A 144,179-nucleotide genomic window follows, 5' to 3' on the forward strand; every position below is an offset into this window, starting at 1 on the left:
CAGAGATGTAATATAACACTAGAGTGGTCATAAACCTACACTACAGAGATGTAATATAACACTAGAGTGGTCATATACCTACAATACAGAGATGTAATATAACACTAGAGTGGTCATAAACCTACAGAGATGTAATATAACACTAGAGTGGTCATAAACCTACACTACAGATATGTAATATAACACTAGAGTGATCATAAACCTACACTACAGATATGTAATATAACACTAGAGTGGTCATAAACCTACACTACAGAGATGTAATATAACACTAGAGTGGTCATAAACCTACAGAGATGTAATATAACACTAGAGTGGTCATAAGCCTACACTACAGAGATGTAATATAACACTAGAGTAGTCATAAATCTACACTACAGAGATGTAATATAACACTAGAGTGGTCATAAACCTACACTACAGAGATGTAATATAACACTAGAGTGGTCATAAACCTACACTACAGAGATGTAATATAACACTAGAGTGGTCATAAACCTACACTACAGAGATGTAATATAACACTAGAGTGGTCATAAACCTACAGATATGTAATATAACACTAGAGTGGTCATAAACCTACAGATATGTTATATAACACTAGAGTGGTCATAAACCTACACTACAGAGATGTAATATAACACTAGAGTGGTCATAAACCTACAGATATGTTATATAACACTAGAGTGGTCATAAACCTACACTACAGTTATGTAATATAACACTAGAGTGGCATAAACCTACAGAGATGTAATATAACAGTAGAGTGGTCATAAACCTACACTACAGATATGTAATATAACACTAGAGTGGTCATAAACCTACAGAGATGTAATATAACAGTAGAGTGGTCATAAACCTACACTACAGATATGTAATATAACACTAGAGTGGTCATAAACCTACACTACAGATATGTTATATAACACTAGAGTGGTCATAAACCTACAGATATGTAATATAACACTAGAGTGGTAATAAAACTACACTACAGATATGTAATATAACACTAGAGTGGTCATAAACCTACAGAGATGTAATATAACACTAGAGTGGTCATAAACCTACACTACAGATATGTAATGTAACACTAGAGTGGTCATAAACCTACAGAGATGTAATATAACACTAGAGTGGTCATAAACCTACACTACAGATATGTAATATAACACTAGAGTGGTCATAAACCTACACTACAGAGATGTAATATAACACTAGAGTGGTCATAAACCTACACTACAGAGATGTAATATAACACTAGAGTGGTCATAAACCTACACTACAGATATGTAATATAACACTAGAGTGGTCATAAACCTACACTACAGAGATGTAATATAACACTAGAGTGGTCATAAACCTACACTACAGAGATGTAATATAACACTAGAGTGGTCATAAACCTACAATACAGAGATGTAATATAACACTAGAGTGGTCATAAACCTACAGAGATGTAATATAACACTAGAGTGGTCATAAACCTACACTACAGATATGTAATGTAACACTAGAGTGGTCATAAACCTACACTACAGAGATGTAATATAACACTAGAGTGGTCGTAAACCTACACTACAGAGATGTAATATAACACTAGAGTGGTCATATACCTACAATACAGAGATGTAATATAACACTAGAGTGGTCATAAACCTACAGAGATGTAATATAACACTAGAGTGGTCATAAACCTACACTACAGATATGTAATATAACACTAGAGTGGTCATAAACCTACACTACAGAGATGTAAAATAACACTAGAGTGGTCATAAACCTACACTACAGAGATGTAATATAACACTAGAGTGGTCATAAACCTACAGATATGTTATATAACACTAGAGTGGTCATAAACCTTGAAGGGGAATCCTTGATTCCCATGTGGTACGTTCTCTCTCTCTCTCTCTCTCTCTCTCTCTCTCTCTCTCTCTCTTTCTCTCTCTCTCTCTCTCTGTCTCTGTCTCTCTCTCCGTTTCTTTCTCTGTCTCTCTCTGTCTCTCTCTCTCTCTCTGTGCATTTGTTAAAATGCACAAACAGAGATTACACAACCGTGACAGGCTGGTCAACACTGGGGCGCACACACACACACACACACACACACACACACACACACACACACACACACACACACACACACACACACACACACACACACACACACACACACACACACACACACACACACACCAAACACACACACACACACACACATACCAATAACACCAAGCACAAATCAAAATCCACAACAAAATGATTAATTGACTACAAATTCAACATTTTTCAATGGCCATCTCAGTCTCTAGACTTGAACCGCATTGAAAACCTGTGGTTTGAATTGAAGAGGACATAAATCCATAAGCTCAGACAAAGGATATCAAGGATCTGGACAGATTCTGTATGGAGGAATGATCTAACATCCCTCCTAATGTGTTCTGGAATCTCATTAAACCTTTTAGTAAAAAGGCTCAGTGACGTTATCCTCACAAGGGAAGGGTGCTGGAGTATTGAAAACAGGGGTGCAAATGATTCTGACCCCCATCTTTAATAAAATACAATGAATTACTTGTTAAACAAAATCGCTTTCTCTGAGCAAATGTATTAATATAAAATAATATAATTGAGCAATTTGTTGATTACACAATATAGCTCATTATTTGTATTGTTTATGCTGACAATGTGTCACAGCTGACAATGTGTCAGTCTATAGAACACTACCTGTAGTAAACAGCTGACAGTGTGTCAGTCTATATAACATTACCTGTAGTAAACAGCTGACAGTGTGTCAGTCTATATAACACTACCTGTAGTAAACAGCTGACAGTGTGTCAGTCTATATAACACTACCTGTAGTAAACAGCTGACAATGTGTTAGTCTATATAACACTACCTGTAGTAAACAGCTGACAATGTGTCAGTCTATATAACACTACCTGTAGTAAACAGCTGACAGTGTGTCAGTCTATAGAACACTACCTGTAGTAAACAGCTGACAATGTGTCAGTCTATAGTACACTACCTGTAGTAAACAGCTGACAATGTGTCAGTCTATACTATAACACTACCTGTAGTAAACAGCTGACAGTGTGTCAGTCTATACTAGAACACTACTGTAGTAAACAGCTGACAGTGTGTCAGTCTATATAACACTACCTGTAGTAAACAGCTGACAACGTGTCAGTCTATACTAGAACACTACCTGTAGTAAACAGCTGACAATGTGTCAGTCTATAGAACACTACCTGTAGTAAACAGCTGACAGTGTGTCAGTCTATATAACACTACCTGTAGTAAACAGCTGACAATGTGTCAGTCTATAGAACATTACCTGTAGTAAACAGCTAACAATGTGTCAGTCTATACTAGAACACTACCTGTAGTAAACACCTGACAGTGTGTCAGTCTATATAACACTACCTGTAGTAAACAGCTGACAACGTGTCAGTCTATAGAACACTACCTGTAGTAAATAGCTGACAATGTCTCAGTCTATAGCACACTACCTGTAGTAAACAGCTGACAATGTGTAAGTCTATAGAACACTACCTGTAGTTAACAGCTGACAATGTGTCAGTCTATAGAACACTACCTGTAGTAAACAGCTGACAATGTGTTAGTCTATAGAACACTACCTGTAGTAAACAGCTGACAGTGTGTCAGTCTATATAACACTACCTGTAGTAAACAGCTGACAGTGTGTCAGTCTATATAACACTACCTGTAGTAAACAGCTGACAGTGTGTCAGTCTATATAACACTACCTGTAGTAAACAGCTGACAACATGTCAGTCTATAGAACACTACCTGTAGTAAACAGCTGACAATGTGTCAGTCTATAGAACATTACCTGTAGTAAACAGCTAACAATGTGTCAGTCTATACTAGAACACTACCTGTAGTAAACAGCTGACAGTGTGTCAGTCTATACTAGAACACTACTGTAGTAAACAGCTGACAGTGTGTCAGTCTATATAACACTACCTGTAGTAAACAGCTGACAACGTGTCAGTCTATACTAGAACACTACCTGTAGTAATCAGCTGACAATGTGTCAGTCTATAGAACACTACCTGTAGTAAACAGCTGACAGTGTGTCAGTCTATATAACACTACCTGTAGTAAACAGCTGACAATGTGTCAGTCTATAGAACATTACCTGTAGTAAACAGCTAACAATGTGTCAGTCTATACTAGAACACTACCTGTAGTAAACAGCTGACAGTGTGTCAGTCTATATAACACTACCTGTAGTAAACAGCTGACAACGTGTCAGTCTATAGAACACTACCTGTAGTAAACAGCTGACAATGTCTCAGTCTATAGCACACTACCTGTAGTAAACAGCTGACAATGTGTCAGTCTATAGAACACTACCTGTAGTTAACAGCTGACAATGTGTCAGTCTATAGAACACTACCTGTAGTAAACAGCTGACAATGTGTTAGTCTATAGAACACTACCTGTAGTAAACAGCTGACAGTGTGTCAGTCTATATAACACTACCTGTAGTAAACAGCTGACAGTGTGTCAGTCTATATAACACTACCTGTAGTAAACAGCTGACAGTGTGTCAGTCTATATAACACTACCTGTAGTAAACAGCTGACAACATGTCAGTCTATAGAACACTACCTGTAGTAAACAGCTGACAATGTGTCAGTCTATAGAACATTACCTGTAGTAAACAGCTAACAATGTGTCAGTCTATAGAACACTACCTGTAGTAAACAGCTGACAGTGTGTCAGTCTATAGAACACTACCTGTAGTAAACAGCTGACAGTGTGTCAGTCTATATAACACTACCTGTAGTAAACAGCTGACAGTGTGTCAGTCTATATAACACTACCTGTAGTAAACAGCTGACAGTGTGTCAGTCTATATAACACTACCTGTAGTAAACAGCTGACAGTGTGTCAGTCTATAGAACACTACCTGTAGTAAACAGCTGACAACGTGTCAGTCTATAGAACACTACCTGTAGTAAACAGCTGACAATGTCTCAGTCTATAGCACACTACCTGTAGTAAACAGCTGACAATGTGTCAGTCTATAGAACACTACCTGTAGTTAACAGCTGACAATGTGTCAGTCTATAGAACACTACCTGTAGTAAACAGCTGACAATGTGTTAGTCTATAGAACACTACCTGTAGTAAACAGCTGACAGTGTGTCAGTCTATATAACACTACCTGTAGTAAACAGCTGACAGTGTGTCAGTCTATATAACACTACCTGTAGTAAACAGCTGACAGTGTGTCAGTCTATATAACACTACCTGTAGTAAACAGCTGACAACATGTCAGTCTATAGAACACTACCTGTAGTAAACAGCTGACAATGTGTCAGTCTATAGAACATTACCTGTAGTAAACAGCTAACAATGTGTCAGTCTATAGAACACTACCTGTAGTAAACAGCTGACAGTGTGTCAGTCTATAGAACACTACCTGTAGTAAACAGCTGACAATGTGTCAGTCTATAGAACACTACCTGTAGTAAACAGCTGACAGTGTGTCAGTCTATAGAACACTACCTGTAGTAAACAGCTGACAGTGTGTCAGTCTATATAACACTACCTGTAGTAAACAGCTGACAGTGTGTCAGTCTATATAACACTACCTGTAGTAAACAGCTGACAGTGTGTCAGTCTATATAACACTACCTGTAGTAAACAGCTGACAGTGTGTCAGTCTATAGAACACTACCTGTAGTAAACAGCTGACAACGTGTCAGTCTATAGAACACTACCTGTAGTAAACAGCTGACAATGTCTCAGTCTATAGCACACTACCTGTAGTAAACAGCTTACAACGTGTCAGTCTATATACCACTACCTGTAGTAAACAGCTGACAACGTGTCAGTCTATAGAACACTACCTGTAGTAAACAGCTGACAATGTGTCAGTCTATAGAACATTACCTGTAGTAAACAGCTAACAATGTGTCAGTCTATAGAACACTACCTGTAGTAAACAGCTGACAGTGTGTCAGTCTATATAACACTACCTGTAGTAAACAGCTGACAATGTGTCAGTCTATAGAACACTACCTGTAGTAAACAGCTGACAACGTGTCAGTCTATAGAACACTACCTGTAGTAAACAGCTGACAATGTGTTAGTCTATAGAACACTACCTGTAGTAAACAGCTGACAGTGTGTCAGTCTATAGAACACTACCTGTAGTAAACAGCTGACAATGTGTCAGTCTATAGAACACTACCTGTAGTAAACAGCTGACACAGTCTATATAACACTACCTGTAGTAAACAGCTGACAATGTGTCAGTCTATAGAACACTACATGTAGTAAACAGCTGACAGTGTGTCAGTCTATATAACACTACCTGTAGTAAACAGCTGACAATGTGTCAGTCTATATAACACTACCTGTAGTAAACAGCTGACAATGTGTCAGTCTATAGAACACTACCTGTAGTAAACAGCTGACAATGTGTCAGTCTATAGAACACTACCTGTAGTAAACAGCTGACAATGTGTCAGTCTATAGAACACTACCTGTAGTAAACAGCTGACAATGTGTCAGTCTATAGAACACTACCTATAGTAAACAGCTGACAATGTGTCAGTCTATAGAACACTACCTGTAGTAAACAGCTGACAATGTGTCAGTCTATAGAACACTACCTGTAGTAAACAGCTGACAATGTGTTAGTCTATATAACACTACCTGTAGTAAACAGCTGACAATGTGTCAGTCTATATAACACTACCTGTAGTAAACAGCTGACAGAAGTCAGTCTATAGAACACTACCTGTAGTAAACAGCTGACAATGTGTCATTCTACAGAACACTACCTGTAGTAAACAGCTGACAATGTGTCAGTCTATACTAGAACACTACCTGTAGTAAACAGCTGACAGTGTGTCAGTCTATACTAGAACACTACTGTAGTAAACAGCTGACAGTGTGTCAGTCTATATAACACTACCTGTAGTAAACAGCTGACAACGTGTCAGTCTATACTAGAACACTACCTGTAGTAAACAGCTGACAATGTGTCAGTCTATAGAACACTACCTGTAGTAAACAGCTGACAGTGTGTCAGTCTATATAACACTACCTGTAGTAAACAGCTGACAATGTGTCAGTCTATAGAACATTACCTGTAGTAAACAGCTAACAATGTGTCAGTCTATACTAGAACACTACCTGTAGTAAACAGCTGACAGTGTGTCAGTCTATATAACACTACCTGTAGTAAACAGCTGACAACGTGTCAGTCTATAGAACACTACCTGTAGTCAACAGCTGACAATGTCTCAGTCTATAGCACACTACCTGTAGTAAACAGCTGACAATGTGTCAGTCTATAGAACACTACCTGTAGTTAACAGCTGACAATGTGTCAGTCTATAGAACACTACCTGTAGTAAACAGCTGACAATGTGTTAGTCTATAGAACACTACCTGTAGTAAACAGCTGACAGTGTGTCAGTCTATATAACACTACCTGTAGTAAACAGCTGACAGTGTGTCAGTCTATATAACACTACCTGTAGTAAACAGCTGACAGTGTGTCAGTCTACATAACACTACCTGTAGTAAACAGCTGACAACATGTCAGTCTATAGAACACTACCTGTAGTAAACAGCTGACAATGTGTCAGTCTATAGAACATTACCTGTAGTAAACAGCTAACAATGTGTCAGTCTATAGAACACTACCTGTAGTAAACAGCTGACAGTGTGTCAGTCTATAGAACACTACCTGTAGTAAACAGCTGACAATGTGTCAGTCTATAGAACACTACCTGTAGTAAACAGCTGACAGTGTGTCAGTCTATAGAACACTACCTGTAGTAAACAGCTGACAGTGTGTCAGTCTATATAACACTACCTGTAGTAAACAGCTGACAGTGTGTCAGTCTATATAACACTACCTGTAGTAAACAGCTGACAATGTGTTAGTCTATATAACACTACCTGTAGTAAACAGCTGACAATGTGTCAGTCTATATAACACTACCTGTAGTAACCAGCTGACAGTGTGTCAGTCTATAGAACACTACCTGTAGTAAACAGCTGACAATGTGTCAGTCTATAGTACACTACCTGTAGTAAACAGCTGACAATGTGTCAGTCTATAGAACACTACCTGTAGTAAACAGCTGACAATGTGTTAGTCTATAGAACACTACCTGTAGTAAACAGCTGACAGTGTGTCAGTCTATATAACACTACCTGTAGTAAACAGCTGACAGTGTGTCAGTCTATATAACACTACCTGTAGTAAACAGCTGACAGTGTGTCAGTCTATATAACACTACCTGTAGTAAACAGCTGACAACATGTCAGTCTATAGAACACTACCTGTAGTAAACAGCTGACAATGTGTCAGTCTATAGAACATTACCTGTAGTAAACAGCTAACAATGTGTCAGTCTATACTAGAACACTACCTGTAGTAAACAGCTGACAGTGTGTCAGTCTATACTAGAACACTACTGTAGTAAACAGCTGACAGTGTGTCAGTCTATATAACACTACCTGTAGTAAACAGCTGACAACGTGTCAGTCTATACTAGAACACTACCTGTAGTAATCAGCTGACAATGTGTCAGTCTATAGAACACTACCTGTAGTAAACAGCTGACAGTGTGTCAGTCTATATAACACTACCTGTAGTAAACAGCTGACAATGTGTCAGTCTATAGAACATTACCTGTAGTAAACAGCTAACAATGTGTCAGTCTATACTAGAACACTACCTGTAGTAAACAGCTGACAGTGTGTCAGTCTATATAACACTACCTGTAGTAAACAGCTGACAACGTGTCAGTCTATAGAACACTACCTGTAGTAAACAGCTGACAATGTCTCAGTCTATAGCACACTACCTGTAGTAAACAGCTGACAATGTGTCAGTCTATAGAACACTACCTGTAGTTAACAGCTGACAATGTGTCAGTCTATAGAACACTACCTGTAGTAAACAGCTGACAATGTGTTAGTCTATAGAACACTACCTGTAGTAAACAGCTGACAGTGTGTCAGTCTATATAACACTACCTGTAGTAAACAGCTGACAGTGTGTCAGTCTATATAACACTACCTGTAGTAAACAGCTGACAGTGTGTCAGTCTATATAACACTACCTGTAGTAAACAGCTGACAACATGTCAGTCTATAGAACACTACCTGTAGTAAACAGCTGACAATGTGTCAGTCTATAGAACATTACCTGTAGTAAACAGCTAACAATGTGTCAGTCTATAGAACACTACCTGTAGTAAACAGCTGACAGTGTGTCAGTCTATAGAACACTACCTGTAGTAAACAGCTGACAGTGTGTCAGTCTATATAACACTACCTGTAGTAAACAGCTGACAGTGTGTCAGTCTATATAACACTACCTGTAGTAAACAGCTGACAGTGTGTCAGTCTATATAACACTACCTGTAGTAAACAGCTGACAGTGTGTCAGTCTATAGAACACTACCTGTAGTAAACAGCTGACAACGTGTCAGTCTATAGAACACTACCTGTAGTAAACAGCTGACAATGTCTCAGTCTATAGCACACTACCTGTAGTAAACAGCTGACAATGTGTCAGTCTATAGAACACTACCTGTAGTTAACAGCTGACAATGTGTCAGTCTATAGAACACTACCTGTAGTAAACAGCTGACAATGTGTTAGTCTATAGAACACTACCTGTAGTAAACAGCTGACAGTGTGTCAGTCTATATAACACTACCTGTAGTAAACAGCTGACAGTGTGTCAGTCTATATAACACTACCTGTAGTAAACAGCTGACAGTGTGTCAGTCTATATAACACTACCTGTAGTAAACAGCTGACAACATGTCAGTCTATAGAACACTACCTGTAGTAAACAGCTGACAATGTGTCAGTCTATAGAACATTACCTGTAGTAAACAGCTAACAATGTGTCAGTCTATAGAACACTACCTGTAGTAAACAGCTGACAGTGTGTCAGTCTATAGAACACTACCTGTAGTAAACAGCTGACAATGTGTCAGTCTATAGAACACTACCTGTAGTAAACAGCTGACAGTGTGTCAGTCTATAGAACACTACCTGTAGTAAACAGCTGACAGTGTGTCAGTCTATATAACACTACCTGTAGTAAACAGCTGACAGTGTGTCAGTCTATATAACACTACCTGTAGTAAACAGCTGACAGTGTGTCAGTCTATATAACACTACCTGTAGTAAACAGCTGACAGTGTGTCAGTCTATAGAACACTACCTGTAGTAAACAGCTGACAACGTGTCAGTCTATAGAACACTACCTGTAGTAAACAGCTGACAATGTCTCAGTCTATAGCACACTACCTGTAGTAAACAGCTTACAACGTGTCAGTCTATATACCACTACCTGTAGTAAACAGCTGACAACGTGTCAGTCTATAGAACACTACCTGTAGTAAACAGCTGACAATGTGTCAGTCTATAGAACATTACCTGTAGTAAACAGCTAACAATGTGTCAGTCTATAGAACACTACCTGTAGTAAACAGCTGACAGTGTGTCAGTCTATATAACACTACCTGTAGTAAACAGCTGACAATGTGTCAGTCTATAGAACACTACCTGTAGTAAACAGCTGACAACGTGTCAGTCTATAGAACACTACCTGTAGTAAACAGCTGACAATGTGTTAGTCTATAGAACACTACCTGTAGTAAACAGCTGACAGTGTGTCAGTCTATAGAACACTACCTGTAGTAAACAGCTGACAATGTGTCAGTCTATAGAACACTACCTGTAGTAAACAGCTGACACAGTCTATATAACACTACCTGTAGTAAACAGCTGACAATGTGTCAGTCTATAGAACACTACATGTAGTAAACAGCTGACAGTGTGTCAGTCTATATAACACTACCTGTAGTAAACAGCTGACAATGTGTCAGTCTATATAACACTACCTGTAGTAAACAGCTGACAATGTGTCAGTCTATAGAACACTACCTGTAGTAAACAGCTGACAATGTGTCAGTCTATAGAACACTACCTGTAGTAAACAGCTGACAATGTGTCAGTCTATAGAACACTACCTGTAGTAAACAGCTGACAATGTGTCAGTCTATAGAACACTACCTATAGTAAACAGCTGACAATGTGTCAGTCTATAGAACACTACCTGTAGTAAACAGCTGACAATGTGTCAGTCTATAGAACACTACCTGTAGTAAACAGCTGACAATGTGTTAGTCTATATAACACTACCTGTAGTAAACAGCTGACAATGTGTCAGTCTATATAACACTACCTGTAGTAAACAGCTGACAGAAGTCAGTCTATAGAACACTACCTGTAGTAAACAGCTGACAATGTGTCATTCTACAGAACACTACCTGTAGTAAACAGCTGACAATGTGTCAGTCTATACTAGAACACTACCTGTAGTAAACAGCTGACAGTGTGTCAGTCTATACTAGAACACTACTGTAGTAAACAGCTGACAGTGTGTCAGTCTATATAACACTACCTGTAGTAAACAGCTGACAACGTGTCAGTCTATACTAGAACACTACCTGTAGTAAACAGCTGACAATGTGTCAGTCTATAGAACACTACCTGTAGTAAACAGCTGACAGTGTGTCAGTCTATATAACACTACCTGTAGTAAACAGCTGACAATGTGTCAGTCTATAGAACATTACCTGTAGTAAACAGCTAACAATGTGTCAGTCTATACTAGAACACTACCTGTAGTAAACAGCTGACAGTGTGTCAGTCTATATAACACTACCTGTAGTAAACAGCTGACAACGTGTCAGTCTATAGAACACTACCTGTAGTCAACAGCTGACAATGTCTCAGTCTATAGCACACTACCTGTAGTAAACAGCTGACAATGTGTCAGTCTATAGAACACTACCTGTAGTTAACAGCTGACAATGTGTCAGTCTATAGAACACTACCTGTAGTAAACAGCTGACAATGTGTTAGTCTATAGAACACTACCTGTAGTAAACAGCTGACAGTGTGTCAGTCTATATAACACTACCTGTAGTAAACAGCTGACAGTGTGTCAGTCTATATAACACTACCTGTAGTAAACAGCTGACAGTGTGTCAGTCTACATAACACTACCTGTAGTAAACAGCTGACAACATGTCAGTCTATAGAACACTACCTGTAGTAAACAGCTGACAATGTGTCAGTCTATAGAACATTACCTGTAGTAAACAGCTAACAATGTGTCAGTCTATAGAACACTACCTGTAGTAAACAGCTGACAGTGTGTCAGTCTATAGAACACTACCTGTAGTAAACAGCTGACAATGTGTCAGTCTATAGAACACTACCTGTAGTAAACAGCTGACAGTGTGTCAGTCTATAGAACACTACCTGTAGTAAACAGCTGACAGTGTGTCAGTCTATATAACACTACCTGTAGTAAACAGCTGACAGTGTGTCAGTCTATATAACACTACCTGTAGTAAACAGCTGACAATGTGTTAGTCTATATAACACTACCTGTAGTAAACAGCTGACAATGTGTCAGTCTATATAACACTACCTGTAGTAACCAGCTGACAGTGTGTCAGTCTATAGAACACTACCTGTAGTAAACAGCTGACAATGTGTCAGTCTATAGTACACTACCTGTAGTAAACAGCTGACAATGTGTCAGTCTATACTAGAACACTACCTGTAGTAAACAGCTGACAGTGTGTCAGTCTATAGAACACTACCTGTAGTAAACAGCTGACAATGTGTCAGTCTATAGAACACTACCTGTAGTAAACAGCTGACAGTGTGTCAGTCTATAGAACACTACCTGTAGTAAACAGCTGACAGTGTGTCAGTCTATAGAACACTACCTGTAGTAAACAGCTGACAATGTGTCAGTCTATAGAACATTACCTGTAGTAAACAGCTAACAATGTGTCAGTCTATAGAACACTACCTGTAGTAAACAGCTGACAGTGTGTCAGTCTATAGAACACTACCTGTAGTAAACAGCTGACAATGTGTCAGTCTATAGAACACTACCTGTAGTAAACAGCTGACAGTGTGTCAGTCTATAGAACACTACCTGTAGTAAACAGCTGACAGTGTGTCAGTCTATATAACACTACCTGTAGTAAACAGCTGACAGTGTGTCAGTCTATATAACACTACCTGTAGTAAACAGCTGACAGTGTGTCAGTCTATATAACACTACCTGTAGTAAACAGCTGACAGTGTGTCAGTCTATAGAACACTACCTGTAGTAAACAGCTGACAACGTGTCAGTCTATAGAACACTACCTGTAGTAAACAGCTGACAATGTCTCAGTCTATAGCACACTACCTGTAGTAAACAGCTTACAACGTGTCAGTCTATATACCACTACCTGTAGTAAACAGCTGACAACGTGTCAGTCTATAGAACACTACCTGTAGTAAACAGCTGACAATGTGTCAGTCTATAGAACATTACCTGTAGTAAACAGCTAACAATGTGTCAGTCTATAGAACACTACCTGTAGTAAACAGCTGACAGTGTGTCAGTCTATATAACACTACCTGTAGTAAACAGCTGACAATGTGTCAGTCTATAGAACACTACCTGTAGTAAACAGCTGACAACGTGTCAGTCTATAGAACACTACCTGTAGTAAACAGCTGACAATGTGTTAGTCTATAGAACACTACCTGTAGTAAACAGCTGACAGTGTGTCAGTCTATAGAACACTACCTGTAGTAAACAGCTGACAATGTGTCAGTCTATAGAACACTACCTGTAGTAAACAGCTGACACAGTCTATATAACACTACCTGTAGTAAACAGCTGACAATGTGTCAGTCTATAGAACACTACATGTAGTAAACAGCTGACAGTGTGTCAGTCTATATAACACTACCTGTAGTAAACAGCTGACAATGTGTCAGTCTATATAACACTACCTGTAGTAAACAGCTGACAATGTGTCAGTCTATAGAACACTACCTGTAGTAAACAGCTGACAATGTGTCAGTCTATAGAACACTACCTGTAGTAAACAGCTGACAATGTGTCAGTCTATAGAACACTACCTGTAGTAAACAGCTGACAATGTGTCAGTCTATAGAACACTACCTATAGTAAACAGCTGACAATGTGTCAGTCTATAGAACACTACCTGTAGTAAACAGCTGACAATGTGTCAGTCTATAGAACACTACCTGTAGTAAACAGCTGACAATGTGTTAGTCTATATAACACTACCTGTAGTAAACAGCTGACAATGTGTCAGTCTATATAACACTACCTGTAGTAAACAGCTGACAGAAGTCAGTCTATAGAACACTACCTGTAGTAAACAGCTGACAATGTGTCATTCTACAGAACACTACCTGTAGTAAACAGCTGACAATGTGTCAGTCTATACTAGAACACTACCTGTAGTAAACAGCTGACAGTGTGTCAGTCTATACTAGAACACTACTGTAGTAAACAGCTGACAGTGTGTCAGTCTATATAACACTACCTGTAGTAAACAGCTGACAACGTGTCAGTCTATACTAGAACACTACCTGTAGTAAACAGCTGACAATGTGTCAGTCTATAGAACACTACCTGTAGTAAACAGCTGACAGTGTGTCAGTCTATATAACACTACCTGTAGTAAACAGCTGACAATGTGTCAGTCTATAGAACATTACCTGTAGTAAACAGCTAACAATGTGTCAGTCTATACTAGAACACTACCTGTAGTAAACAGCTGACAGTGTGTCAGTCTATATAACACTACCTGTAGTAAACAGCTGACAACGTGTCAGTCTATAGAACACTACCTGTAGTCAACAGCTGACAATGTCTCAGTCTATAGCACACTACCTGTAGTAAACAGCTGACAATGTGTCAGTCTATAGAACACTACCTGTAGTTAACAGCTGACAATGTGTCAGTCTATAGAACACTACCTGTAGTAAACAGCTGACAATGTGTTAGTCTATAGAACACTACCTGTAGTAAACAGCTGACAGTGTGTCAGTCTATATAACACTACCTGTAGTAAACAGCTGACAGTGTGTCAGTCTATATAACACTACCTGTAGTAAACAGCTGACAGTGTGTCAGTCTACATAACACTACCTGTAGTAAACAGCTGACAACATGTCAGTCTATAGAACACTACCTGTAGTAAACAGCTGACAATGTGTCAGTCTATAGAACATTACCTGTAGTAAACAGCTAACAATGTGTCAGTCTATAGAACACTACCTGTAGTAAACAGCTGACAGTGTGTCAGTCTATAGAACACTACCTGTAGTAAACAGCTGACAATGTGTCAGTCTATAGAACACTACCTGTAGTAAACAGCTGACAGTGTGTCAGTCTATAGAACACTACCTGTAGTAAACAGCTGACAGTGTGTCAGTCTATATAACACTACCTGTAGTAAACAGCTGACAGTGTGTCAGTCTATATAACACTACCTGTAGTAAACAGCTGACAATGTGTTAGTCTATATAACACTACCTGTAGTAAACAGCTGACAATGTGTCAGTCTATATAACACTACCTGTAGTAACCAGCTGACAGTGTGTCAGTCTATAGAACACTACCTGTAGTAAACAGCTGACAATGTGTCAGTCTATAGTACACTACCTGTAGTAAACAGCTGACAATGTGTCAGTCTATACTAGAACACTACCTGTAGTAAACAGCTGACAGTGTGTCAGTCTATACTAGAACACTACTGTAGTAAACAGCTGACAGTGTGTCAGTCTATATAACACTACCTGTAGTAAACAGCTGACAACGTGTCAGTCTATACTAGAACACTACCTGTAGTAAACAGCTGACAATGTGTCAGTCTATAGAACACTACCTGTAGTAAACAGCTGACAGTGTGTCAGTCTATATAACACTACCTGTAGTAAACAGCTGACAATGTGTCAGTCTATAGAACACTACCTGTAGTAAACAGCTGACAGTGTGTCAGTCTATATAACACTACCTGTAGTAAACAGCTGACAATGTGTCAGTCTATAGAACATTACCTGTAGTAAACAGCTAACAATGTGTCAGTCTATACTAGAACACTACCTGTAGTAAACAGCTGACAGTGTGTCAGTCTATATAACACTACCTGTAGTAAACAGCTGACAACGTGTCAGTCTATAGAACACTACCTGTAGTAAACAGCTGACAATGTCTCAGTCTATAGCACACTACCTGTAGTAAACAGCTGACAATGTGTCAGTCTATAGAACACTACCTGTAGTTAACAGCTGACAATGTGTCAGTCTATAGAACACTACCTGTAGTAAACAGCTGACAATGTGTTAGTCTATAGAACACTACCTGTAGTAAACAGCTGACAGTGTGTCAGTCTATATAACACTACCTGTAGTAAACAGCTGACAGTGTGTCAGTCTATATAACACTACCTGTAGTAAACAGCTGACAGTGTGTCAGTCTATATAACACTACCTGTAGTAAACAGCTGACAACATGTCAGTCTATAGAACACTACCTGTAGTAAACAGCTGACAATGTGTCAGTCTATAGAACATTACCTGTAGTAAACAGCTAACAATGTGTCAGTCTATACTAGAACACTACCTGTAGTAAACAGCTGACAGTGTGTCAGTCTATACTAGAACACTACTGTAGTAAACAGCTGACAGTGTGTCAGTCTATATAACACTACCTGTAGTAAACAGCTGACAACGTGTCAGTCTATACTAGAACACTACCTGTAGTAATCAGCTGACAATGTGTCAGTCTATAGAACACTACCTGTAGTAAACAGCTGACAGTGTGTCAGTCTATATAACACTACCTGTAGTAAACAGCTGACAATGTGTCAGTCTATAGAACATTACCTGTAGTAAACAGCTAACAATGTGTCAGTCTATACTAGAACACTACCTGTAGTAAACAGCTGACAGTGTGTCAGTCTATATAACACTACCTGTAGTAAACAGCTGACAACGTGTCAGTCTATAGAACACTACCTGTAGTAAACAGCTGACAATGTCTCAGTCTATAGCACACTACCTGTAGTAAACAGCTGACAATGTGTCAGTCTATAGAACACTACCTGTAGTTAACAGCTGACAATGTGTCAGTCTATAGAACACTACCTGTAGTAAACAGCTGACAATGTGTTAGTCTATAGAACACTACCTGTAGTAAACAGCTGACAGTGTGTCAGTCTATATAACACTACCTGTAGTAAACAGCTGACAGTGTGTCAGTCTATATAACACTACCTGTAGTAAACAGCTGACAGTGTGTCAGTCTATATAACACTACCTGTAGTAAACAGCTGACAACATGTCAGTCTATAGAACACTACTTGTAGTAAACAGCTGACAATGTGTCAGTCTATAGAACATTACCTGTAGTAAACAGCTAACAATGTGTCAGTCTATAGAACACTACCTGTAGTAAACAGCTGACAGTGTGTCAGTCTATAGAACACTACCTGTAGTAAACAGCTGACAGTGTGTCAGTCTATATAACACTACCTGTAGTAAACAGCTGACAGTGTGTCAGTCTATATAACACTACCTGTAGTAAACAGCTGACAGTGTGTCAGTCTATATAACACTACCTGTAGTAAACAGCTGACAGTGTGTCAGTCTATAGAACACTACCTGTAGTAAACAGCTGACAACGTGTCAGTCTATAGAACACTACCTGTAGTAAACAGCTGACAATGTCTCAGTCTATAGCACACTACCTGTAGTAAACAGCTGACAATGTGTCAGTCTATAGAACACTACCTGTAGTTAACAGCTGACAATGTGTCAGTCTATAGAACACTACCTGTAGTAAACAGCTGACAATGTGTTAGTCTATAGAACACTACCTGTAGTAAACAGCTGACAGTGTGTCAGTCTATATAACACTACCTGTAGTAAACAGCTGACAGTGTGTCAGTCTATATAACACTACCTGTAGTAAACAGCTGACAGTGTGTCAGTCTATATAACACTACCTGTAGTAAACAGCTGACAACATGTCAGTCTATAGAACACTACCTGTAGTAAACAGCTGACAATGTGTCAGTCTATAGAACATTACCTGTAGTAAACAGCTAACAATGTGTCAGTCTATAGAACACTACCTGTAGTAAACAGCTGACAGTGTGTCAGTCTATAGAACACTACCTGTAGTAAACAGCTGACAGTGTGTCAGTCTATATAACACTACCTGTAGTAAACAGCTGACAGTGTGTCAGTCTATATAACACTACCTGTAGTAAACAGCTGACAGTGTGTCAGTCTATATAACACTACCTGTAGTAAACAGCTGACAGTGTGTCAGTCTATAGAACACTACCTGTAGTAAACAGCTGACAACGTGTCAGTCTATAGAACACTACCTGTAGTAAACAGCTGACAATGTCTCAGTCTATAGCACACTACCTGTAGTAAACAGCTGACAACGTGTCAGTCTATATACCACTACCTGTAGTAAACAGCTGACAACGTGTCAGTCTATAGAACACTACCTGTAGTAAACAGCTGACAATGTGTCAGTCTATAGAACATTACCTGTAGTAAACAGCTAACAATGTGTCAGTCTATAGAACACTACCTGTAGTAAACAGCTGACAGTGTGTCAGTCTATAGAACACTACCTGTAGTAAACAGCTGACAGTGTGTCAGTCTATAGAACACTACCTGTAGTAAACAGCTGACACAGTCTATATAACACTACCTGTAGTAAACAGCTGACAATGTGTCAGTCTATAGAACATTACCTGTAGTAAACAGCTAACAATGTGTCAGTCTATACTAGAACACTACCTGTAGTAAACAGCTGACAGTGTGTCAGTCTATACTAGAACACTACTGTAGTAAACAGCTGACAGTGTGTCAGTCTATATAACACTACCTGTAGTAAACAGCTGACAACGTGTCAGTCTATACTAGAACACTACCTGTAGTAATCAGCTGACAATGTGTCAGTCTATAGAACACTACCTGTAGTAAACAGCTGACAATGTGTCAGTCTATAGAACACTACCTGTAGTTAACAGCTGACAATGTGTCAGTCTATAGAACACTACCTGTAGTAAACAGCTGACAATGTGTTAGTCTATAGAACACTACCTGTAGTAAACAGCTGACAGTGTGTCAGTCTATATAACACTACCTGTAGTAAACAGCTGACAGTGTGTCAGTCTATATAACACTACCTGTAGTAAACAGCTGACAGTGTGTCAGTCTATATAACACTACCTGTAGTAAACAGCTGACAACATGTCAGTCTATAGAACACTACTTGTAGTAAACAGCTGACAATGTGTCAGTCTATAGAACATTACCTGTAGTAAACAGCTAACAATGTGTCAGTCTATAGAACACTACCTGTAGTAAACAGCTGACAGTGTGTCAGTCTATAGAACACTACCTGTAGTAAACAGCTGACAGTGTGTCAGTCTATATAACACTACCTGTAGTAAACAGCTGACAGTGTGTCAGTCTATATAACACTACCTGTAGTAAACAGCTGACAGTGTGTCAGTCTATATAACACTACCTGTAGTAAACAGCTGACAGTGTGTCAGTCTATAGAACACTACCTGTAGTAAACAGCTGACAACGTGTCAGTCTATAGAACACTACCTGTAGTAAACAGCTGACAATGTCTCAGTCTATAGCACACTACCTGTAGTAAACAGCTGACAATGTGTCAGTCTATAGAACACTACCTGTAGTTAACAGCTGACAATGTGTCAGTCTATAGAACACTACCTGTAGTAAACAGCTGACAATGTGTTAGTCTATAGAACACTACCTGTAGTAAACAGCTGACAGTGTGTCAGTCTATATAACACTACCTGTAGTAAACAGCTGACAGTGTGTCAGTCTATATAACACTACCTGTAGTAAACAGCTGACAGTGTGTCAGTCTATATAACACTACCTGTAGTAAACAGCTGACAACATGTCAGTCTATAGAACACTACCTGTAGTAAACAGCTGACAATGTGTCAGTCTATAGAACATTACCTGTAGTAAACAGCTAACAATGTGTCAGTCTATAGAACACTACCTGTAGTAAACAGCTGACAGTGTGTCAGTCTATAGAACACTACCTGTAGTAAACAGCTGACAGTGTGTCAGTCTATATAACACTACCTGTAGTAAACAGCTGACAGTGTGTCAGTCTATATAACACTACCTGTAGTAAACAGCTGACAGTGTGTCAGTCTATATAACACTACCTGTAGTAAACAGCTGACAGTGTGTCAGTCTATAGAACACTACCTGTAGTAAACAGCTGACAACGTGTCAGTCTATAGAACACTACCTGTAGTAAACAGCTGACAATGTCTCAGTCTATAGCACACTACCTGTAGTAAACAGCTGACAACGTGTCAGTCTATATACCACTACCTGTAGTAAACAGCTGACAACGTGTCAGTCTATAGAACACTACCTGTAGTAAACAGCTGACAATGTGTCAGTCTATAGAACATTACCTGTAGTAAACAGCTAACAATGTGTCAGTCTATAGAACACTACCTGTAGTAAACAGCTGACAGTGTGTCAGTCTATAGAACACTACCTGTAGTAAACAGCTGACAGTGTGTCAGTCTATAGAACACTACCTGTAGTAAACAGCTGACACAGTCTATATAACACTACCTGTAGTAAACAGCTGACAATGTGTCAGTCTATAGAACATTACCTGTAGTAAACAGCTAACAATGTGTCAGTCTATACTAGAACACTACCTGTAGTAAACAGCTGACAGTGTGTCAGTCTATACTAGAACACTACTGTAGTAAACAGCTGACAGTGTGTCAGTCTATATAACACTACCTGTAGTAAACAGCTGACAACGTGTCAGTCTATACTAGAACACTACCTGTAGTAATCAGCTGACAATGTGTCAGTCTATAGAACACTACCTGTAGTAAACAGCTGACAGTGTGTCAGTCTATATAACACTACCTGTAGTAAACAGCTGACAATGTGTCAGTCTATAGAACATTACCTGTAGTAAACAGCTAACAATGTGTCAGTCTATACTAGAACACTACCTGTAGTAAACAGCTGACAGTGTGTCAGTCTATATAACACTACCTGTAGTAAACAGCTGACAACGTGTCAGTCTATAGAACACTACCTGTAGTAAACAGCTGACAATGTCTCAGTCTATAGCACACTACCTGTAGTAAACAGCTGACAATGTGTCAGTCTATAGAACACTACCTGTAGTTAACAGCTGACAATGTGTCAGTCTATAGAACACTACCTGTAGTAAACAGCTGACAATGTGTTAGTCTATAGAACACTACCTGTAGTAAACAGCTGACAGTGTGTCAGTCTATATAACACTACCTGTAGTAAACAGCTGACAGTGTGTCAGTCTATATAACACTACCTGTAGTAAACAGCTGACAGTGTGTCAGTCTATATAACACTACCTGTAGTAAACAGCTGACAACATGTCAGTCTATAGAACACTACTTGTAGTAAACAGCTGACAATGTGTCAGTCTATAGAACATTACCTGTAGTAAACAGCTAACAATGTGTCAGTCTATAGAACACTACCTGTAGTAAACAGCTGACAGTGTGTCAGTCTATAGAACACTACCTGTAGTAAACAGCTGACAGTGTGTCAGTCTATATAACACTACCTGTAGTAAACAGCTGACAGTGTGTCAGTCTATATAACACTACCTGTAGTAAACAGCTGACAGTGTGTCAGTCTATATAACACTACCTGTAGTAAACAGCTGACAGTGTGTCAGTCTATAGAACACTACCTGTAGTAAACAGCTGACAACGTGTCAGTCTATAGAACACTACCTGTAGTAAACAGCTGACAATGTCTCAGTCTATAGCACACTACCTGTAGTAAACAGCTGACAATGTGTCAGTCTATAGAACACTACCTGTAGTTAACAGCTGACAATGTGTCAGTCTATAGAACACTACCTGTAGTAAACAGCTGACAATGTGTTAGTCTATAGAACACTACCTGTAGTAAACAGCTGACAGTGTGTCAGTCTATATAACACTACCTGTAGTAAACAGCTGACAGTGTGTCAGTCTATATAACACTACCTGTAGTAAACAGCTGACAGTGTGTCAGTCTATATAACACTACCTGTAGTAAACAGCTGACAACATGTCAGTCTATAGAACACTACCTGTAGTAAACAGCTGACAATGTGTCAGTCTATAGAACATTACCTGTAGTAAACAGCTAACAATGTGTCAGTCTATAGAACACTACCTGTAGTAAACAGCTGACAGTGTGTCAGTCTATAGAACACTACCTGTAGTAAACAGCTGACAGTGTGTCAGTCTATATAACACTACCTGTAGTAAACAGCTGACAGTGTGTCAGTCTATATAACACTACCTGTAGTAAACAGCTGACAGTGTGTCAGTCTATATAACACTACCTGTAGTAAACAGCTGACAGTGTGTCAGTCTATAGAACACTACCTGTAGTAAACAGCTGACAACGTGTCAGTCTATAGAACACTACCTGTAGTAAACAGCTGACAATGTCTCAGTCTATAGCACACTACCTGTAGTAAACAGCTGACAACGTGTCAGTCTATATACCACTACCTGTAGTAAACAGCTGACAACGTGTCAGTCTATAGAACACTACCTGTAGTAAACAGCTGACAATGTGTCAGTCTATAGAACATTACCTGTAGTAAACAGCTAACAATGTGTCAGTCTATAGAACACTACCTGTAGTAAACAGCTGACAGTGTGTCAGTCTATAGAACACTACCTGTAGTAAACAGCTGACAGTGTGTCAGTCTATAGAACACTACCTGTAGTAAACAGCTGACACAGTCTATATAACACTACCTGTAGTAAACAGCTGACAATGTGTCAGTCTATAGAACACTACATGTAGTAAACAGCTGACAGTGTGTCAGTCTATATAACACTACCTGTAGTAAACAGCTGACAATGTGTCAGTCTATATAACACTACCTGTAGTAAACAGCTGACAATGTGTCAGTCTATAGAACACTACCTGTAGTAAACAGCTGACAATGTGTCAGTCTATAGAACACTACCTGTAGTAAACAGCTGACAATGTGTCAGTCTATAGAACACTACCTGTAGTAAACAGCTGACAATGTGTCAGTCTATAGAACACTACCTGTAGTAAACAGCTGACAATGTGTCAGTCTATAGAACACTACCTGCAATAAACAGCTGACAATGTGTCAGTCTATACTAGAACACTACCTGTAGTAAACAGCTGACAATGTGTCAGTCTATATTGTGCGTCTGCTAATTGTCAGCTTAATATGACCCCGTACACACTCGGGTTACAACTGATCTAAAACGCATTTGACACAATTGTTGTGATACGACTGAAATGTTACACAACCATTTATGTGTAATTATTTTTGTGCAGAAATGCTCTTCGTTTGATGGCAACCGTTATACTAAAGGCTTTGTGTTGTACATCGGAGCCTGAGTTCTGGCTGCTTATTGCAACAGTTAGTGTGCTTAGTTCATGAAGAACACTTCTGCTCTGCATACTGTATGTGTTATTAGTAGTATCTGCTCTGCATACTGTATGTGTTATTAGTAGTATCTGCTCTGCATACTGTATGTGTTATTAGTAGTATCTGCTCTGCATACTGTATGTGTTATTAGTAGCATCTGCTCTGCATACTCTATGTGTTATTAGTAGCATCTGCTCTGCATACTGTATGTGTTATTAGTATCTGCTCTGCATACTGTATGTGTTATTAGTAGCATCTGCTCTGCATACTGTATGTGTTATTAGTAGTATCTGCTCTGCATACTGTATGTGTTATTAGTAGTATCTGCTCTGCATACTGTATGTGTTATTAGTAGTATCTGCTCTGCATACTGTATGTGTTATTAGTAGTATCTGCTCTGCATACTGTATGTGTTATTAGTAGCATCTGCTCTGCATACTCTATGTGTTATTAGTAGCATCTGCTCTGCATACTGTATGTGTTATTAGTAGCATCTGCTCTGCATACTGTATGTGTTATTAGTAGTATCTGCTCTGCATACTGTATGTGTTATTAGTAGTATCTGCTCTGCATACTGTATGTGTTATTAGTATCTGCTCTGCATACTGTATGTGTTATTAGTAGTATCTGCTCTGCATACAGTATGTGTTATTAGTAGTATCTGCTCTGCATACTGTATGTGCTATTAGTAGCATCTGCTCTGCATACTGTGTGTTATTAGTAGTATCTGCATCTGGTCTGCATACTGTATGTGTTATTAGTAGTATTTGCTCTGCATACTGTATGTGTTATTAGTAGCAGGATTTTTTATCAACCTGTGAGAAAATATACCATAATGAATACACCAATTACATCATCATCACAACCCTGATAACAAAACAACACGCAACACGAGCAATTGTCTTTTTACTGTTTATTATTAAAATAGGTTTCTGGTAGTTTTGCATAATGTGTGTGTATTAAGCTGACAGAGTGTGTGTGTCAGGTGGAAGGGGGGTTGGTGTGGAGTCCTCCTGTTGGTTAGGGGGATTAGGGCAGGGGGGGTTACGAGGTTAGGGGGCTTACAGAGTGTTTTCTTATTCATTGTTTTAACCTTTATTTAACTAGGCAAGTCAGTTAAGAACAAATGCTTATTTACAATGACGGCCTACCCCGGCCAAACCCTAACCCGGACGACGCTGGGCCAATTGTGCGCCGCCCCATTGGACTCCAAATCACGGCCGGTTGTGATACATCCTGGAATCGAACCAGTTCTGTAGTGACACCTCTAGCACTGAGATGCAGTGCCTTAGACCGCTGCGCACCTCTGTAGTTAGTTAGTTAATTATTGAAGCGGACCCGTCGCATGGAGCCCACAGTGCTGCTCTGGGAGCCCCAGTCAGAGGCGTTGTTGTAGTCACGTTTCTCCAAGACATAGTGGGGACCTCTGTAGTTAGGCTCCTGGTACACCACCCAGCTAAAGAGACAGACAGGCAGGCAGGCAGGCAGGCAGGCAGGATGGGAGGCAGGATGGGAGGCAGGCAGGCAGGCAGGCAGGCAGGCAGGCAGGCAGGCAGGCAGGCAGGCAGGCAGGCAGGCAGGCAGGCAGGCAGGCAGGCAGGCAGGGACAGAAAAAGAAACGGTGTGATTAGAGACTTATTACATTAGTTCCTTAACTCCTTCAACTAGAGCTTGTAAGTTACAACTTTGGGATTATCCCATTGATTCTACTGGGCCAGGCCAACTAAATCAAACATCACTAAAGTACAGTATTTGACGTGTATTTAGCTGCGTTTACATTACTGACTCATGACGGCAAGACGGAATTGGATGTCATGGTTGAGCTAAACCTGATGTTAGCCCTCGAAACTACGACAGCGATGGTAAAGCTAAACCTGATGTTAGCCCTCGAAACTACGACAGCAATGGTAAAGCTAAACCTGATGTTAGCCCTCGAAACTACGACAGCGATGGTTGAGCTAAACCTGATATTAGCCCTCGAAACTACGACAGCGATGGTTGAGCTAAACCTGATGTTAGCCCTCAAAACTACAACAGCGATGGTAAAGCTAAACCTGATGTTAGCCCTCGAAACTACGACAGCGATGGTAAAGCTAAACCTGATGTTAGCCCTCGAAACTACGACAGCAATGGTAAAGCTAAACCTGATGTTAGCCCTCGAAACTACAACAGCGATGGTAAAGCTAAACCTGATGTTAGCCCTCGAAACTACGACAGCAATGGTAAAGCTAAACCTGATGTTAGCCCTCGAAACTACGACAGCGATGGTAAAGCTAAACCTGATGTTAGCCCTCGAAACTACGACAGCGATGGTTGAGCTAAACCTAATGTTAGCCCTCGAAACTACGACAGCGATGATTGAGCTAAACCTGATGTTAGCCCTCGAAACTACAACAGCGATGGTAGAGCTAAACCTGATGTTAGCCCTCGAAACTACGACAGCGATGGTAAAGCTAAACCTGATGTTAGCCCTCGAAACTACAACAGCGATGGTAAAGCTAAACCAGATGTTAGTCATTTTATTATCAGGATATGTTTAGAAACATCACATAGCCTTGCAAATACGTTTAGAGGTTTAAAGAGCTGTAATCATTCTGTTTAGAGGTTTAAAGAGCTGTAATCATTCTGTTTGGATGATTAAAGAGCTGTAATCATTCTGTTTGGATGATTAAAGAGCTGTAATCATTCTGTTTGGATGATTAAAGAGCTGTAATCATTCTGTTTGGATGTTTAAAGAGCTGTAATCTGTCACGTCTGCTCCCGCTCTTCCCCCCCTGGCGCTTGAGGGCACCAGGCTTTCCTGCATCACTCACTCCTATCATCTATTACGCACACCTGCCTTCCCTCGTCACACGCATCAGCGATATTGGACTCACCTGGACTCATTCATCATCTGTTCATTTCCTCCCCTATATTTGTCAGTTCCCAGCTCTGTTCCCTGCTGATGCATTGATTGTTTTTTATCTTTGTTTTCTTGTATGCTGACGCTGTTCCTGTCTCGTTCCATGTCCTCTCCTTATTAAATGTTTGACTCCCTGTACCTGCTTCGTCTCTCCAGCGTCAACACATTTCACAGTAATCATTCTGTTTGGAATTTTGGATGTAAGCTAGAATGTTTTTCAAACAAGCAAGACTTTTTATGAGTGGATAATGTGTATGCAGCATTAGGACCTGGGGGGTCTGGGAAGTATCAGTGAAACAAAAGGCAAGGGCCTTCACTGCAGACCTGAGGTGCATTCAACAAGGGAAATAGTTTGCGAATGTTAGCTAAAACATTCCATTTGTTTTGTATCAGCCGCGAACGTTAGCTAACCTTGACTAACAGTCTGACTAGGTAGTGTGCGGTGAACACATCTGTTTGGGGTCTAAACTGACGCTCCAAATAGTTATGTGGTCATGTAGGGTTTCTACTACGTGTAGGAAGAACAGCAAAGTCAGTTTCTGTTTGAATATTGCTGCAAAAAAAATAATATTTGCAGCTTCACCATAACATTTTGGAATGTTCATTCAAATCTTTCAACTGAAAATGTTACTAAGTGAAACAAAGAGAACCCTTGTTGACCTCTCCTCTGGGGTCAACCATCTATGTAGAGGACGTGTACTTTACCAACGCTCCTCCCACCATGGCAAATGCAGCACAACTCAAGTACAATATTTGGTTATGTCCTAAATAGCATTTACAGGTCCTGGTCAAAAGTAGTACACTAAATAGGGAATAGGGTGCCATTTGCCTCTAACCTGGGTATCTGGACCTGGTAGGTCTAGGAGGATAGAGGAAGCCCTGTTCGGACTGTATATTATAGGAGGACTACTTACGCTCCTCCCAGGACACGGATAGAGGAAGCCCTGTTCAGACTGTATATTATAGGAGGACTACTTACGCTCCTCCCAGGACACGGATAGAGGAAGCCCTGTTCAGACTGTATATTATAGGAGGACTACTTACGCTCCTCCCAGGACACGGATAGAGGAAGCCCTGTTCAGACTGTATATTATAGGAGGACTACTTACGCTCCTCCCAGGACACGGATAGAGGCAGCCCTGTTCAGACTGTAGCGAGTCATCATGTTGGGTATGTCATCCTGTAGTTCTGTCCTCTTACCAGAGAACCCAGCCCTCTCAAACAGATGGACTCGGGCAGGAGATGAGTCCTGGGAGAGACGATAGAGGGTTAGTGTGTGTGTATGTGTGTTTGTCCCAGTCTGTGTGGGTCGTCCTCAGGGGATAATTGGACCAGGCTGGCCAATAACAGAAACTAGCAGCTAGTCATTTTAGTTTGAGAGTATTTCCCCTGTGTGTGTGTGTGTGTGTGTGTATGTGTGTGTGTGTGTGTGTGTCTCACCTGTTTGACTGAGCGCACCGAGGAGACATGGTCCACCTGGGCACACCACTTGTCATAGCAGTTGTACTCTCCCTTCTCTGCCATGTCCCACAGGTACTGACGTCCTCTGAAGTTCTCCTGCTCGTAGCCCACCCATCTGAACCACACACACATAGACACAACCTCTGAACAGTGGAACAATGAAATATGCATAGACTGACTGCAGAGAACAACAGGGTGGTGGAGGGGAAAGCTAGGGACAAGATAAATCTATATGTCTTAGGATAAACACATTAGGAATGTAATTGTGAATGAACAGGATTGGCCAGATCTGAATTACTGAAATGATACTGAAAATAATTTCCTCCTCTGAGAAGAATAAACTATATTCTATTCTATTTAATTATATTCTCTTTTGTTCTGAATGATATTGGTATTTTTGAAGTGAACAGGTGATATAATCCAGAATCCAGAGTTTTCTATACTGAACGATCGTCATTTTGCAGTTACACATTAATGTCACTAGGTGGCTCCACTCCACTTACGATCCATCTCCGCCTCAGAGCCCTATGCTCCATCTCCACAGAGCCCTAACCCACTAACGCTCCATCTCCACAGAGCCCTAACGCTCCATCTCCACAGAGCCCTAAACGCTCCATCTCCACAGAGCCCTAAACGCTCCATCTCCACAGAGCCCTAACGCTCCATCTCCACAGAGCCCTAACGCTCCATCTCCACAGAGCCCTAACGCTCCATCTCCACAGAGCCCTAACCCACTAACGCTCCATCTCCACAGAGCCCTAACCCACTTACCCTCCATCTCCACAGAGTCCTAACACTCCATCTCCACAGAGCCCTAACGCTCCATCTCCACAGAGCCCTAACCCACTAACGCTCCATCTCCACAGAGCCCTAACACTCCATCTCCAGAGCCCTAACCCACTTACCCTCCATCTCCACAGAGCCCTAACCCACTAACGCTCCATCTCCACAGAGCCCTAACCCACTAACACTCCATCTCCACAGAGCCCTAACCCACTTACCTTCCATCTCCACAGAGCCCTAACCCACTAACGCTCCATCTCCACAGAGCCCTAACACTCCATCTCCACAGAGCCCTAACCCACTTACCTTCCATCTCCACAGAGCCCTAACCCACTTACCCTCCATCTCCACAGAGCCCTAACCCACTAACGCTCCATCTCCACAGAGCCCTAACTCACTTACCCTCCATCTTCACTGAGCCCTAACCCACTTATCCTCCATCTCCACAGAGCCCTAACCCACTTACCTTCCATCTCCACAGAGCCCTAACCCACTTACGCGCCACTCTCCACAGAGCCCTAACACTCCATCTCCACAGAGCCCTAACCCACTTACCCTCCATCTCCACTGAGCCCTAACCCACTTACCCTCCATCTCCACAGAGCCCTAACCCACTTACCTTCCATCTCCACAGAGCCCTAACCCACTTACGCGCCACTCTCCACAGAGCCCTAACACTCCATCTCCACAGAGCCCTAACCCACTTACGCGCCACTCTCCACCTGCACAGAGTTGCATCTCTCTGGGAAGTTCTTGTCACTTAGTTTCTGGCAGTCGGCACTCAGGTCCAGACGTCTGCCGGCAAAATTACGCTGTTCGAAAAGGGTCACCTGACAACACAATATCAACACACTAGCATCATCATCAACAACAACCACTAAGTAGATATTAACAACTCTCTCTAACTTACTGACATGGTACATCTCTATGAAATAACTAACTTATTGAAGTGGTACATCTCTATGAAATAACTAACTTATTGACATGGTACATCTCTATGAAATAACTAACTTATTGACATGGTACATCTCTATGAAATAACTAACTTATTGACGTGGTACATCTCTGTGAAATAACTAACTTATTGACATGGTACATCTCTATGAAATAACTAACTTATTGACGTGGTACATCTCTATGAAATAACTAACTTATTGACATGGTACATCTCTATGAAATAACAAACTTATTGATGTGGTACATAGTACATCTCTATGAAATAACTAACTTACTGACATGGTACATTTCTGTGAAATAACTAACTTATTGACGTGGTACATCTCTATGAAATAACTAACTTATTGACATGGTACATCTCTGTGAAATAACTAACTTATTGACATGGTACATAGTACATCTCTATGAAATAACTAACTTATTGACGTGGTACATCTCTGTGAAATAACTAACTTATTGACATGGTACATCTATATGAAATAACTTACTTATTGACATGGTACATCTATATGAAATAACTAACTTATTGACATGGTACATCTCTATGAAATAACTAACTTATTGACGTGGTACATCTCTGTGAAATAACTAACTTATTGACATGGTACATCTCTATGAAATAACTAACTCATTGACGTGGTACATCTCTGTGAAATAACTAACTTATTGACGTGGTACATCTCTATGAAATAACTAACTTATTGACATGGTACATCTCTATGAAATAACAAACTTATTGACGTGGTACATAGTACATCTCTATGAAATAACTAACTTACTGACATGGTACATTTCTGTGAAATAACTAACTTATTGACGTGGTACATCTCTATGAAATAACTAACTTATTGACATGGTAAATCTCTGTGAAATAACTAACTTATTGACATGGTACATAGTACATCTCTATGAAATAACTAACTTATTGATGTGGTACATCTCTGTGAAATAACTAACTTATTGACATGGTACATCTATATGAAATAACTTACTTATTGACATGGTACATCTCTATGAAATAACTTACTTATTGACATGGTACATCTCTATGAAATAACTAACTTATTGACATGGTACATCTCTATGAAATAACTAACTTATTGAAATATGTAAACGGTTTTGCTCTGATTTAAAAAGTCAGCTAGGTTATCTTGTGTGTCGGACGAAGGCATCACGTTTGGACCTACCCTCCCACTGGACCCGTAGAAGGCACGTTGGAGCACAGACCCCAGCTTGCTGCGGAGACAGGATGGAGGGATCTCTAATTAACACATGAACTTCAGCCATGACCTTTGTCCACAACAACTTTGCTAGCTATCTCACTCAGATGTACACAGCTGACAGGAGCTACTAGAAGGATCACAGACCCTGGACACATTCATATGCTAAACACAGCTCACAGGTCACACACACATGCTGCATTATTGTAAACAAACACACACACACACGCATGCACGCACACACACATCAATAATCTTGCTGCCAAATTCAGATAAGGGACAGCATGTAACTGTGACAAAACGTTTATTTGATATCTATCGAGGCTATGATTATACTTTAAGGATGGAAAGGTTATCTGTGAACTTTGTACTTTTTGTTCAGTAATAATGTCTAATGTAATTTTAGGGTGTATACCAAATGGTACCCTATTCCCTATTCCCTATGCACTACCTTTGACCAGACCTGTATGGGCTGTATGGGGCACTACATAGGGAATAGGGTGCCATTTGTGACTCATCCTTAAAATCAGGCCATTATGACAAACTATAATTGTGTTTCAATCCTTTCCCTATAAACAGGAATCAGGCTAGCCATCATTCAAAATGAGATGATTTAACAGGAATCAGGCTAGCCATCACAGGCTAGCCATCATTCAAAATGAGATGATTAAACAGGAATCAGGCTAGCCATCACAGGCTAGCTATCATTAAAAATGAGATGATTAAACAGGAATCAGGCTAGCTATCATTCAAAATGAGATGATTTAACGGGAATCAGGCTAGCCATCACAGGCTAGCTATCATTAAAAATGAGGTGATTTAACAGGAATCAGGCTAGCCATCTCAGGCTAGCTATCATTAAAAATGAGATGATTTAACAGGAATCAGGCTAGCTATCATTCAAAATGAGATGATTTAACAGGAATCAGGCTAGCTATCATTCAAAATGAGATAATTTAACAGGAATCAGGCTAGCTATCATTCAAAATTAGATGATTTAACAGGAATCAGGCTAGCTATTATTCAAAATGAGATGATTAAACAGGAATCAGGCTAGCCATCATTCAAAATGAGATGATTAAACAGGAATCAGGCTAGCCATCATTCAAAATGAGATGATTTAACGGGAATCAGGCAAGCCATCTCAGGCTAGCCATCATTCAAAATGAGATGATTTAACAGGAATCAGGCTAGCTATTATTCAAAGTGAGATGATTTAACAGGAATCAGGCAAGTCATCATTTAAAATGAGATGATTTAACAGGAATCAGGCTAGCTATCATTCAAAATGAGATGATTTAACGGGAATCAGGCTAGCTATCATTCAAAATTATATGATTTGGGCGACTTTTGGTGTCATGTGCATAGAGATCAGGGTTGGAGTCCATTTAATTTCAATTCCAGTCAGTTCAGAAAGTAAACCTAGTTCCAATTCCAATTTTCCTGAATTGTCTGGAATTGAAATGGAATTGACCCCAACTCTGATAGTGATCCTATAATCCTACAGGATTCTCTCTATCTATTTGTATGGTCACGTGTAACAGAGTCAGAGAGAAGGTGTGCAACACAAACTAGAGGACAGAGAGGAACTATGGCTGTGTTTACACAGGCAGCACAATTCTGATATTTAGCCCGATTATTGGCAAAAGAGCTGATCTGATTAGTCAAAAAATCAGTTATAGAAAAACCTATCAGAACTGGGCTGCCTGTGAAAACGCAGACATACGGACGGACACACAGACGGGCTTGATGGGTGGGTGGGGGTCTGTAGAGGGGGGGGGGGGGGGTCAGGGAATCACAGGGAACCCCCCACTCTTCCCCTATCTAACACCTTATCTGAACGGGACGGGCAGCAGACCTGACCCTCACCTGAACGGGACGGGCAGCAGACCTGACCCTCACCTGAACGGGACGGGCAGCAGACCTGACCCTCACCTGAACGGGACGGGCAGCAGACCTGACCCTCACCTGAACGGGACGGGCAGCAGACCTGACCCTCACCTGAACGGGACGGGCAGCAGACCTGACCCTCACCTGAACGGGACGGGCAGCAGACCTGACCCTCACCTGAACGGGACGGGCAGCAGACCTGACCCTCACCTGAACGGGACGGGCAGCAGACCTGACCCTCACCTGAACGGGACAGGCAGCAGACCTGACCCTCACCTAAACAGTACGGGCAGCACACCTGGCCCTGATCACAGCACTCTGAACATACCTGGTTTGTTGGGCTAGTCCGTAGACTTTAGTGAAGATGTTCATGTCAGCTCCAAGAGACCAGGAGAAAGACCTTTAAATACAGCGCTGTCCAGGTCACAGCTGACAGGAGCTACTAGAAGGATCACAGACCCTGGACACATTCATATGCTAAACACAGTTCACAGGTCACACACACATGCTGCATTATTGTAAACACACACACACACACACACACACAGATTGAAGCATATGTGCATTGTATCTGCACACACACACACCCTCTTTGACGCTGCGTATGTACTAAAAGAACAGGGAATGCAGTGCCAACAGTTTTACCTCCTAACAATTCAGCGTTTTTCGAACAATATGCCTTCCCTCCATGATAATAACTGTATTCAGCCTGGATGGCTGGGTGCAGGACAGGCTGTATAGCACTGCAGAGCTGAATGGAACGCTGCATCTGGCTGCTACTATGCACTCAGAATGGAGGCTTCTGCCATGGACGTCTATGGTTATTCAGATCAATGTATGCTTCCTGACTGGTTAAATAACTCAAACCCCCCATCATATACCTAGAAATACATTACATTAGAGTCATGTTGTCACGCCCTGAACATAGAGAGCCCTTGGATTCTCTATAGTGGTTTAGGTCAGGGTGTGACTAGGGGGGTGTTCTAGAATGTGTATTTCTATGTTGGTGGTTTTGTATGGTTCCCAATTAGAGGCAGCTGGTAATCGTTGCCTCTAATTGGGGATCATATTTAGGAAGCCCTATCTCCCACCTGCTTTGTGGGATATTGTTTGTGTTAGTGTGTTTGGGCACTACGTCTTCACGGTCTTTGTAAGTGTTGTGGTTTTGTTTCTAGTTTCACATTGTATTAAAAAGATGTGGAACTCAATGCACGCTGCGCCTTGGTCCGCTCATTTTGAAGTTCGTGACACATGTCTCCTTTTGTTGACGCTGTTGGCATATAAGAAAATATGTGTTATGATTCTGACCTCTCAACTGGCTAGGATGTGATAGGCTACATACTGTGGTGACAGTACTGAATACACCTGTTGAGGGATAACATTTATAGAAGACAATAAAATTACAAATTCTGTTAAAGTCACACAGATCGCCATCGTCCTTTCATGGTTCAATTGTGATTTAGTTCTGAGTGTGAATGGGAAACCTTCTATGAAGTATGAATGATTGAGCTCAAAGTTTTCAGTCATTAATATTTATACTACACTTCAATTATATTCATTCGGTGTAACCAGGTTTAAAAAAGGTTTGTCTGTCTTTTATCATGTAATCCATATGAAAAGCTTATATTACCATCACATTTCAGAGTTACAGTTGAAGTCGGAAGTTTACATACACCTTAGCCAAATACATTTAAACTCAGTTTTTCACAATTCCTGACATTTAATTATATTAAAAATTCCCTGTCTTAGGTCAGTTAGGATCACCACTTTATTTTAAGAATGTGAAATGTCAGAATAATAGTAGAGAGAATGATATTTTTCAGCTTTTATTTCTTTCATCACATTCCCAGTGGGTCAGAAGTTTAGTAGCATTGCCTTTAAATTGTTTAACTTGGGTCAAACGTTTTGGAAAGCCTTGCACAAGCTTCCCACAATAAGTTGGGTGAATTTTGTCCCATTCCTCCTGACAGAGCTGGTGTAACTGAGTCAGGTTTGTAGGCCTCCTTGCTCACACACACTTTTTCAGTTCTGCCCACAAATTTTCTATAGGCTTGAGGTCAGGGCTTTGTGATGGAAACTCCAATACCTTGACTTTGTTGTCCTTAAGCCATTTTACCACAATTTGGAAGTATGCGTGGGGTCATTGTCCATTTGGAAGACCCATTTGCGACCAAGCTTTAACTTCCTGACTGATGTCTTGAGATGTTGCTTCAATATATCCACATAATTTTCCTATCTCATGATGCCATCTATTTTGTGAAGTGTACCAGTCCCTCCTGCAGCAAATACTTGGCTGATTTCTTTTGATTTTCCCATGATGTCAAGCAAAGACGCAGTGAGTTTGAAGGTAGGCCTTGAAATACATCCACAGGTACACCTCCAATTGACTCAAATGATGTCAATTAGCCTATCAGAAGCTTCTAAAGCCATGACGTCATTTTCTGGAATTTTCCAAGCTGTTTAAAGGCACAGTCAACTTAGTGTATGTAAACTTCTGACCCACTGGAATTGTGATACAGTGAATTATAAGTGAAATAATCTGTCTGTAAACAATTGTTGGAATAATTACTTGTGTCATGCACAATGTAGATGTCCTAACCGACTTGCCAAAACTATAGTTTGTTAACAAGAAATGTGTGGAGTGGTTGAAAAATGAGTTTTAATGACTCCAACCTAAGTGTATGTAAACTTCTGACTTCAGCTGTAAATCTAACATAATTTACATATAACATTCCTATATACACTCTTAGACAAAATGGTTCTTAAAGGGTTCTTCAGCTGTCCCCTTAGAAGAACCCTTTTTGGTTCCAGATAGAACCCGTTTTGGTTCCAAGTAGAACTCTTTTTGGTTCCAGGTAGAACTCTTTTAGGTTCCATGTTTAAAGGGTTTTACATGGAACTCAAAAAGGTTCTATCTGGAACCAAAAAGGGTTCTTTAAAGGGTTCTCCTAGGGTTCTCCAGCTATTTTAGGTTCTAGATAGCACCTTTTTTTCTAAGAGTGTAGAAATAAAATATGGATATTTCAATGAATCTAATTGTAGACATAGTCCCATTGGTAGGAGCCTATAGTAAAACTCTCTGAGGCTGAGCTGCATGTGTATAGGTCACACTGTCTGACATTCACTTTGCTTACAGTGTAAAAAAAAAAGCCCATTTCCAAAAGATCTGTTTGCCCCAGCAAATTACGCTCACACTTCATCGACTTTGAATGGGGGGGCGGTATTTGGGTCCTGTCTGCTCGCCCAATGGGGCCCCTGAATAGAGGTAAAACTTACTGGACGTTTCGCGGCGCGCTTTTGTGACATCGGGTGCTGTAACCTCTACCCCTGAGGATTTGTGAGAATGAATTAGGTCCAGAAACTTGGGGACCTTTCTTGCATTTTGGAACTGTTTCCAGTGGGGACAAATGCAGGACCTTTAAACAGGTAGGCATGTAGCTATGTGTGGTTCTGGGAAGAGTTAGAGGACTGGTGAGGAAAGACAGCAGGGACAGAAGGAAAGTGACAGGGAGAGAGATAGCTAGCTAGATTTTTTTGTTCTATATTCTTAAACATTTTCACTCACTTTTCTAAATTAGACACTGAAGGATTTTGATGATCAGTTACTAGACCTAGGTACCTCTGCCGGACGGGATCAGTTTGACATGTCGCTGATACTGACTGTGTTAGACAAGCTGACGTACTTCCTGTCTTTAATTGCGTTTTGCGTCAGTGTATCTTATGGCTGGTTGAAATGAGACTAGATCATTCCTTTAATCTTAATTTGGGCCTGAGAATGATATGGTGTCATCGTTTTCAATGGACTATTGCTTTTTTCTGAGTTCAGTCCATTCTTTAAAGATGTTTTCCAGTGTGAGTTAATTAGGATGCTTTGATCCACATACGTTGGATATCTATCACCTCTGTGTAAGTCTCTGTTGAGTCTTCATTTGATAATAGAGCTGAAAGGGTTTTATTTGTGTCATTTCTATCAGTATTATATGAAAATATATTAGCATATTGTTTGTATCAACTCAGAGCGGTAGAATTGTCTTGAGATAAACTATCTGCAGTTTGAGCTCTGCATCATATTAAGACAATGGTGTTAATTACACAGAAGTAATTTTATCCCTGAGATGAGTGTTTATGTATGATCTGAGATCAGTTTAACCTCAGTGGCATTAAAGTAAAAGGTGTTAATTACAAAGAAGTAATTTTATCCCTGAGATGAGTGTTTATGTATGATCTGAGATCAGTTTTTACTCATTGGCATTAAAGTAAAAGGTGTTAATTACACAGAAGTAAAACATTTTTTTATATATTAGATGAGTGTTTATGTATGATCTGAGATCAGTTTAACCTCATTGGCATTAAAGTTAAAGAATAAGGCATAACACTTTCTATGAAAGTACAGTGTTATGACACTGACTACGAGTGTCCATAGTAACTCTTAAGCGTTTATAAAATGCTGTATGATTCTTCCTTCTATGTGCAGTTGTGACCGGAGACAGTGAGCCAGACACCTGTGAGAGATCAACACCATGTCACTACAGCGGATGCTGAAGCTGCACTATGTGCTTGTGCTGGTGCTGTGTGTGTCAGCCAGCGAAGACTTCGACTGGACCAAGAATGAACGCGGATCATTCTACTATGGCACTTTCCCAACTGGTAGGCTACCGTACAGGGAGAAATGCAGAAGTGACTGAATCATGTTAAAAAGGTCTATTACTAACAGCAAAACATAGTTATAAAAATATAATAGATGAGAAAGAGCACAAGAGAGGACGAGAGAGAGAGAGGCCTACATTTTATCACAGAAATCAAGATTTTATAGCTATTACAGAAAATAGAAACGAAAGAGAGAGAGAAATTGTAACATATTTTCTCCCATGAATGAAGAGTTCTTTTTTTTTTTACCCATTTTTTTATCTCCAATTTTGTGGTTTCCAATTGGTACTTACAGTCTTGTCTCATCGCTGCAACTCCCGTACGGACTCGGGAGAGGCGAAGGTCGAGAGCCATGCGTCCTCCAAAACACAACCCAACCAAGCCAAGCCACACTGCTTCTTGACACAATGCCCATCCAACCCGGAAGCCAACCGCACCAATGTGTTGGAGGAAACACCATACACCTGGCGAACTGGTCAGCGTGCACTGCACTCGGCCCGCCACAGGAGTCGCTAGTGCGCGATGAGACAAGGATATCCCTGCCGGCCAAACCCTCCCTCACCCGGACGACGTTGGGCCAACTGTGCGCCGCCCCATGGGCCTCCCGGTCGAGATCGGCTGTGACAGAGCCTGGACTTGGACCCAGAATCTCTAGTGGCAAAGCTAGCACTGCGATGCAGTGCCTTAGACCACTGCGCCACCCGGGAGGCCCAGGAATGAAGAGTTCTTGCTAACCTTTATATCTCTCTGAAGGGTTTTCCTGGGGGGCTGGGGGCTCTGCGTACCAGACAGAAGGAGCCTGGGACAAGGATGGCAAGGGGATGAGCATCTGGGACGTGTTCGCCCACAAGAAGGGAAAGATCTTCCTCAACGACACCGCAGACCACTCCTGCGAAGGATACTACAAATTCAAGGTGAATAGACTGAATAGACAGTAGACACATTATCCCCATGTAGTCAGAAGTAGTGCACTGCAAAGTGAATAGGGAGCCATTTGAGATTTGAACCATATGGCTCCGTCTCAATTGACACCCTTGACATGAAATCGTCAATATCTTCTAGGATGACATCACCTTGATGAAGGACATGAAGTTTAACCACTATCGTTTCTCCATCTCCTGGCCAAGGATATTTCCCAACGGAATCAAAGGTAAATGCTCCATACTTCATAGACCAGATTCTCCACTGAGCATACTTCATAGACCAGATTCTCCACTGAACATACTTCATAGACCAGATTCTCCACTGAACATACTTCATAGACCAGATTCTCCACTGAACATACTTCATAGACCAGATTCTCCACTGAACATACTTCATAGACCAGATTTTCCACTGAGCATACTTCATAGACCAGATTCTCCACTGAACATACTTCATAGACCAGATTCTCCACTGAGCATACTTCATAGACCAGATTTTCCACTGAACATACTTCATAGACCAGATTCTCCACTGAACATACTTCATAGACCAGATTCTCCACTGAACATACTTCATAGACCAGATTCTCCACTGAACATACTTTATACTCCAGATTCTCCACTGAACATACTTTATACTCCAGATTATCCACTGAACATACCTTTAAGTCCAGGACAAAGCTTAATAATCTGTGTCCGGGAAACAGGCCCTATACGTTTTCGTGAATGTTATAGCTAATGGTAATGTTTCTTCTCCAGCTGATCACATCAATGAGAAGGGAATTAAATACTATGATGACCTGATCAACATGCTCCTGGACAATAACATCACACCAATAGTCACCCTGTACCACTGGGATCTGCCACAGGTGGGTACTGACTAACTGGGTACTGATTGACTGACTGGGTACAGACTAACTGGGTACTGATTGACTGACTGGGTACAGACTAACTGGGTACTGACTGACTGGGTACTGACTGACTGGGTACAGACTAACTGGGTACTGACTGACTGGGTACTGACTAACTGGGTACTGACTGACTGACTGGGTACTGACTGACTGACTGGGTACTGACTGGGTACTGACTGACTGGGTACTGACTAACTGGGTACTGATTGACTGACTGGGTACAGACTAACTGGGTACTGACTGACTGGGTACTGACTAACTGGGTACTGACTGACTGACTGGGTACTGACTGACTGACTGGGTACTGACTAACTGGGTACTGACTGACTGACTGGGTACTGACTGACTGACTGGGTACTGACTGATTGGGTACTGACTAACTGGGTACTGACTGACTAACTGGGTACTGACTGACGGTACTGACTGACTATTAGCTTGCCGAGCTAGCACATACAAAGCTACCGCTACACTGTTCAATGCAAAACATGACACCTTTTATTTATCAATATATTTACAGAATCTAGGTTGAAATAATGTTGTCAGTAATCTAACTCCATATCAATCCCAAATGAATGTAGACCTGAACTGTACTGCATTTGTATCAGTGGCTTTATAGAAAGAAGACAGTGGAGGGATGTTTCCTGTTATGATGATCCCAGATGACTAGTCTACTACAACACATTCCCTATCCATCACATGTTGTGACCTATAGTAAACTCTCTTCCCTGTTACCACCCAGGTCTGGAGTGACCTATAGTAACCTCTCTTCTCTGTTACCACACAGGTCTGGAGTGACCTATAGTAACCTCTCTTCCCTGTTACCACCCAGGTCTGGTGTGACCTATAGTAACCTCTCTTCCCTGTTACCACCCAGGTCTGGTGTGACCTATAGTAACCTCTCTTCCCTGTTACCACCCAGGTCTGGTGTGACCTATAGTAACCTCTCTTCCCTGTTACCACCCAGGTCTGGTGTGACCTATAGTAACCTCTCTTCCCTGTTACCACCCAGGTCTTGTTCTACCTATAGTAACCTCTCTACCCTGTTACCACCCAGGTCTGGTGTGACCTATAGTAACCTCTCTTCCCTGTTACCACCCAGGTCTTGTTCTACCTATAGTAACCTCTCTACCCTGTTACCACCCAGGTCTGGTGTGACCTATAGTAATCTCTCTTCCCTGTTACCACCCAGGTCTTGTGTGACCTATAGTAACCTCTCTTCCCTGTTACCACCCAGGTCTGGTGTGACCTATAGTAACCTCTCTTCCCTGTTACCACCCAGGTCTGGTGTGACCTATAGTAACCGCTCTTCCCTGTTACCACCCAGGTCTGGTGTGACCTATAGTAACCTCTCTTCCCTGTTACCACCCAGGTCTTGTGTGACCTATAGTAACCTTCCTTCCCTGTTACCACCCAGGTCTGGTGTGACCTATAGTAACCTCTCTTCCCTGTTACCACCCAGGTATTGTGTGACCTATAGTAATCTCTCTACCCTGTTACCACCCAGGTCTGGTGTGACCTATAGTAACCTCTCTTCCCTGTTACAACCCAGGTCTGGTGTGACCTATAGTAACCTCTCTACCCTGTTACCACCCAGGTCTGGTGTGACCTATAGTAACATCTCTTCCCTGTTACCACCCAGGTCTGGTGTGACCTATAGTAACCTGTCTTCCCTGTTACCACCCAGGTCTGGTGTGACCTATAGTAACCTCTTCCCTGTTACCACCCAGGTCTGGTGTGACCTATAGTAACCTGTCTTCCCTGTTACCACCCAGGTCTGGTGTGACCTATAGTAACCTCTATTCCCTGTTACCACCCACGTCTTGTGTGACCTATAGTAACTTTCCTTCCCTGTTACCACCCAGGTCTTAAGTGACCTATAGTAACCTTCCTTCCCTGTTACCACCCAGGTCTTAAGTGACCTATAGTAACCTTCCTTCCCTGTTACCACCCAGGTCTTACAGGAGAAGTACGGTGGATGGCAGAACGTCAGCATGGTGAACTATTTCAACGACTTTGCCAACTTATGCTTTGAGCGGTTTGGTGACAGAGTCAAATACTGGATCACCTTCAACAACCCATGGGTAAGACAATACATTATCCAAAATACATTATCCATAACACATTATACATAATACATTATCCATAATACATAATACATTATACTTAATACATTATAGTCTTAGTGTACAGTAATGTGGTGTGCTATATCTGTGTTTGTAGTCTATTACTGTGGAGGACTATGAGACTGTGTTTATAGTCTAGTGCTGTGGAGGACTATGAGACTGTAGTCTAGTGATAGTGAGGACTATGAGACTGTAGTCTAGGGCTGGGGAGGACTATGAGACTGTTTATAGTCTAGTGCTGGGGAGGACTATGAGACTGTAGTCTAGGGCTGGGAGGACTATGAAACTGTTTATAGTCTAGTGCTGGGGAGGACTATGAGACTGTAGTCTAGTGCTGGGGAGGACTATGAGACTGTGGTCTAGGGCTGGGGAGGACTATGAGACTGTTTATAGTCTAGTGTTGGGGAGGACTATGAGACTGTAGTCTAGTGCTGGAGAGGACTATGAGACTGTAGTCTAGTGCTGGGGAGGACTATGAGACTGTAGTCTAGTGATGGGGAGGACTATAAGACTGTGGTCTAGTGCTGGGGAGGACTATGAGACTGTGGTCTAGTGCTGGGGAGGACTATGAGACTGTGGTCTAGTGCTGGGGAGGACTATGAGACTGTAGTCTAGTGCTGGGGAGGACTATGAGACTGTGTTTGTAGTCTAGTGATGGGGAGGACTATGAGACTGTAGTCTAGTGCTGGGGAGGACTATGAGACTGTGTTCTAGTGCTGGGGAGGACTATGAGACTGTGTTTATAGTCTAGTGCTGGGGAGGACTATGAGACTGTTTGTAGTCTAGTGTTGGGGAGGACTATGAGACTGTTTATAGTCTAGTGCTGGGGAGGACTATGAGACTGTAGTCTAGTGCTGTGGAGGACTATGAGACTGTGTTTGTAGTCTAGTGCTGGGGAGGACTATGAGACTGTAGTCTAATGCTGGGGAGGACTATGAGACTGTAGTCTAGTGCTGGGGAGGACTATGAGACTGTAGTCTAGTGCTGGGGAGGACTATGAGACTGTTTATAGTCTAGTACTGGGGAGGACTATGAGACTGTAGTCTAGTGCTGGGGAGGACTATGAGACTGTGTTTGTAGTCTAGTGATGGGGAGGACTATGAGACTGTAGTCTAGTGCTGGGGAGGACTATGAGACTGTGTTCTAGTGCTGGGGAGGACTATGAGACTGTGTTTATAGTCTAGTGCTGGGGAGGACTATGAGACTGTTTGTAGTCTAGTGTTGGGGAGGACTATGAGACTGTTTATAGTCTAGTGCTGGGGAGGACTATGAGACTGTTTATAGTCTAGTGCTGGGGAGGACTATGAGACTGTTTATAGTCTAGTGCTGGGGAGGACTATGAGACTGTTTATAGTCTAGTGCTGTGGAGGACTATGAGACTGTAGTCTAGTGCTGGGGAGGACTATGAGACTGTAGTCTAGTGCTGGGGAGGACTATGAGACTGTAGTCTAGTGCTGGGGAGGACTATGAGACTGTGGTCTAGTGCTGGGGAGGACTATGAGACTGTGTTTATAGTCTAGTGCTGGGGAGGACTATGAGACTGTAGTCTAATGATGTGGAGGACTATGAGACTGTGTTTGTAGTCTAGTGCTGGGGAGGACTATGAGACTGTGTTTGTAGTCTAGTGCTGGGGAGGACTATGAGACTGTGTTTGTAGTCTAGTGCTGGGGAGGACTATGAGACTGTGTTTGTAGTCTAGTGCTGGGGAGGACTATGAGACTGTGTTTGTAGTCTAGTGCTGGGGAGGACTATGAGACTGTGTTTGTAGTCTAGTGCTGGGGAGGACTATGAGACTGTGTTTGTAGTCTAGTGTTGGGGAGGACTATGAGACTGTGTTTGTAGTCTAGTGCTGGGGAGGACTATGAGACTGTTTGTAGTCTAGTGCTGGGGAGAACTATGAGACAGTAGGCTAGTGCTGGGGAGGACTATGAGACTGTGTTTGTAGTCTAGTGCTGTGGAGGACTATGAAACTGTGTTTGTAGTCTAGTGCTGTGGAGGGCTATGAAACTGGAGAACATGCACCTGGACTGAAGCTGAGGGGCACTGGGGCCTACAAAGCTGCCCACCACATTATCAAGGTAATCACTAATTGTTTATAATATAATTATATTTAATATTGTCAGTAATCTAATTCCAATATATAGGCCTAGTGTACTGTCTGTCCCCTGATACAGAATAATATATCATTTGAACAGGCACATGCTAAGGTTTGGCACACCTATGACACTCAATGGAGAAGCAAACAGAAAGGCTTGGTTGGGATCTCGTTGTTGGCAGACTGGGGGGAGCCAGTGGACATCACCAACCAGAGAGACATCGAGGCAGCAGAGAGATATGTCCAGTTCTACATGGGCTGGTTCGCTACACCCATCTTCAACGGGGACTACCCTCAGGTCATGAAAGACTACATAGGTAAGTCCTGTATTGTCACAGCTAGGTGTTCCATTTCCACAAACAACCCACAGGGTTTAAATGAAGCTTGCCCGCTCGGCTGAGGCTAGTATTGTTCAGACCAGGCTAGTAGAAAATGGACCCAATTAGCCCACCGTCTTTTGAAATATTGAATGGCACAGATTATAGACCCGGGATAGAAAAACAATGGTGGCTTACACTCCAAAAGGGTTCTTCAGCTGTCCCCATAGGAGAACCCTTTTTGGTTCCAAGTAGAACTCTTTTGTGTTCCATGTAGAACCCTCTGTGGAAAGGGTTTTACATGGAACCCAAAAGGGTTCTTCAAAGAGGTCTCACATGGGGACAGCCAAAGAACCATTTTAGGTTCTAGATTTTTTTTCTGCGTGTACTTGCCTGTCTGGCCAGTGTCCAAAACCCCTGCCTATATTTAACAGGACATAGAAATGTATACGTGTCACTGTCACACCTGATGTCTCTTTCCACACAGACAAGATGAGTGCCCAGCAGGGTCTGGGTAGCTCTTGCCTCCCTGTCTTCTCCTCCCAATGTCAGGGTTAAGGGTTAGAGGTCAAAGGTCATAGTGTAATCTGGTCTCTCTCTCTGGTCTCCAGGTAGGAAGAGTGCCCAGCAGGGTCTAGGAACCTCCCGTCTCCCTGTCTTCTCTTCCCAGGAGAAGAGTTACATCAAGGGCACCTGTGACTTCCTGGGTATTGGCCACTTCACCACGCGCTATATCACCCAAAAGAACTACCCGTCTGGCCGCGGGAACAGCTACTTCACCGACCGTGACCTGGTGGAGCTGGTGGACCCTCGCTGGCCCGACCCCGGCTCTGAGTGGCTCTACTCTGTCCCCTGGGGATTCAGACGCCTGCTTAACTTCGTCAAGGTATAATACACATGACTGTTAGTGTGGTCAGGTCCTACCAGCCAGACTTGGGTTAAATACATGATGTATTTGGTCAAATACAGTATGTTAACAACTTTCCACTACTTCCAGGTGGGTTTGGAGGTGTGCTTGATTCAGTGTGGAGTTTGAACTTTATTTTACTTTATGCATTTGACCCCGATCTGCGGAAACATTCACACCTTCTTCCTTGTTTGACACAAACTCCCTCTCCACCGTGTCTCCCTGTCTCCCCACCCCGTCTCCCTGTCTCCCCACCCCGTCTCCCTGTCTCCCCACCCCGTCTCCCTGTCTCACCACCCTGTCTCCCACCCCGTCTTCCTGTCTCACACCCCGTCTCCCTGTCTCAACACCCCGTCTCCTTGTCTCACTACCCCGTCTCCCCACCCTGTCTCCTACCCCGTCTCCTACCCCGTCTCCCACCCCGTCTCCCCACTCTGCCACCCCCCCTGCCTCACCACCCTGTCTCCCTGTCTCCTCCCGACCCTGTCTCCCTGTCTCCCTGTCTCCTCCCCACCCTGTCTCCCTGTCTCCTCCCGACCCTGTCTCCCTGTCTCCTCCCCACCCTGTCTCCCTGTCTCCTCCCCACCCTGTCTCCCTGTCTCCTCCCCACCCTGTCTCCCTGTCTCCTCCCCACCCTGTCTCCCTGTCTCCCTGTCTCCTCCCGACCCTGTCTCCCTGTCTCCTCCCCACCCTGTCTCCCTGTCTCCTCCCCACCCTGTCTCCCTGTCTCCTCCCGACCCTGTCTCCGTCTCCTCCCGACCCTGTCTCCCTGTCTCCTCCCCACCCTGTCTCCTCCCCACCCTGTCTCCTCCCCACCCTGTCTCCCTGTCTCCTCCCCACCCTGTCTCCCTGTCTCTTCCCGACCCTGTCTCCGTCTCCTCCCGACCCTGTCTCCCTGTCTCCTCCCCACCCTGTCTCCTCCCTACCCTGTCTCCCTGTCTCCTCCCCACCCTGTCTCCCTGTCTCCTCCCCACCCTGTCTCCTCCCCACCCTGTCTCCTCCCCACCCTGTCTCCCTGTCTCCTCCCCACCCTGTCTCCCTGTCTCCTCCCCACCCTGTCTCCCTGTCTCCTCCCGACCCTGCCTCCCTGTCTCCTCCCCACCCTGCCTCCCTGTCTCCTCCCCACCCTGTCTCCCTGTCTCCTCCCGACCCTGTCTCCCTGTCTCCTCCCGACCCTGTCTCCTTGTCTCCTCCCTACCCTGTCTCCTCCCCACCCTGTCTCCCTGTCTCCTCCCGACCCTGTCTCCCTGTCTCCTCCCGACCCTGTCTCCCTGTCTCCTCCCCACCCTGTCTCCCTGTCTCCTCCCCACCCTGTCTCCTCCCCACCCTGTCTCCTCCCCACCCTGTCTCCCTGTCTCCTCCCCACCCTGTCTCTCCACTAGACCCAGTATGGGAACCCCATGATCTACGTGACAGAGAATGGGGTGTCAGAGAAGGTGCAGAGGTGCACAGACCTGTGTGATGATTGGAGGATGCAATACTTCAAAGATTACATCAATGAGATGCTCAAGGGTGAGGGACCTATCAGAGGAAATAACATCCTCTTAATATTACCTTGAAGAAAGGTTTAGTAGAGAAAATAATCTAATATTATAGAGGTTTAGTAAAACATTCGTTTTTCTTTATAACAAGTAATTGTTTTAGTGAACTGGTATAATTTTAGGACAAAACAGGTGTTTTGAGTGTGTTTGAAGTTTCACTGTCTACTCTATTGATACTGGGCAAATTAATTCCTATAGCACCCTCTGTTGGTCTTTTCTCCACATGACAGCCCTTAAGGACGGAGTGAACGTGAAGGGTTACACAGCCTGGTCACTGCTGGACAAGTTTGAGTGGGACGAAGGCTTCTCTGAGAGGTTTGGCCTGTTCTACGTGGACTTCCTCAACAAGAATAAACCACGTTACCCAAAAGCCTCTGTTCAGTACTACAAACGCATCATCAGCTCCAATGGATTCCCCAACCAGAGAGAGGTACAGTCAGTCAGTCACAGACACTTTGTACACACCTGATATAGGCCTATTCTATTTGGTTCAGAACAGTTTAAGTTTCTACAAAGTTTTCCACTGTGCTGTTTTGTGACAGACTTCTTTTTAATTGATTGTATTAATACATATTGATTGATTGGTTGATTGGTTAGTTGGTTAATTAATACATGTATTTTGATGGTCTCTCTACAGGTGGAGAGCTGGAAAAGGAAAGCAACAGAGACGTGCTCCTCCAGTAACCAGCTGCTAGCTGCAGGTCAGTACAGAAGACTACACTACACCCCAACACAGACAGACCCCAACACAGACAGACCCCAACACCCCCAGACCCCAACACCCCCAGACCCCAACACCCCCAGACCCCAACACCCCCAGACCCCAACACAGACAGACCCCAACACAGACAGACCCCAACACCACCAGACCCCAATACAGACAGACCCCAACACCACCAGACCCCAACACAGACTGACCCCAACACCACCAGACCCCAACACCACCAGACCCCAACACAGACAGACCCCAACGCCACCAGACCCCAACACCCCCAGACCCCAACACCACCAGACCCCAACACAGACAGACCCCAACACCACCAGACCCCAACACAGACAGACCCCAACTCCACCAGACCCCAACACCACCAGACCCCAACACAGACAGACCCCAACACCACCAAACCCCAACGCCCTCAGTCCCCAACACAGACAGACCCCAACACCACCAGACCCCAACACCACCAGACCCCAACACAGACAGACTCCAACACAGACAGACCCCAACACCACCAGACCCCAACACCCCCAGACCCCAACACAGACAGACCCCAACACAGACAGACCCCAACACAGACAGACCCCAACACCCCCAGACCCCAACACCCCCAGACCCCAACACCCCCAGACCCCAACACCCCCAGACCCCAACACAGACAGACCCCAACACAGACAGACCCCAACACCACCAGACCCCAATACAGACAGACCCCAACACCACCAGACCCCAACACAGACTGACCCCAACACCACCAGACCCCAACACCACCAGACCCCAACACAGACAGACCCCAACGCCACCAGACCCCAACACCCCCAGACCCCAACACCACCAGACCCCAACACAGACAGACCCCAACACCACCAGACCCCAACACAGACAGACCCCAACTCCACCAGACCCCAACACCACCAGACCCCAACACAGACAGACCCCAACACCACCAAACCCCAACGCCCTCAGTCCCCAACACAGACAGACCCCAACACCACCAGACCCCAACACCACCAGACCCCAACACAGACAGACTCCAACACAGACAGACCCCAACACCACCAGACCCCAACACCCCCAGACCCCAACACAGACAGACCCCAACACAGACAGACCCCAACACCCCCAGACCCCAACACAGACAGACCCCAACACCCCCAGACCCCAACACCCCCAGACCCCAACACAGACAGACCCCAACACCACCAGACCCCAACTCCACCAGACCCCAACTCCACCAGACCCCAACACAGACAGACCCCAACACCACCAGACCCCAACACAGACAGACCTCAACACCACCAGACCCCAACACTACCAGACCCCAACACCACCAGACCCCAACTCCACCAGACCCCAACTCCACCAGACCCCAACTCCACCAGACCCCAACACCACCAGACCCCAACACCACCAGACCCCAACACAGACAGACCCCAACACCACCAGACCCCAACACCACCAGACCCCAACACCCCCAGACCCCAACACCCCCAGACCCCAACACCCCCAGACCCCAACACCCCCAGACCCCAACACAGACAGACCCCAACACAGACAGACCCCAACACCACCAGACCCCAATACAGACAGACCCCAACACCACCAGACCCCAACACAGACTGACCCCAACACCACCAGACCCCAACACCACCAGACCCCAACACCACCAGACCCCAACGCCACCAGACCCCAACACCACCAGACCCCAACACCACCAGACCCCAACACAGACAGACCCCAACACCACCAGACCCCAACACAGACAGACCCCAACTCCAGACAGACCCCAACACCCACCAGACCCCAACACAGACAGACCCCAACACAGACAGACCCCAACACCACCAAACCCCAACGCCCTCAGTCCCCAACACAGACAGACCCCAACACCACCAGACCCCAACACCACCAGACCCCAACACAGACAGACTCCAACACCCCCAGACCCCAACACAGACAGACCCCAACACCCCCAGACCCCAACACAGACAGACCCCAACACCCCCAGACCCCAACACAGACAGACCCCAACACCACCAGACCCCAACTCCACCAGACCCCAACTCCACCAGACCCCAACACAGACAGACCCCAACACCACCAGACCCCAACACAGACAGACCTCAACACCACCAGACCCCAACACTACCAGACCCCAACACCACCAGACCCCAACACAGACAGACCCCAACTCCACCAGACCCCAACTCCACCAGACCCCAACTCCACCAGACCCCAACTCCACCAGACCCCAACACCACCAGACCCCAACACCACCAGACCCCAACACAGACAGACTCCAACACAGACAGACCCCAACACCACCAGACCCCAACACCACCAGACCCCAACACCCCCAGACCCCAACACAGACAGACCCCAACACCCCCAGACCCCAACACAGACAGACCCCAACACCCCCAGACCCCAACACCCCCAGACCCCAACACAGACAGACCCCAACACAGACAGACCCCAACTCCACCAGACCCCAACTCCACCAGACCCCAACACAGACAGACCCCAACACAGACAGACCCCAACACAGACAGACCTCAACACCACCAGACCCCAACACTACCAGACCCCAACACAGACAGACCCCAACACCACCAGACCCCAACACAGACAGACCCCAACACCACCAGACCCCAACACCGACAGACCCCAACACAGACAGACCCCAACACCACCAGACCCCAACTCCACCAGACCCCAACTCCACCAGACCCCAACACAGACAGACCCCAACACCACCAGACCCCAACACCACCAGACCCCAACACAGACAGACCCCAACACCACCAGACCCCAACACCACCAGACCCCAACACCCCCAGACCCCAACACAGACAGACCCCAACACCCCCAGACCCCAACACAGACAGACCCCAACACCCCCAGACCCCAACACTACCAGACCCCAACACAGACAGACCCCAACACCACCAGACCCCAACTCAGACAGACCCCAACACCACCAGACCCCAACACAGACAGACCCCAACACCCCCAGACCCCAACACTACCAGACCCCAACACAGACAGACCCCAACACCACCAGACCCCAACACAGACAGACCCCAACACCACCAGACCCCAACACAGACAGACCCCAACACCACCAGACCCCAACTCCACCAGACCCCAACACAGACAGACCCCAACACCACCAGACACCAACACAGACAGACCCCAACACAGACAGACCCCAACACCCCCAGACCCCAACACCCCCAGACCCCAACACAGACAGACCCCACCTCCCCAGACCCCAACACTACCAGACCCCAACACAGACAGACCCCAACACCACCAGACCCCAACACAGACAGACCCCAACACCACCAGACCCCAACTCCACCAGACCCCAACACAGACAGACCCCAACACCACCAGACCCCAACACCACCAGACCCCTGGCTCAAAGACATCATGGCAAAGACTTTCCAATACTTGAGCTGCGATTTACTTGATTTAGTAAGCCCCAGTACAATGGACTTAAAATAGAATAGTTCCAAAAATGCAAACTACAACCTAAATCATGCACATACTTTAAAACTTGAACTATTTGAAAATATTTTACATAATGTATGTCACTCAGCTCCAACAACTTCAGCATGCAGGGACATTGGGCATGCAGGGACATTGGGCTGAATCTGGCTGCCAGGGCAAACAAAGGAACATTCTGACTCTAATTGGCACTTTTCAACAAACAGTTGAACTACTGATAGTTGAACAACAAAACTACATGGGAAGACATTCTCTAACAGGACTTTTCTTTGTTTGCCCCTCCAGCTAGAAGAAAGTCCCAGCAGGACAATAAGGAACAGGCAGGGATGCCAAAGGTTTGGCCAGTGCATGATGAAGTTTAGGTAGGCCTACTTAGGACTCCATTACTTCTTCTTTTGATTGACTGACTGGTGTGTAGCAGATCTGGCTAGGAAATACATTCACCAAATACTTTTCAAATCATTTAAAGTATTGAATTTGAGTTGTGGTTGATTTAGCACTTATCGGACTATTCGCCATTTGCTGCTGAGTACATTTCTGCTAGTAGTGCAAAGTGGTGTAGTCATCTATGTGTTATTATTTTTAAAAATGGAGCCTCTGTTTGCTGTTTAGGGTGTAGGCCGGGTTACTGTTAGGGTTTTATAAAAACATTTAATTAATTTATTGTGTTCAATGATTATTCCAGATCCGTTGACCAGCCACATGGAGATGGTAACAGAGATCGTGGTTCCTACAGTCTGTACTCTCTGCATTCTCCTGGCTGCTGTCTTCCTCATGTTCCTGCTGCGTGGACGCTTCTAGAACACTGCTGTCTTCCTCATGTTCCTGCTGCGTGGACGCTTCTAGAACACTGCTGTCTTCCTCATGTTCCTGCTGCGTGGACGCTTCTAGAACACTGCTGTCTTCCTCATGTTCCTGCTGCGTGGACGCTTCTAGAACACTGCTGTCTTCCTCATGTTCCTGCTGCGTGGACGCTTCTAGAACACTGCTGTCTTCCTCATGTTCCTGCTACGTGGACGCTTCTAGAACACTGCTGTCTTCCTCATGTTCCTGCTGCGTGGACGCTTCTAGAACACTGCTGTCTTCCTCATGTTCCTGCTGCGTGGACGCTTCTAGAACACTGCTGTCTTCCTCATGTTCCTGCTGCGTGGACGCTTCTAGAACACTGCTGTCTTCCTCATGTTCCTGCTGCGTGGACGCTTCTAGAACACTGCTGTCTTCCTCATGTTCCTGCTGCGTGGACGCTTCTAGAACACTGCTGTCTTCCTCATGTTCCTGCTGCGTGGACGCTTCTAGAACACTGCTGTCTTCCTCATGTTCCTGCTGCGTGGACAATGATAGCTGTATTTTTTATTACACACAGTTCATCTCTTTTATATACATATTGCAACAGATACAAACCTGGACACCGGACACATTTTAAAATGGAACGATAGCTATTCCATGTTAATAAAGTGTTAACATACATTATTATCTGTATCTTGAAAATCTAATTAAATTGCAATAAAGATTGTACAACCTGTTTGGAAACTGTTCGACTCCTTATAGGCTGCTGTGTTGTAGAGAGAATTCAGTAGAAGAGGAGTCTTCAGCACCTTATATAATAGGCTATACAGTATCTACACTATGGTTTTGTTTGAAACCTTAAGACTAGGCTTTAGCTCAGCAGGATAACATAGTCTTGCAGCTTAATAATATAAATGATCATATTGTAATCTGATTTCCAGATTTCATAAGCAAGTACCTGTGTATGTGTAAACCTGTAAACGGACACTCTATTGCTCTGAATGAATTTGCCCACATAACATTTATGTGGGGACAAAGTCTCAAAACCTTGTTTTATCGGAAAACATTCATAGTGAAAATTAGAAAATAACAAGGCATGGAAAGCAAGAGCAAGTGACACAATTATGTCAGGTAAAAATTGGTAGGCTTCTCTCAGGTATGTAAACTCAACAAAAAAAGAAACGTAAAAATCCAAATAACTTCACTGTTTCCCATGCTTGTTCAATGAACCATAAACAATGAATGAACATGCACCTGTAGAATGGTCGTTAAGACACTAACAGCTTACAGATGGTAGGCAATTAAGGTCACAGTTATGAAAACTTACGACACTAAAGAGGCCTTTCTACTGACTCTGAAAAACACCAAAAGAAAGATGCCCAGGGTCCCTGCTCATGTCTCTCCTTCCAGTTCTCTGCTGCCAATGACTGGAACGAACTACAAAAATCTCTGAAACTGGAAACACTTATCTCCCTCACTAGCTTTATGCACCAGCTGTCAGAGCAGCTCACAGATCACTGAACCTGTACATAGCCCATCTATAATTTAGCCCAAACAACTACCTCTTCCCCTACTGTATTTATTTATTTTGCTCCTTTGCACCCCATTATTTATATTTCTACTTTGCACTTTCTTCCACTAAAAATCTACCATTCCAGTGTTTTACTTGCTATATTGTATTTACTTTGCCACCATGGCCTTTTTTGCCTTTACCTCCCTTATCTCACCTCATTTGCTCACATTGTATATAGACTTATTTTTCTACTGTATTATTGACTGTGTTTGTTTTACTCCATGTGTAACTCTGTGTTGTTGTATGTGTCAAACTGCTTTGCTTTATCTTGGCCAGGTCGCAATTGTAAATGAGAACTTGTTCTCAACTTGCCTACCTGGTTAAATAAAGGTGAAATAAATAAATGTGCGTGAACGTGCCTTAGGCATGCTGCAAGGACACATGAGGACTGCAGATGTGGCCAGGGCAATAAATTGCAATGTCAGTACTGTGAGACGCCTAAGACAGCACTCTTCACTGACGAGTCGCGGTTTTGTCTCACCAGGGGTGATGGTCGGATTTGCGTTTATCGTCGAAGGAATGAGCATTACACCGAGGCCTGTACTCTGGAGCGGGATCGATTTGGAGGTGGAGGGTCCGTCATGGTCTGGGGCGGTGTGTCACAGCATCATCGGACTGAACTTGTTGTCATTGCAGGCAATCTCAATCAAATCAAATGTATTTATATAGCCCTTCTTACATCAGCTGATGTCACAAAGTGCTGTACAAAAACCCAGCCTAAAACCCCAAACAGCAAGCAATGCAGATGTAGAAGCACGGTGGCTAGGAAAAACTCCCTAGAAAGGCCAAAACCTAGGAAGAAACCTAGAGAGGAACCAGGCTATGAGGGGTGGCCAGTCCTCTTCTGGCTGTGCTGGGTGGAGATTATAACAGCACATGGCCTAGATGTTCAAATGTTCATAAATGACCAGCATTGTCAAATAATAATAATCATAGTAGTTGTCGAGGGTGCAACAAGTCAGTAACACAAGAGTAAGTTGGCTTTTTCATAGCCGATCTTTGAGAGTATCTCTACCGCTCCTGCTGTCTCTAGAGAGTTGAAAACAGCAGGTCTGGGACAGGTAGCACGTCCGGTGAATAGGTCAGGGTTCCAGCAGGTCTGGTACAACAGGTCTGGGACAGGTAGCACGTCCGGTGAACAGGTCAGGGTTCCATAGCTGCAGGCAGAACAGTTGGAACTGGAGCAGCAGCACGGCCAGGTGAACTGGGGACAGCAAGGAGTCATCAAGCCAGGTAGTCCTGAGGCATGGTCCTAGGGCTCAGGTCCTCCGAGAGAGAGAAAGAAAGAAAGAGTGAGAATTAGAGAGAGCATATTTAAATTCACACAGGACACCGGAAAAGACAAGAGAAATACTCCAGATGTGACAGACTGACCCTAGCCCCCCGACACATAAACTACTGCAGCATAAATACTGGAGGCTGAGACAGGAGGGGTCAGGAGAAACTGTGGCCCCATCCAATGAAACCCCCGGACAGGGCCAAACAGGTAGTGCTGTGCTGTGCGTTACAGGGAAGACATCCTCCTCCCTCATGTGGTACCCTTCCTGCAGGCTCATCCTGACATGACCCTCCAGCATGACAATGCCACCAGACATACTGCTCGTTCTGTGTGTGATTTCCTGCAAAACAGTAATGTCAGTGTTCTGCCATGGCCAGCGAAAAGCCCAGATCTCAATCCCATTGAGCACGTCTGGGACCTGTTGGATCGGAGGGTGAGGTCTAGGGCCATTCCCCCCAGAAATGTCTGGGAACTTGCAGGTGCCTTGGTGGGGTAACATCTCACAGCAAGAACTGGCAAATCTGGTGCAGTCCATGAGGAGGAGATGCACTGCAGTACTTAATGCAGCTGGTGGCCACACCAGATACTGACTGTTACTTTTGAATACAACGGAGAGACGTGGTAACCTTTGACCATGTATTATTTGATCTGACTTTATTAAACAACACCATTCGTCAGAGTAGCCTGCAATTCTCTGTAGAGCAGAGTATGTGTGTAATGTAGATAATTCTGTGGCAGAAGCTCAGATTTGTTGCTATTGGGAAGAGGGTTCCAGAGAATTCGGGGAAATGTAGCCTCTCCGTAATTAGTATTCTAAGTAACATACTTCAATATAATAGCATAGTACAACGCTACTCCAAGACAAAAAAAACCACATCATCATTTCTTATGAGATTTCAGGTTGATTGTGCGAATGGTTGCATTTCTCTCAGGTGGCAGGCCACTAGGTAAAATCTGTGCTTTGATTGAAACAAAACAGTTAGAATAGGCCAACAGTTTGTTAAAAGCAGTTACTTTTTGTAGCTATGTCTAATAAGGTGGAAATATATATATTTTTGCCATTACATAGTCACTTACATGACATTCCAGACATATAGAAGAGGGCAGTGTAACCAAACCCCCTTTTCTATTCCCAACGCCAACAGATAGTTTGACGACACATGATTGGCTCTTGGTACGAGGAACCAAACAGTTGATTGGTGCATTTGCAAAAAACCGGCAGAAGACAAAAGTGGACGAACAAAAATAATACAGTAGCCACTGGAATAGCAACTGTTCATTTGCCAGGTAAAGTACCCCAGACATAGTTCTCCTCCACATACTAACAACGACACTGTCTTATGATGTATTTCCCACATCACATTGATGGGATGTCGCTTAATTTGTTGAATCTATCAGTTTCCCGCAACAAACAACAACTAGCTAGCTAACATAGCGCGGTAACGAGCTACTACGCTAACTACAGTACTCATGACAGCTGGAAAAGTTAGTTAGCCGCTAGCCAATCAATCCAGAAGCCTGGCTTTTTATTCGGGTTACGACGTTGTTTATCTGTGTTGTAAACGTTGACTGTGTGTAGCTAATATTGCACCTAGCTAGCTATGTTAGCTAACTTGGCTATGTTAAGCCATAGAATGTGAGCCAACCAGTCGGTAAGTTATTAGCTAACGTTAGCTAGTAAAACTCAGAATGACACTGGCTGTAAATCAGGTGCATAAGCCAGTGTTACAAATGTCTCTTAGTCCTGGATGACTCCAATACATTACACATAACTCATTGGACAAAGGCGTTTTCTACAGGGGGGTTTTAAGATCCCAACGCTCAGTCTACATTAACACGCGTCGCTGTTTTGTAAGAATAAGTACCTTTCATATCAGCGAGAAATATTTGTCAAATTTAAATGGATACGTGCCCTGTTCTGGTTAGTGTTCCCACCCGGCCATTTCTCCATGTTACAGCGCTTGTTTCTGGAAGACGAGGCAACAACCTGTGCTAACTAGCCATATACCATGCTCCAACACCTGTGTACCTCAGGAAGTGTAGTTTAGTCAGATAGAGGCATACATAGCTGTTAAACTGCTACAGTAGGTTTTTAAAACTGTTGCAGGAACCTCTCTTTATACTTCCATTGGTCCATTTTTAAGCTATTACTCCGGTAGGCAGTGGCTGGCGGTAATACACCATAACGTTGGATACCGATAAATCCCACAGAAGAAGGAAGCGGTGTCTAACGATGTGTACTATCTAGCTATAGATAGTACACACCGTTAGACAGTGTCCTTCGTCCCTGCCTGTCGGCCACTGTTTTCCTGCAGTTCTGTTAGACGGCTTTGGCAGGCGGCAGCGAAGGACACAGTGTGCAAGCTTAGCCAGCTTGTCCTAAGGAGGTCTCCTGTCCACAGGAGGCGGGAGCGAAGGACACAGTGTGCTAGCTTAGCCAGCTTGTCCTAAGGAGGTCTCCTGTCCACAGGAGGCGGGAGCGAAGGACACAGTGTGCTAGCTTAGCCAGCTTGTCCTAAGGAGGTCTCCTGTCCACAGGAGGCGGGAGCGAAGGACACAGTGTGCTAGCGTAGCCAGCTTGTCCTAAGGAGGACTCTTGTACACAGGTACAAGCTAGTAGACAGTGTCGCCCCCGCCTGCCCTGTACTGGAGTAGCTAGCGGTACGTCGACACCTGGAGACAGAGTCCTTCGCCCCAGTCTGTCGGGGCAGGTTTTCTCCGATACACAACAGGCGAGATGCGGGGTCTTGACCCTGTTTAACACGTTTCCAAAGCCATGTCGCAAGTGACGATTATTCACTTTTCTAAACTTTAAAATACAACGTCGGAACTGTAGGGGGGGAGGCAGAATGGCCGACGACTGTAGGGGGGGAGGCAGAATGGCCGACGACTGTAGGGGGGGAGGCAGAATGGCCGACGACTGTAGGGGGGAGGCAGAATGGCCGACGACTGTAGGGGGGAGGCAGAATGGCCGACGACTGTAGGGGGGGAGGCAGAATGGCCGACGACTGTAGGGGGGGAGGCAGAATGGCCGACGACTGTAGGGGGGGAGGCAGAATGGCCGACGACTGTAGGGGGGGAGGCAGAATGGCCGACGACTGTAGGGGGGGAGGCAGAATGGCCGACGACTGTAGGGGGGGAGGCAGAATGGCCGACGACTGTAGGGGGGGAGGCAGAATGGCCGACGACTGTAGGGGGGGAGGCAGAATGGCCGACGACTGTAGGGGGGGAGGCAGCATGGCCGACGACTGTAGGCGGGGGGGCAGAATGGCCGACGACTGTAGGGGGGGGGGGCAGAATGGCCGACGACTGTAGGGGGGGGGGGGGGCAGAATGGCCGACGACTGTAGGGGGGGGGGGGGCAGAATGGCCGACGACTGTAGGGGGGGGGCAGAATGGCCGACGACTGTAGGGGGGGGGGCAGAATGGCCGACGACTGTAGGGGGGGGGGCAGAATGGCCGACGATTGTAGGGGGGGGGCAGAATGGCCGACGACTGTAGGGGGGGGGGGGCAGAATGGCCGACGACTGTAGGGGGGGGGGGGGCAGAATGGCCGACGACTGTGGGGGGGGGGGGCAGAATGGCAGACGACTGTAGGCGGGGGGGCAGAATGGCAGACGACTGTAGGCGGGGGGGCAGAATGGCCGACGACTGTAAGGGGGGGGGGGCAGAATGGCCGACGACTGTAAGGGGGGGGGGCAGAATGGCCGACGACTGTAAGGGGGGGGGGGCAGAATGGCCGACGACTGTAGGGGGGGGGGCAGAATGGCAGACGACTGTAGGGGGGGGGGGCAGAATGGCAGACGACTGTAGGGGGGGGGGGCAGAATGGCAGACGACTGTAGGGGGGGGGGGGCAGAATGGCCGACGACTGTGGGGGGGGGGGCAGAATGGCCGACGACTGTGGGGGGGTGGCAGAATGGCAGACGACTGTGGCGGGGGGGCAGAATGGCCGACGACTGTGGGGGGGGGCAGAATGGCCGACGACTGGGGGTGGGGGGGGGGGCAGAATGGCCGACGACTGGGGGTGGGGGGGGGGGCAGAATGGCCGACGACTGTAGGCGGGGAGGCAGAATGGCCGACGACTGTAGGCGGGGAGGCAGAATGGCCGACGACTGTAGGCGGGGAGGCAGAATGGCCGACGACTGTAGGCGGGGAGGCAGAATGGCCGACGACTGTAAGGGGGGGGGGGGCAGAATGGCAGACGACTGTAGGGGGGGGCAGAATGGCAGACGACTGTAGGGGGGGGCAGAATGGCAGACGACTGTAGGGGGGGGGGCAGAATGGCAGACGACTGTAGGGGGGGGGTAGAATGGCCGACGACTGTGGGGGGGGGGGCAGAATGGCCGACGACTGTAGGGGGGGGGGGGGGGCAGAATGGCCGACGACTGTAGGGGGGGGGGCAGAATGGCCGACGACTGTAGGGGGGGGGCAGAATGGCCGACGACTGTAGGCGGGGAGGCAGAATGGCCGACGACTGTAAGGGGGGGGGGGCAGAATGGCCGACGACTGTAGGGGGGGGGGCAGAATGGCAGACGACTGTAGGGGGGGGGGGCAGAATGGCAGACGACTGTAGGGGGGGGGGGCAGTATGGCAGACGACTGTAGGGGGGGGGCAGAATGGCCGACGACTGTGGGGGGGGGGCAGAATGGCCGACGACTGTAGGGGGGGGGGGGGGCAGAATGGCAGACGACTGTGGGGGGGGGGGCAGAATGGCAGACGACTGTAGGCGGGGGGGCAGAATGGCCGACGACTGTAAGGGGGGGGGGCAGAATGGCCGACGACTGTAGGGGGGGGGGCAGAATGGCCGACGACTGTAGGGGGGGGGGGCAGAATGGCAGACGACTGTAGGGGGGGGGGCAGAATGGCAGACGACTGTAGGGGGGGGGGCAGAATGGCCGACGACTGTGGGGGGGGGGGGCAGAATGGCCGACGACTGTGGGGGGGTGGCAGAATGGCAGACGACTGTAGGCGGGGGGGCAGAATGGCCGACGACTGTGGGGGGGGGGGCAGAATGGCCGACGACTGTGGGGGGGGGGGCAGAATGGCAGACGACTGTAGGCGGGGGGGCAGAATGGCAGACGACTGTAGGCGGGGGGGCAGAATGGCCGACGACTGTAAGGGGGGGGGGGCAGAATGGCCGACGACTGTAAGGGGGGGGGGGCAGAATGGCCGACGACTGTAAGGGGGGGGGGGCAGAATGGCCGACGACTGTAGGGGGGGGGGCAGAATGGCCGACGACTGTAGGGGGGGGGGGGCAGAATGGCAGACGACTGTAGGGGGGGGGGCAGAATGGCAGACGACTGTAGGGGGGGGGGGGCAGAATGGCAGACGACTGTAGGGGGGGGCAGAATGGCAGACGACTGTAGGGGGGGGGGGCAGAATGGCAGACGACTGTAGGGGGGGGGCAGAATGGCCGACGACTGTAGGGGGGGGGGGCAGAATGGCCGACGACTGTAGGGGGGGGGGGCAGAATGGCCGACGACTGTAGGGGGGGGGGGCAGAATGGCCGACGACTGTAGGCGGGGAGGCAGAATGGCCGACGACTGTAAGGGGGGGGGGGCAGAATGGCCGACGACTGTAGGGGGGGGGGGCAGAATGGCAGACGACTGTAGGGGGGGGGGGGCAGTATGGCAGACGACTGTAGGGGGGGGGGCAGAATGGCCGACGACTGTGGGGGGGGGGCAGAATGGCCGACGACTGTAGGGGGGGGGGGCAGAATGGCAGACGACTGTGGGGGGGGGGGGCAGAATGGCAGACGACTGTGGGCGGGGGGGCAGAATGGCCGACGACTGTAGGGGGGGGGGGGACAGAATGGCCGACGACTGTGGGGGGGGGGGGGAATGGCAGACGACTGTGGGCGGGGGGGCAGAATGGCAGACGACTGTAGGGGGGGGGGGCAGAATGGCAGACGACTGTAGGGGGGGGGCAGAATGGCCGACGACTGTGGGGGGGGGGCAGAATGGCCGACGACTGTAGGGGGGGGGCAGAATGGCCGACGACTGTAGGGGGGGGGGGCAGAATGGCCGACGACTGTAGGGGGGGGGGCAGAATGGCCGACGACTGTAGGCGGGGAGGCAGAATGGCCGACGACTGTAAGGGGGGGGGGGGCAGAATGGCCGACGACTGTAGGGGGGGGGCAGAATGGCAGACGACTGTAGGGGGGGGGGGGGGCAGTATGGCAGACGACTGTAGGGGGGGGGCAGAATGGCCGACGACTGTAGGGGGGGGGGGGGCAGTATGGCAGACGACTGTAGGGGGGGGGGGGCAGAATGGCAGACGACTGTGGGGGGGGGGGCAGAATGGCAGACGACTGTGGGCGGGGGGGCAGAATGGCCGACGACTGTAGGGGGGGGGGGGACAGAATGGCCGACGACTGTGGGGGGGGGGGGGAATGGCAGACGACTGTGGGCGGGGGGGCAGAATGGCCGACGACTGTAGGGGGGGGGGGGGCAGAATGGCCGACGACTGTAGGCGGGGAGGCAGAATGGCCGACGACTGTAGGCGGGGAGGCAGAATGGCCGACGACTGTAGGCGGGGAGGCAGAATGGCCGACGACTGTAGGCGGGGAGGCCGAGAGCTAGGTGAAGTTATGGTAGCTGTATATATATATAGCTTACTTACTTTCCCGTCTTCTTATTTCTTGTGTGTTTTTGTATGTAGTGCTATATATTGATTACTGCATTGTTGGGAAAGGAGTTGGCAAGAAAGGCATTTCACTGTACTCGTGAACATGACAATAAAAGGTGAAATGTAATCCCCCTCTTCTTCCTTGCAGGAGCCCAATGATAAATGAACCATGCTAGATCCAATGGAGAATGGCTTGTTTGACATTCCTGACTATGACAACATAGATGAGGAGACCTTTCCTCCTCTCCCCCCTCCCTTCTCACCAGGAGAGGGAGGAGATCCTTTTACAGGTGAGGACAATGACAACTATAGCTCACCAGTACCTAGCCTGGTTCCAGATATGGTTGTGCTATTTTGCCGACTGCCATGGTTACTGTCATGCTTATTATGAGCACAAACAGATCAGGGACCAGACTACACACACAATACCCAACACAAACCTGTGGGCCTACAGGTAGACTGATATGACATTATTATTATATACACCGCTGGGAGACTTCCTGCTTACTGACATCACGGACAATATAATGGGTAGATATACTTTCTATTGATGGCTGTTGATGTTGTTCAGGGGAGGAGGGCGGAGAGATCTCCAAGTTGGCCGAAGTCCCTGCTGCCAAGAGGAGAGGCGTGAAGAGACCACAGCCTAAACTGGACTCTCAGAGGTACTGTGTATTAGCCTGGAGACGGGCATAAATGAGCGTTTGGATCAGGAACTTCTACAAGCCAGAATGTTGTATAAAATGATATTGTTGCGTACTTTACCGGTTGTCCGTGTGGCTGGTCCTTTTGATGGTAGAAATGTGAGACAATATATTTCACAGGAAAGTATAATTACATCAATTTTTCAAAGCGCTGGTAGTGTGTTCAGATTTCTATAACGTAAAGCATGTAGCAGAACCATGTAAACAGGTGCACCAGCTGGGCTAGTGTGCATGCAGCAGAACCATGTAAACAGGCTGGGCTAGTGTGCATGCAGAAGAACCATGTAAACAGGTGCACCAGCTGGGCTAGTGTGCATGCAGCAGAACCATGTAAACAGGCTGGGCTAGTGTGCATGCAGAAGAACCATGTAAACAGGCTGGGCTAGTGTGCATGCAGCAGAACCATGTAAACAGGCTGGGCTAGTGTGCATGCAGCAGAACCATGTAAACAGGCCGGGCTAGTGTGCATGCAGCAGAACCATGTAAACAGGCTGGGCTAGTGTGCATGCAGCAGAACCATGTAAACAGACTGGGCTAGTGTGCATGCAGCAGAACCATGTAAACAGACTGGGCTAGTGTGCATGCAGCAGAACCATGTAAACAGGCTGGGCTAGTGTGCATGCAGCAGAACCATGTAAACAGGCTGGGCTAGTGTGCATGCAGCAGAACCATGTAAACAGGCTGGGCTAGTGTGCATGCAGCAGAACCATGTAAACAGGCTGGGCTAGTGTGCATGCAGCAGAACCATGTAAACAGACTTGGTTAGTGTGCATGCAGCAGAACCATGTAAACAGGCTGGGCTAGTGTGCATGTGTCTCCTGCATCAGGTGATAGAAATATAAACGCACAACCAGCGATTTGAACAGTTGTGTAATTCTACTTTCCTGTGGATATATTGAGTACGGTTACATGCACACAATAATGTGATTTTATTATGGATAGTCAAATATAATGGTTTGATTTAAAAACGTTTACATGCTTTGTAAGAAGAAGGATTTCCCTAATAATAATAATAATAACTCTGTTTCCATGGAGACATCTGAAAAGGCTACCTGATGTCTCTCTGATAAATGCAGATCATCACCAGTCTAAATTAACATTCTACCACAGCAAACATGTTATAAAGTTTGTATGTGAGAACTATTTCTAAAACCCATATATTCAGTTGTTCTGAACTCACTTCACTAAAGAGGGAGGCTCTCGGCTGGTGCCCAGCACAGGTGCAGATCAAATACACCACTGGAACGCCGATTAAGGTGTTTACACGTCCTAATAATTTGAAAGATTGCTCAGAAAAGCTGGTGTTTTTATCGGCGTATGCTTACTTTGACCGTACGCTGATTTAAGATAAGCAGAGTAAGGTTTTTACATGCCATACTCGACCTTCTGACATAATCAGTTTAATATGGAATTGTTAGTGTGCATGTAAATATACTCACTGTCTCCACATTCCTACCTGCAAAAGGACCAACCACACAGACAACTGGTAAAGTAAGTTCAAATATAATTTTATTCAACATTATAGCTTTTACAGGTCATGAGAGAGAACTTTCCTAATCCAAACGCTCATTTATACCCGACCATGAAAATCAATGTCTGGTTTTGTTGGGTTTTGGCATATTGTCCCTGTTCTGTAACAATCAAAGGACTTTAAAAAACAATGCTTTTGATGATCAAGTCATTGTTGATTCTCTTTGTCTTTGCAGCAACATTGCAGAGCTGTTTGATGTTTGAAGTTCAATAGCTGGTGTTTTTGTTAACATGTTTTACTCCAGGCTGACATCAGAAAGAGGACTTCCGGCTCTTCGCACCCTGTTTGACAACGTTCATTTCAAAGGCAAAGGACATGAGGTAAAGGCTAACAGCAGATTCAAGTATTGTGTCTGTTGGGCAGATGGTCTGTTTTGTCTGTTTTTTTACTCAAAGTGAAAGGCATCGATGATTGCCGAAAGGTTAGCCAGTTGACTCCCACAGCAGCTAAAGGGTGTGTTGTATGTGTGTTTTCCACCAGGCTGAGGACTTGCGGGTGCTGATGCAGAGGATGGAGAACTGGGCTCACAGGCTGTACCCCAAACTACAGTTTGAAGACTTCATAGACAAACTGGAGACGCTAGGCGGCAAGAAAGAAGTCCAGGTCAGACTGACACACCCTTGTTGTTATAACCAACATCCAGGTCAGACTGACAGGCTCTTGTTGTTATAACCAACATCCAGGTCAGACTGACAGGCTCTTGTTGTTATAACCAACATCCAGGTCAGACTGACAGGCTCTTGTTGTTATAACCAACATCCAGGTCAGACTGACAGGCTCTTGTTGTTATAACCAACATCCAGGTCAGACTGACAGGCTCTTGTTGTTATAACCAACATCCAGGTCACACTGACACACCCTTGTTGTTATAACCAACATCCAGGTCAGACTGACAGGCTCTTGTTGTTATAACCAACATCCAGGTCAGACTGACAGGCTCTTGTTGTTATAACCAACATCCAGGTCAGACTGACAGGCTCTTGTTGTTATAACCAACATCCAGGTCAGACTGACAGGCTCTTGTTGTTATAACCAACATCCAGGTCAGACTGACAGGCTCTTGTTGTTATAACCAACATCCAGGTCACACTGACACACCCTTGTTGTTATAACCAACATCCAGGTCAGACTGACAGGCTCTTGTTGTTATAACCAACATCCAGGTCAGACTGACAGGCTCTTGTTGTTATAACCAACATCCAGGTCAGACTGACAGGCTCTTGTTGTTATAACCAACATCCAGGTCAGACTGACAGGCTCTTGTTGTTATAACCAACATCCAGGTCAGACTGACAGGCTCTTGTTGTTATAACCAACATCCAGGTCACACTGACACACCCATGTTGTTATAACCAACATCCAGGTCAGACTGACAGGCTCTTGTTGTTATAACCAACATCCAGGTCAGACTGACAGGCTCTTGTTGTTATAACCAACATCCAGGTCAGACTGACAGGCTCTTGTTGTTATAACCAACATCCAGGTCAGACTGACAGGCTCTTGTTGTTATAACCAACATCCAGGTCAGACTGACAGGCTCTTGTTGTTATAACCAACATCCAGGTCAGACTGACAGGCTCTTGTTGTTATAACCAACATCCAGGTCAGACTGACAGGCTCTTGTTGTTATAACCAACATCCAGGTCAGACTGACAGGCTCTTGTTGTTATAACCAACATCCAGGTCAGACTGACAGGCTCTTGTTGTTATAACCAGTAGTAAGGATGATGATGTGAATGTTTTATTTCTCAGACCTGTCTCAAGAGAATACGGTTGGACATGCCGTTAATACATGAAGACTTCATAGGAGACGGCGGTGAGAGGACAACGTCACTAACTACATTTAGTGTTAGACAGGATTCAGTATGTATCAAGTGACTCAGAGTGGGAGTGCTGATTTTAGGATCAGTTTTGCCTTGTACACAACAATGAATAAGATTATACGTACAGGGAGGACCTGATCCTAGATCAGAACTCCTACTCTGAGACACTTAACACATACATGCCCAGATCAATAGTAGTAGTAGTGTCTAGAGGTAGATATGACACAGTCCCAGATCAATAGTAGTGTCTAGAGGTAGATATGACACAGTCCCAGATCAATAGTAGTGTCTAGAGGTAGATATGACACAGTCCCAGATCAATAGTAGTGTCTGGAGGTAGATATGACACAGTCCCAGATCAATAGTAGTGTCTAGAGGTAGATATGACACAGTCCCAGATCAATAGTAGTAGTAGTGTCTGGAGGTAGATATGACACAGTCCCAGATCAATAGTAGTAGTGTCTAGAGGTAGATATGACACAGTCCCAGATCAATAGTAGTAGTGTCTAGAGGTAGATATGACACAGTCCCAGATCAATAGTAGTAGTAGTGTCTAGAGGTAGATATGACACAGTCCCAGATCAATAGTAGTAGTAGTGTCTGGAGGTAGATATGACACAGTCCCAGATCAATAGTAGTGTCTGGAGGTAGATATGACACAGTCCCAGATCAATAGTAGTAGTGTCTAGAGGTAGATATGACACAGTCCCAGATCAATAGTAGTAGTGTCTAGAGGTAGATATGACACAGTCCCAGATCAATAGTAGTAGTAGTGTCTAGAGGTAGATATGACACAGTCCCAGATCAATAGTAGTAGTAGTGTCTAGAGGTAGATATGACACAGTCCCAGATCAATAGTAGTGTCTGGAGGTAGATATGACACAGTCCCAGATCAATAGTAGTGTCTGGAGGTAGATATGACACAGTCCCAGATCAATAGTAGTGTCTAGAGGTAGATATGACACAGTCCCAGATCAATAGTAGTGTCTGGAGGTAGATATGACACAGTCCCAGATCAATAGTAGTGTCTGGAGGTAGATATGACACAGTCCCAGATCAATAGTAGTAGTAGTGTCTAGAGGTAGATATGACACAGTCCCAGATCAATAGTAGTGTCTAGAGGTAGATATGACACAGTCCCAGATCAATAGTAGTGTCTAGAGGTAGATATGACACAGTCCCAGATCAATAGTAGTGTCTGGAGGTAGATATGACACAGTCCCAGATCAATAGTAGTGTCTAGAGGTAGATATGACACAGTCCCAGATCAATAGTAGTAGTAGTGTCTGGAGGTAGATATGACACAGTCCCAGATCAATAGTAGTAGTGTCTAGAGGTAGATATGACACAGTCCCAGATCAATAGTAGTAGTGTCTAGAGGTAGATATGACACAGTCCCAGATCAATAGTAGTAGTAGTGTCTAGAGGTAGATATGACACAGTCCCAGATCAATAGTAGTAGTAGTGTCTGGAGGTAGATATGACACAGTCCCAGATCAATAGTAGTGTCTGGAGGTAGATATGACACAGTCCCAGATCAATAGTAGTAGTGTCTAGAGGTAGATATGACACAGTCCCAGATCAATAGTAGTAGTGTCTAGAGGTAGATATGACACAGTCCCAGATCAATAGTAGTAGTAGTGTCTAGAGGTAGATATGACACAGTCCCAGATCAATAGTAGTAGTAGTGTCTAGAGGTAGATATGACACAGTCCCAGATCAATAGTAGTGTCTGGAGGTAGATATGACACAGTCCCAGATCAATAGTAGTGTCTGGAGGTAGATATGACACAGTCCCAGATCAATAGTAGTGTCTAGAGGTAGATATGACACAGTCCCAGATCAATAGTAGTGTCTGGAGGTAGATATGACACAGTCCCAGATCAATAGTAGTGTCTGGAGGTAGATATGACACAGTCCCAGATCAATAGTAGTAGTAGTGTCTAGAGGTAGATATGACACAGTCCCAGATCAATAGTAGTGTCTAGAGGTAGATATGACACAGTCCCAGATCAATAGTAGTGTCTAGAGGTAGATATGACACAGTCCCAGATCAATAGTAGTGTCTAGAGGTAGATATGACACAGTCCCAGATCAATAGTAGTAATGTCTAGAGGTAGATATGACACAGTCCCAGATCAATAGTAGTAGTGTCTAGAGGTAGATATGACACAGTCCCAGATCAATAGTAGTGTCTAGAGGTAGATATGACACAGTCCCAGATCAATAGTAGTGTCTAGAGGTAGATATGACACAGTCCCAGATCAATAGTAGTGTCTAGAGGTAGATATGACACAGTCCCAGATCAATAGTAGTAGTGTCTAGAGGTAGATATGACACAGTCCCAGATCAATAGTAGTCGTGTCTAGAGGTAGATATGACACAGTCCCAGATCAATAGTAGTAGTAGTGTCTGGAGGTAGATATGACACAGTCCCAGATCAATAGTAGTAGTAGTGTCTAGAGGTAGATATGACACAGTCCCAGATCAATAGTAGTAGTAGTGTCTGGAGGTAGATATGACACAGTCCCAGATCAATAGTAGTGTCTGGAGGTAGATATGACAAAGTCCCAGATCAATATGTGTTGGTGTCTAGAGATAAATATGACACAGTCCCAGATCAATAGTAGTGTCTAGAGGTAGATATGACACAGTCCCAGATCAATAGTAGTGTCTAGAGGTAGATATGACACAGTCCCAGATCAATAGTAGTAGTGTCTAGAGGTAGATATGACACAGTCCCAGATCAATAGTAGTAGTAGTGTCTAGAGGTAGATATGACACAGTCCCAGATCAATAGTAGTGTCTAGAGGTAGATATGACACAGTCCCAGATCAATAGTAGTAGTAGTGTCTAGAGGTAGATATGACACAGTCCCAGATCAATAGTAGTGTCTGGAGGTAGATATGACACAGTCCCAGATCAATAGTAGTGTCTGGAGGTAGATATGACACAGTCCCAGATCAATAGTAGTAGTAGTGTCTAGAGGTAGATATGACACAGTCCCAGATCAATAGTAGTGTCTAGAGGTAGATATGACACAGTCCCAGATCAATAGTAGTAGTAGTGTCTGGAGGTAGATATGACACAGTCCCAGATCAATAGTAGTGTCTGGAGGTAGATATGACACAGTCCCAGATCAATAGTAGTGTCTAGAGGTAGATATGACACAGTCCCAGATCAATAGTAGTAATGTCTAGAGGTAGATATGACACAGTCCCAGATCAATAGTAGTGTCTAGAGGTAGATATGACACAGTCCCAGATCAATAGTAGTGTCTAGAGGTAGATATGACACAGTCCCAGATCAATAGTAGTGTCTGGAGGTAGATATGACACAGTCCCAGATCAATAGTAGTAGTAGTGTCTAGAGGTAGATATGACACAGTCCCAGATCAATAGTAGTGTCTGGAGGTAGATATGACACAGTCCCAGATCAATAGTAGTGTCTGGAGGTAGATATGACACAGTCCCAGATCAATAGTAGTAGTAGTGTCTAGAGGTAGATATGACACAGTCCCAGATCAATAGTAGTGTCTAGAGGTAGATATGACACAGTCCCAGATCAATAGTAGTAGTAGTGTCTGGAGGTAGATATGACACAGTCCCAGATCAATAGTAGTGTCTGGAGGTAGATATGACACAGTCCCAGATCAATAGTAGTGTCTAGAGGTAGATATGACACAGTCCCAGATCAATAGTAGTAATGTCTAGAGGTAGATATGACACAGTCCCAGATCAATAGTAGTAGTGTCTAGAGGTAGATATGACACAGTCCCAGATCAATAGTAGTGTCTAGAGGTAGATATGACACAGTCCCAGATCAATAGTAGTGTCTAGAGGTAGATATGACACAGTCCCAGATCAATAGTAGTGTCTGGAGGTAGATATGACACAGTCCCAGATCAATAGTAGTGTCTGGAGGTAGATATGACACAGTCCCAGATCAATAGTAGTGTCTAGAGGTAGATATGACACAGTCCCAGATCAATAGTAGTAGTAGTGTCTGGAGGTAGATATGACACAGTCCCAGATCAATAGTAGTAGTGTCTAGAGGTAGATATGACACAGTCCCAGATCAATAGTAGTAGTAGTGTCTAGAGGTAGATATGACACAGTCCCAGATCAATAGTAGTGTCTAGAGGTAGATATGACACAGTCCCAGATCAATAGTAGTCGTGTCTAGAGGTAGATATGACACAGTCCCAGATCAATAGTAGTAGTAGTGTCTGGAGGTAGATATGACACAGTCCCAGATCAATAGTAGTAGTGTCTAGAGGTAGATATGACACAGTCCCAGATCAATAGTAGTGTCTAGAGGTAGATATGACACAGTCCCAGATCAATAGTAGTAGTAGTGTCTGGAGGTAGATATGACACAGTCCCAGATCAATAGTAGTGTCTGGAGGTAGATATGACACAGTCCCAGATCAATAGTAGTGTCTAGAGGTAGATATGACACAGTCCCAGATCAATAGTAGTAATGTCTAGAGGTAGATATGACACAGTCCCAGATCAATAGTAGTAGTGTCTAGAGGTAGATATGACACAGTCCCAGATCAATAGTAGTGTCTAGAGGTAGATATGACACAGTCCCAGATCAATAGTAGTGTCTAGAGGTAGATATGACACAGTCCCAGATCAATAGTAGTGTCTGGAGGTAGATATGACACAGTCCCAGATCAATAGTAGTGTCTGGAGGTAGATATGACACAGTCCCAGATCAATAGTAGTGTCTAGAGGTAGATATGACACAGTCCCAGATCAATAGTAGTAGTAGTGTCTGGAGGTAGATATGACACAGTCCCAGATCAATAGTAGTAGTGTCTAGAGGTAGATATGACACAGTCCCAGATCAATAGTAGTAGTAGTGTCTAGAGGTAGATATGACACAGTCCCAGATCAATAGTAGTGTCTAGAGGTAGATATGACACAGTCCCAGATCAATAGTAGTCGTGTCTAGAGGTAGATATGACACAGTCCCAGATCAATAGTAGTAGTAGTGTCTGGAGGTAGATATGACACAGTCCCAGATCAATAGTAGTGTCTGGAGGTAGATATGACACAGTCCCAGATCAATAGTAGTGTCTAGAGGTAGATATGACACAGTCCCAGATCAATAGTAGTGTCTGGAGGTAGATATGACACAGTCCCAGATCAATAGTAGTGTCTAGAGGTAGATATGACACAGTCCCAGATCAATAGTAGTAATGTCTAGAGGTAGATATGACACAGTCCCAGATCAATAGTAGTAGTGTCTAGAGGTAGATATGACACAGTCCCAGATCAATAGTAGTCGTGTCTAGAGGTAGATATGACACAGTCCCAGATCAATAGTAGTAGTAGTGTCTGGAGGTAGATATGACACAGTCCCAGATCAATAGTAGTGTCTGGAGGTAGATATGACACAGTCCCAGATCAATAGTAGTAGTAGTGTCTAGAGGTAGATATGACACAGTCCCAGATCAATAGTAGTGTCTAGAGGTAGATATGACACAGTCCCAGATCAATAGTAGTGTCTAGAGGTAGATATGACACAGTCCCAGATCAATAGTAGTGTCTGGAGGTAGATATGACACAGTCCCAGATCAATAGTAGTGTCTAGAGGTAGATATGACACAGTCCCAGATCAATAGTAGTAGTGTCTAGAGGTAGATATGACACAGTCCCAGATCAATAGTAGTAGTGTCTAGAGGTAGATATGACACAGTCCCAGATCAATAGTAGTGTCTAGAGGTAGATATGACACAGTCCCAGATCAATAGTAGTGTCTAGAGGTAGATATGACACAGTCCCAGATCAATAGTAGTGTCTAGAGGTAGATATGACACAGTCCCAGATCAATAGTAGTGTCTAGAGGTAGATATGACACAGTCCCAGATCAATAGTAGTGTCTGGAGGTAGATATGACACAGTCCCAGATCAATAGTAGTGTCTGGAGGTAGATATGACACAGTCCCAGATCAATAGTGTAGGTGTCTAGAGGTAGATATGACACAGTCCCAGATCAATAGTAGTGTCTAGAGGTAGATATGACACAGTCCCAGATCAATAGTAGTGTCTAGAGGTAGATATGACACAGTCCCAGATCAATAGTAGTAGTGTCTAGAGGTAGATATGACACAGTCCCAGATCAATAGTAGTAGTAGTGTCTAGAGGTAGATATGACACAGTCCCAGATCAATAGTAGTGTCTAGAGGTAGATATGACACAGTCCCAGATCAATAGTAGTAGTAGTGTCTAGAGGTAGATATGACACAGTCCCAGATCAATAGTAGTGTCTGGAGGTAGATATGACACAGTCCCAGATCAATAGTAGTGTCTGGAGGTAGATATGACACAGTCCCAGATCAATAGTAGTAGTAGTGTCTAGAGGTAGATATGACACAGTCCCAGATCAATAGTAGTGTCTAGAGGTAGATATGACACAGTCCCAGATCAATAGTAGTAGTAGTGTCTGGAGGTAGATATGACACAGTCCCAGATCAATAGTAGTGTCTGGAGGTAGATATGACACAGTCCCAGATCAATAGTAGTGTCTAGAGGTAGATATGACACAGTCCCAGATCAATAGTAGTAATGTCTAGAGGTAGATATGACACAGTCCCAGATCAATAGTAGTGTCTAGAGGTAGATATGACACAGTCCCAGATCAATAGTAGTGTCTAGAGGTAGATATGACACAGTCCCAGATCAATAGTAGTGTCTAGAGGTAGATATGACACAGTCCCAGATCAATAGTAGTAGTAGTGTCTAGAGGTAGATATGACACAGTCCCAGATCAATAGTAGTGTCTGGAGGTAGATATGACACAGTCCCAGATCAATAGTAGTGTCTGGAGGTAGATATGACACAGTCCCAGATCAATAGTAGTAGTAGTGTCTAGAGGTAGATATGACACAGTCCCAGATCAATAGTAGTGTCTAGAGGTAGATATGACACAGTCCCAGATCAATAGTAGTAGTAGTGTCTGGAGGTAGATATGACACAGTCCCAGATCAATAGTAGTGTCTGGAGGTAGATATGACACAGTCCCAGATCAATAGTAGTGTCTAGAGGTAGATATGACACAGTCCCAGATCAATAGTAGTAATGTCTAGAGGTAGATATGACACAGTCCCAGATCAATAGTAGTAGTGTCTAGAGGTAGATATGACACAGTCCCAGATCAATAGTAGTGTCTAGAGGTAGATATGACACAGTCCCAGATCAATAGTAGTGTCTAGAGGTAGATATGACACAGTCCCAGATCAATAGTAGTGTCTGGAGGTAGATATGACACAGTCCCAGATTAATAGTAGTGTCTGGAGGTAGATATGACACAGTCCCAGATCAATAGTAGTGTCTAGAGGTAGATATGACACAGTCCCAGATCAATAGTAGTAGTAGTGTCTGGAGGTAGATATGACACAGTCCCAGATCAATAGTAGTAGTGTCTAGAGGTAGATATGACACAGTCCCAGATCAATAGTAGTAGTAGTGTCTAGAGGTAGATATGACACAGTCCCAGATCAATAGTAGTGTCTAGAGGTAGATATGACACAGTCCCAGATCAATAGTAGTCGTGTCTAGAGGTAGATATGACACAGTCCCAGATCAATAGTAGTAGTAGTGTCTGGAGGTAGATATGACACAGTCCCAGATCAATAGTAGTAGTAGTGTCTAGAGGTAGATATGACACAGTCCCAGATCAATAGTAGTGTCTAGAGGTAGATATGACACAGTCCCAGATCAATAGTAGTAGTAGTGTCTGGAGGTAGATATGACACAGTCCCAGATCAATAGTAGTGTCTGGAGGTAGATATGACACAGTCCCAGATCAATAGTAGTGTCTAGAGGTAGATATGACACAGTCCCAGATCAATAGTAGTAATGTCTAGAGGTAGATATGACACAGTCCCAGATCAATAGTAGTAGTGTCTAGAGGTAGATATGACACAGTCCCAGATCAATAGTAGTGTCTAGAGGTAGATATGACACAGTCCCAGATCAATAGTAGTGTCTAGAGGTAGATATGACACAGTCCCAGATCAATAGTAGTGTCTGGAGGTAGATATGACACAGTCCCAGATCAATAGTAGTGTCTGGAGGTAGATATGACACAGTCCCAGATCAATAGTAGTGTCTAGAGGTAGATATGACACAGTCCCAGATCAATAGTAGTAGTAGTGTCTGGAGGTAGATATGACACAGTCCCAGATCAATAGTAGTAGTGTCTAGAGGTAGATATGACACAGTCCCAGATCAATAGTAGTAGTAGTGTCTAGAGGTAGATATGACACAGTCCCAGATCAATAGTAGTGTCTAGAGGTAGATATGACACAGTCCCAGATCAATAGTAGTCGTGTCTAGAGGTAGATATGACACAGTCCCAGATCAATAGTAGTAGTAGTGTCTGGAGGTAGATATGACACAGTCCCAGATCAATAGTAGTGTCTGGAGGTAGATATGACACAGTCCCAGATCAATAGTAGTGTCTAGAGGTAGATATGACACAGTCCCAGATCAATAGTAGTGTCTGGAGGTAGATATGACACAGTCCCAGATCAATAGTAGTGTCTAGAGGTAGATATGACACAGTCCCAGATCAATAGTAGTATGTCTAGAGGTAGATATGACACAGTCCCAGATCAATAGTAGTAGTGTCTAGAGGTAGATATGACACAGTCCCAGATCAATAGTAGTCGTGTCTAGAGGTAGATATGACACAGTCCCAGATCAATAGTAGTAGTAGTGTCTGGAGGTAGATATGACACAGTCCCAGATCAATAGTAGTGTCTGGAGGTAGATATGACACAGTCCCAGATCAATAGTAGTAGTAGTGTCTAGAGGTAGATATGACACAGTCCCAGATCAATAGTAGTGTCTAGAGGTAGATATGACACAGTCCCAGATCAATAGTAGTGTCTAGAGGTAGATATGACACAGTCCCAGATCAATAGTAGTGTCTGGAGGTAGATATGACACAGTCCCAGATCAATAGTAGTGTCTAGAGGTAGATATGACACAGTCCCAGATCAATAGTAGTAGTGTCTAGAGGTAGATATGACACAGTCCCAGATCAATAGTAGTAGTGTCTAGAGGTAGATATGACACAGTCCCAGATCAATAGTAGTGTCTAGAGGTAGATATGACACAGTCCCAGATCAATAGTAGTGTCTAGAGGTAGATATGACACAGTCCCAGATCAATAGTAGTGTCTAGAGGTAGATATGACACAGTCCCAGATCAATAGTAGTGTCTAGAGGTAGATATGACACAGTCCCAGATCAATAGTAGTGTCTGGAGGTAGATATGACACAGTCCCAGATCAATAGTAGTAGTAGTGTCTAGAGGTAGATATGACACAGTCCCAGATCAATAGTAGTGTCTAGAGGTAGATATGACACAGTCCCAGATCAATAGTAGTAGTGTCTAGAGGTAGATATGACACAGTCCCAGATCAATAGTAGTCGTGTCTAGAGGTAGATATGACACAGTCCCAGATCAATAGTAGTAGTAGTGTCTGGAGGTAGATATGACACAGTCCCAGATCAATAGTAGTGTCTGGAGGTAGATATGACACAGTCCCAGATCAATAGTAGTAGTAGTGTCTAGAGGTAGATATGACACAGTCCCAGATCAATAGTAGTGTCTAGAGGTAGATATGACACAGTCCCAGATCAATAGTAGTGTCTAGAGGTAGATATGACACAGTCCCAGATCAATAGTAGTGTCTGGAGGTAGATATGACACAGTCCCAGATCAATAGTAGTGTCTAGAGGTAGATATGACACAGTCCCAGATCAATAGTAGTATGTCTAGAGGTAGATATGACACAGTCCCAGATCAATAGTAGTAGTGTCTAGAGGTAGATATGACACAGTCCCAGATCAATAGTAGTGTCTAGAGGTAGATATGACACAGTCCCAGATCAATAGTAGTGTCTAGAGGTAGATATGACACAGTCCCAGATCAATAGTAGTGTCTAGAGGTAGATATGACACAGTCCCAGATCAATAGTAGTGTCTAGAGGTAGATATGACACAGTCCCAGATCAATAGTAGTGTCTGGAGGTAGATATGACACAGTCCCAGATCAATAGTAGTGTCTGGAGGTAGATATGACACAGTCCCAGATCAATAGTAGTGTCTAGAGGTAGATATGACACAGTCCCAGATCAATAGTAGTAGTAGTGTCTAGAGGTAGATATGACACAGTCCCAGATCAATAGTAGTGTCTGGAGGTAGATATGACACAGTCCCAGATCAATAGTAGTGTCTAGAGGTAGATATGACACAGTCCCAGATCAATAGTAGTGTCTGGAGGTAGATATGACACAGTCCCAGATCAATAGTAGTGTCTGGAGGTAGATATGACACAGTCCCAGATCAATAGTAGTGTCTGGAGGTAGATATGACACAGTCCCAGATCAATAGTAGTAGTAGTGTCTAGAGGTAGATATGACACAGTCCCAGATCAATAGTAGTGTCTAGAGGTAGATATGACACAGTCCCAGATCAATAGTAGTGTCTAGAGGTAGATATGACACAGTCCCAGATCAATAGTAGTGTCTGGAGGTAGATATGACACAGTCCCAGATCAATAGTAGTGTCTAGAGGTAGATATGACACAGTCCCAGATCAATAGTAGTAGTAGTGTCTGGAGGTAGATATGACACAGTCCCAGATCAATAGTAGTAGTGTCTAGAGGTAGATATGACACAGTCCCAGATCAATAGTAGTAGTGTCTAGAGGTAGATATGACACAGTCCCAGATCAATAGTAGTAGTAGTGTCTAGAGGTAGATATGACACAGTCCCAGATCAATAGTAGTAGTAGTGTCTGGAGGTAGATATGACACAGTCCCAGATCAATAGTAGTAGTAGTGTCTAGAGGTAGATATGACACAGTCCCAGATCAATAGTAGTGTCTGGAGGTAGATATGACACAGTCCCAGATCAATAGTAGTAGTGTCTAGAGGTAGATATGACACAGTCCCAGATCAATAGTAGTAGTAGTGTCTGGAGGTAGATATGACACAGTCCCAGATCAATAGTAGTAGTGTCTAGAGGTAGATATGACACAGTCCCAGATCAATAGTAGTAGTGTCTAGAGGTAGATATGACACAGTCCCAGATCAATAGTAGTAGTAGTGTCTAGAGGTAGATATGACACAGTCCCAGATCAATAGTAGTAGTAGTGTCTGGAGGTAGATATGACACAGTCCCAGATCAATAGTAGTAGTAGTGTCTAGAGGTAGATATGACACAGTCCCAGATCAATAGTAGTGTCTGGAGGTAGATATGACACAGTCCCAGATCAATAGTAGTAGTGTCTAGAGGTAGATATGACACAGTCCCAGATCAATAGTAGTAGTGTCTAGAGGTAGATATGACACAGTCCCAGATCAATAGTAGTAGTAGTGTCTAGAGGTAGATATGACACAGTCCCAGATCAATAGTAGTAGTAGTGTCTAGAGGTAGATATGACACAGTCCCAGATCAATAGTAGTGTCTGGAGGTAGATATGACACAGTCCCAGATCAATAGTAGTGTCTGGAGGTAGATATGACACAGTCCCAGATCAATAGTAGTGTCTAGAGGTAGATATGACACAGTCCCAGATCAATAGTAGTGTCTGGAGGTAGATATGACACAGTCCCAGATCAATAGTAGTGTCTGGAGGTAGATATGACACAGTCCCAGATCAATAGTAGTAGTAGTGTCTAGAGGTAGATATGACACAGTCCCAGATCAATAGTAGTGTCTAGAGGTAGATATGACACAGTCCCAGATCAATAGTAGTGTCTAGAGGTAGATATGACACAGTCCCAGATCAATAGTAGTGTCTAGAGGTAGATATGACACAGTCCCAGATCAATAGTAGTAGTGTCTAGAGGTAGATATGACACAGTCCCAGATCAATAGTAGTAGTGTCTAGAGGTAGATATGACACAGTCCCAGATCAATAGTAGTGTCTAGAGGTAGATATGACACAGTCCCAGATCAATAGTAGTGTCTAGAGGTAGATATGACACAGTCCCAGATCAATAGTAGTGTCTAGAGGTAGATATGACACAGTCCCAGATCAATAGTAGTAGTGTCTAGAGGTAGATATGACACAGTCCCAGATCAATAGTAGTAGTGTCTAGAGGTAGATATGACACAGTCCCAGATCAATAGTAGTAGTAGTGTCTGGAGGTAGATATGACACAGTCCCAGATCAATAGTAGTAGTAGTGTCTAGAGGTAGATATGACACAGTCCCAGATCAATAGTAGTAGTAGTGTCTGGAGGTAGATATGACACAGTCCCAGATCAATAGTAGTGTCTGGAGGTAGATATGACACAGTCCCAGATCAATAGTGTAGTGTCTAGAGGTAGATATGACACAGTCCCAGATCAATAGTAGTGTCTAGAGGTAGATATGACACAGTCCCAGATCAATAGTAGTGTCTAGAGGTAGATATGACACAGTCCCAGATCAATAGTAGTAGTGTCTAGAGGTAGATATGACACAGTCCCAGATCAATAGTAGTAGTAGTGTCTAGAGGTAGATATGACACAGTCCCAGATCAATAGTAGTGTCTAGAGGTAGATATGACACAGTCCCAGATCAATAGTAGTAGTAGTGTCTAGAGGTAGATATGACACAGTCCCAGATCAATAGTAGTGTCTGGAGGTAGATATGACACAGTCCCAGATCAATAGTAGTGTCTGGAGGTAGATATGACACAGTCCCAGATCAATAGTAGTAGTAGTGTCTAGAGGTAGATATGACACAGTCCCAGATCAATAGTAGTGTCTAGAGGTAGATATGACACAGTCCCAGATCAATAGTAGTAGTAGTGTCTGGAGGTAGATATGACACAGTCCCAGATCAATAGTAGTGTCTGGAGGTAGATATGACACAGTCCCAGATCAATAGTAGTGTCTAGAGGTAGATATGACACAGTCCCAGATCAATAGTAGTAGTGTCTAGAGGTAGATATGACACAGTCCCAGATCAATAGTAGTGTCTAGAGGTAGATATGACACAGTCCCAGATCAATAGTAGTGTCTAGAGGTAGATATGACACAGTCCCAGATCAATAGTAGTGTCTGGAGGTAGATATGACACAGTCCCAGATCAATAGTAGTAGTAGTGTCTAGAGGTAGATATGACACAGTCCCAGATCAATAGTAGTGTCTGGAGGTAGATATGACACAGTCCCAGATCAATAGTAGTGTCTGGAGGTAGATATGACACAGTCCCAGATCAATAGTAGTAGTAGTGTCTAGAGGTAGATATGACACAGTCCCAGATCAATAGTAGTGTCTAGAGGTAGATATGACACAGTCCCAGATCAATAGTAGTAGTAGTGTCTGGAGGTAGATATGACACAGTCCCAGATCAATAGTAGTGTCTGGAGGTAGATATGACACAGTCCCAGATCAATAGTAGTGTCTAGAGGTAGATATGACACAGTCCCAGATCAATAGTAGTAATGTCTAGAGGTAGATATGACACAGTCCCAGATCAATAGTAGTAGTGTCTAGAGGTAGATATGACACAGTCCCAGATCAATAGTAGTGTCTAGAGGTAGATATGACACAGTCCCAGATCAATAGTAGTGTCTAGAGGTAGATATGACACAGTCCCAGATCAATAGTAGTGTCTGGAGGTAGATATGACACAGTCCCAGATCAATAGTAGTGTCTGGAGGTAGATATGACACAGTCCCAGATCAATAGTAGTGTCTAGAGGTAGATATGACACAGTCCCAGATCAATAGTAGTAGTAGTGTCTGGAGGTAGATATGACACAGTCCCAGATCAATAGTAGTAGTGTCTAGAGGTAGATATGACACAGTCCCAGATCAATAGTAGTAGTAGTGTCTAGAGGTAGATATGACACAGTCCCAGATCAATAGTAGTGTCTAGAGGTAGATATGACACAGTCCCAGATCAATAGTAGTCGTGTCTAGAGGTAGATATGACACAGTCCCAGATCAATAGTAGTAGTAGTGTCTGGAGGTAGATATGACACAGTCCCAGATCAATAGTAGTAGTAGTGTCTAGAGGTAGATATGACACAGTCCCAGATCAATAGTAGTGTCTAGAGGTAGATATGACACAGTCCCAGATCAATAGTAGTAGTAGTGTCTGGAGGTAGATATGACACAGTCCCAGATCAATAGTAGTGTCTGGAGGTAGATATGACACAGTCCCAGATCAATAGTAGTGTCTAGAGGTAGATATGACACAGTCCCAGATCAATAGTAGTAATGTCTAGAGGTAGATATGACACAGTCCCAGATCAATAGTAGTAGTGTCTAGAGGTAGATATGACACAGTCCCAGATCAATAGTAGTGTCTAGAGGTAGATATGACACAGTCCCAGATCAATAGTAGTGTCTAGAGGTAGATATGACACAGTCCCAGATTAATAGTAGTGTCTGGAGGTAGATATGACACAGTCCCAGATTAATAGTAGTGTCTGGAGGTAGATATGACACAGTCCCAGATCAATAGTAGTGTCTAGAGGTAGATATGACACAGTCCCAGATCAATAGTAGTAGTAGTGTCTGGAGGTAGATATGACACAGTCCCAGATCAATAGTAGTAGTGTCTAGAGGTAGATATGACACAGTCCCAGATCAATAGTAGTAGTAGTGTCTAGAGGTAGATATGACACAGTCCCAGATCAATAGTAGTGTCTAGAGGTAGATATGACACAGTCCCAGATCAATAGTAGTCGTGTCTAGAGGTAGATATGACACAGTCCCAGATCAATAGTAGTAGTAGTGTCTGGAGGTAGATATGACACAGTCCCAGATCAATAGTAGTGTCTGGAGGTAGATATGACACAGTCCCAGATCAATAGTAGTGTCTAGAGGTAGATATGACACAGTCCCAGATCAATAGTAGTGTCTGGAGGTAGATATGACACAGTCCCAGATCAATAGTAGTGTCTAGAGGTAGATATGACACAGTCCCAGATCAATAGTAGTAATGTCTAGAGGTAGATATGACACAGTCCCAGATCAATAGTAGTAGTGTCTAGAGGTAGATATGACACAGTCCCAGATCAATAGTAGTCGTGTCTAGAGGTAGATATGACACAGTCCCAGATCAATAGTAGTAGTAGTGTCTGGAGGTAGATATGACACAGTCCCAGATCAATAGTAGTGTCTGGAGGTAGATATGACACAGTCCCAGATCAATAGTAGTAGTAGTGTCTAGAGGTAGATATGACACAGTCCCAGATCAATAGTAGTGTCTAGAGGTAGATATGACACAGTCCCAGATCAATAGTAGTGTCTAGAGGTAGATATGACACAGTCCCAGATCAATAGTAGTGTCTGGAGGTAGATATGACACAGTCCCAGATCAATAGTAGTGTCTAGAGGTAGATATGACACAGTCCCAGATCAATAGTAGTAATGTCTAGAGGTAGATATGACACAGTCCCAGATCAATAGTAGTAGTGTCTAGAGGTAGATATGACACAGTCCCAGATCAATAGTAGTGTCTAGAGGTAGATATGACACAGTCCCAGATCAATAGTAGTGTCTAGAGGTAGATATGACACAGTCCCAGATCAATAGTAGTGTCTAGAGGTAGATATGACACAGTCCCAGATCAATAGTAGTGTCTAGAGGTAGATATGACACAGTCCCAGATCAATAGTAGTGTCTGGAGGTAGATATGACACAGTCCCAGATCAATAGTAGTAGTAGTGTCTAGAGGTAGATATGACACAGTCCCAGATCAATAGTAGTGTCTAGAGGTAGATATGACACAGTCCCAGATCAATAGTAGTAGTGTCTAGAGGTAGATATGACACAGTCCCAGATCAATAGTAGTCGTGTCTAGAGGTAGATATGACACAGTCCCAGATCAATAGTAGTAGTAGTGTCTGGAGGTAGATATGACACAGTCCCAGATCAATAGTAGTGTCTGGAGGTAGATATGACACAGTCCCAGATCAATAGTAGTAGTAGTGTCTAGAGGTAGATATGACACAGTCCCAGATCAATAGTAGTGTCTAGAGGTAGATATGACACAGTCCCAGATCAATAGTAGTGTCTAGAGGTAGATATGACACAGTCCCAGATCAATAGTAGTGTCTGGAGGTAGATATGACACAGTCCCAGATCAATAGTAGTGTCTAGAGGTAGATATGACACAGTCCCAGATCAATAGTAGTATGTCTAGAGGTAGATATGACACAGTCCCAGATCAATAGTAGTAGTGTCTAGAGGTAGATATGACACAGTCCCAGATCAATAGTAGTGTCTAGAGGTAGATATGACACAGTCCCAGATCAATAGTAGTGTCTAGAGGTAGATATGACACAGTCCCAGATCAATAGTAGTGTCTAGAGGTAGATATGACACAGTCCCAGATCAATAGTAGTGTCTAGAGGTAGATATGACACAGTCCCAGATCAATAGTAGTGTCTGGAGGTAGATATGACACAGTCCCAGATCAATAGTAGTGTCTGGAGGTAGATATGACACAGTCCCAGATCAATAGTAGTGTCTAGAGGTAGATATGACACAGTCCCAGATCAATAGTAGTAGTAGTGTCTAGAGGTAGATATGACACAGTCCCAGATCAATAGTAGTGTCTAGAGGTAGATATGACACAGTCCCAGATCAATAGTAGTAGTGTCTAGAGGTAGATATGACACAGTCCCAGATCAATAGTAGTCGTGTCTAGAGGTAGATATGACACAGTCCCAGATCAATAGTAGTAGTAGTGTCTGGAGGTAGATATGACACAGTCCCAGATCAATAGTAGTGTCTGGAGGTAGATATGACACAGTCCCAGATCAATAGTAGTAGTAGTGTCTAGAGGTAGATATGACACAGTCCCAGATCAATAGTAGTGTCTAGAGGTAGATATGACACAGTCCCAGATCAATAGTAGTGTCTAGAGGTAGATATGACACAGTCCCAGATCAATAGTAGTGTCTGGAGGTAGATATGACACAGTCCCAGATCAATAGTAGTGTCTAGAGGTAGATATGACACAGTCCCAGATCAATAGTAGTAATGTCTAGAGGTAGATATGACACAGTCCCAGATCAATAGTAGTAGTGTCTAGAGGTAGATATGACACAGTCCCAGATCAATAGTAGTGTCTAGAGGTAGATATGACACAGTCCCAGATCAATAGTAGTGTCTAGAGGTAGATATGACACAGTCCCAGATCAATAGTAGTGTCTAGAGGTAGATATGACACAGTCCCAGATCAATAGTAGTGTCTAGAGGTAGATATGACACAGTCCCAGATCAATAGTAGTGTCTAGAGGTAGATATGACACAGTCCCAGATCAATAGTAGTAGTGTCTAGAGGTAGATATGACACAGTCCCAGATCAATAGTAGTCGTGTCTAGAGGTAGATATGACACAGTCCCAGATCAATAGTAGTAGTAGTGTCTAGAGGTAGATATGACACAGTCCCAGATCAATAGTAGTGTCTAGAGGTAGATATGACACAGTCCCAGATCAATAGTAGTGTCTAGAGGTAGATATGACACAGTCCCAGATCAATAGTAGTAGTAGTGTCTAGAGATAGATATGACACAGTCCCAGATCAATAGTAGTAGTAGTGTCTGGAGGTAGATATGACACAGTCCCAGATCAATAGTAGTGTCTGGAGGTAGATATGACAAAGTCCCAGATCAATATGTGTTGGTGTCTAGAGATAAATATGACACAGTCCCAGATAAATAGTAGTGTCTAGAGGTAGATATGACACAGTCCCAGATCAATAGTAGTGTCTAGAGGTAGATATGACACAGTCCCAGATCAATAGTAGTAGTGTCTAGAGGTAGATATGACACAGTCCCAGATCAATAGTAGTAGTGTCTAGAGGTAGATATGACACAGTCCCAGATCAATAGTAGTAGTAGTGTCTAGAGGTAGATATGACACAGTCCCAGATCAATAGTAGTAGTAGTGTCTAGAGGTAGATATGACACAGTCCCAGATCAATAGTAGTGTCTAGAGGTAGATATGACACAGTCCCAGATCAATAGTAGTAGTAGTGTCTAGAGGTAGATATGACACAGTCCCAGATCAATAGTAGTGTCTGGAGGTAGATATGACACAGTCCCAGATCAATAGTAGTGTCTGGAGGTAGATATGACACAGTCCCAGATCAATAGTAGTAGTAGTGTCTAGAGGTAGATATGACACAGTCCCAGATCAATAGTAGTGTCTAGAGGTAGATATGACACAGTCCCAGATCAATAGTAGTAGTAGTGTCTGGAGGTAGATATGACACAGTCCCAGATCAATAGTAGTGTCTGGAGGTAGATATGACACAGTCCCAGATCAATAGTAGTGTCTAGAGGTAGATATGACACAGTCCCAGATCAATAGTAGTAATGTCTAGAGGTAGATATGACACAGTCCCAGATCAATAGTAGTGTCTAGAGGTAGATATGACACAGTCCCAGATCAATAGTAGTGTCTGGAGGTAGATATGACACAGTCCCAGATCAATAGTAGTGTCTAGAGGTAGATATGACACAGTCCCAGATCAATAGTAGTAATGTCTAGAGGTAGATATGACACAGTCCCAGATCAATAGTAGTAGTGTCTAGAGGTAGATATGACACAGTCCCAGATCAATAGTAGTGTCTAGAGGTAGATATGACACAGTCCCAGATCAATAGTAGTGTCTAGAGGTAGATATGACACAGTCCCAGATCAATAGTAGTGTCTAGAGGTAGATATGACACAGTCCCAGATCAATAGTAGTGTCTAGAGGTAGATATGACACAGTCCCAGATTAATAGTAGTGTCTGGAGGTAGATATGACACAGTCCCAGATTAATAGTAGTGTCTGGAGGTAGATATGACACAGTCCCAGATCAATAGTAGTGTCTAGAGGTAGATATGACACAGTCCCAGATCAATAGTAGTAGTAGTGTCTGGAGGTAGATATGACACAGTCCCAGATCAATAGTAGTAGTGTCTAGAGGTAGATATGACACAGTCCCAGATCAATAGTAGTAGTAGTGTCTAGAGGTAGATATGACACAGTCCCAGATCAATAGTAGTGTCTAGAGGTAGATATGACACAGTCCCAGATCAATAGTAGTAGTGTCTAGAGGTAGATATGACACAGTCCCAGATCAATAGTAGTCGTGTCTAGAGGTAGATATGACACAGTCCCAGATCAATAGTAGTAGTAGTGTCTGGAGGTAGATATGACACAGTCCCAGATCAATAGTAGTGTCTGGAGGTAGATATGACACAGTCCCAGATCAATAGTAGTAGTAGTGTCTAGAGGTAGATATGACACAGTCCCAGATCAATAGTAGTGTCTAGAGGTAGATATGACACAGTCCCAGATCAATAGTAGTGTCTAGAGGTAGATATGACACAGTCCCAGATCAATAGTAGTGTCTAGAGGTAGATATGACACAGTCCCAGATCAATAGTAGTGTCTAGAGGTAGATATGACACAGTCCCAGATCAATAGTAGTAGTGTCTAGAGGTAGATATGACACAGTCCCAGATCAATAGTAGTCGTGTCTAGAGGTAGATATGACACAGTCCCAGATCAATAGTAGTAGTAGTGTCTGGAGGTAGATATGACACAGTCCCAGATCAATAGTAGTAGTAGTGTCTAGAGGTAGATATGACACAGTCCCAGATCAATAGTAGTGTCTAGAGGTAGATATGACACAGTCCCAGATCAATAGTAGTGTCTAGAGGTAGATATGACACAGTCCCAGATCAATAGTAGTAGTAGTGTCTAGAGATAGATATGACACAGTCCCAGATCAATAGTAGTAGTAGTGTCTGGAGGTAGATATGACACAGTCCCAGATCAATAGTAGTGTCTGGAGGTAGATATGACAAAGTCCCAGATCAATATGTGTTGGTGTCTAGAGATAAATATGACACAGTCCCAGATAAATAGTAGTGTCTAGAGGTAGATATGACACAGTCCCAGATCAATAGTAGTGTCTAGAGGTAGATATGACACAGTCCCAGATCAATAGTAGTAGTGTCTAGAGGTAGATATGACACAGTCCCAGATCAATAGTAGTAGTGTCTAGAGGTAGATATGACACAGTCCCAGATCAATAGTAGTAGTAGTGTCTAGAGGTAGATATGACACAGTCCCAGATCAATAGTAGTAGTAGTGTCTAGAGGTAGATATGACACAGTCCCAGATCAATAGTAGTGTCTAGAGGTAGATATGACACAGTCCCAGATCAATAGTAGTAGTAGTGTCTAGAGGTAGATATGACACAGTCCCAGATCAATAGTAGTGTCTGGAGGTAGATATGACACAGTCCCAGATCAATAGTAGTGTCTGGAGGTAGATATGACACAGTCCCAGATCAATAGTAGTAGTAGTGTCTAGAGGTAGATATGACACAGTCCCAGATCAATAGTAGTGTCTAGAGGTAGATATGACACAGTCCCAGATCAATAGTAGTAGTAGTGTCTGGAGGTAGATATGACACAGTCCCAGATCAATAGTAGTGTCTGGAGGTAGATATGACACAGTCCCAGATCAATAGTAGTGTCTAGAGGTAGATATGACACAGTCCCAGATCAATAGTAGTAATGTCTAGAGGTAGATATGACACAGTCCCAGATCAATAGTCGTAGTGTCTAGAGGTAGATATGACACAGTCCCAGATCAATAGTAGTGTCTAGAGGTAGATATGACACAGTCCCAGATCAATAGTAGTGTCTAGAGGTAGATATGACACAGTCCCAGATCAATAGTAGTGTCTAGAGGTAGATATGACACAGTCCCAGATCAATAGTAGTAGTGTCTAGAGGTAGATATGACACAGTCCCAGATCAATAGTAGTCGTGTCTAGAGGTAGATATGACACAGTCCCAGATCAATAGTAGTAGTAGTGTCTGGAGGTAGATATGACACAGTCCCAGATCAATAGTAGTAGTAGTGTCTAGAGGTAGATATGACACAGTCCCAGATCAATAGTAGTAGTAGTGTCTGGAGGTAGATATGACACAGTCCCAGATCAATAGTAGTGTCTGGAGGTAGATATGACAAAGTCCCAGATCAATATGTGTTGGTGTCTAGAGATAAATATGACACAGTCCCAGATCAATAGTAGTGTCTAGAGGTAGATATGACACAGTCCCAGATCAATAGTAGTGTCTAGAGGTAGATATGACACAGTCCCAGATCAATAGTAGTAGTGTCTAGAGGTAGATATGACACAGTCCCAGATCAATAGTAGTAGTGTCTAGAGGTAGATATGACACAGTCCCAGATCAATAGTAGTAGTAGTGTCTAGAGGTAGATATGACACAGTCCCAGATCAATAGTAGTAGTAGTGTCTAGAGGTAGATATGACACAGTCCCAGATCAATAGTAGTGTCTGGAGGTAGATATGACACAGTCCCAGATCAATAGTAGTGTCTGGAGGTAGATATGACACAGTCCCAGATCAATAGTAGTAGTGTCTAGAGGTAGATATGACACAGTCCCAGATCAATAGTAGTCGTGTCTAGAGGTAGATATGACACAGTCCCAGATCAATAGTAGTAGTAGTGTCTGGAGGTAGATATGACACAGTCCCAGATCAATAGTAGTAGTAGTGTCTAGAGGTAGATATGACACAGTCCCAGATCAATAGTAGTGTCTAGAGGTAGATATGACACAGTCCCAGATCAATAGTAGTGTCTAGAGGTAGATATGACACAGTCCCAGATCAATAGTAGTAGTAGTGTCTAGAGATAGATATGACACAGTCCCAGATCAATAGTAGTAGTAGTGTCTGGAGGTAGATATGACACAGTCCCAGATCAATAGTAGTGTCTGGAGGTAGATATGACAAAGTCCCAGATCAATATGTGTTGGTGTCTAGAGATAAATATGACACAGTCCCAGATCAATAGTAGTGTCTAGAGGTAGATATGACACAGTCCCAGATCAATAGTAGTGTCTAGAGGTAGATATGACACAGTCCCAGATCAATAGTAGTAGTGTCTAGAGGTAGATATGACACAGTCCCAGATCAATAGTAGTAGTAGTGTCTAGAGGTAGATATGACACAGTCCCAGATCAATAGTAGTAGTAGTGTCTAGAGGTAGATATGACACAGTCCCAGATCAATAGTAGTGTCTAGAGGTAGATATGACACAGTCCCAGATCAATAGTAGTGTCTAGAGGTAGATATGACACAGTCCCAGATCAATAGTAGTGTCTAGAGGTAGATATGACACAGTCCCAGATCAATAGTAGTAGTGTCTAGAGGTAGATATGACACAGTCCCAGATCAATAGTAGTCGTGTCTAGAGGTAGATATGACACAGTCCCAGATCAATAGTAGTAGTAGTGTCTGGAGGTAGATATGACACAGTCCCAGATCAATAGTAGTAGTAGTGTCTAGAGGTAGATATGACACAGTCCCAGATCAATAGTAGTGTCTAGAGGTAGATATGACACAGTCCCAGATCAATAGTAGTGTCTAGAGGTAGATATGACACAGTCCCAGATCAATAGTAGTAGTAGTGTCTAGAGGTAGATATGACACAGTCCCAGATCAATAGTAGTGTCTAGAGGTAGATATGACACAGTCCCAGATCAATAGTAGTAGTAGTGTCTAGAGGTAGATATGACACAGTCCCAGATCAATAGTAGTAGTGTCTAGAGGTAGATATGACACAGTCCCAGATCAATAGTAGTAGTAGTGTCTGGAGGTAGATATGACACAGTCCCAGATCAATAGTAGTAGTAGTGTCTAGAGGTAGATATGACACAGTCCCAGATCAATAGTAGTGTCTAGAGGTAGATATGACACAGTCCCAGATCAATAGTAGTGTCTAGAGGTAGATATGACACAGTCCCAGATCAATAGTAGTGTCTAGAGGTAGATATGACACAGTCCCAGATCAATAGTAGTAGTGTCTAGAGGTAGATATGACACAGTCCCAGATCAATAGTAGTCGTGTCTAGAGGTAGATATGACACAGTCCCAGATCAATAGTAGTAGTAGTGTCTGGAGGTAGATATGACACAGTCCCAGATCAATAGTAGTAGTAGTGTCTAGAGGTAGATATGACACAGTCCCAGATCAATAGTAGTGTCTAGAGGTAGATATGACACAGTCCCAGATCAATAGTAGTGTCTAGAGGTAGATATGACACAGTCCCAGATCAATAGTAGTGTCTAGAGGTAGATATGACACAGTCCCAGATCAATAGTAGTAGTAGTGTCTAGAGGTAGATATGACACAGTCCCAGATCAATAGTAGTGTCTAGAGGTAGATATGACACAGTCCCAGATCAATAGTAGTAGTAGTGTCTAGAGGTAGATATGACACAGTCCCAGATCAATAGTAGTAGTAGTGTCTAGAGGTAGATATGACACAGTCCCAGATCAATAGTAGTGTCTGGAGGTAGATATGACACAGTCCCAGATCAATAGTAGTGTCTGGAGGTAGATATGACACAGTCCCAGATCAATAGTAGTAGTGTCTAGAGGTAGATATGACACAGTCCCAGATCAATAGTAGTGTCTGGAGGTAGATATGACACAGTCCCAGATCAATAGTAGTGTCTAGAGGTAGATATGACACAGTCCCAGATCAATAGTAGTAGTGTCTAGAGGTAGATATGACACAGTCCCAGATCAATAGTAGTAGTAGTGTCTAGAGGTAGATATGACACAGTCCCAGATCAATAGTAGTAGTAGTGTCTAGAGGTAGATATGACACAGTCCCAGATCAATAGTAGTGTCTAGAGGTAGATATGACACAGTCCCAGATCAATAGTAGTAGTAGTGTCTAGAGGTAGATATGACACAGTCCCAGATCAATAGTAGTGTCTGGAGGTAGATATGACACAGTCCCAGATCAATAGTAGTGTCTAGAGGTAGATATGACACAGTCCCAGATCAATAGTAGTAGTAGTGTCTAGAGGTAGATATGACACAGTCCCAGATCAATAGTAGTGTCTAGAGGTAGATATGACACAGTCCCAGATCAATAGTAGTGTCTAGAGGTAGATATGACACAGTCCCAGATCAATAGTAGTGTCTAGAGGTAGATATGACACAGTCCCAGATCAATAGTAGTGTCTAGAGGTAGATATGACACAGTCCCAGATCAATAGTAGTGTCTAGAGGTAGATATGACACAGTCCCAGATCAATAGTAGTATGTCTAGAGGTAGATATGACACAGTCCCAGATCAATAGTAGTAGTGTCTAGAGGTAGATATGACACAGTCCCAGATCAATAGTAGTGTCTAGAGGTAGATATGACACAGTCCCAGATCAATAGTAGTAGTGTCTAGAGGTAGATATGACACAGTCCCAGATCAATAGTAGTCGTGTCTAGAGGTAGATATGACACAGTCCCAGATCAATAGTAGTAGTAGTGTCTGGAGGTAGATATGACACAGTCCCAGATCAATAGTAGTAGTAGTGTCTAGAGGTAGATATGACACAGTCCCAGATCAATAGTAGTGTCTAGAGGTAGATATGACACAGTCCCAGATCAATAGTAGTGTCTAGAGGTAGATATGACACAGTCCCAGATCAATAGTAGTGTCTAGAGGTAGATATGACACAGTCCCAGATCAATAGTAGTAGTGTCTAGAGGTAGATATGACACAGTCCCAGATCAATAGTAGTCGTGTCTAGAGGTAGATATGACACAGTCCCAGATCAATAGTAGTAGTAGTGTCTGGAGGTAGATATGACACAGTCCCAGATCAATAGTAGTAGTAGTGTCTAGAGGTAGATATGACACAGTCCCAGATCAATAGTAGTGTCTAGAGGTAGATATGACACAGTCCCAGATCAATAGTAGTGTCTAGAGGTAGATATGACACAGTCCCAGATCAATAGTAGTGTCTAGAGGTAGATATGACACAGTCCCAGATCAATAGTAGTAGTGTCTAGAGGTAGATATGACACAGTCCCAGATCAATAGTAGTAGTGTCTAGAGGTAGATATGACACAGTCCCAGATCAATAGTAGTAGTAGTGTCTAGAGGTAGATATGACACAGTCCCAGATCAATAGTAGTGTCTAGAGGTAGATATGACACAGTCCCAGATCAATAGTAGTAGTAGTGTCTAGAGGTAGATATGACACAGTCCCAGATCAATAGTAGTGTCTAGAGGTAGATATGACACAGTCCCAGATCAATAGTAGTGTCTGGAGGTAGATATGACACAGTCCCAGATCAATAGTAGTGTCTAGAGGTAGATATGACACAGTCCCAGATCAATAGTAGTGTCTAGAGGTAGATATGACACAGTCCCAGATCAATAGTAGTGTCTAGAGGTAGATATGACACAGTCCCAGATCAATAGTAGTGTCTAGAGGTAGATATGACACAGTCCCAGATCAATAGTAGTAGTGTCTAGAGGTAGATATGACACAGTCCCAGATCAATAGTAGTAGTGTCTAGAGGTAGATATGACACAGTCCCAGATCAATAGTAGTAGTAGTGTCTAGAGGTAGATATGACACAGTCCCAGATCAATAGTAGTAGTAGTGTCTAGAGGTAGATATGACACAGTCCCAGATCAATAGTAGTGTCTAGAGGTAGATATGACACAGTCCCAGATCAATAGTAGTAGTAGTGTCTAGAGGTAGATATGACACAGTCCCAGATCAATAGTAGTGTCTGGAGGTAGATATGACACAGTCCCAGATCAATAGTAGTGTCTAGAGGTAGATATGACACAGTCCCAGATCAATAGTAGTGTCTAGAGGTAGATATGACACAGTCCCAGATCAATAGTAGTGTCTAGAGGTAGATATGACACAGTCCCAGATCAATAGTAGTGTCTAGAGGTAGATATGACACAGTCCCAGATCAATAGTAGTGTCTAGAGGTAGATATGACACAGTCCCAGATCAATAGTAGTGTCTAGAGGTAGATATGACACAGTCCCAGATCAATAGTAGTGTCTAGAGGTAGATATGACACAGTCCCAGATCAATAGTAGTAGTGTCTAGAGGTAGATATGACACAGTCCCAGATCAATAGTAGTAGTGTCTAGAGGTAGATATGACACAGTCCCAGATCAATAGTAGTGTGTCTAGAGGTAGATATGACACAGTCCCAGATCAATAGTAGTAGTAGTGTCTAGAGGTAGATATGACACAGTCCCAGATCAATAGTAGTAGTAGTGTCTAGAGGTAGATATGACACAGTCCCAGATCAATAGTAGTGTCTAGAGGTAGATATGACACAGTCCCAGATCAATAGTAGTGTCTAGAGGTAGATATGACACAGTCCCAGATCAATAGTAGTGTCTAGAGGTAGATATGACACAGTCCCAGATCAATAGTAGTAGTAGTGTCTAGAGGTAGATATGACACAGTCCCAGATCAATAGTAGTGTCTAGAGGTAGATATGACACAGTCCCAGATCAATAGTAGTAGTAGTGTCTAGAGGTAGATATGACACAGTCCCAGATCAATAGTAGTGTCTAGAGGTAGATATGACACAGTCCCAGATCAATAGTAGTAGTGTCTAGAGGTAGATATGACACAGTCCCAGATCAATAGTAGTAGTGTCTAGAGGTAGATATGACACAGTCCCAGATCAATAGTGAGTAGTGTCTAGAGGTAGATATGACACAGTCCCAGATCAATAGTAGTAGTAGTGTCTAGAGGTAGATATGACACAGTCCCAGATCAATAGTAGTGTCTAGAGGTAGATATGACACAGTCCCAGATCATAGTAGTAGTAGTGTCTAGAGGTAGATATGACACAGTCCCAGATCAATAGTAGTGTCTAGAGGTAGATATGACACAGTCCCAGATCAATAGTAGTGTCTAGAGGTAGATATGACACAGTCCCAGATCAATAGTAGTAGTGTCTAGAGGTAGATATGACACAGTCCCAGATCAATAGTAGTCGTGTCTAGAGGTAGATATGACACAGTCCCAGATCAATAGTAGTAGTAGTGTCTGGAGGTAGATATGACACAGTCCCAGATCAATAGTAGTAGTAGTGTCTAGAGGTAGATATGACACAGTCCCAGATCAATAGTAGTGTCTAGAGGTAGATATGACACAGTCCCAGATCAATAGTAGTGTCTAGAGGTAGATATGACACAGTCCCAGATCAATAGTAGTGTCTAGAGGTAGATATGACACAGTCCCAGATCAATAGTAGTAGTAGTGTCTAGAGGTAGATATGACACAGTCCCAGATCAATAGTAGTGTCTAGAGGTAGATATGACACAGTCCCAGATCAATAGTAGTAGTAGTGTCTAGAGGTAGATATGACACAGTCCCAGATCAATAGTAGTGTCTGGAGGTAGATATGACACAGTCCCAGATCAATAGTAGTAGTGTCTAGAGGTAGATATGACACAGTCCCAGATCAATAGTAGTAGTGTCTAGAGGTAGATATGACACAGTCCCAGATCAATAGTAGTAGTAGTGTCTAGAGGTAGATATGACACAGTCCCAGATCAATAGTAGTAGTAGTGTCTAGAGGTAGATATGACACAGTCCCAGATCAATAGTAGTGTCTAGAGGTAGATATGACACAGTCCCAGATCAATAGTAGTAGTAGTGTCTAGAGGTAGATATGACACAGTCCCAGATCAATAGTAGTGTCTGGAGGTAGATATGACACAGTCCCAGATCAATAGTAGTGTCTGGAGGTAGATATGACACAGTCCCAGATCAATAGTAGTGTCTAGAGGTAGATATGACACAGTCCCAGATCAATAGTAGTGTCTAGAGGTAGATATGACACAGTCCCAGATCAATAGTAGTGTCTAGAGGTAGATATGACACAGTCCCAGATCAATAGTAGTGTCTAGAGGTAGATATGACACAGTCCCAGATCAATAGTAGTAGTGTCTAGAGGTAGATATGACACAGTCCCAGATCAATAGTAGTAGTGTCTAGAGGTAGATATGACACAGTCCCAGATCAATAGTAGTAGTGTCTAGAGGTAGATATGACACAGTCCCAGATCAATAGTAGTAGTAGTGTCTAGAGGTAGATATGACACAGTCCCAGATCAATAGTAGTGTCTAGAGGTAGATATGACACAGTCCCAGATCAATAGTAGTAGTGTCTAGAGGTAGATATGACACAGTCCCAGATCAATAGTAGTGTCTAGAGGTAGATATGACACAGTCCCAGATCAATAGTAGTGTCTGGAGGTAGATATGACACAGTCCCAGATCAATAGTAGTGTCTAGAGGTAGATATGACACAGTCCCAGATCAATAGTAGTGTCTAGAGGTAGATATGACACAGTCCCAGATCAATAGTAGTGTCTAGAGGTAGATATGACACAGTCCCAGATCAATAGTAGTGTCTAGAGGTAGATATGACACAGTCCCAGATCAATAGTAGTGTCTAGAGGTAGATATGACACAGTCCCAGATCAATAGTAGTGTCTAGAGGTAGATATGACACAGTCCCAGATCAATAGTAGTAGTGTCTAGAGGTAGATATGACACAGTCCCAGATCAATAGTAGTAGTGTCTAGAGGTAGATATGACACAGTCCCAGATCAATAGTAGTCGTGTCTAGAGGTAGATATGACACAGTCCCAGATCAATAGTAGTAGTAGTGTCTGGAGGTAGATATGACACAGTCCCAGATCAATAGTAGTAGTAGTGTCTAGAGGTAGATATGACACAGTCCCAGATCAATAGTAGTGTCTAGAGGTAGATATGACACAGTCCCAGATCAATAGTAGTGTCTAGAGGTAGATATGACACAGTCCCAGATCAATAGTAGTGTCTAGAGGTAGATATGACACAGTCCCAGATCAATAGTAGTAGTAGTGTCTGGAGGTAGATATGACACAGTCCCAGATCAATAGTAGTGTCTAGAGGTAGATATGACACAGTCCCAGATCAATAGTAGTAGTAGTGTCTGGAGGTAGATATGACACAGTCCCAGATCAATAGTAGTGTCTGGAGGTAGATATGACACAGTCCCAGATCAATAGTAGTAGTGTCTAGAGGTAGATATGACACAGTCCCAGATCAATAGTAGTAGTGTCTAGAGGTAGATATGACACAGTCCCAGATCAATAGTAGTAGTAGTGTCTAGAGGTAGATATGACACAGTCCCAGATCAATAGTAGTAGTAGTGTCTAGAGGTAGATATGACACAGTCCCAGATCAATAGTAGTGTCTAGAGGTAGATATGACACAGTCCCAGATCAATAGTAGTAGTAGTGTCTAGAGGTAGATATGACACAGTCCCAGATCAATAGTAGTGTCTGGAGGTAGATATGACACAGTCCCAGATCAATAGTAGTGTCTGGAGGTAGATATGACACAGTCCCAGATCAATAGTAGTGTCTAGAGGTAGATATGACACAGTCCCAGATCAATAGTAGTGTCTAGAGGTAGATATGACACAGTCCCAGATCAATAGTAGTGTCTAGAGGTAGATATGACACAGTCCCAGATCAATAGTAGTGTCTGGAGGTAGATATGACACAGTCCCAGATCAATAGTAGTAGTGTCTAGAGGTAGATATGACACAGTCCCAGATCAATAGTAGTAGTGTCTAGAGGTAGATATGACACAGTCCCAGATCAATAGTAGTAGTAGTGTCTAGAGGTAGATATGACACAGTCCCAGATCAATAGTAGTAGTAGTGTCTAGAGGTAGATATGACACAGTCCCAGATCAATAGTAGTGTCTAGAGGTAGATATGACACAGTCCCAGATCAATAGTAGTAGTAGTGTCTAGAGGTAGATATGACACAGTCCCAGATCAATAGTAGTGTCTGGAGGTAGATATGACACAGTCCCAGATCAATAGTAGTGTCTGGAGGTAGATATGACACAGTCCCAGATCAATAGTAGTGTCTAGAGGTAGATATGACACAGTCCCAGATCAATAGTAGTGTCTAGAGGTAGATATGACACAGTCCCAGATCAATAGTAGTGTCTAGAGGTAGATATGACACAGTCCCAGATCAATAGTAGTGTCTAGAGGTAGATATGACACAGTCCCAGATCAATAGTAGTGTCTAGAGGTAGATATGACACAGTCCCAGATCAATAGTAGTGTCTAGAGGTAGATATGACACAGTCCCAGATCAATAGTAGTAGTGTCTAGAGGTAGATATGACACAGTCCCAGATCAATAGTAGTAGTGTCTAGAGGTAGATATGACACAGTCCCAGATCAATAGTAGTCGTGTCTAGAGGTAGATATGACACAGTCCCAGATCAATAGTAGTAGTAGTGTCTGGAGGTAGATATGACACAGTCCCAGATCAATAGTAGTAGTAGTGTCTAGAGGTAGATATGACACAGTCCCAGATCAATAGTAGTGTCTAGAGGTAGATATGACACAGTCCCAGATCAATAGTTGTGTCTAGAGGTAGATATGACACAGTCCCAGATCAATAGTAGTGTCTAGAGGTAGATATGACACAGTCCCAGATCAATAGTAGTAGTAGTGTCTGGAGGTAGATATGACACAGTCCCAGATCAATAGTAGTGTCTAGAGGTAGATATGACACAGTCCCAGATCAATAGTAGTAGTAGTGTCTGGAGGTAGATATGACACAGTCCCAGATCAATAGTAGTGTCTGGAGGTAGATATGACACAGTCCCAGATCAATAGTAGTAGTGTCTAGAGGTAGATATGACACAGTCCCAGATCAATAGTAGTAGTGTCTAGAGGTAGATATGACACAGTCCCAGATCAATAGTAGTAGTAGTGTCTAGAGGTAGATATGACACAGTCCCAGATCAATAGTAGTAGTAGTGTCTAGAGGTAGATATGACACAGTCCCAGATCAATAGTAGTGTCTAGAGGTAGATATGACACAGTCCCAGATCAATAGTAGTAGTAGTGTCTAGAGGTAGATATGACACAGTCCCAGATCAATAGTAGTGTCTGGAGGTAGATATGACACAGTCCCAGATCAATAGTAGTGTCTGGAGGTAGATATGACACAGTCCCAGATCAATAGTAGTGTCTAGAGGTAGATATGACACAGTCCCAGATCAATAGTAGTGTCTAGAGGTAGATATGACACAGTCCCAGATCAATAGTAGTGTCTAGAGGTAGATATGACACAGTCCCAGATCAATAGTAGTGTCTGGAGGTAGATATGACACAGTCCCAGATCAATAGTAGTAGTGTCTAGAGGTAGATATGACACAGTCCCAGATCAATAGTAGTAGTGTCTAGAGGTAGATATGACACAGTCCCAGATCAATAGTAGTAGTAGTGTCTAGAGGTAGATATGACACAGTCCCAGATCAATAGTAGTAGTAGTGTCTAGAGGTAGATATGACACAGTCCCAGATCAATAGTAGTGTCTAGAGGTAGATATGACACAGTCCCAGATCAATAGTAGTAGTAGTGTCTAGAGGTAGATATGACACAGTCCCAGATCAATAGTAGTGTCTGGAGGTAGATATGACACAGTCCCAGATCAATAGTAGTGTCTGGAGGTAGATATGACACAGTCCCAGATCAATAGTAGTGTCTAGAGGTAGATATGACACAGTCCCAGATCAATAGTAGTGTCTAGAGGTAGATATGACACAGTCCCAGATCAATAGTAGTGTCTAGAGGTAGATATGACACAGTCCCAGATCAATAGTAGTGTCTAGAGGTAGATATGACACAGTCCCAGATCAATAGTAGTAGTGTCTAGAGGTAGATATGACACAGTCCCAGATCAATAGTAGTGTCTAGAGGTAGATATGACACAGTCCCAGATCAATAGTAGTGTCTAGAGGTAGATATGATGTAGTAGTAGATTTGTATTGGTTTCTAGCAGTCATAAACTGATTTTACAAAATGAGATTTGGCATTCAGTATTCTAATTGACCAATCTCCATTGATCCAGGTGAGGACGACGCCGCGGCGTCGACAGACGGACGTGTCGTCAACCATGACGACCCAGACCCGTTTGGAGATGGGGGTTTCGCTGAAGACCCCCCAGGACTGGTCCTCTCTACCCCAGCTGCTGCTCCCTCCCTGTTCCCTTCCTCCCAGGCTGGCCCGGTCCACTCCACCCCAGCCGCTGCTCCCTCCCTGTTCCCTTCCTCCCAGGCTGGCCCGGTCCACTCCACCCCAGCCCCCTCCCTGACAGAGGAACAGCAGAGACGTATAGAACTCAACAAACGGCTTGCCTTAGAGAGGAGACTGGCCCGCATGCAGCAACACACAGGTCAGACACTACGTCACACTCAGTGCAAAACATCTAAACTACCTGACATTGAGCTTGTTGATGAGGATCGGCCTGATCAAGGCACAATCACTAATCTATTTGGGATGCAAGATGGTTTTGTAGATCAGTGATGCACTGAGCCTGGCTTGTTCAGGCTGACCCTCTCAATCACACTGATTGACTTCATGTGCTGCATTGTTGACAATCCAATACATACATTTCCATTTTCCCCTTGATGGAGGACAATAAAGTTTCTCCCTCCCTCAGATGGCTCCCAGGAGGTTACCTCCAGCCAGTCAGCAGACGGACCCTCTACCTCCCAGCCCCAGGAGATGGCCTCCAGCCAGTCAGCAGACGGACCCTCTACCTCCCAGCCCCAGGAGATGGCCTCCAGCCAGTCAGCAGACGGACCCTCTACCTCCCAGCCCCAGGAGATGGCCTCCAGCCAGTCAGCAGACGGACCCTCTACCTCCCAGCCCCAGGAGATGGCCTCCAGCCAGTCAGCAGACGGACCCTCTACCTCCCAGCCCCAGGAGATGGCCTCCAGCCAGTCAGCAGACGGACCCTCTACCTCCCAGCCCCAGGAGATGGCCTCCAGCCAGTCAGCAGACGGACCCTCGACCAGGTCCTCCTCACACCCCTTCCCCAGCCAGCAGCAGCAGCAGCAGGATGGGGAGGATGAAGACCCGGACCAGGGAGACCCAGAGGACAAGGGCCAGAGCAGACCAGACCACCCCAGGGACAGAGCTCTAAACACAGCTTCCCCTGCTGAGGCTGACTCCCTGGTGTGTGAGGGAGCAGTAGCCAGCCCTGTTCCTGAGATGAGCAATGGCAGTGACGACAGCAGCGACTGAGTCACACACAAACACACGGAGGACAGAACCGCTGCCCCCCCCCCCCCCCCAACATCCATGGCTCCAGCTGTAAGCATACACACTCACCCAGCACTAAGGGACGCTGTCCTCTAGGACTGACAACTCATCTGAGGATGTTTTCTCTCTGTTCAAGTACATTTTCAATGAAGTTTAAACAAATCTAAAACATGGTCATGTGTTGTCAACCATTTTTACTCTTTAATAAATGTTGCCATACGGGCCAAACATCCTGTTGTAGAGCTCATGTCCTGTTTCCTTTCCTTGTTGCTCTTCTGAGCAAAACGCCTCTTCACAACTCACCTGAAAATGCATCACAAGCCGTAGAAAACACATGACGAGCCGTAGAAAACACACGCCGAGCCGTAGAAAACACACGCCGAGCCGTAGAAAACACACGACGAGCCGTAGAAAACACACGACGAGCCGTAGAAAACACACGACGAGCCGTAGAAAACACACGACGAGCCGTAGAAAAAACACGACGAGCCGTAGAAAACACACGACGAGCCGTGTGTGCGTAGAAAACACACGACGAGCCGTGTGTGCGTAGAAAACACACGACGAGCCGTGTGTGCGTAGAAAACACGACGAGCCGTAGAAAAATAAAATAAGTTGCTTTCTACTTGTTTTTTTATAATAGATATCAATCTGACAGACTGATTGGCAGACGGGACAATGTCCTCTCTTCACCAGTCTTGTTGTGTATTATAACCTGTCTGTTGTTCAGATCACTGTCTTGTATTCATGCTTTTATTAAAACCTCTTGTCATCAATTCTTGCCTTTTTCCTGTCCTAAATAAATACAATGTGAACGTATTTACCTGACGCCTTGTGGACATTTGACTCAACAGCATGATACATTTGATCTTCACCCAGATAAATAAACATTTCACTGTTCAACTGTCAGGTTTGGTAATGCACTTTAATTCATTTAAAACATTATACAATGGAAAAGCTTTTCACAAGATACCAACTGCCAAAAATATTCCAAAAATATATTTAGGTTAAAATACAAGACCAGGCTGTACAATGGCATTGTCCCAGTGTCAGGCGTCAGTATAGAGTTCAGTGAAAAAACTATTCTAGATCTCCCTAATGTGTTCAATCAAATACAGAACATCACAAATGTTTGGTCAAAACTGTAGCTGCTTGTTCCTGGTGTTGTTTCTATGGTAACTGTCCTGTTGAGACCAGAGCTGCTGTTTGTTCCTGGTGTTGTTTCCATGGTAACTGTCCTGTTTAGTTTAGACCAGAGCTGCTGTTTATTCCAGATGTTTCTATGGTAACTGTCCTGTTTAGTTTAGACCAGAGCTGCTGCTTGTTTCAGATGTTTCTATGGTAACTGTCCTGTTGAGAGCTGTTCCTGAATCAGTAGGTATTCATGTATATAGTATTACATGCATCCGTCTCATCTCACAACTTCAATCATCTGTTCATTTTCCAAATAAGACTAAAGATGTGCCTAAGTAGAGTTCAGTAACCAAGGTGATAACACCCAGGATGTACAGTAAGATAGTAAGTCCAGAGGGTCTGTCTGCATGCTGGTGAAATCCATGAAAAGCACCACAATCTGATCCTGAGTCAGTGTTAAAGTTTGATGCTGATGTTGACCGGTTACTCTGCCTCCTGCACCTCCTCACTCTTCAACCGCACCCCTCCTCCACAATAATCTGACCCAGAATCAGTGTTAAAGTTTTATGTAGTTCTATGCTGATGTACTGCAGACCAAAGCAGCTGTTCCCAGACCTGTTCCTCCACCACCACCTCATCCATGTTGGTGTATCGCAGGGCTGAGCAGCTGTTCCCAGACCTGTTGTTCCTCCTGTTCCTCCACCACCACCTCATCTATGCTGACGTAGCACAAGCCTGAGCGGCTGCTCCCAGACCACCTCCTGCTCCACAGGCAGCCAGGTCCAGCAAGGCCAGCTCCCTGACCTCCTCCAGGAGAGAGTAGAGGTTGGGACATTTACTCTGTCTGAACTCTCTCTCCTCCTTGGACAGTTTGGGGGCCCGGCCCCTCTTCTCCTCCGCCTGCTGCGAGGCCTCCTCTGCCTGCCGAACCACCTCCTGGACCAGCTGGGACCGGCCCCTAGCCCCCTGGGGCTGGGGGGTCTGGGCCTGAGTCTCGGGGGCCTGGTGGGGCCTGTTGCTGACCACTTCCAGACGGATTGTGTCTGAGTGACAACGTGATGGTTGTACTGAGATACGCACCTGAGGGGAAGAGGGGGGATAGTACTAGCATTAGTATATCTGTAAAGTACTGAAGCCTGAGGAGCACCTGGTTAGACCAATCAGAGGTGTTAAGAGTAGGGCCGAACAAAATCCTGCAGGAAGATCGCTCTCCAGGAGGAACGTGGGCCCCCTCAGGGCCTGTATTCACAAAGCGTCTCAGGGTAGTCCCCCCCCCCCCCCCCCCCCCCCTCTTCAAAACTGATCCTATAACAGCACTCCTAGTCTTAAGACACTTTGTAAAGTAATTGAGTACAACTCACGGTGATGTGTTGGAACAGGTTGAAGGTGGAGGTGCCAGCAGCAGTAGTGGTAGTGATGTGGTCCAGGTATCTCTGTAGAGAACCAGTCTGCCAGTCACATCCTCCATCCTGTCTCTCACTCACCACCTGGCCCTCTCTGTTCTTCAGGTACACTGCCCCCTTTAGGCCATACCTGGGAACACATACAGTTGTCAGTGTGTTACAGTACTCTTCTTAATCAACCTATTTATGGATATTGTTTGAGAAATATCTCAACATAAATCACTGTACAGAGTATAGTGATTTCTACTGTATGTTTTTGCTCAGTTCAATGGTAGCCTAGTCTCAGATCTATTTGTGCTGTCTTGTCAACTCCTATGATTTACTGGTTGTCAATGACCATATGAGTTGGTAAGACAGCACCAGCAGATCTGGGACCAGTTCTACTGTTATGACCTTACTGTGGTATGAAGACCAGTTCTACTGTTATAACCTTACTGTGGTATGAAGACCAGTTCTACTGTTATGACCTTACTGTGGTATGAAGACCAGCTCTACTGTTATAACCTTACTGTGGTATGAAGACCAGCTCTACTGTTATGACCTTACTGTGGTATGAAGACCAGCTCTACTGTTATGACCTTACTGTGGTATGAAGACCAGCTCTACTGTTATGACCTTACTGTTATGACCTTACTGTGATATGAAGACCAGTTCTACTGTTATGACCTTACTGTGGTATGAAGACCAGCTCTACTGTTATGACCTTACTGTGATATGAAGACCAGCTCTACTGTTATGACTTTACTATTATAACCTTACTGTGGTATGAAGACCAGTTCTACTGTTATGACCTTACTGTGGTATGAAGACCAGCTCTACTGTTATGACCTTACTGTTATAACCTTACTGTGGTATGAAGACCAGCTCTACTGTAATGACCTTACTGTGGTATGAAGACCAGTTCTACTGTTATGACCTTACTGTGGTATGAAGACCAGCTCTACTGTTATGACCTTACGGTGGTATGAAGACCAGCTCTACTCTTATGACCTTACTGTGGTATGAAGACCAGCTCTACAGTTATGACCTTACTGTGGTATGAAGACCAGCTCTACAGTTATGACCTTACTGTGGTATGAAGACCAGCTCTACTGTTATGACCTTACTGTGGTATGAAGACTAGCTCTACTGTTATGACCTTACTGTTATAACCTTACTGTGGTATGAAGACCAGCTCTACTGTTATGACCTTACTGTGGTATGAAGACCAGCTCTACTGTTATGACCTTACTGTGGTATGAAGACCAGCTCTACTGTTATGACCTTACTGTTATAATCTTACTGTGGTATGAAGACCAGCTCTACTGTTATGACCTTACTGTGGTATGAAGACCAGTTCTACTGTTATGACCTTACTGTGGTATGAAGACCAGCTCTACTGTTATGACCTTACTGTGGTACAAAGACCAGTTCTACTGTTATGACCTTACTGTGGTATGAAGACCAGCTCTACTGTTATGACCTTACTGTGGTATGAAGACCAGTTCTACTGTTATGACCTTACTGTGGTATGAAGACCAGCTCTACTGTTATAACCTTACTGTGGTATGAAGACCAGCTCTACTGTTATGACCTTACTGTTATAACCTTACTGTGGTATGAAGACCAGCTCTACTGTTATGACCTTACTGTTATAACCTTACTGTGATATGAAGACCAGCTCTACTGTTATGACCTTAATGTGGTATGTAGACCAGTTCTACTGTTATAACCTTAATGTTATGACCTTACTGTGGTATGAAGACCAGTTCTACTGTTATAACCTTACTGTTATGACCTTACTGTGGTATGAAGACCAGTTCTACTGTTATGACCTTACTGTGGTATGAAGACCAGCTCTACTGTTATGACCTTACTGTGGTATGAAGACCAGCTCTACTGTTATGACCTTACTGTGGTATTATGACTTTACTGTTATGACCTTACTGTGGTATGAAGACCAGCTCTACTGTTATGACCTTACTGTGGTATGAAGACCAGCTCTACTGTTATGACCTTACTGTGATATGAAGACCAGTTCTACTGTTATGACCTTACTGTGGTATGAAGACCAGCTCTACTGTTATGACCTTACTGTGGTATGAAGACCAGTTCTACTGTTATAACCTTACTGTGGTATGAAGACCAGTTCTACTGTTATAACCTTACTGTGGTCTGAAGACCAGTTCTACTGTTATGACCTTACTGTGGTATGAAGACCAGCTCTACTGTTATGACCTTACTGTGGTATGAAGACCAGTTCTACTGTTATGACCTTACTGTGGTATGAAGACCAGTTCTACTATTATGACCTTACTGTGGTATGAAGACCAGTTCTACTGTTGTGACCTTACTGTGGTATGAAGACCAGCTCTACTGTTATGACCTTACTGTGGTATGAAGACCAGCTCTACTGTTATGACCTTACTGTGGTATGAAGACCAGTTCTACTGTTATGACCTTACTGTGGTATGAAGACCAGTTCTACTGTTATGACCTTACTGTGGTATGAAGACCAGCTCTACTGTTATGACCTTACTGTTATGACCTTACTGTGATATGAAGACCAGCTCTACTGTTATGACCTTACTGTGGTATGAAGACCAGTTCTACTGTTATGACCTTACTGTGGTATGAAGACCAGTTCTACTGTTATAACCTTACTGTTATGACCTTACTGTGGTATGAAGACCAGTTCTACTGTTATAACCTTGCTGTGGTATGAAGACCAGCTCTACTGTTATGACCTTACTGTGGTATGAAGACCAGCTCTACTGTTATGAACTTACTGTGGTATGAAGACCAGCTCTACTGTTATGACCTTACTGTGGTATGAAGACTAGCTCTACTGTTATGACCTTACTGTTATAAACTTACTGTGGTATGAAGACCAGCTCTACTGTTATGACCTTACTGTGGTATGAAGACCAGTTCTACTGTTATGACCTTACTGTGGTATGAAGACCAGCTCTACTGTTATGACCTTACTGTGGTATGAAGACCAGCTCTACTGTTATGACCTTACTGTGGTATGAAGACCAGCTCTACTGTTATGACCTTACTGTTATGACCTTACTGTGATATGAAGACCAGTTCTACTGTTATGACCTTACTGTGGTATGAAGACCAGCTCTACTGTTATGACCTTACTGTGGTATGAAGACCAGTTCTACTGTTATAACCTTACTGTGGTATGAAGACCAGTTCTACTGTTATAACCTTACTGTGGTATGAAGACCAGTTCTACTGTTATGACCTTACTGTGGTATGAAGACCAGCTCTACTGTTATGACCTTACTGTGGTATGAAGACTAGCTCTACTGTTATGACCTTACTGTTATAACCTTACTGTGGTATGAAGACCAGCTCTACTGTTATGACCTTACTGTGGTATGAAGACCAGCTCTACTGTTATGACCTTACTGTGGTATGAAGACCAGCTCTACTGTTATGACCTTACTGTTATAATCTTACTGTGGTATGAAGACCAGCTCTACTGTTATGACCTTACTGTGGTATGAAGACCAGTTCTACTGTTATAATCTTACTGTGGTATGAAGACCAGCTCTACTGTTATGACCTTACTGTGGTATGAAGACCAGTTCTACTGTTATGACCTTACTGTGGTATGAAGACCAGCTCTACTGTTATGACCTTACTGTGGTACAAAGACCAGTTCTACTGTTATGACCTTACTGTGGTATGAAGACCAGCTCTACTGTTATGACCTTACTGTGGTATGAAGACCAGTTCTACTGTTATGACCTTACTGTGGTATGAAGACCAGCTCTACTGTTATAACCTTACTGTGGTATGAAGACCAGCTCTACTGTTATGACCTTACTGTTATAACCTTACTGTGGTATGAAGACCAGCTCTACTGTTATGACCTTACTGTTATAACCTTACTGTGATATGAAGACCAGCTCTACTGTTATGACCTTAATGTGGTATGTAGACCAGTTCTACTGTTATAACCTTAATGTTATGACCTTACTGTGGTATGAAGACCAGTTCTACTGTTATAACCTTACTGTTATGACCTTACTGTGGTATGAAGACCAGTTCTACTGTTATGACCTTACTGTGGTATGAAGACCAGCTCTACTGTTATGACCTTACTGTGGTATGAAGACCAGCTCTACTGTTATGACCTTACTGTGGTATTATGACTTTACTGTTATGACCTTACTGTGGTATGAAGACCAGCTCTACTGTTATGACCTTACTGTGGTATGAAGACCAGCTCTACTGTTATGACCTTACTGTTATGACCTTACTGTGATATGAAGACCAGTTCTACTGTTATGACCTTACTGTGGTATGAAGACCAGCTCTACTGTTATGACCTTACTGTGGTATGAAGACCAGTTCTACTGTTATAACCTTACTGTGGTATGAAGACCAGTTCTACTGTTATAACCTTACTGTGGTCTGAAGACCAGTTCTACTGTTATGACCTTACTGTGGTATGAAGACCAGCTCTACTGTTATGACCTTACTGTGGTATGAAGACCAGTTCTACTGTTATGACCTTACTGTGGTATGAAGACCAGTTCTACTATTATGACCTTACTGTGGTATGAAGACCAGTTCTACTGTTGTGACCTTACTGTGGTATGAAGACCAGCTCTACTGTTATGACCTTACTGTGGTATGAAGACCAGCTCTACTGTTATGACCTTACTGTGGTATGAAGACCAGTTCTACTGTTATGACCTTACTGTGGTATGAAGACCAGTTCTACTGTTATGACCTTACTGTGGTATGAAGACCAGCTCTACTGTTATGACCTTACTGTTATGACCTTACTGTGATATGAAGACCAGCTCTACTGTTATGACCTTACTGTGGTATGAAGACCAGTTCTACTGTTATGACCTTACTGTGGTATGAAGACCAGTTCTACTGTTATAACCTTACTGTTATGACCTTACTGTGGTATGAAGACCAGTTCTACTGTTATAACCTTACTGTGGTATGAAGACCAGCTCTACTGTTATGACCTTACTGTGGTATGAAGACCAGCTCTACTGTTATGAACTTACTGTGGTATGAAGACCAGCTCTACTGTTATGACCTTACTGTGGTATGAAGACTAGCTCTACTGTTATGACCTTACTGTTATAAACTTACTGTGGTATGAAGACCAGCTCTACTGTTATGACCTTACTGTGGTATGAAGACCAGTTCTACTGTTATGACCTTACTGTGGTATGAAGACCAGCTCTACTGTTATGACCTTACTGTGGTATGAAGACCAGCTCTACTGTTATGACCTTACTGTGGTATGAAGACCAGATCTACTGTTATGACCTTACTGTTATGACCTTACTGTGATATGAAGACCAGTTCTACTGTTATGACCTTACTGTGGTATGAAGACCAGCTCTACTGTTATGACCTTACTGTGGTATGAAGACCAGTTCTACTGTTATAACCTTACTGTGGTATGAAGACCAGTTCTACTGTTATAACCTTACTGTGGTATGAAGACCAGTTCTACTGTTATGACCTTACTGTGGTATGAAGACCAGCTCTACTGTTATGACCTTACTGTGGTATGAAGACCAGCTCTACTGTTATGACCTTACTGTGGTATGAAGACCGGCTCTACTGTTATGACCTTACTGTGGTATGAAGACCAGCTCTACTGTTATGACCTTACTGTTATAACCTTACTGTGGTATGAAGACCAGCTCTACTGTTATGACCTTACTGTTATAACCTTACTGTGGTATGAAGACCAGCTCTACTGTTATGACCTTACTGTTATAACCTTACTGTGGTATGAAGACCAGCTCTACTGTTATGACCTTACTGTGGTATGAAGACCAGCTCTACTGTTATGACCTTACTGTGGTATGAACACCAGCTCTACTGTTATGACCTTACTGTGGTATGAAGACCAGCTCGACTGTTATGACCTTACTGTGGTATGAAGACCAGCTCGACTGTTATGACCTTACTGTGGTATGAAGACCAGCTCTACTGTTATGACCTTACTGTGGTATGAAGACTAGCTCTACTGTTATGACCTTACTGTTATAAACTTACTGTGGTATGAAGACCAGCTCTACTGTTATGACCTTACTGTGGTATGAAGACCAGTTCTACTGTTATGATCTTACTGTGGTATGAAGACCAGCTCTACTGTTATGACCTTACTGTGGTATGAAGACCAGCTCTACTGTTATGACCTTACTGTTATGACCTTACTGTGATATGAATACCAGTTCTACTGTTATGACCTTACTGTGGTATGAAGACCAGCTCTACTGTTATGACCTTACTGTGGTATGAAGACGAGCTCTACTGTTATGACCTTACTGCGGTATGAAGACCAGTTCTACTGTTATAACCTTACTGTGGTATGAAGACCAGCTCTACTGTTATGACCTTACTGTGGTATGAAGACCAGCTCTACTGTTATGACCTTACTGTGGTATGAAGACCAGTTCTACTGTTATGACCTTACTGTGGTATGAAGACCAGCTCTACTGTTATGACCTTACTGTGGTATGAAGACCAGCTCTACTGTTATGACCTTACTGTGGTATGAAGACCAGTTCTACTGTTATGACCTTACTGTGGTATGAAGACCAGTTCTACTGTTATGACCTTACTGTGGTATGAAGACCAGTTCTACTGTTATAACCTTACTGTGGTCTGAAGACCAGTTCTACTGTTATGACCTTACTGTGGTATGAAGACCAGCTCTACTGTTATGACCTTACTGTGGTATGAAGACCAGCTCTACTGTTATGACCTTACTGTTATGACCTTACTGTGGTATGAAGACCAGTTCTACTGTTATGACCTTACTGTGGTATGAAGACCAGCTCTACTGTTATGACCTTACTGTGGTATGAAGACCAGCTCTACTGTTATGACCTTACTGTGGTATGAAGACCAGTTCTACTGTTATGACCTTACTGTGGTATGAAGACCAGCTCTACTGTTATGACCTTACTGTGGTATGAAGACCAGCTCTACTGTTATGACCTTACTGTGGTATGAAGACCAGTTCTACTGTTATGACCTTACTGTGGTATGAAGACCAGTTCTACTATTATGACCTTACTGTGGTATGAAGACCAGTTCTACTGTTGTGACCTTACTGTGGTATGAAGACCAGTTCTACTGTTATGACCTTACTGTGGTATGAAGACCAGCTCTACTGTTATGACCTTACTGTGGTATGAAGACCAGCTCTACTGTTATGACCTTACTGTGGTATGAAGACCAGCTCTACTGTTATGACCTTACTGTGGTATGAAGACCAGCTCTACTGTTATGACCTTACTGTTATAACCTTACTGTGGTATGAAGACCAGCTCTACTGTTATGACCTTACTGTGGTATGAAGACCAGTTCTACTGTTATGACCTTACTGTGGTATGAAGACCAGTTCTACTGTTATAACCTTACTGTTATGACCTTACTGTGGTATGAAGACCAGTTCTACTGTTATAACCTTACTGTGGTATGAAGACCAGCTCTACTGTTATGACCTTACTGTGGTATGAAGACCAGCTCTACTGTTATGAACTTACTGTGGTATGAAGACCAGCTCTACTGTTATGACCTTACTGTGGTATGAAGACTAGCTCTACTGTTATGACCTTACTGTTATAAACTTACTGTGGTATGAAGACCAGCTCTACTGTTATGACCTTACTGTGGTATGAAGACCAGTTCTACTGTTATGACCTTACTGTGGTATGAAGACCAGCTCTACTGTTATGACCTTACTGTGGTATGAAGACCAGCTCTACTGTTATGACCTTACTGTGGTATGAAGACCAGATCTACTGTTATGACCTTACTGTTATGACCTTACTGTGATATGAAGACCAGTTCTACTGTTATGACCTTACTGTGGTATGAAGACCAGCTCTACTGTTATGACCTTACTGTGGTATGAAGACCAGTTCTACTGTTATAACCTTACTGTGGTATGAAGACCAGTTCTACTGTTATAACCTTACTGTGGTATGAAGACCAGTTCTACTGTTATGACCTTACTGTGGTATGAAGACCAGCTCTACTGTTATGACCTTACTGTGGTATGAAGACCAGCTCTACTGTTATGACCTTACTGTGGTATGAAGACCGGCTCTACTGTTATGACCTTACTGTGGTATGAAGACCAGCTCTACTGTTATGACCTTACTGTTATAACCTTACTGTGGTATGAAGACCAGCTCTACTGTTATGACCTTACTGTTATAACCTTACTGTGGTATGAAGACCAGCTCTACTGTTATGACCTTACTGTTATAACCTTACTGTGGTATGAAGACCAGCTCTACTGTTATGACCTTACTGTGGTATGAAGACCAGCTCTACTGTTATGACCTTACTGTGGTATGAAGACCAGCTCTACTGTTATGACCTTACTGTGGTATGAAGACCAGCTCGACTGTTATGACCTTACTGTGGTATGAAGACCAGCTCGACTGTTATGACCTTACTGTGGTATGAAGACCAGCTCTACTGTTATGACCTTACTGTGGTATGAAGACTAGCTCTACTGTTATGACCTTACTGTTATAAACTTACTGTGGTATGAAGACCAGCTCTACTGTTATGACCTTACTGTGGTATGAAGACCAGTTCTACTGTTATGATCTTACTGTGGTATGAAGACCAGCTCTACTGTTATGACCTTACTGTGGTATGAAGACCAGCTCTACTGTTATGACCTTACTGTTATGACCTTACTGTGATATGAATACCAGTTCTACTGTTATGACCTTACTGTGGTATGAAGACCAGCTCTACTGTTATGACCTTACTGTGGTATGAAGACGAGCTCTACTGTTATGACCTTACTGCGGTATGAAGACCAGTTCTACTGTTATAACCTTACTGTGGTATGAAGACCAGCTCTACTGTTATGACCTTACTGTGGTATGAAGACCAGCTCTACTGTTATGACCTTACTGTGGTATGAAGACCAGTTCTACTGTTATGACCTTACTGTGGTATGAAGACCAGCTCTACTGTTATGACCTTACTGTGGTATGAAGACCAGCTCTACTGTTATGACCTTACTGTGGTATGAAGACCAGTTCTACTGTTATGACCTTACTGTGGTATGAAGACCAGTTCTACTGTTATGACCTTACTGTGGTATGAAGACCAGTTCTACTGTTATAACCTTACTGTTATGACCTTACTGTGGTATGAAGACCAGTTCTACTGTTATGACCTTACTGTGGTATGAAGACCAGCTCTACTGTTATGACCTTACTGTGGTATGAAGACCAGCTCTACTGTTATGACCTTACTGTGGTATTATGACCTTACTGTTATGACCTTACTGTGGTATGAAGACCAGCTCTACTGTTATGACCTTACTGTGGTATGAAGACCAGCTCTACTGTTATGACCTTACTGTTATGACCTTACTGTGATATGAAGACCAGTTCTACTGTTATGACCTTACTGTGGTATGAAGACCAGCTCTACTGTTATGACCTTACTGTGGTATGAAGACCAGCTCGACTGTTATGACCTTACTGTGGTATGAAGACCAGCTCTACTGTTATGACCTTACTGTGGTATGAAGACTAGCTCTACTGTTATGACCTTACTGTTATAAACTTACTGTGGTATGAAGACCAGCTCTACTGTTATGACCTTACTGTGGTATGAAGACCAGTTCTACTGTTATGATCTTACTGTGGTATGAAGACCAGCTCTACTGTTATGACCTTACTGTGGTATGAAGACCAGCTCTACTGTTATGACCTTACTGTTATGACCTTACTGTGATATGAATACCAGTTCTACTGTTATGACCTTACTGTGGTATGAAGACCAGCTCTACAGTTATGACCTTACTGTGGTATGAAGACCAGCTCTACTGTTATGACCTTACTGCGGTATGAAGACCAGTTCTACTGTTATAACCTTACTGTGGTATGAAGACCAGCTCTATTGTTATGACCTTACTGTTATAACCTTACTGTGGTATGAAGACCAGCTCTACTGTTATGACCTTACTGTGGTATGAAGACCAGCTCTACTGTTATGACCTTACTGTGGTATGAAGACCAGTTCTACTGTTATGACCTTACTGTGGTATGAAGACCAGCTCTACTGTTATGACCTTACTGTGGTATGAAGACCAGCTCTACTGTTATGACCTTACTGTGGTATGAAGACCAGTTCTACTGTTATGACCTTACTGTGGTATGAAGACCAGTTCTACTGTTATGACCTTACTGTGGTATGAAGACCAGTTCTACTGTTATAACCTTACTGTTATGACCTTACTGTGGTATGAAGACCAGTTCTACTGTTATGACCTTACTGTGGTATGAAGACCAGCTCTACTGTTATGACCTTACTGTGGTATGAAGACCAGCTCTACTGTTATGACCTTACTGTGGTATTATGACCTTACTGTTATGACCTTACTGTGGTATGAAGACCAGCTCTACTGTTATGACCTTACTGTGGTATGAAGACCAGCTCTACTGTTATGACCTTACTGTTATGACCTTACTGTGATATGAAGACCAGTTCTACTGTTATGACCTTACTGTGGTATGAAGACCAGCTCTACTGTTATGACCTTACTGTGGTATGAAGACCAGTTCTACTGTTATAACCTTACTGTGGTATGAAGACCAGTTCTACTGTTATAACCTTACTGTGGTATGAAGACCAGTTCTACTGTTATGACCTTACTGTGGTATGAAGACCAGCTCTACTGTTATGACCTTACTGTGGTATGAAGACCAGTTCTACTGTTATGACCTTACTGTGGTATGAAGACCAGTTCTACTATTATGACCTTACTGTGGTATGAAGACCAGTTCTACTGTTGTGACCTTACTGTGGTATGAAGACCAGCTCTACTGTTATGACCTTACTGTGGTATGAAGACCAGCTCTACTGTTATGACCTTACTGTGGTATGAAGACCAGTTCTACTGTTATGACCTTACTGTGGTATGAAGACCAGCTCTACTGTTATGACCTTACTGTTATGACCTTACTGTGATATGAAGACCAGCTCTACTGTTATGACCTTACTGTGGTATGAAGACCAGTTCTACTGTTATGACCTTACTGTGGTATGAAGACCAGTTCTACTGTTATAACCTTACTGTTATGACCTTACTGTGGTATGAAGACCAGTTCTACATTTATGACCTTACTGTGGTATGAAGACCAGTTCTACTGTTATAACCTTACTGTGGTATGAAGACCAGCTCTACTGTTATGACCTTACTGTGGTATGAAGACCAGCTCTACTGTTATGAACTTACTGTGGTATGAAGACCAGCTCTACTGTTATGACCTTACTGTGGTATGAAGACTAGCTCTACTGTTATGACCTTACTGTTATAAACTTACTGTGGTATGAAGACCAGCTCTACTGTTATGACCTTACTGTGGTATGAAGACCAGTTCTACTGTTATGACCTTACTGTGGTATGAAGACCAGCTCTACTGTTATGACCTTACTGTGGTATGAAGACCAGCTCTACTGTTATGACCTTACTGTGGTATGAAGACCAGCTCTACTGTTATGACCTTACTGTTATGACCTTACTGTGATATGAAGACCAGTTCTACTGTTATGACCTTACTGTGGTATGAAGACCAGCTCTACTGTTATGACCTTACTGTGGTATGAAGACCAGTTCTACTGTTATAACCTTACTGTGGTATGAAGACCAGTTCTACTGTTATGACCTTACTGTGGTATGAAGACCAGCTCTACTGTTATGACCTTACTGTGGTATGAAGACCAGCTCTACTGTTATGACCTTACTGTGGTATGAAGACCGGCTCTACTGTTATGACCTTACTGTGGTATGAAGACCAGCTCTACTGTTATGACCTTACTGTGGTATGAAGACCAGCTCTACTGTTATGACCTTACTGTTATAACCTTACTGTGGTATGAAGACCAGCTCTACTGTTATGACCTTACTGTGGTATGAAGACCAGCTCTACTGTTATGACCTTACTGTGGTATGAAGACCAGTTCTACTGTTATAACCTTACTGTGGTATGAAGACCAGCTCTACTGTTATGACCTTACTGTGGTATGAAGACCAGCTCTACTGTTATGACCTTACTGTGGTATGAAGACCAGCTCTACTGTTATGACCTTACTGTGGTATGAAGACTAGCTCTACTGTTATGACCTTACTGTTATAAACTTACTGTCGTATGAAGACCAGCTCTACTGTTATGACCTTACTGTGGTATGAAGACCAGTTCTACTGTTATGACCTTACTGTGGTATGAAGACCAGCTCTACTGTTATGACCTTACTGTGGTATGAAGACCAGCTCTACTGTTATGACCTTACTGTTATGACCTTACTGTGATATGAATACCAGTTCTACTGTTATGACCTTACTGTGGTATGAAGACCAGCTCTACTGTTATGACCTTACTGTGGTATGAAGACCAGCTCTACTGTTATGACCTTACTGCGGTATGAAGACCAGTTCTACTGTTATAACCTTACTGTGGTATGAAGACCAGCTCTATTGTTATGACCTTACTGTTATAACCTTACTGTGGTATGAAGACCAGCTCTACTGTTATGACCTTACTGTGGTATGAAGACCAGTTCTACTGTTATGACCTTACTGTGGTATGAAGACCAGCTCTACTGTTATGACCTTACTGTGGTATGAAGACCAGCTCTACTGTTATGACCTTACTGTGGTATGAAGACCAGCTCTACTGTTATGACCTTACTGTGGTATGAAGACCAGCTCTACTGTTATGACCTTACTGTTATGACCTTACTGTGATATGAAGACCAGTTCTACTGTTATGACCTTACTGTGGTATGAAGACCAGCTCTACTGTTATGACCTTACTGTGGTATGAAGACCAGTTCTACTGTTATAACCTTACTGTGGTATGAAGACCAGTTCTACTGTTATGACCTTACTGTGGTATGAAGACCAGCTCTACTGTTATGACCTTACTGTGGTATGAAGACCAGCTCTACTGTTATGACCTTACTGTGGTATGAAGACCGGCTCTACTGTTATGACCTTACTGTGGTATGAAGACCAGCTCTACTGTTATGACCTTACTGTTATAACCTTACTGTGGTATGAAGACCAGCTCTACTGTTATGACCTTACTGTTATAACCTTACTGTGGTATGAAGACCAGCTCTACTGTTATGACCTTACTGTGGTATGAAGACCAGCTCTACTGTTATGACCTTACTGTGGTATGAAGACCAGTTCTACTGTTATAACCTTACTGTGGTATGAAGACCAGCTCTACTGTTATGACCTTACTGTGGTATGAAGACCAGCTCTACTGTTATGACCTTACTGTGGTATGAAGACCAGCTCTACTGTTATGACCTTACTGTGGTATGAAGACTAGCTCTACTGTTATGACCTTACTGTTATAAACTTACTGTGGTATGAAGACCAGCTCTACTGTTATGACCTTACTGTGGTATGAAGACCAGTTCTACTGTTATGACCTTACTGTGGTATGAAGACCAGCTCTACTGTTATGACCTTACTGTGGTATGAAGACCAGCTCTACTGTTATGACCTTACTGTTATGACCTTACTGTGATATGAATACCAGTTCTACTGTTATGACCTTACTGTGGTATGAAGACCAGCTCTACTGTTATGACCTTACTGTGGTATGAAGACCAGCTCTACTGTTATGACCTTACTGCGGTATGAAGACCAGTTCTACTGTTATAACCTTACTGTGGTATGAAGACCAGCTCTATTGTTATGACCTTACTGTTATAACCTTACTGTGGTATGAAGACCAGCTCTACTGTTATGACCTTACTGTGGTATGAAGACCAGTTCTACTGTTATGACCTTACTGTGGTATGAAGACCAGCTCTACTGTTATGACCTTACTGTGGTATGAAGACCAGCTCTACTGTTATGACCTTACTGTGGTATGAAGACCAGTTCTACTGTTATGACCTTACTGTGGTATGAAGACCAGTTCTACTGTTATGACCTTACTGTGGTATGAAGACCAACTCTACTGTTATGACCTTACTGTGGTACGAAGACCAGCTCTACTGTTATGACCTTACTGTGGTATGAAGACCAGCTCTACTGTTATGACCTTACTGTGGTATGAAGACCGGCTCTACTGTTATGACCTTACTGTGGTATGAAGACCAGCTCTACTGTTGTGACCTTACTGAGGTATGAAGACCAGTTCTACTGTTATGACCTTACTGTGGTATGAAGACCAGCTCTACTGTTATGACCTTACTGTGGTATGAAGACCAGCTCTACTGTTATGACCTTACTGTGGTATGAAGACCAGTTCTACTGTTAGGACCTTACTGTGGTATGAAGACCGGCTCTACTGTTATGACCTTACTGTGGTATGAAGACCAGCTCTACTGTTATGACCTTACTGTGGTATGAAGAGCAGTTCTACTGTTATGACCTTACTGTGGTATGAATACCAGCTCTACTGTTATGACCTTACTGTGGTATGAAGACCAGCTCTACTGTTATGACCTTACTGTGGTATGAAGACCAGCTCTACTGTTATGACCTTACTGTGGTATGAAGACCAGCTCTACTGTTATGACCTTACTGTGGTATGAAGACCAGCTCTACTGTTATGACCTTACTGTTATGACCTTACTGTGATATGAAGACCAGTTCTACTGTTATGACCTTACTGTGGTATGAAGACCAGCTCTACTGTTATGACCTTACTGTGGTATGAAGACCAGTTCTACTGTTATAACCTTACTGTGGTATGAAGACCAGCTCTATTGTTATGACCTTACTGTTATAACCTTACTGTGGTATGAAGACCAGCTCTACTGTTATGACCTTACTGTGGTATGAAGACCAGTTCTACTGTTATGACCTTACTGTGGTATGAAGACCAGCTCTACTGTTATGACCTTACTGTGGTATGAAGACCAGCTCTACTGTTATGACCTTACTGTGGTATGAAGACCAGCTCTACTGTTATGACCTTACTGTGGTATGAAGACCAGCTCTACTGTTATGACCTTACTGTTATGACCTTACTGTGATATGAAGACCAGTTCTACTGTTATGACCTTACTGTGGTATGAAGACCAGCTCTACTGTTATGACCTTACTGTGGTATGAAGACCAGTTCTACTGTTATAACCTTACTGTGGTATGAAGACCAGTTCTACTGTTATGACCTTACTGTGGTATGAAGACCAGCTCTACTGTTATGACCTTACTGTGGTATGAAGACCAGCTCTACTGTTATGACCTTACTGTGGTATGAAGACCGGCTCTACTGTTATGACCTTACTGTGGTATGAAGACCAGCTCTACTGTTATGACCTTACTGTTATAACCTTACTGTGGTATGAAGACCAGCTCTACTGTTATGACCTTACTGTTATAACCTTACTGTGGTATGAAGACCAGCTCTACTGTTATGACCTTACTGTGGTATGAAGACCAGCTCTACTGTTATGACCTTACTGTGGTATGAAGACCAGTTCTACTGTTATAACCTTACTGTGGTATGAAGACCAGCTCTACTGTTATGACCTTACTGTGGTATGAAGACCAGCTCTACTGTTATGACCTTACTGTGGTATGAAGACCAGCTCTACTGTTATGACCTTACTGTGGTATGAAGACTAGCTCTACTGTTATGACCTTACTGTTATAAACTTACTGTGGTATGAAGACCAGCTCTACTGTTATGACCTTACTGTGGTATGAAGACCAGTTCTACTGTTATGACCTTACTGTGGTATGAAGACCAGCTCTACTGTTATGACCTTACTGTGGTATGAAGACCAGCTCTACTGTTATGACCTTACTGTTATGACCTTACTGTGATATGAATACCAGTTCTACTGTTATGACCTTACTGTGGTATGAAGACCAGCTCTACTGTTATGACCTTACTGTGGTATGAAGACCAGCTCTACTGTTATGACCTTACTGCGGTATGAAGACCAGTTCTACTGTTATAACCTTACTGTGGTATGAAGACCAGCTCTATTGTTATGACCTTACTGTTATAACCTTACTGTGGTATGAAGACCAGCTCTACTGTTATGACCTTACTGTGGTATGAAGACCAGTTCTACTGTTATGACCTTACTGTGGTATGAAGACCAGCTCTACTGTTATGACCTTACTGTGGTATGAAGACCAGCTCTACTGTTATGACCTTACTGTGGTATGAAGACCAGTTCTACTGTTATGACCTTACTGTGGTATGAAGACCAGTTCTACTGTTATGACCTTACTGTGGTATGAAGACCAACTCTACTGTTATGACCTTACTGTGGTACGAAGACCAGCTCTACTGTTATGACCTTACTGTGGTATGAAGACCAGCTCTACTGTTATGACCTTACTGTGGTATGAAGACCGGCTCTACTGTTATGACCTTACTGTGGTATGAAGACCGGCTCTACTGTTATGACCTTACTGTGGTATGAAGACCAGCTCTACTGTTGTGACCTTACTGAGGTATGAAGACCAGTTCTACTGTTATGACCTTACTGTGGTATGAAGACCAGCTCTACTGTTATGACCTTACTGTGGTATGAAGACCAGCTCTACTGTTATGACCTTACTGTGGTATGAAGACCAGTTCTACTGTTAGGACCTTACTGTGGTATGAAGACCGGCTCTACTGTTATGACCTTACTGTGGTATGAAGACCAGCTCTACTGTTATGACCTTACTGTGGTATGAAGAGCAGTTCTACTGTTATGACCTTACTGTGGTATGAATACCAGCTCTACTGTTATGACCTTACTGTGGTATGAAGACCAGCTCTACTGTTATGACCTTACTGTGGTATGAAGACCAGCTCTACTGTTATGACCTTACTGTGGTATGAAGACCAGCTCTACTGTTATGACCTTACTGTGGTATGAAGACCAGCTCTACTGTTATGACCTTACTGTTATGACCTTACTGTGATATGAAGACCAGTTCTACTGTTATGACCTTACTGTGGTATGAAGACCAGCTCTACTGTTATGACCTTACTGTGGTATGAAGACCAGTTCTACTGTTATAACCTTACTGTGGTATGAAGACCAGTTCTACTGTTATGACCTTACTGTGGTATGAAGACCAGCTCTACTGTTATGACCTTACTGTGGTATGAAGACCAGCTCTACTGTTATGACCTTACTGTGGTATGAAGACCAGCTTTACTGTTATGACCTTACTGTTATAACCTTACTGTGGTATGAAGACCAGCTCTACTGTTATGACCTTACTGTTATAACCTTACTGTGGTATGAAGACCAGCTCTACTGTTATGACCTTACTGTGGTATGAAGACCAGCTCTACTGTTATGACCTTACTGTGGTATGAAGACCAGTTCTACTGTTATGACCTTACTGTGGTATGAAGACCAGTTCTACTGTTATGACCTTACTGTGGTATGAAGACCAGCTCTACTGTTATAACCTTACTGTGGTATGAAGACCAGTTCTACTGTTATGACCTTACTGTGGTATGAAGACCAGCTCTAATGTTATGACCTTACTGTTATAACCTTACTGTGGTATGAAGACCAGCTCTACTGTTATGACCTTACTGTGGTATGAAGACCAGTTCTACTGTTATGACCTTACTGTGGTATGAAGACCAGTTCTACTATTATGACCTTACTGTGGTATGAAGACCAGTTCTACTGTTGTGACCTTACTGTGTTATGAAGACCAGCTCTACTGTTATGACCTTACTGTGGTATGAAGACCAGCTCTACTGTTATGACCTTACTGTGGTATGAAGACCAGTTCTACTGTTATGACCTTACTGTGGTATGAAGACCAGCTCTACTGTTATGACCTTACTGTTATGACCTTACTGTTATGACCTTACTGTGATATGAAGACCAGCTCTACTGTTATGACCTTACTGTGGTATGAAGACCAGTTCTACTGTTATGACCTTACTGTGGTATGAAGACCAGTTCTACTGTTATAACCTTACTGTTATGACCTTACTGTGGTATGAAGACCATTTCTACCTTCATGACCTTACTGTGGTATGAAGACCAGTTCTACTGTTATAACCTTACTGTGGTATGAAGACCAGCTCTACTGTTATGACCTTACTGTGGTATGAAGACCAGCTCTACTGTTATGACCTTACTGTGGTATGAAGACCAGCTCTACTGTTATGACCTTACTGTGGTATGAAGACTAGCTCTACTGTTATGACCTTACTGTTATAAACTTACTGTGGTATGAAGACCAGCTCTACTGTTATGACCTTACTGTGGTATGAAGACCAGTTATACTGTTATGACCTTACTGTGGTATGAAGACCAGCTCTACTGTTATGACCTTACTGTGGTATGAAGACCAGTTCTACTGTTATGACCTTACTGTGGTATGAAGACCAGCTCTAATGTTATGACCTTACTGTTATAACCTTACTGTGGTATGAAGACCAGCTCTACTGTTATGACCTTACTGTGGTATGAAGACCAGTTCTACTGTTATGACCTTACTGTGGTATGAAGACCAGTTCTACTATTATGACCTTACTGTGGTATGAAGACCAGTTCTACTGTTGTGACCTTACTGTGTTATGAAGACCAGCTCTACTGTTATGACCTTACTGTGGTATGAAGACCAGCTCTACTGTTATGACCTTACTGTGGTATGAAGACCAGTTCTACTGTTATGACCTTACTGTGGTATGAAGACCAGCTCTACTGTTATGACCTTACTGTTATGACCTTACTGTGATATGAAGACCAGCTCTACTGTTATGACCTTACTGTGGTATGAAGACCAGTTCTACTGTTATGACCTTACTGTGGTATGAAGACCAGTTCTACTGTTATAACCTTACTGTTATGACCTTACTGTGGTATGAAGACCAGTTCTACCTTCATGACCTTACTGTGGTATGAAGACCAGTTCTACTGTTATAACCTTACTGTGGTATGAAGACCAGCTCTACTGTTATGACCTTACTGTGGTATGAAGACCAGCTCTACTGTTATGACCTTACTGTGGTATGAAGACCAGCTCTACTGTTATGACCTTACTGTGGTATGAAGACTAGCTCTACTGTTATGACCTTACTGTTATAAACTTACTGTGGTATGAAGACCAGCTCTACTGTTATGACCTTACTGTGGTATGAAGACCAGTTATACTGTTATGACCTTACTGTGGTATGAAGACCAGCTCTACTGTTATGACCTTACTGTGGTATGAAGACCAGTTCTACTGTTATGACCTTACTGTGGTATGAAGACCAGCTCTACTGTTATGACCTTACTGTTATGACCTTACTGTGATATGAAGACCAGTTCTACTGTTATGACCTTACTGTGGTATGAAGACCAGCTCTACTGTTATGACCTTACTGTGGTATGAAGACCAGCTCTACTGTTATGACCATACTGTGGTATGAAGACCAGCTCTACTGTTATGACCTTACTGTGGTATGAAGACCAGCTCTACTGTTATGACCTTACTGTGGTATGAAGACTATCTCTACTGTTATGACCTTACTGTTATAAACTTACTGTGGTATGAAGACCAGCTCTACTGTTATGACCTTACTGTGGTATGAAGACCAGCTCTACTGTTATGACCTTACTGTTATGACCTTACTGTGATATGAATACCAGTTCTACTGTTATGACCTTACTGTGGTATGAAGACCAGCTCTACTGTTATGACCTTACTGTGGTATGAAGACCAGCTCTACTGTTATGACCTTACTGCGTTATGAAGACCAGTTCTACTGTTATGACCTTACTGTGGTATGAAGACCAGCTCTACTGTTATGACCTTACTGTTATAACCTTACTGTGGTATGAAGACCAGCTCTACTGTTATGACCTTACTGTGGTATGAAGACCAGCTCTACTGTTATGACCTTACTGTGGTATGAAGACCAGTTCTACTGTTATGACCTTACTGTGGTATGAAGACCAGTTCTACTGTTATGACCTTACTGTGGTATGAAGACCAGCTCTACTGTTATGACCTTACTGTGGTACGAAGACCAGCTCTACTGTTATGACCTTACTGTGGTATGAAGACCAGCTCTACTGTTATGACCTTACTGTGGTATGAAGACCGGCTCTACTGTTATGACCTTACTGTGGTATGAAGACCAGCTCTACTGTTATGACCTTACTGTGGTATGAAGACCAGTTCTACTGTTATGACCTTACTGTGGTATGAAGACCAGCTCTACTGTTATGACCTTACTGTGGTATGAAGACCAGCTCTACTGTTATGACCTTACTGTGGTATGAAGACCAGTTCTACTGTTAGGACCTTACTGTGGTATGAAGACCGGCTCTACTGTTATGACCTTACTGTGGTATGAAGACCAGCTCTACTGTTATGACCTTACTGTGGTATGAAGACCAGTTCTACTGTTATGACCTTACTGTGGTATGAAGACCAGCTCTACTGTTATGACCTTACTGTGGTATGAAGACCAGCTCTATTGTTATGACCTTACTGTTATAACCTTACTGTGGTATGAAGACCAGCTCTACTGTTATGACCTTACTGTGGTATGAAGACCAGCTCTACTGTTATGACCTTACTGTGGTATGAAGACCAGTTCTACTGTTATGACCTTACTGTGGTATGAAGACCAGCTCTACTGTTATGACCTTACTGTGGTATGAAGACCAGTTCTACTGTTAGGACCTTACTGTGGTATGAAGACCGGCTCTACTGTTATGACCTTACTGTGGTATGAAGACCAGCTCTACTGTTATGACCTTACTGTGGTATGAAGAGCAGTTCTACTGTTATGACCTTACTGTGGTATGAATACCAGCTCTACTGTTATGACCTTACTGTGGTATGAAGACCAGCTCTACTGTTATGACCTTACTGTGGTATGAAGACCAGCTCTACTGTTATGACCTTACTGTGGTATGAAGACCAGCTCTACTGTTATGACCTTACTGTGGTATGAAGACCAGCTCTACTGTTATGACCTTACTGTTATGACCTTACTGTGATATGAAGACCAGTTCTACTGTTATGACCTTACTGTGGTATGAAGACCAGCTCTACTGTTATGACCTTACTGTGGTATGAAGACCAGTTCTACTGTTATAACCTTACTGTGGTATGAAGACCAGTTCTACTGTTATGACCTTACTGTGGTATGAAGACCAGCTCTACTGTTATGACCTTACTGTGGTATGAAGACCAGCTCTACTGTTATGACCTTACTGTGGTATGAAGACCAGCTTTACTGTTATGACCTTACTGTTATAACCTTACTGTGGTATGAAGACCAGCTCTACTGTTATGACCTTACTGTTATAACCTTACTGTGGTATGAAGACCAGCTCTACTGTTATGACCTTACTGTGGTATGAAGACCAGCTCTACTGTTATGACCTTACTGTGGTATGAAGACCAGTTCTACTGTTATGACCTTACTGTGGTATGAAGACCAGTTCTACTGTTATGACCTTACTGTGGTATGAAGACCAGCTCTACTGTTATAACCTTACTGTGGTATGAAGACCAGTTCTACTGTTATGACCTTACTGTGGTATGAAGACCAGCTCTAATGTTATGACCTTACTGTTATAACCTTACTGTGGTATGAAGACCAGCTCTACTGTTATGACCTTACTGTGGTATGAAGACCAGTTCTACTGTTATGACCTTACTGTGGTATGAAGACCAGTTCTACTATTATGACCTTACTGTGGTATGAAGACCAGTTCTACTGTTGTGACCTTACTGTGTTATGAAGACCAGCTCTACTGTTATGACCTTACTGTGGTATGAAGACCAGCTCTACTGTTATGACCTTACTGTGGTATGAAGACCAGTTCTACTGTTATGACCTTACTGTGGTATGAAGACCAGCTCTACTGTTATGACCTTACTGTTATGACCTTACTGTGATATGAAGACCAGCTCTACTGTTATGACCTTACTGTGGTATGAAGACCAGTTCTACTGTTATGACCTTACTGTGGTATGAAGACCAGTTCTACTGTTATAACCTTACTGTTATGACCTTACTGTGGTATGAAGACCAGTTCTACCTTCATGACCTTACTGTGGTATGAAGACCAGTTCTACTGTTATAACCTTACTGTGGTATGAAGACCAGCTCTACTGTTATGACCTTACTGTGGTATGAAGACCAGCTCTACTGTTATGACCTTACTGTGGTATGAAGACCAGCTCTACTGTTATGACCTTACTGTGGTATGAAGACTAGCTCTACTGTTATGACCTTACTGTTATAAACTTACTGTGGTATGAAGACCAGCTCTACTGTTATGACCTTACTGTGGTATGAAGACCAGTTATACTGTTATGACCTTACTGTGGTATGAAGACCAGCTCTATTGTTATGACCTTACTGTGGTATGAAGACCAGTTCTACTGTTATGACCTTACTGTGGTATGAAGACCAGCTCTAATGTTATGACCTTACTGTTATAACCTTACTGTGGTATGAAGACCAGCTCTACTGTTATGACCTTACTGTGGTATGAAGACCAGTTCTACTGTTATGACCTTACTGTGGTATGAAGACCAGTTCTACTATTATGACCTTACTGTGGTATGAAGACCAGTTCTACTGTTGTGACCTTACTGTGTTATGAAGACCAGCTCTACTGTTATGACCTTACTGTGGTATGAAGACCAGCTCTACTGTTATGACCTTACTGTGGTATGAAGACCAGTTCTACTGTTATGACCTTACTGTGGTATGAAGACCAGCTCTACTGTTATGACCTTACTGTTATGACCTTACTGTGATATGAAGACCAGCTCTACTGTTATGACCTTACTGTGGTATGAAGACCAGTTCTACTGTTATGACCTTACTGTGGTATGAAGACCAGTTCTACTGTTATGACCTTACTGTGGTATGAAGACCAGTTCTACTGTTATAACCTTACTGTTATGACCTTACTGTGGTATGAAGACCAGTTCTACCTTCATGACCTTACTGTGGTATGAAGACCAGTTCTACTGTTATAACCTTACTGTGGTATGAAGACCAGCTCTACTGTTATGACCTTACTGTGGTATGAAGACCAGCTCTACTGTTATGACCTTACTGTGGTATGAAGACCAGCTCTACTGTTATGACCTTACTGTGGTATGAAGACTAGCTCTACTGTTATGACCTTACTGTTATAAACTTACTGTGGTATGAAGACCAGCTCTACTGTTATGACTTTACTGTGGTATGAAGACCAGTTATACTGTTATGACCTTACTGTGGTATGAAGACCAGCTCTACTGTTATGACCTTACTGTGGTATGAAGACCAGTTCTACTGTTATGACCTTACTGTGGTATGAAGACCAGCTCTACTGTTATGACCTTACTGTTATGACCTTACTGTGATATGAAGACCAGTTCTACTGTTATGACCTTACTGTGGTATGAAGACCAGCTCTACTGTTATGACCTTACTGTGGTATGAAGACCAGCTCTACTGTTATGACCATACTGTGGTATGAAGACCAGCTCTACTGTTATGACCTTACTGTGGTATGAAGACCAGCTCTACTGTTATGACCTTACTGTGGTATGAAGACTATCTCTACTGTTATGACCTTACTGTTATAAACTTACTGTGGTATGAAGACCAGCTCTACTGTTATGACCTTACTGTGGTATGAAGACCAGCTCTACTGTTATGACCTTACTGTTATGACCTTACTGTGATATGAATACCAGTTCTACTGTTATGACCTTACTGTGGTATGAAGACCAGCTCTACTGTTATGACCTTACTGTGGTATGAAGACCAGCTCTACTGTTATGACCTTACTGCGTTATGAAGACCAGTTCTACTGTTATAACCTTACTGTGGTATGAAGACCAGCTCTACTGTTATGACCTTACTGTTATAACCTTACTGTGGTATGAAGACCAGCTCTACTGTTATGACCTTACTGTGGTATGAAGACCAGCTCTACTGTTATGACCTTACTGTGGTATGAAGACCAGTTCTACTGTTATGACCTTACTGTGGTATGAAGACCAGTTCTACTGTTATGACCTTACTGTGGTATGAAGACCAGCTCTACTGTTATGACCTTACTGTGGTACGAAGACCAGCTCTACTGTTATGACCTTACTGTGGTATGAAGACCAGCTCTACTGTTATGACCTTACTGTGGTATGAAGACCGGCTCTACTGTTATGACCTTACTGTGGTATGAAGACCAGCTCTACTGTTATGACCTTACTGTGGTATGAAGACCAGTTCTACTGTTATGACCTTACTGTGGTATGAAGACCAGCTCTACTGTTATGACCTTACTGTGGTATGAAGACCAGCTCTACTGTTATGACCTTACTGTGGTATGAAGACCAGTTCTACTGTTAGGACCTTACTGTGGTATGAAGACCGGCTCTACTGTTATGACCTTACTGTGGTATGAAGACCAGCTCTACTGTTATGACCTTACTGTGGTATGAATACCAGTTCTACTGTTATGACCTTACTGTGGTATGAAGACCAGCTCTACTGTTATGACCTTACTGTGGTATGAAGACCAGCTCTATTGTTATGACCTTACTGTTATAACCTTACTGTGGTATGAAGACCAGCTCTACTGTTATGACCTTACTGTGGTATGAAGACCAGCTCTACTGTTATGACCTTACTGTGGTATGAAGACCAGTTCTACTGTTATGACCTTACTGTGGTATGAAGACCAGCTCTACTGTTATGACCTTACTGTGGTATGAAGACCAGCTCTACTGTTATGACCTTACTGTGGTATGAAGACCAGTTCTACTGTTATGACCTTACTGTGGTATGAAGACCAGTTCTACTGTTATGACCTTACTGTGGTATGAAGACCAGTTCTACTGTTATGACCTTACTGTGGTATGAAGACCAGCTCTAATGTTATGACCTTACTGTTATAACCTTACTGTGGTATGAAGACCAGCTCTACTGTTATGACCTTACTGTGGTATGAAGACCAGTTCTACTGTTATGACCTTACTGTGGTATGAAGACCAGTTCTACTATTATGACCTTACTGTGGTATGAAGACCAGTTCTACTGTTGTGACCTTACTGTGTTATGAAGACCAGCTCTACTGTTATGACCTTACTGTGGTATGAAGACCAGCTCTACTGTTATGACCTTACTGTGGTATGAAGACCAGTTCTACTGTTATGACCTTACTGTGGTATGAAGACCACCTCTACTGTTATGACCTTACTGTTATGACCTTACTGTGATATGAAGACCAGCTCTACTGTTATGACCTTACTGTGGTATGAAGACCAGTTCTACTGTTATGACCTTACTGTGGTATGAAGACCAGTTCTACTGTTATAACCTTACTGTTATGATCTTACTGTGGTATGAAGACCAGTTCTACCTTTATGACCTTACTGTGGTATGAAGACCAGTTCTACTGTTATAACCTTACTGTGGTATGAAGACCAGCTCTACTGTTATGACCTTACTGTGGTATGAAGACCAGCTCTACTGTTATGACCTTACTGTGGTATGAAGACCAGCTCTACTGTTATGACCTTACTGTGGTATGAAGACTAGCTCTACTGTTATGACCTTACTGTTATAAACTTACTGTGGTATGAAGACCAGCTCTACTGTTATGACCTTACTGTGGTATGAAGACCAGTTCTACTGTTATGACCTTACTGTGGTATGAAGACCAGCTCTACTGTTATGACCTTACTGTGGTATGAAGACCAGCTCTACTGTTATGACCTTACTGTGGTATGAAGACCAGCTCTACTGTTATGACCTTACTGTTATGACCTTACTGTGATATGAAGACCAGTTCTACTGTTATGACCTTACTGTGGTATGAAGACCAGCTCTACTGTTATGACCTTACTGTGGTATGAAGAACAGTTCTACTGTTTTAACCTTACTGTGGTATGAAGACCAGTTCTACTGTTATAACCTTTCTGTGGTATGAAGAGCAGTTCTACTGTTATGACCTTACTGTGGTATGAAGACCAGCTCTACTGTTATGACCTTACTGTTATAACCTTACTGTGGTATGAAGACCAGCTCAACTGTTATGACCTTACTGTGGTATGAAGACCAGCTCTACTGTTATGACCTTACTGTGGTATGAAGATCAGTTCTACTGTTATAACCTTACTGTGGTATGAAGACCAGCTCTACTGTTATGACCTTACTGTGGTATGAAGACCAGCTCTACTGTTATGACCTTACTGTGGTATGAAGACCAGCTCTACTGTTATGACCTTACTGTGGTATGAAGACTAGCTCTACTGTTATGACCTTACTGTTATAAACTTACTGTGGTATGAAGACCAGCTCTACTGTTATGACCTTACTGTGGTATGAAGACCAGCTCTACTGTTATGACCTTACTGTTATGACCTTACTGTAATATGAATACCAGTTCTACTGTTATGACCTTACTGTGGTATGAAGACCAGCTCTACTGTTATGACCTTACTGTGGTATGAAGACCAGCTCTACTGTTATGACCTTACTGCGGTATGAAGACCAGTTCTACTGTTATAACCTTACTGTGGTATGAAGACCAGCTCTACTGTTATGACCTTACTGTTATAACCTTACTGTGGTATGAAGACCAGCTCTACTGTTATGACCTTACTGTGGTATGAAGACCAGCTCTACTGTTATGACCTTACTGTGGTATGAAGACCAGTTCTACTGTTATTACCTTACTGTGGTATGAAGACCAGCTCTACTGTTATGACCTTACTGTGGTATGAAGACCAGCTCTACTGTTATGACCTTACTGTGGTATGAAGACCAGCTCTACTGTTATGACCTTACTGTTATGACCTTACTGTGATATGAAGACCAGCTCTACTGTTATGACCTTACTGTGGTATGAAGACCAGTTCTACTGTTATAACCTTACTGTTATGACCTTACTGTGGTATGACGACCAGTTCTACTGTTATAACCTTACTGTTATGACCTTACTGTGGTATGAAGACCAGTTCTACTGTTATGACCTTACTGTGGTATGAAGACCAGTTCTACTGTTATAACCTTACTGTGGTATGAAGATCAGTTCTACTGTTATAACCTTACTGTGGTATGAAGACCAGCTCTACTGTTATGACCTTACTGTGGTATGAAGACCAGCTCTACTGTTATGACCTTACTGTGGTATGAAGACCAGCTCTACTGTTATGACCTTACTGTGGTATGAAGACTAGCTCTACTGTTATGACCTTACTGTTATAAACTTACTGTGGTATGAAGACCAGCTCTACTGTTATGACCTTACTGTGGTATGAAGACCAGCTCTACTGTTATGACCTTACTGTTATGACCTTACTGTGATATGAATACCAGTTCTACTGTTATGACCTTACTGTGGTATGAAGACCAGCTCTACTGTTATGACCTTACTGTGGTATGAAGACCAGCTCTACTGTTATGACCTTACTGCGGTATGAAGACCAGTTCTACTGTTATAACCTTACTGTGGTATGAAGACCAGCTCTACTGTTATGACCTTACTGTTATAACCTTACTGTGGTATGAAGACCAGCTCTACTGTTATGACCTTACTGTTATAACCTTACTGTGGTATGAAGACCAGCTCTACTGTTATGACCTTACTGTGGTATGAAGACCAGCTCTACTGTTATGACCTTACTGTGGTATGAAGACCAGTTCTACTGTTATTACCTTACTGTGGTATGAAGACCAGCTCTACTGTTATGACCTTACTGTGGTATGAAGACCAGCTCTACTGTTATGACCTTACTGCGGTATGAAGACCAGTTCTACTGTTATAACCTTACTGTGGTATGAAGACCAGTTCTACTGTTATAACCTTACTGTTATGACCTTACTGTGGTATGACGACCAGTTCTACTGTTATAACCTTACTGTTATGACCTTACTGTGGTATGAAGACCAGTTCTACTGTTATGACCTTACTGTGGTATGAAGACCAGTTCTACTGTTATAACCTTACTGTGGTATGAAGATCAGTTCTACTGTTATAACCTTACTGTGGTATGAAGACCAGCTCTACTGTTATGACCTTACTGTGGTATGAAGACCAGCTCTACTGTTATGACCTTACTGTGGTATGAAGACCAGCTCTACTGTTATGACCTTACTGTGGTATGAAGACTAGCTCTACTGTTATGACCTTACTGTTATAAACTTACTGTGGTATGAAGACCAGCTCTACTGTTATGACCTTACTGTGGTATGAAGACCAGCTCTACTGTTATGACCTTACTGTTATGACCTTACTGTGATATGAATACCAGTTCTACTGTTATGACCTTACTGTGGTATGAAGACCAGCTCTACTGTTATGACCTTACTGTGGTATGAAGACCAGCTCTACTGTTATGACCTTACTGCGGTATGAAGACCAGTTCTACTGTTATAACCTTACTGTGGTATGAAGACCAGCTCTACTGTTATGACCTTACTGTTATAACCTTACTGTGGTATGAAGACCAGCTCTACTGTTATGACCTTACTGTGGTATGAAGACCAGCTCTACTGTTATGACCTTACTGTGGTATGAAGACCAGTTCTACTGTTATGACCTTACTGTGGTATGAAGACCAGCTCTACTGTTATGACCTTACTCTGGTACGAAGACCAGCTCTACTGTTATGACCTTACTGTGGTATGAAGACCAGCTCTACTGTTATGACCTTACTGTGGTATGAAGACCGGCTCTACTGTTATGACCTTACTGTGGTATGAAGACCAGCTCTACTGTTATGACCTTACTGTGGTATGAAGACCAGATCTACTGTTATGACCTTACTGTGGTATGAAGACCAGCTCTACTGTTATGACCTTACTGTGGTATGAAGACCAGCTCTACTGTTATGACCTTAGTGTGGTATGAAGACCAGTTCTACTGTTAGGACCTTACTGTGGTATGAAGACCGGCTCTACTGTTATGACCTTACTGTGGTATGAAGACCAGCTCTACTGTTATGACCTTACTGTGGTATGAAGACCAGTTCTACTGTTATGACCTTACTGTGGTATGAAGACCAGCTCTACTGTTATGACCTTACTGTGGTATGAAGACCAGCTCTACTGTTATGACCTTACTGTGGTATGAAGACCAGTTCTACTGTTAGGACCTTACTGTGGTATGAAGACCAGCTCTACTGTTATGACCTTACTGTGGTACGAAGACCAGTTCTACTGTTATGACCTTACTGTGGTATGAAGACCAGCTCTACTGTTATAACCTTACTGTGGTATGAAGACCAGCTCTACTGTTATGACCTTACTGTGGTATGAAGACCAGTTCTACTGTTATGACCTTACTGTGGTATGAAGACCAGCTCTACTGTTATGACCTTACTGTTATGACCTTACTGTGGTATGAAGACCAGTTCTACTGTTATGACCTTACTGTGGTATGAAGACCAGTTCTACTATTATGACCTTACTGTGGTATGAAGACCAGTTCTACTGTTATGACCTTACTGTGGTATGAAGACCAGCTCTACTGTTATGACCTTACTGTGGTATGAAGACCAGCTCTACTGTTATGACCTTACTGTGGTATGAAGACCAGCTCTACTGTTATGACCTTACTGTGGTATGAAGACCAGCTCTACTGTTATGACCTTACTGTGGTATGAAGACCAGTTCTACTGTTATGACCTTACTGTGGTATGAAGACCAGCTCTACTGTTATGACCTTACTGTTATGACCTTACTGTGATATGAAGACCAGCTCTACTGTTATGACCTTACTGTGGTATGAAGACCAGTTCTACTGTTATAACCTTACTGTTATGACCTTACTGTGGTATGATGACCAGTTCTACTGATATAACCTTACTGTTATGACCTTACTGTGGTATGAAGACCAGTTCTACTGTTATGACCTTACTGTGGTATGAAGACCAGTTCTACTGTTATAACCTTACTGTGGTATGAAGACCAGCTCTACTGTTATGACCTTACTGTGGTATGAAGACCAGCTCTACTGTTATGACCTTACTGTGGTATGAAGACCAGCTCTACTGTTATGACCTTACTGTGGTATGAAGACTAGCTCTACTGTTATGACCTTACTGTTATAAACTTACTGTGGTATGAAGACCAGCTCTACTGTTATGACCTTACTGTGGTATGAAGACCAGCTCTACTGTTATGACCTTACTGTGGTATGAAGACCAGCTCAACTGTTATGACCTTACTGTGGTATGAAGACCAGCTCTACTGTTATGACCTTACTGTTATGACCTTACTGTGATATGAAGACCAGTTCTACTGTTATGACCTTACTGTGGTATGAACACCAGCTCTACTGTTATGACCTTACTGTGGTATGAAGACCAGTACTACTGTTATAACCTTACTGTGGTATGAAGACCAGTTCTACTGTTATAACCTTACTGTGGTATGAAGACCAGTTCTACTGTTATGACCTTACTGTGGTATGAAGACCAGCTCTACTGTTATGACCTTACTGTGGTATGAAGACCAGCTCTACTGTTATGACCTTACTGTGGTATGAAGACCGGCTCTACTGTTATGACCTTACTGTGGTATGAAGACCAGCTCTACTGTTATGACCTTACTGTTATAACCTTACTGTGGTATGAAGACCAGCTCTACTGTTATGACCTTACTGTTATAACCTTACTGTGGTATGAAGACCAGCACTACTGTTATGACCTTACTGTGGTATGAAGACCAGCTCTACTGTTATGACCTTACTGTGGTATGAAGACCAGTTCTACTGTTATAACCTTACTGTGGTATGAAGACCAGCTCTACTGTTATGACCTTACTGTGGTATGAAGACCAGCTCTACTGTTATGACCTTACTGTGGTATGAAGACCAGCTCTACTGTTATGACCTTACTGTGGTATGAAGACTAGCTCTACTGTTATGACCTTACTGTTATAAACTTACTGTGGTATGAAGACCAGCTCTACTGTTATGACCTTACTGTGGTATGAAGACCAGTTCTACTGTTATGACCTTACTGTGGTATGAAGACCAGTTCTACTGTTATGACCTTACTGTGGTATGAAGACCAGCTCTACTGTTATAACCTTACTGTGGTATGAAGACCAGTTCTACTGTTATGACCTTACTGTGGTATGAAGACCAGCTCTAATGTTATGACCTTACTGTTATAACCTTACTGTGGTATGAAGACCAGCTCTACTGTTATGACCTTACTGTTATGACCTTACTGTGGTATGAAGACCAGTTCTACTGTTATGACCTTACTGTGGTATGAAGACCAGTTCTACTATTATGACCTTACTGTGGTATGAAGACCAGCTCTACTGTTATAACCTTACTGTGGTATGAAGACCAGCTCTACTGTTATGACCTTACTGTGGTATGAAGACCAGTTCTACTGTTATGACCTTACTGTGGTATGAAGACCAGCTCTACTGTTATGACCTTACTGTTATGACCTTACTGTGGTATGAAGACCAGTTCTACTGTTATGACCTTACTGTGGTATGAAGACCAGTTCTACTATTATGACCTTACTGTGGTATGAAGACCAGTTCTACTGTTATGACCTTACTGTGGTATGAAGACCAGCTCTACTGTTATGACCTTACTGTGGTATGAAGACCAGCTCTACTGTTATGACCTTACTGTGGTATGAAGACCAGCTCTACTGTTATGACCTTACTGTGGTATGAAGACCAGCTCTACTGTTATGACCTTACTGTGGTATGAAGACCAGTTCTACTGTTATGACCTTACTGTGGTATGAAGACCAGCTCTACTGTTATGACCTTACTGTTATGACCTTACTGTGATATGAAGACCAGCTCTACTGTTATGACCTTACTGTGGTATGAAGACCAGTTCTACTGTTATAACCTTACTGTTATGACCTTACTGTGGTATGATGACCAGTTCTACTGATATAACCTTACTGTTATGACCTTACTGTGGTATGAAGACCAGTTCTACTGTTATGACCTTACTGTGGTATGAAGACCAGTTCTACTGTTATAACCTTACTGTGGTATGAAGACCAGCTCTACTGTTATGACCTTACTGTGGTATGAAGACCAGCTCTACTGTTATGACCTTACTGTGGTATGAAGACCAGCTCTACTGTTATGACCTTACTGTGGTATGAAGACTAGCTCTACTGTTATGACCTTACTGTTATAAACTTACTGTGGTATGAAGACCAGCTCTACTGTTATGACCTTACTGTGGTATGAAGACCAGCTCTACTGTTATGACCTTACTGTGGTATGAAGACCAGCTCAACTGTTATGACCTTACTGTGGTATGAAGACCAGCTCTACTGTTATGACCTTACTGTTATGACCTTACTGTGATATGAAGACCAGTTCTACTGTTATGACCTTACTGTGGTATGAACACCAGCTCTACTGTTATGACCTTACTGTGGTATGAAGACCAGTACTACTGTTATAACCTTACTGTGGTATGAAGACCAGTTCTACTGTTATAACCTTACTGTGGTATGAAGACCAGTTCTACTGTTATGACCTTACTGTGGTATGAAGACCAGCTCTACTGTTATGACCTTACTGTGGTATGAAGACCAGCTCTACTGTTATGACCTTACTGTGGTATGAAGACCGGCTCTACTGTTATGACCTTACTGTGGTATGAAGACCAGCTCTACTGTTATGACCTTACTGTTATAACCTTACTGTGGTATGAAGACCAGCTCTACTGTTATGACCTTACTGTTATAACCTTACTGTGGTATGAAGACCAGCACTACTGTTATGACCTTACTGTGGTATGAAGACCAGCTCTACTGTTATGACCTTACTGTGGTATGAAGACCAGTTCTACTGTTATAACCTTACTGTGGTATGAAGACCAGCTCTACTGTTATGACCTTACTGTGGTATGAAGACCAGCTCTACTGTTATGACCTTACTGTGGTATGAAGACCAGCTCTACTGTTATGACCTTACTGTGGTATGAAGACTAGCTCTACTGTTATGACCTTACTGTTATAAACTTACTGTGGTATGAAGACCAGCTCTACTGTTATGACCTTACTGTGGTATGAAGACCAGTTCTACTGTTATGACCTTACTGTGGTATGAAGACCAGTTCTACTGTTATGACCTTACTGTGGTATGAAGACCAGCTCTACTGTTATAACCTTACTGTGGTATGAAGACCAGTTCTACTGTTATGACCTTACTGTGGTATGAAGACCAGCTCTAATGTTATGACCTTACTGTTATAACCTTACTGTGGTATGAAGACCAGCTCTACTGTTATGACCTTACTGTTATGACCTTACTGTGGTATGAAGACCAGTTCTACTGTTATGACCTTACTGTGGTATGAAGACCAGTTCTACTATTATGACCTTACTGTGGTATGAAGACCAGTTCTACTGTTATGACCTTACTGTGGTATGAAGACCAGCTCTACTGTTATGACCTTACTGTGGTATGAAGACCAGCTCTACTGTTATGACCTTACTGTGGTATGAAGACCAGCTCTACTGTTATGACCTTACTGTGGTATGAAGACCAGTTCTACTGTTAGGACCTTACTGTGGTATGAAGACCGGCTCTACTGTTATGACCTTACTGTGGTATGAAGACCAGCTCTACTGTTATGACCTTACTGTGGTATGAAGACCAGTTCTACTGTTATGACCTTACTGTGGTATGAAGACCAGCTCTACTGTTATGACCTTACTGTGGTATGAAGACCAGCTCTACTGTTATGACCTTACTGTGGTATGAAGACCAGTTCTACTGTTAGGACCTTACTGTGGTATGAAGACCAGCTCTACTGTTATGACCTTACTGTGGTACGAAGACCAGTTCTACTGTTATGACCTTACTGTGGTATGAAGACCAGCTCTACTGTTATAACCTTACTGTGGTATGAAGACCAGCTCTACTGTTATGACCTTACTGTGGTATGAAGACCAGTTCTACTGTTATGACCTTACTGTGGTATGAAGACCAGCTCTACTGTTATGACCTTACTGTTATGACCTTACTGTGGTATGAAGACCAGTTCTACTGTTATGACCTTACTGTGGTATGAAGACCAGCTCTACTGTTATGACCTTACTGTGGTATGAAGACCAGCTCTACTGTTATGACCTTACTGTGGTATGAAGACCAGCTCTACTGTTATGACCTTACTGTGGTATGAAGACTAGCTCTACTGTTATGACCTTACTGTTATAAACTTACTGTGGTATGAAGACCAGCTCTACTGTTATGACCTTACTGTGGTATGAAGACCAGTTCTACTGTTATGACCTTACTGTGGTATGAAGACCAGTTCTACTGTTATGACCTTACTGTGGTATGAAGACCAGCTCTACTGTTATAACCTTACTGTGGTATGAAGACCAGTTCTACTGTTATGACCTTACTGTGGTATGAAGACCAGCTCTAATGTTATGACCTTACTGTTATAACCTTACTGTGGTATGAAGACCAGCTCTACTGTTATGACCTTACTGTTATGACCTTACTGTGGTATGAAGACCAGTTCTACTGTTATGACCTTACTGTGGTATGAAGACCAGTTCTACTGTTATGACCTTACTGTGGTATGAAGACCAGTTCTACTATTATGACCTTACTGTGGTATGAAGACCAGTTCTACTGTTATGACCTTACTGTGGTATGAAGACCAGCTCTACTGTTATGACCTTACTGTGGTATGAAGACCAGCTCTACTGTTATGACCTTACTGTGGTATGAAGACCAGCTCTACTGTTATGACCTTACTGTGGTATGAAGACCAGTTCTACTGTTAGGACCTTACTGTGGTATGAAGACCGGCTCTACTGTTATGACCTTACTGTGGTATGAAGACCAGCTCTACTGTTATGACCTTACTGTGGTATGAAGACCAGTTCTACTGTTATGACCTTACTGTGGTATGAAGACCAGCTCTACTGTTATGACCTTACTGTGGTATGAAGACCAGCTCTACTGTTATGACCTTACTGTGGTATGAAGACCAGTTCTACTGTTAGGACCTTACTGTGGTATGAAGACCAGCTCTACTGTTATGACCTTACTGTGGTACGAAGACCAGTTCTACTGTTATGACCTTACTGTGGTATGAAGACCAGCTCTACTGTTATAACCTTACTGTGGTATGAAGACCAGCTCTACTGTTATGACCTTACTGTGGTATGAAGACCAGTTCTACTGTTATGACCTTACTGTGGTATGAAGACCAGCTCTACTGTTATGACCTTACTGTTATGACCTTACTGTGGTATGAAGACCAGTTCTACTGTTATGACCTTACTGTGGTATGAAGACCAGCTCTACTGTTATGACCTTACTGTGGTATGAAGACCAGCTCTACTTTTATGACCTTACTGTGGTATGAAGACCAGCTCTACTGTTATGACCTTACTGTGGTATGAAGACTAGCTCTACTGTTATGACCTTACTGTTATAAACTTACTGTGGTATGAAGACCAGCTCTACTGTTATGACCTTACTGTGGTATGAAGACCAGTTCTACTGTTATGACCTTACTGTGGTATGAAGACCAGTTCTACTGTTATGACCTTACTGTGGTATGAAGACCAGCTCTACTGTTATAACCTTACTGTGGTATGAAGACCAGTTCTACTGTTATGACCTTACTGTGGTATGAAGACCAGCTCTAATGTTATGACCTTACTGTTATAACCTTACTGTGGTATGAAGACCAGCTCTACTGTTATGACCTTACTGTTATGACCTTACTGTGGTATGAAGACCAGTTCTACTGTTATGACCTTACTGTGGTATGAAGACCAGTTCTACTATTATGACCTTACTGTGGTATGAAGACCAGCTCTACTGTTATGACCTTACTGTGGTATGAAGACCAGCTCTACTGTTATGACCTTACTGTGGTATGAAGACCAGCTCTACTGTTATGACCTTACTGTGGTATGAAGACTAGCTCTACTGTTATGACCTTACTGTTATAAACTTACTGTGGTATGAAGACCAGCTCTACTGTTATGACCTTACTGTGGTATGAAGACCAGCTCTACTGTTATGACCTTACTGTGGTATGAAGACCAGCTCAACTGTTATGACCTTACTGTGGTATGAAGACCAGCTCTACTGTTATTACCTTACTGTTATGACCTTACTGTGATATGAAGACCTGTTCTGCTGTTATGACCTTACTGTGGTATGAACACCAGCTCTACTGTTATGACCTTACTGTGGTATGAAGACCAGTACTACTGTTATAACCTTACTGTGGTATGAAGACCAGTTCTACTGTTTTAACCTTACTGTGGTATGAAGACCAGTTCTACTGTTATGACCTTACTGTGGTATGAAGACCAGCTCTACTGTTATGACCTTACTGTGGTATGAAGACCAGCTCTACTGTTATGACCTTACTGTGGTATGAAGACCGGCTCTACTGTTATGACCTTACTGTGGTATGAAGACCAGCTCTACTGTTATGACCTTACTGTTATAACCTTACTGTGGTATGAAGACCAGCTCTACTGTTATGACCTTACTGTTATAACCTTACTGTGGTATGAAGACCAGCTCTACTGTTATGACCTTACTGTGGTATGAAGACCAGCTCTACTGTTATCACCTTACTGTGGTATGAAGACCAGTTCTACTGTTATAACCTTACTGTGGTATGAAGACCAGCTCTACTGTTATGACCTTACTGTGGTATGAAGACCAGCTCTACTGTTATGACCTTACTGTGGTATGAAGACCAGCTCTACTGTTATGACCTTACTGTGGTATGAAGACTAGCTCTACTGTTATGACCTTACTGTTATAAACTTACTGTGGTATGAAGACCAGCTCTACTGTTATGACCTTACTGTGGTATGAAGACCAGTTCTACTGTTATGACCTTACTGTGGTATGAAGACCAGCTCTAATGTTATGACCTTACTGTTATAACCTTACTGTGGTATGAAGACCAGCTCTACTGTTATGACCTTACTGTTATGACCTTACTGTGGTATGAAGACCAGTTCTACTGTTATGACCTTACTGTGGTATGAAGACCAGTTCTACTATTATGACCTTACTGTGGTATGAAGACCAGTTCTACTGTTATGACCTTACTGTGGTATGAAGACCAGCTCTACTGTTATGACCTTACTGTGGTATGAAGACCAGCTCTACTGTTATGACCTTACTGTTATGACCTTACTGTGATATGAAGACCAGCTCTACTGTTATGACCTTACTGTGGTATGAAGACCAGTTCTACTGTTATAACCTTACTGTTATGACCTTACTGTGGTATGAAGACCAGTTCTACTGTTATAACCTTACTGTTATGACCTTACTGTGGTATGAAGACCAGTTCTACTGTTATAACCTTACTGTTATAACCTTACTGTGGTATGAAGACCAGCTCTACTGTTATGACCTTACTGTGGTATGAAGACCAGCTCTACTGTTATGACCATACTGTGGTATGAAGACCAGCTCTACTGTTATGACCTTACTGTGGTATGAAGACCAGCTCTACTGTTATGACCTTACTGTTATGACCTTACTGTGATATGAAGACCAGTTCTACTGTTATGACCTTACTGTGGTATGAAGACCAGCTCTACTGTTATGACCTTACTGTGGTATGAAGACCAGTTCTACTGTTATAACCTTACTCTGGTATGAAGACCAGTTCTACTGTTATAACCTTACTGTGGTATGAAGACCAGTTCTACTGTTATGACCTTACTGTGGTATGAAGACCGGCTCTACTGTTATGACCTTACTGTGGTATGAACACCAGCTCTAATGTTATGACCTTACTGTTATAACCTTACTGTGGTATGAAGACCAGCTCTACTGTTATGACCTTACTGTGGTATGAAGACCAGCTCTACTGTTATGACCTTACTGTTATGACCTTACTGTGATATGAAGACCAGTTCTACTGTTATGACCTTACTGTGGTATGAAGACCAGCTCTACTGTTATGACCTTACTGTGGTATGAAGACCAGTTCTACTGTTATAACCTTACTCTGGTATGAAGACCAGTTCTACTGTTATAACCTTACTGTGGTATGAAGACCAGTTCTACTGTTATGACCTTACTGTGGTATGAAGACCGGCTCTACTGTTATGACCTTACTGTGGTATGAACACCAGCTCTAATGTTATGACCTTACTGTTATAACCTTACTGTGGTATGAAGACCAGCTCTACTGTTATGACCTTACTGTTATAACCTTACTGTGGTATGAAGACCAGCTCTACTGTTATGACCTTACTGTGGTATGAAGACCAGCTCTACTGTTATGACCTTACTGTGGTATGAAGACCAGTTCTACTGTTATAACCTTACTGTGGTATGAAGACCAGCTCTACTGTTATGACCTTACTGTGGTATGAAGACTAGCTCTACTGTTATGACCTTACTGTTATAAACTTACTGTGGTATGAAGACCAGCTCTACTGTTATGACCTTACTGTGGTATGAAGACCAGTTCTACTGTTATGACCTTACTGTGGTATGAAGACCAGCTCTACTGTTATGACCTTACTGTGGTATGAAGACCAGCTCTACTGTTATGACCTTACTGTTATGACCTTACTGTGATATGAATACCAGTTCTACTGTTATGACCTTACTGTGGTATGAAGACCAGCTCTACTGTTATGACCTTACTGCGGTATGAAGACCAGTTCTACTGTTATAACCTTACTGTGGTATGAAGACCAGCACTACTGTTATGTCCTTACAGTTATAACCTTACTGTGGTATGAAGACCAGCTCCACTGTTATGACCTTACTGTGGTATGAAGACCAGTTCTACTGTTATGACCTTACTGTGGTATGAAGACCAGCTCTACTGTTATGACCTTACTGTGGTACGAAGACCAGCTCTACTGTTATGACCTTACTGTGGTATGAAGACCAGCTCTACTGTTATGACCTTACTGTGGTATGAAGACCGGCTATACTGTTATGACCTTACTGTGGTATGAAGACCAGCTCTACTGTTATGACCTTACTGTGGTATGAAGACCAGTTCTAATGTTATGACCTTACTGTGGTATGAAGACCAGCTCTACTGTTATGACCTTACTGTGGTATGAAGACCAGCTCTACTGTTAGGACCTTACTGTGGTATGAAGACCAGATCTACTGTTAGGACCTTACTGTGGTATGAAGACCAGCTCTAATGTTATGACCTTACTGTTATAACCTTACTGTGGTATGAAGACCAGCTCTACTGTTATGACCTTACTGTTATGACCTTACTGTGGTATGAAGACCAGTTCTACTGTTATGACCTTACTGTGGTATGAAGACCAGTTCTACTATTATGACCTTACTGTGGTATGAAGACCAGTTCTACTGTTATGACCTTACTGTGGTATGAAGACAAGCTCTACTGTTATAACCTTACTGTGGTATGAAGACCAGTTCTACTGTTATGATCTTACTGGGTTATGAAGACCAGCTCTAATGTTATGACCTTACTGTTATAACCTTACTGTGGTATGAAGACCAGCTCTACTGTTATGACCTTACTGTTATGACCTTACTGTGGTATGAAGACCAGTTCTACTGTTATGACCTTACTGTTGTATGAAGACCAGCTCTACTGTTATGACCTTACTGTGGTATGAAGACCAGCTCTACTGTTATGACCTTACTGTGGTATGAAGACCAGCTCTACTGTTATGACCTTACTGTGGTATGAAGACCAGCTCTACTGTTATGACCTTACTGTGGTATGAAGACCAGCTCTACTGTTATGACCTTACTGTGGTATGAAGACCAGTTCTACTGTTATGACCTTACTGTGGAATGAAGACCAGCTCTACTGTTATGACCTTACTGTTATGACCTTACTGTGATATGAAGACCAGCTCTACTGTTATGACCTTACTGTGGTATGAAGACCAGTTCTACTGTTATGACCTTACTGTGGTATGAAGACCAGTTCTACTGTTATGACCTTACTGTGGTATGAAGACCAGCTCTACTGTTATAACCTTACTGTGGTATGAAGACCAGTTCTACTGTTATGACCTTACTGTGGTATGAAGACCAGCTCTAATGTTATGACCTTACTGTTATAACCTTACTGTGGTATGAAGACCAGCTCTACTGTTATGACCTTACTGTTATGACCTTACTGTGGTATGAAGACCAGTTCTACTGTTATGACCTTACTGTGGTATGAAGACCAGTTCTACTATTATGACCTTACTGTGGTATGAAGACCAGTTCTACTGTTATGACCTTACTGTGGTATGAAGACCAGCTCTACTGTTATGACCTTACTGTGGTATGAAGACCAGCTCTACTGTTATGACCTTACTGTGGTATGAAGACCAGTTCTACTGTTATGACCTTACTGTGGTATGAAGACCAGCTCTACTGTTATGACCTTACTGTTATGACCTTACTGTGATATGAAGACCAGCTCTACTGTTATGACCTTACTGTGGTATGAAGACCAGTTCTACTGTTATAACCTTACTGTTATGACCTTACTGTGGTATGAAGACCAGTTCTACTGTTATAACCTTACTGTTATGACCTTACTGTGGTATGAAGACCAGTTCTACCTTTATGACCTTACTGTGGTATGAAGACCAGTTCTACTGTTATAACCTTACTGTGGTATGAAGACCAGCTCTACTGTTATGACCTTACTGTGGTATGAAGACCAGCTCTACTGTTATGACCTTACTGTGGTATGAAGACCAGCTCTACTGTTATGACCTTACTGTGGTATGAAGACTAGCTCTACTGTTATGACCTTACTGTTATAAACTTACTGTGGTATGAAGACCAGCTCTACTGTTATGACCTTACTGTGGTATGAAGACCAGTTCTACTGTTATGACCTTACTGTGGTATGAAGACCAGCTCTACTGTTATGACCTTACTGTGGTATGAAGACCAGCTCTACTGTTATGACCTTACTGTGGTATGAAGACCAGCTCTACTGTTATGACCTTACTGTTATGACCTTACTGTGATATGAAGACCAGTTCTACTGTTATGACCTTACTGTGGTATGAAGACCAGCTCTACTGTTATGACCTTACTGTGGTATGAAGACCAGTTCTACTGTTATAACCTTACTCTGGTATGAAGACCAGTTCTACTGTTATAACCTTACTGTGGTATGAAGACCAGTTCTACTGTTATGACCTTACTGTGGTATGAAGACCAGCTCTACTGTTATGACCTTACTGTGGTATGAAGACCAGCTCTACTGTTATGACCTTACTGTGGTATGAAGACCGGCTCTACTGTTATGACCTTACTGTGGTATGAACACCAGCTCTACTGTTATGACCTTACTGTTATAACCTTACTGTGGTATGAAGACCAGCTCTACTGTTATGACCTTACTGTTATAACCTTACTGTGGTATGAAGACCAGCTCTACTGTTATGACCTTACTGTGGTATGAAGACCAGCTCTACTGTTATGACCTTACTGTGGTATGAAGACCAGTTCTACTGTTATAACCTTACTGTGGTATGAAGACCAGCTCTACTGTTATGACCTTACTGTGGTATGAAGACTAGCTCTACTGTTATGACCTTACTGTTATAAACTTACTGTGGTTTGAAGACCAGCTCTACTGTTATGACCTTACTGTGGTATGAAGACCAGTTCTACTGTTATGACCTTACTGTGGTATGAAGACCAGCTCTACTGTTATGACCTTACTGTGGTATGAAGACCAGCTCTACTGTTATGACCTTACTGTTATGACCTTACTGTGATATGAATACCAGTCCTACTGTTATGACCTTACTGTGGTATGAAGACCAGCTCTACTGTTATGACCTTACTGCGGTATGAAGACCAGTTCTACTGTTATAACCTTACTGTGGTATGAAGACCAGCACTACTGTTATGACCTTACTGTGGTATGAAGACTAGCTCTACTGTTATGACCTTACTGTTATAAACTTACTGTGGTTTGAAGACCAGCTCTACTGTTATGACCTTACTGTGGTATGAAGACCAGTTCTACTGTTATGACCTTACTGTGGTTTGAAGACCAGCTCTACTGTTATGACCTTACTGTGGTATGAAGACCAGTTCTACTGTTATGACCTTACTGTGGTATGAAGACCAGCTCTACTGTTATGACCTTACTGTGGTATGAAGACCAGTTCTACTGTTATAACCTTACTGTGGTATGAAGACCAGCTCTACTGTTATGACCTTACTGTGGTATGAAGACCAGCTCTACTGTTATGACCTTACTGTGGTATGAAGACCAGTTCTAATGTTATGACCTTACTGTGGTATGAAGACCAGCTCTACTGTTATGACCTTACTGTGGTATGAAGACCAGCTCTACTGTTATGACCTTACTGTGGTACGAAGACCAGCTCTACTGTTATGACCTTACTGTGGTATGAAGACCAGCTCTACTGTTATGACCTTACTGTGGTATGAAGACCGGCTATACTGTTATGACCTTACTGTGGTATGAAGACCAGCTCTACTGTTATGACCTTACTGTGGTATGAAGACCAGTTCTAATGTTATGACCTTACTGTGGTATGAAGACCAGCTCTACTGTTATGACCTTACTGTGGTATGAAGACCAGCTCTACTGTTAGGACGTTACTGTGGTATGAAGACCAGTTCTACTGTTAGGACCTTACTGTGGTATGAAGACCAGCTCTACTGTTATGACCTTACTGTGGTACGAAGACCAGTTCTACTGTTATGACCTTACTGTGGTATGAAGACCAGCTCTACTGTTATAACCTTACTGTGGTATGAAGACCAGTTCTACTGTTATGACCTTACTGTGGTATGAAGACCAGCTCTAATGTTATGACCTTACTGTTATAACCTTACTGTGGTATGAAGACCAGCTCTACTGTTATGACCTTACTGTTATGACCTTACTGTGGTATGAAGACCAGTTCTACTGTTATGACCTTACTGTGGTATGAAGACCAGTTCTACTATTATGACCTTACTGTGGTATGAAGACCAGTTCTACTGTTATGACCTTACTGTGGTATGAAGACCAGCTCTACTGTTATAACCTTACTGTGGTATGAAGACCAGTTCTACTGTTATGACCTTACTGTGGTATGAAGACCAGCTCTAATGTTATGACCTTACTGTTATAACCTTACTGTGGTATGAAGACCAGCTCTACTGTTATGACCTTACTGTTATGACCTTACTGTGGTATGAAGACCAGTTCTACTGTTATGACCTTACTGTTGTATGAAGACCAGCTCTACTGTTATGACATTACTGTGGTATGAAGACCAGCTCTACTGTTATGACCTTACTGTGGTATGAAGACCACCTCTACTGTTATGACCTTACTGTGGTATGAAGACCAGCTCTACTGTTATGACCTTACTGTGGTATGAAGACCAGCTCTACTGTTATGACCTTACTGTGGTATGAAGACCAGTTCTACTGTTATGACCTTACTGTGGAATGAAGACCAGCTCTACTGTTATGACCTTACTGTTATGACCTTACTGTGATATGAAGACCAGCTCTACTGTTATGACCTTACTGTGGTATGAAGACCAGTTCTACTGTTATGACCTTACTGTGGTATGAAGACCAGTTCTACTGTTATGACCTTACTGTGGTATGAAGACCAGCTCTACTGTTATAACCTTACTGTGGTATGAAGACCAGTTCTACTGTTATGACCTTACTGTGGTATGAAGACCAGCTCTAATGTTATGACCTTACTGTTATAACCTTACTGTGGTATGAAGACCCAGCTCTACTGTTATGACCTTACTGTTATGACCTTACTGTGGTATGAAGACCAGTTCTACTGTTATGACCTTACTGTGGTATGAAGACCAGTTCTACTATTATGACCTTACTGTGGTATGAAGACCAGTTCTACTGTTATGACCTTACTGTGGTATGAAGACCAGCTCTACTGTTATGACCTTACTGTTATGACCTTACTGTGATATGAAGACCAGCTCTACTGTTATGACCTTACTGTGGTATGAAGACCAGTTCTACTGTTAT

General features: G+C 43.1%; 3 protein-coding genes across 5 annotated transcripts; 2 read left to right on the forward strand and 1 right to left on the reverse strand.

The window, feature by feature from the left end:
• Positions 1 to 24,341: 24,341 nt before the first annotated feature.
• Positions 24,342 to 33,098, reverse strand: LOC106562861 (gamma-crystallin C). Its single transcript, XM_045689658.2, has 6 exons — positions 32,985 to 33,098; positions 30,734 to 30,782; positions 29,298 to 29,419; positions 27,786 to 27,921; positions 27,455 to 27,594; positions 24,342 to 24,899 (listed from the first exon to the last, which is right to left on the reverse strand). Exons 1-6 carry the CDS (start codon positions 33,026 to 33,028, stop codon positions 24,764 to 24,766), a joined length of 627 nt encoding a protein of 208 aa, XP_045545614.1. The 5' UTR covers positions 33,029 to 33,098; the 3' UTR covers positions 24,342 to 24,763.
• Positions 33,099 to 35,923: 2,825 nt separating this feature from the next.
• LOC106562706 (lactase-like protein) lies at positions 35,924 to 51,391 on the forward strand. 3 transcript variants are annotated; one of them, XM_045689661.2, is made up of 14 exons: positions 35,924 to 36,082; positions 37,131 to 37,303; positions 38,057 to 38,217; positions 38,366 to 38,453; positions 38,986 to 39,095; positions 41,090 to 41,218; positions 43,243 to 43,338; positions 43,456 to 43,672; positions 44,284 to 44,558; positions 45,962 to 46,091; positions 46,351 to 46,550; positions 46,758 to 46,821; positions 50,637 to 50,713; positions 51,037 to 51,205. In XM_045689661.2, exons 2-13 carry the CDS (start codon positions 37,177 to 37,179, stop codon positions 50,711 to 50,713), a joined length of 1,674 nt encoding a protein of 557 aa, XP_045545617.1. In that variant the 5' UTR covers positions 35,924 to 36,082; positions 37,131 to 37,176; the 3' UTR covers positions 51,037 to 51,205. The 3 variants fall into 3 exon arrangements, with proteins under 3 accessions (XP_045545617.1, XP_045545615.1, XP_045545616.1); XM_045689659.2 differs by lacking the exon at positions 50,637 to 50,713 and having other exon boundaries at positions 51,037 to 51,391; XM_045689660.2 differs by lacking the exons at positions 35,924 to 36,082; positions 50,637 to 50,713 and adding an exon at positions 36,097 to 36,562 and having other exon boundaries at positions 51,037 to 51,391.
• A 3,783-nt stretch (positions 51,392 to 55,174) lies between these two features.
• LOC106587900 (TIMELESS-interacting protein) lies at positions 55,175 to 98,189 on the forward strand. Its single transcript, XM_045689662.2, has 8 exons — positions 55,175 to 55,276; positions 60,766 to 60,907; positions 61,189 to 61,282; positions 63,097 to 63,172; positions 63,333 to 63,455; positions 64,605 to 64,668; positions 96,480 to 96,803; positions 97,071 to 98,189. The coding sequence occupies exons 2-8, from the start codon at positions 60,787 to 60,789 to the stop codon at positions 97,655 to 97,657; spliced, it is 1,389 nt and encodes a 462-aa protein (XP_045545618.1). The 5' UTR covers positions 55,175 to 55,276; positions 60,766 to 60,786; the 3' UTR covers positions 97,658 to 98,189.
• The last annotated feature ends 45,990 nt before the right edge of the window (positions 98,190 to 144,179 follow it).

The sequence above is a fragment of the Salmo salar genome, chromosome 11, assembly GCF_965601325.2.
Source record: "Salmo salar chromosome 11, fSalSal1, whole genome shotgun sequence".
Classification (NCBI taxonomy): Eukaryota; Metazoa; Chordata; class Actinopteri; order Salmoniformes; family Salmonidae; genus Salmo; species Salmo salar.

Bases quoted from the DNA above. Each gene is read 5' to 3' on its own strand.
- LOC106562706 (XM_045689659.2), top strand. From the start codon at position 37,177: ATGTCACTACAGCGGATGCTGAAGCTGCACTATGTGCTTGTGCTGGTG. The intron at 43,339-43,455 runs GTAATCACTAAT...TCATTTGAACAG, and splicing joins CTGCCCACCACATTATCAAG to GCACATGCTAAGGTTTGGCA. The intron at 46,092-46,350 runs GTGAGGGACCTA...TCCACATGACAG, and splicing joins CATCAATGAGATGCTCAAGG to CCCTTAAGGACGGAGTGAAC.
- LOC106587900 (XM_045689662.2), top strand. From the start codon at position 60,787: ATGCTAGATCCAATGGAGAATGGCTTGTTTGACATTCCTGACTATGAC. The intron at 63,456-64,604 runs GTCAGACTGACA...TTTATTTCTCAG, and splicing joins GCGGCAAGAAAGAAGTCCAG to ACCTGTCTCAAGAGAATACG. The intron at 64,669-96,479 runs GTGAGAGGACAA...CCATTGATCCAG, and splicing joins AGACTTCATAGGAGACGGCG to GTGAGGACGACGCCGCGGCG.
- LOC106562861 (XM_045689658.2), bottom strand. From the start codon at position 33,028: ATGAACATCTTCACTAAAGTCTACGGACTAGCCCAACAAACCAG. The intron at 27,595-27,785 runs GTGAGACACACA...CGTCTCTCCCAG, and splicing joins CGGTGCGCTCAGTCAAACAG to GACTCATCTCCTGCCCGAGT. The intron at 24,900-27,454 runs GTAAGTAGTCCT...CTGTCTCTTTAG, and splicing joins ATCCGTGTCCTGGGAGGAGC to CTGGGTGGTGTACCAGGAGC.